Source organism: Sarcophilus harrisii, chromosome 6 (assembly GCF_902635505.1).
Source record: "Sarcophilus harrisii chromosome 6, mSarHar1.11, whole genome shotgun sequence".
In the NCBI taxonomy this organism is placed as follows: Eukaryota; Metazoa; Chordata; class Mammalia; order Dasyuromorphia; family Dasyuridae; genus Sarcophilus; species Sarcophilus harrisii.
This window is the reverse complement of record NC_045431.1, coordinates 254,219,352-254,330,781: the sequence shown is the minus strand read 5'-3', so window position 1 is coordinate 254,330,781 and position 111,430 is coordinate 254,219,352. Positions and strand designations below refer to the sequence as shown.

The window sequence follows — 111,430 nt, the reverse complement described above, 5'->3', positions numbered from 1 at the left end:
TGATTTTTTTTTCATTAATTCCCTTGAAATTCTTGACCTTTTGTTTTTCCATATGAACTTTGTTGTTATTTTTTCTAGGTCATTAAAATAGTTTTTTGGGAGTCTGATTGGTATAGCGCTAAATAAATAGATTAGTTTAGGTAATATTGTCATCTTTATTATATTTGCTCGCCCTATCCAAGAGCATTTAATATTTTTCCAATTGGTTAGATCAGACTTAATTTGTGTGAAAAGTGGTCTGTAATTTTGCTCATAAAAAAAGTCAATTTTTCTAATAAGCTGCTTCTAATGAGCATCCTTAGGAATGCTTGAAAATATTTAATTTTAATTTTACATATATTATCTCAACAATTATGGATATAGTGGATGGGATGCTGGACTTTGATTCATAAAAACCAGAGTTCAAATCCAGCTTCAAACACTTACGTTGGACAAATCACTAAATCTGGTTTTCCTCAGTTTCCTTATCTATAGAAGATAATGCTAAATACAGTGTATTTGCCAGAAAAATAAAATAAATAGATAATAAAATAATATATTTAAATAAATTAAATATAAATGTATATAAATTTAAATATAATACATATTTCATTACATTTTGTAAAGTAGTTTACAAATATTTAACTTTGTCTTCAACTTGAAGTTAGGTACTATTTTATGCCAATTTTTCAAATGAGAAGAAGACTGTGGCATAAATAAGTTAAATGATTTGCCCAATTTCATATTTATGTAAGAGATTTATGTAAGAGATAATTCCAAGGTTTGATAGCAGATTTGGTAACATAATTTTATTGATAGAATGTTCCTCAACTAACCCTCAAAATATTATTGAACTATTTATCCTAGATCATGATTTTATAGTATTTATGCATGTGTATGTGTGTATATATACACATATTATATATATTTATACAGATACAACATATATATGTATGTATGTGTGCATATGTATAGATATATATTCACAAATATATGTATACATACATATATATATGTATATATATATATATATATCTAGGCATAAACACATGTATATGTTCTAGCTGGGCAAAGACTAGTGATCATGCATTTCAAATAATCTCCTATTTGATTTGCATGGTTTTCTATGATGGATATATTGAATCTCAGTTCATGGTACTTGAGATGTTGCTCATGACTCTCCATGACTCCTCATTATATATTCCCTATTTGCTGCTAGAGCCTTCCCTTCTAAAACCATCTTAGTTTACTAAGCCACTAATTTCCAATAACTGTGCAAAGAGCTGAGTACTTTGTCTTCCCTGCCTTCAAAGAGCTTGTAATCTAATGGGGGAGCTACAAGTAAATACAAATATTGAAAGCAAGTCATATACAGATTAAATAAGTGATTAACAGAGGAAAGGAGCTAGAATTAACATGAGTTGGAAAGGCTTTCTGGAAAGATGAGAATTTAGTTAACTTTTAAAAGTAAGCCCAGGGAAGTTAGTACTGGAGAGGAGAAGGGAGAGTATTTTATTCATGGGTAACTAGTCAAAGAATATACCCAGAGCTCTCTTGTTTGTGGAATAATCAGAAGGCTGATGTTACTGGATAGAAGAGTAAGTGATGGTGAATGAGGAAGCTTGGGAAAGGAAAAAAAAAACTGGGAGGGGGTTATTCCCCATGTGCAACATGGACATGTTTTTTCTTTAAGAAAAATCATGGGAGAACAAGGTAAGGCCCCAAGTGCTGATTCTGTCAAAGCCCTCATTAGCTCTCAGACTTCTTCACATATCCTCCCCTGGATGCTTCTTTTGCCACTCTGACTCACTCTGAGCTATCCTGCTCCAGTCTTAGAATACATGAATATTATTTTCTCTTCTGTGCAAAAGGACTCCTTTTGAGATTGAGATTAATCAATACTTGTAGTTGATGAGGATTTGCACCTGGGACAAAAGTTTACTTCTGTATACAAATCCCACATTCCCCTTGCAGACAGTGTTATTTTCCTGCCAATGATGTGATAATGATGTTTAGGAAGAGATGAGTTCAGACTCAACTGTCTTATAACTTGAGCCTTGATCATCTGCAGCACATATACACATGTTGGGTGAAGGAGCATTACTCTGGGTCCTGGAGTCAGGAATTGTACTGGTGAGTGAATACATGTTTTAGCTTCAAGGAAAAAAAGGAGAGATTATTAAAGAAGATGAGAGAAAGAAAGGAGAGAGAGAAGTATAGCTGGGATTCTTACTAATGGAGAAGAGACAGGCTTGAGAAAGAAATTTGAAAGCTTTAGTATTCCTCAGTTAGGTGCGTGACTGATAGCAGTGCATCTATAAATTTAAGATGATATTTGTTTCTAAAAATTTTAATTTTCTTTAATTAGTATGCATGTTCTGACATTTCAGGAACTTTTTTTTTTAGTTTAATCTTAACTTGGCCATCCAACATTTTAAATGTTACTCCCAGTTTATTGACTATTTAAATTTAATGCATAAACTACCTGCTTATCTATATCATTGCTAAAATGCTAATTAGTCTAGATTCAAGATAGATTCCTATCTATAAAACCTACATGTTCTTCCTTCAAAGGTTCAAGCATTAATAACTTCTCTATTTTTTGTTTTCCTGATTTTTATCTTTAGCTTCAAACTGTCACTCACATATCCTCAAAAGTTGAAGGGTAGTTTTTTTGTCAAAATCTAAATGAATTAAAAATTTTTTGACAGAGAAAATGAAAGAGAGAAAGAAAAAATATATATATAGAGAGACAGACAGAAAGACAGAGACAGAGACAGAGAAAGACAGACAGAGAGAGATACAGGGGGAGGGAGACCAAGAGACAAAGACACAGAGAGCCACAGTATGAGGTTATTTTGTAGTTTTCTTGTATTTTTTAGTTTTTTTCTTTGCCTTTTGATTTATTAATGCTTAATTGATTTACTCAGACTGACAAGCTGAGGGTTGTTATAAAGCAGAATCTATATTCAGGGGAAATTAAATCCCGGGGCACTAGAGTCATGCAGTTTTATCTTTGAACAAATCCTTTCAGCACTAATTTCTCTAGGTCTTTGTCTTCTAGAGGCCTTCAGACTCAGGTGGACAGAGAAGGATGTGGGACCTGAGAAGTGGCTTATATCTCTCCATGAATCCTTCCTATCTATATGTATATTTCTGTTTCTAGAGGTTTCCCTTCTAAAACTACCCTCAAAATTATCTATATTCATCTCAGATATAATGATTTTTTTATTTAGTTTCCCACATTAAAAATGAAGTCCTTTTATTCAGGCTTTTTTTCTTCTAGTTTTTCTTTATATCATCATTATCTTGCCAAGTGCCTATCACATAGTCATATTTTAATACATTCTCATAGATTCATTTCTTTTTCTCCAGTATTCTGAAATGACTTCCTCTTCTTCATTCATTTTTGAATGGATACTTACTTCCTTACAAATTTCATCTCCATAGGCAGTTACTTTCTCTGCCTCTCTCAAAGCAGTCTTTCCTGTTTCAGCATTCAGCATTCAGCTTTGAGCTCCGACAAGGCTAAAGATCTGTTCATTTTTATCTCTCTTTCCTTTGATTACAGAAGACTTTTGCAAAAAGCCAGAAGGTAAATAACATTTAAGTCTTTAATATTTCTATTATGACTTATTTTAACTCACACCAGAAAAGTATGGCAACTTAACTCGAAATATGCAAGGGCTAAAGGACAGGGGTACTGCAAAGGAAAGTGGATAGAAGACAAAGTAAATTTGTCAAAGAGTTTATCCTGTGAATGTCTCATACTGAGTACAGAACTTAGTAAATTTATTTGGAATTATGAGATCACTAATTCAGAAGAGAGCTCTGAAACAACTATTTCATCTTAAAATAGAAGGGTAAATGAAGTCTCATATAATTGAAATGAGGTATTAAAAATAAAAAAAGAAGTGGTATATTAAAAACTTAGATATGTTTTTTTTTTGGTTCTCAAAGCTATCCATTTTTGTTCTGAAGAGAAGGGTAAATATTTGCTGTTTTTGATTGGAGAAGGGCTAATTTGGGAAAAATTCTTCAGCAAAATTTGCAGGACATTCTTATTATTTTCAGGAAACCACTATGACCTCTATTTTGGGGGGGGGTCATTTGGCTTTCTTGATACTGATACCTGAAAATTCAGTTATCCATATGTATTTCCATTCATCATATATACCATTCAAATCAGAATTGCCACAGGATATCATCCTAATCCTTTGTACTTTGTTGACTATGATTTTGTATCAACATCTTATGACATCTATTTCTTTAGTCTTTCATCTTTATTTCATTCATATGACTTTTTATAGCAGGATATCACTATTAGTTTTCTGGATTTGAGGACTGAGGTCTGCAGCTGAAAGTTGTTGGATACTGGCATAATTCCATTTTATTTTTATATTCAATTTTATTGAAATCCAATCCAATCCAATTTAATAATTCCAACATAAAAATAAATTCAGAAAACATTATTTTTAAACTGTTGCAATTTTTTTCTAAATGAAAATACATCCTTCAAGTATATTTGATAGGAGAAATAACTTTTAGTTTAGAGAAACCTAATGTCCAACATAAAGGTAAGGAGAAATAATCTTTGGTATCTGAACTGAATTTGTTATAAACTATTTTAATAAAATAGCTGATTTGGGAAGAGGATAATTAGGTAGAAGACATTAAACTGGAAGTCTCTCAAATGAAAGCATTACAATATGAAGTGCAGCAGAAGAATGCATATGCAAATTCCTATATATACTTCCAGCTTCCATTTTTTTCCAATAGTGATAATAACAAAAGTATTGATAAAGTTTCTTATACTGAACTTGCAATTAAATATGCAATGTATAGAATAATTATAAATACATATAACTTGAAGATAAAATATACAATAGCTATATGTTATTATTGTGCAATAGGAACACCATATATTTGGTGACTGCTACTTTAGGTAAGATCATATTGATTATATATGTCTAAGAGAAAGAAAAAAAAAATCCCTATGCATAAGACCTTATGTTTAGCAGAGAACTAGGTGTGATAGTGATATCAAGTTGAGTAACTCTTATGTATTGATTATGCACTGATATAACATAGAATTAAAGCCTGAATAGACAAATATCTAAATTTCTAGTCAAGTAAACATGAAAAAGATAAGAAATACAATATCTGAGATAATAATGTAAAGGTATGGGGAGGGGAGAGAAGAACAAAATGTTATTTTGGATGAGTCACAATTGCTTAATCTTTTAATAACTCTTCTAGTCAGGATCCATGAAGCAGAAGACAGTCCTCTAAATACACATCTAAATAACATCTTCTTGTATATCATTCTTATGTTCAATTGAATTGGAAGAAGATTCTTGAATTCTGTGACTACGTCATGGGAATTATACACTTTTTTGAATACTCAAAGTTTCTTAGTGCCATAATTCTGAGTGACAGCTTAGAATCAGTGACAATTACATTTTTGACACTAATTTCCTCATTAAATTCTTCTTCACGTTGAATGACTACTTTATATTGGAGGCAATTCTGGAAGTCAAAGAACACATGAGCTTGGCAATAACAGTTGCCTACATCATGTTGTCTTCTCTGTGTCACCTCAAGTGCCTGAAGAAATGCGATAAGCATACAGTTTAAGAACTGGAGAAACTAAAATGATTGGCTGCTTACTTTAGCCAAAGAAAGTGCAGTTCTACCAGCATCTCTGGCCACAATGGCCCTGAACTTTCCAGAGCCTATGTACATGCATACATACAAATATTGTTCTATTTCTGACTTTAGGTTAAAAAAAAGAAAAATAAATAATTTTCCACATATGAACTATTCATATCTGAATAGTTTCTAAAATTCTTTAAAATGTCCTCTTAACAATAACTCAATTAAACATTGAATGTTTATATTAACATTTGATTTACTAATTAAAATTTTTCTCTTTCAAATGAAATGTACACTGTCTTTGTAGTAGGGACCTTTTCTTGTTTTTCCTATGCAGCTTCCCTGAAGCCTTTTCTTCCTATGGAAAACATTTCATTTTTATTGAACTGTGAATCTTGCATTTGCCCCCTTTATGAGCCCTTCATGATCTTTGTCATTAGTTTCCAGATAATCTTTAAAACATAAATATACTTCCTAAAATCAAGCAAATATTCACAAAGACACTGAAGATGAAAACTTTAATAAAAGTTTGGTTTTTACCTATAACTGTAAACACATCATAATGCCAAGGGATTGGAATACTTGCATCCTTAACTTCAAAAAAAGCATGAAAAAAGTTTTTTTTCTCTAAAGCTGTATATTTATATAACAAACAAGGATAACTAAAACTTTTCTCAACAGTGAAAAGAGTTTGGAATCTCATTTCACATGATTTATTCTATGACAAAATTCTTTTTTTCCTTCCAGGTAACTTTGGATATGATTATCAATTTTTCTATGTAAGACTATAAAAAATGTATTCTTATGATGTTATGTGTATATTCTGTGTGCTTCCTATTGTATTTAGAACGTTTGGAAATGGTTTCATCCTTTTCTTGTATGGTTTTAATAACCACTGGTCAAAGAATAAGATCCATTGAACTGATTTTCATCAATTTGGTCTCATACTTTATCTTCAGAGTGTCTCAGGGAATATCGCTTTGCACCTCCTGCCTTCTGAGTGTATTCCAGGCCATTACCATAAATTGCAGAAGTCATATATAGGCAGAGCTGAAAGCCAGAGCCTTAAAGGACATTGTTCTGCCCTGTGTTTTCATATGGACACTCAATCTTTTGGTAGATATAGTTGAGCCTGTGTATATTACTGGCACTAGGAAAACACAAACTAGGAAACCTAGGGCTTTGTTCCATAGACAGGTATGCTTGGATTACCTTAAAACTTGTAATCTGGAAGTCATTTTATGATGCTGTGTTTGTGGGATTCACAGCTATTGCAAGTGCTTGTTTCGTACAGACACCATCAACAAATTCAACACATTCATAACAGCAAGCTCAATCTGCTGACTCCCCAGAGATCAGAGCTACTAAAGTCATCCTGTGGCTTATGAGCATCTTTATATGCTTTTATTCATTCAGGTCCATCTTGATTATTCTGATAGAAACCTCTAAAGATACAAACCCATGGCTGATACATATTAATGTTGTTTTTTTTTCCTTTCCTTATTTTTAAGGAAAATATGAATTTATGGATAATAATCTTCTTTTAAAGTCCTGTATTGGGGTTTAGAGATTAAAATGTTATTATTAGCAATTGAATCCAGATTTGATCTGATTTAAGTCAAAATCTGTCACAAGAAATAAAACATTTTTATTATCAGTTTTATTATGGTAAACTGCAACATAAGACTAAAAGATATTTATTTGGCATTAAGAAATTTTCTAGCATAAGTTACCTCATGCTATTTTACCTCAGTTTACTATTCTGAAAGAAAATAATAATAGAATCTGCCCTCCAGGGTTGTTGTGAGGATTACATGATTGTAAGGTACTTAGCACAGAAAATGTTATATGAATATTAACTTGTCTTAATTATCTTTTTAATTAGATGTAATTGTTTCATACTTGATAACTTTACATGGATTTTTAGATGTTGATGAGATGATTTTTTGTGTGAGGTAATTTGTAAGCTCATTTACCTGAATTGTTTTTGTTTCAAATTGTAAATGCACATTTACCTGAATTGTTTTTGTTTCAAATTGTAAATGCAGAATATTTTTATGGTAGTTATATTTCTAAATTGTCTTATATTATGAAATTTGGTAAACAATTATATCAGATATGCACAGGAAAGCAATTTTTCTTATAATCTAGATGTTGTTGTTAGATTAAGAATTATACTGTTAGGATGATTTCAGAGAGACCTGGAGAGACTTACATGAACTGATGCTGAGTGAAATGGCCAGAGCCAGGAGATCACTGTACAGAGAAATTTATATGAAGATCAGTTCTTATGAATGTGGCTCTTTTCAACAATGAGATGATTCAGGCCAGTTTCAATTATCTTGTGATGAAGAAAGCCATATACACCCAGAGAGACGACTGTGGGAACTGAGTGTGGATCACAACATAGCATTTTCACTCTTTTTGTTGTTTATTTGAATTTTGTTTTCTTTCTTCTTTCTTTCTTTTTTGATCTGATTTTTCTTGTTCAGCAAGATAATTGTATAAATATGTATACATATATTGAATTTAATATATATTTGCAAGGATTGGTGTTGAAAAATTATTCATGCATATGTTTTGAAATAAAAAAAAGAATTTGGATACTATACTACTTAGTACATATGTTTAATATTAATATTGCTATGTTGTCTTTAGTATCTTTTTAGCAAGGTATGCCATATCTCTTGATTGTCTCTTTTTACTTTTGCTTTGTCTGAGATCAGAATTTCTATTCCTGCTTTTTTTTTTTTTTACTTCCCCTGAAGTATAATAGAAAACTCTTAGGACTTAGAAAGCTGGAATGTTTGCAAATATTTCTCTATTTCTAACTTTGAATTAAAGACAGAAAAAGTAATTATCCACATATGAGCCATTCCTATTTGAATATTTTGTAGGATTCTCTAAAATGTCTTCTTATCTATGACCCAACTTAACATTGAGTATTTATAATTTCATTTCCTCATCAAAACATTCATTTATTAAAGGAAATTTAGACTGCCTTCATATTAGGGACTTTCCCTCATTTTTTGTATTTTCCAGGAAGTCTTTTCTTCCTCAGGAAAAACATCTCAGTTTTCTTGAACCATGAATTCTGCATATTTTCACTAAGTCCTTCGTGATTTTTGGTCATCCGTATCTAGATAATTATTAAAATATAAATGTCCTTCTTTAAATTTGTTATATATGGATAAAGACACTGGAGACAAAATTCCATAGTCCCTATTTATAAGTGTAAATATTTTATAATGGCAAAGAATACTCAACCTCAAAAAAAATCTGGTATGAATAAAGCATTTTCTGAAACTATATCTATGTAACCAACAAGGTTTACTGACCCTCATCTGAATAGTGAGTAGAATTTAGAATCTCATTTAAAATTAGTTGTTTTTACAACAGAATCCTCTTCTTCTTTTCCAGGTCACTTTGGATCAGGCTGCCATTTTTTTTCCTGTAGAAGACTAGAAAGAATGCATTCTTATGACAGTGTTCTATGTATTATCTATGTGCTTCTGATTATAATTGGAACATTTGGGAATGGTTTCCTGCTTTTTTCATCTGGATGTAATATAATCACCAATCAAAGAACGAGACCCATTGAATTGATTTTCTTCAATTTGGCCTTTTCCAACATCATGTTAATTCTTTTGAGGGGAATTCCATGGTCAGTCCAATTTTGCATCCAGAAATTTTTCCTGGGTGACATTGATTGTAAAATCACACTTTATCTGCAAAGAGTATTCCGAAGTATTTCTCTTTGTACTACCTGCCTTCTCAGTGTCTTTCAGGGCATTGCCATCAGTTCTCACAACCCTATATGCACAGAGCTGAAAGCCAGATTCCCAAAGAATATTGTCTCATTTTCTGTTGGCATATTTGTACTCAATCTGTTGATAGATGGAATTGTGCCTCTCTATGTGAGGGGCTCTAAGTATAACACCAAGAGTAATCTGAGTGGAGACATAGGATATTGTTCTATAGATAGGTATGCCTTGACTACCTCAAAATTTATAATCTTGAAGTCACTTTATGATGCAGTGTTTATGGGATTCATGACCATTGCAAGTGGCTACATGGTGCTTGTTTTGTACAGACATCACTGGCAAGTGCACCACATTCATAATGCCAACTATAACTCCAGTACCTCCCCAGAGACTAGAGCTACCAAAATCATCCTTTTGCTAATGAGCTCATTTATTTGCTTTTATTCACTTAGTTCCATTTTTATTATTGTGATGGATAATTCCAAAGACACAAACCTATGGTTAATTCATTCTTCTGTTGTTTTTTCTTTATGTTACCCAACAATCAGTCCCTTTCTTTTAATCAGTAGTGATTCCCAGATTCCCAATTTTTATTATGCTTTCAAAATGATGAAAAAGTCTAATCAAAGTCTGAGAAAAACAAACAAGCAAATCAAAAATTTGTGTTGAATCATATAGTCATGATATTTTAATGGTTAGTAGTCACATCTTTTCTGAAAAAGAGGATATGAGAGCAAAGAATCAGCTTTCAATAAACTAGAAAATGATGAACTTAAGACAATTTTGGTACTTCTTTTTTTTTTTTAACATGCTGGGCTTTGGGACCTCACTGCTGGCTTGCAATGGCTGGGTGGTCTTTTCCCTGGCTAGTACTAAGGAATGGTGTTTCCCCATTGGCCTCCCCTCTCTGTAAGATTTTACTTCTGGTCTGCCCTAGTAGCAGGTGGTGTTGATGCTGTATTGCTAAGGAAACAAGACCTTTCAATTGTCTGGCCGTAGGGGAGGGATCTTGCTTTTGGCTATTCTCTAGGACTGAGGGTTATGCATGTTGCTCTCTCTTGGGACTGATCCTCATCAATGAAGGCAAGGCCTTTCTGATGGCATGTACTGGAATTGAGCCTTACTATTCCTGCAGATTGCTGCCTTGCCTTGGAAACTGCTGCCTTGCTCAGGGATAAAGCCTTATTGCAGGATTCCTGGAGGTTGGATCCTTGCTGCAAGCCCCCTTTTGTTTGGTTGTTGCTGCTCTGAGACCTTGCTTCTCTCAGTCCGGTGAATCATCTCTTTCCTGCTTCTCTGCTTTTAAGTCAGTTGTTTGGCAATGTGGAATTTATTTGGACGGGTGTTTGGGAGGGCTTTAGGGAGTTCCTTCCTTACTCTACCATCTTGGCACTGGAAATCAAAAATGAACTTTCTAAAATCTCATACTTCCTAACAAACAAAATTGAAATTCACTTAAATGGTGTGGAGAGCATTACTTTTCATTTTGAATTCCTGGTTTTATAATGGATTCTTTTCTCTTGCTTCCTAGGTTACTTAGGATTTAAATAACATTTTCAAAACAATATCTTTGTCATTCTGATCAAGATTAGGATAGAAGTTTTTTTTTTTTTTTGGTCCTATTCAAGAGGATAAGGAATGTATTTTATTGGAACATCATGTGCCTTTTCAATGTGTTTCAGATTATCGTGGCAATTTTTTTTTTATTCCTTTATTTATATGGCTCCAATTTTATCACTAGTCAAAGATCCTTTCATCTGATTTGGATTAATTTGACCTTTTCCTACATTGTGATAATTCTCCTTAAAAGGAGTTCCATCTACATTGAAATGGAGTTCAATCCAGCTTTGCATCTGGCCAATCTTCATAAGTGACATTGAATGTAAAATCTTAATTTATCTACAAGGAACGTCTCAGTGTTTCTCTTTCCTCTACCTGCCTCCTGAGCAACTTTTGGGCCATCACTATCAGTTCTGGCATTTTCATATGGGCAGAGCTTAAGTGTAGAACTCCAAAGTGCATTGTTTTATTCTCCGTCTTAATACGGATACTTAATTTGTCCATAGATGTTGGTGTTTTTCTCTTTTTCAAAATAAGAAGAGTTCTTTCTGGGAGAGAGTTGGTTTCTTGGGGAGGTTTTCTGGAGGCAGCCTAAGTTTCAGTTGAAAGTAAATAATCACCTCAAATCTCAGCCAGCTGATAAAAGTTCAGATCTTTTATTGTGTCCTTCAATATAGCCCGGTTAGCTCAGAGGCCTATCTCTCTGCTTGGTTCTAAGAGCTCTTGCAGCTTTGTCCTTGGCTTCTGCCTCTGCTTTCTTCAGCCTCCAGCCAGCACCAAGGTGGAAGATGCAATGAATCTCTCTTGCCTTGAAGAGAGGGCTTGTGGGCTTCCTCCCAGAGTGCTCCTCTCCGACCCCAGTCAATGTTCCGGAGAAATTCTTCTAAGCTCTAAGAGCTTCCTCCATATATATGATCTCCCAAAGGTTAACTCCTCCTTCTGGAGGCAGGCATTATGGGTAATCTCCCAGAGTGCTCTCTGGTCCTAAGAACCGCAAGGGAGATGTGAACACAAGCATTATTGTCTATCAGTATTAGCAACCCATCACCCTTCTAGGATTCACTCTAAGGTGTGAACCAACAAGCACTGTATCAATTCCATTGAGTTAACACCAGGACCCTGACATCACCCTTGAGTTTTCACCTTGTTTCAAGTTGAGTTGACACTAGGATTCCAACACATAGAGGTTGTTGTGACTCTGTGACCAATATAAGGAATAACACAAACAGTAAGCTGAATAGGAGCCAAGGATATTGTTCTATATATTAGAATGACATGACTTCTGCAAAACTTATAATTTGAAGGTCACTTTGTGATGCAGTGGTTATGGAGTGCATGGATATTACCAATGGCTTCATGGTGTAGGTTTTTTACAGATACCATTGGCAAGTCCAACATATTTATAACACCAGTTTCAATCCCAGTCCCTTCTCAGAGACCAGAGTCACCAAAGTCATCTTGTTGCTAAAAAATATTTTTATGTGCTTTTGTTCAGTAGGTTTAATTTTTATTATTGTGATGATTAATTCTAAAGATACAAACCACTCTCTATTGGTATATGTATATGTATATGTATATACAATACATAATTGATTATATATATATATAATGCACACATCAACATATAAACTGTATATACAAAGATATATAGATACAGATATATGAGAAAACCTATACATACATATACAAGTCAATAGATATATAGATGTATTTCCATATATAACTGTTTTTTAACCTATGTGACCTACCAATCACTCCCTTTGTTCTAATAAAAGGTGATTCCCAGATCCTCAATTTTTGTAATTCTTATGAAAGAATAAAAAGAGCCTTATACACCCATTCATTAAGACCTAAAAATGAAAATGTGCTAAATCATGGAACCATGGAATTGTAAAGTTTAAAAAATAAAGAAAAGCTCTTAGTCTAAACATTTTATTCAGAAAAAAGATATTGGAGCAAAGTTATGTTTGTTTAATTAGAAAATGATTATTTTATTTTCTCAAAACTTAGCTTTCTTGTATATGGGCCTTTCTGTCCAAAACTTTGTGGCTAAGAAAAACAGGAAACCAGTTACTGAAAGTTGGTAAAAATCCCAAGGTATGGAATTAACCTTCATAGAAGGATGACATTTTGTTACCAAATTATGATTTCTCTGGATATTTATGTGGCCTTACAAAAGTCACTAAATCTTTTCCTGTAAACTGGATATCTAAATTCTTTCAATTCAAAGTGTCAAACTACACAAAGTTAAAAAGGGAACTTGGATGCAGCTAGGTGGTTTAGTGGATAGAGCACTAGCCCTGAAGTCGGGAAGGACATGAGTTCAAATCTCACCTCAGACATTTATTAATTCCTAGTTATATGTAACCCTGGGCAAGTCACTTAACCCCAATTGCCTCAGCAAAAATAAAATGATAAAAACAGGATCTTAATATAACATTATAAGAAATCATTAAAGGAAATTGACCTGAAATCCTAGCACAAATGAGTAACATAGAAATAGAAAAAAAAATTTACTATTTACTACCTGAAAAAAGATCCTAGGAAGAATACTTACAGGAATGTCATAGCCAAGTTTCAAAATCCCCAGCTTAAGGCAAATATATTGTTACCAATACGAAAAATAGAACAAATCGAAAAAAACCTGCAAATCCAAAAAATTAGTAGTGAGATTGATAAAATTGAGAGTAAAAAGCCATTGAATTAATAAATAAAACTAAGAGTTGGTTTTGTGAAATAAATTAAATAGATAAACCATTGTTTAATTTGATTAAAAGACAGAAAAACTCCAAATCATCCGCATCAAAAATGAAAAGGGTGACAATATCACTAATGAAGATAAACTTAAAGATCCCTTCCAGATATTTTAGGACAATTGCTTTATCCCTTTATTTTTGCTACTGTGAATTCATTTCATTTTGATTTTCTGTCTGTTTACGAAGGAAATGCAGAAAGCTTGGAAATTTCTTACTTATGCCACTATTTTCCCAGAAATCAAGGCATTTTTTGCAAAAAAACCATTTAAGAGAAAAGGACATCTTGGCAAATGACCTGAACTGGAAAAACAGATCAGCTAGAAGAAACCACTGTGAAACTTCACCTCTTCTAGAATGCCTTAGAGGTGAAACTTCCAGAGCACTGTTTTAGGAGATGTTTTCAAAATCAGCCAGCTTGATAAGGTGTCTAAACCTTAAGATATGATGGAGTCATGAATTAGTCCATATGAATGAGTTTCCCATTTTCACTTGTTTGCATCTTCCTTTTTTGTTTGTTTTGTTTCATTATTAGCCTGCTATCTACCCCCAAGGACTCCTAACAACACATAAGTTAATCTCTTTCTACTTTCCCCCATACTGTCCCCATCATGTTATGTAAACCATTCACTGAGATTGATTGAGAAATTTATGTTTCCTTAAGAGAATCAAAGGGAAGACTACTGACAGGGAAATTAATCTTGATATTGTGAATATCAAATGTTACATTAATGCAATGTTCATTCTTTTATATCATCCTAATAATGCCAGAATTCTAGTAATGCTCTTGGATTATTCTTGGGGCCTTTACTCTGAATTATTTTGAGTTCAGCCCTATCTTGAGTCCTCAACCTAAGACCTTATTTGTAAACAAAACTAGATTGAATAAGATCAGCTTATTTAAATGATTTGTTAATATTCTTACTCCTTTCATTCACATTAGTTGGGGCAGCTAGGTGGCACAGTAGGTAGAGCACCAGCCCTGAAGTCAGGAGGACCTGAGTTTCAAAACTGCCCTCAGACACTTAACATTTTCTAGCTGTGTGACCCTGGGCAAGTCATTTAATCCCAATTGCCTCAGGGGAAAAAAAGATTAGTATTTATATAGACCATGAAGTAAAAAAAAAAATGTGAGGGCAAATATTAATTTACCCATTTATTGTCTCTAAATCTTAGAACAAATCACTTAACTTCTCTATTCCCTTTTATTTTTTTTCCTGTGAATTAGATGGAACTCTACATGGTAGACATAATAATTAATCTAATTCGGCTTTGCTTTCAATTTATCCTTATTTATCTACTGCATTTTGACTACTTTCATGCCTCCACATTTTAAAAACAAAATAAAGGAAAATATATTCATATATGCAGCAATGCAATTCATTCACTCATACTACTCTTTCAATGCGTCATCCAGTTTTTATTAAAAAAAAAACAGCTAAAAACAACAGAATATCATTTTTTACAGACATAATAAAACTCCTAATTTCATATCAGGGCATTCCAAAAAAAACAAAAACAAAAAACAAAAACCATACACACATTAAGTAATTATTATTAGGAAAAAACAGATTCAATAGTAGTTTTTTTTGGCAGAAAAAGTTACCAGAAGGCCTAGATTATAAGAACTGGGGGCTTCAAAGATCAGTCTTAGAGATGCCCATCTTTTTCATTTCTTAAGCCTTCAAAGTCCCTTATTTCCTTTTTTTCCTATTATCAGGCAGAGGAAAAACAAAAATTTCTCTCCCAAATGTCATGAGTTTCTCCTTTAGAGATTTTAATTATTCACTTGTTATTAATAATAAGAAGTTTTATCTGAGACAACAAGTTGTTTTTTCAGACACACCCCAGGATCCTTCTGCTGACTTATTTTTGAGGTGAGAGGGTAATTACAGGTGTTAGGGGAGATGAGCTCAGGAAAGGCTGTCCTTATAACTCCAGGCTTGGCTGTCCCCACAAAACACATGCATGCACACATTCATGTAAACACATCCACGCACACCCACACCCACACAACACTAGCCACTGCTTTGGAAGAGCACAGAACAGTGATTTCTTGCATCCTTCACAGAAATAAGAAATTCTTAGACATCTGTCCAAGGAGAAAAGATTTCATTTTCTCAGTGCTTGGGATACTGAAGGTACTTGTAGAAGAAACCTCACGAGGTGTTATTATTTTGCCCTTCAAATGTGGCAAGGATAGATTTCTTTTTGCAGATATTTAGGTGGTGTCTGTGCCTCTGTCCTCTCTCTACTCTGGTACCTAAGGGGAGTAGGTAGAGGTGTGGAATTCAGCAGGTTATGCTTCAGAGCAGTGGTTCTCAAACTTTTGTTTTCAGTATCTTTATCCTATTAAAAATGATTGAAGATCTCTCCAAAGCATTTTTGTTTATCTGGGTTATATTTATAGACATTTACCATATTGGAAATAAAAACTATTTTTGAATTTGTAGATCTTTTAAAAGGGTTTCAGAGATCCTCAGGATTCTCTAGACCATACTTTGAGAACCACTGCTTCAGATCGTGCAGGATCTGCATTACAACACCTGAGGGACAAGACTCAGACCTGATTATCCCTTTCTGATTAGAAGTAGGGGTGGGAGCTTGAACTTTTAAGTCTAAACTAAACAGGTGAATTCAGACCTGAAGAAACTAAAAAACAAAAGTTTTGATCTCTAATTCAGATTCCAAGTGTTAGCAAAGTCTTGTTAACAACCTCACTGTGCAAGCTCAGGATCCAGAATGATTTGTTGCATTGACAGAACACTCTGGCCTTTAAGATCCCTGACTGCTGCTCTTAGCAGCTCTTTAGCTTGTCACCTTCCTGAGGAAGGCTGCAGGGCTTTGAAAGAATATGGGTGACAGGCTGAGTTCCAGTGGGGATTATTGAAGCAAATGCTTCACAGCTTAATCTTTCTCCAAGTCCCAAGCATATACACTTAGAGATTCAGAATAGAGGAGTCAGAACAGTTGATCTAAAGTCCCTGCTCACAGATGACGTGTCTAAGTATCAGAGGGATTGAATGAATCTTTCAAGTCACAAAGTAGACAAGGAAATAGTTACAGACTAAGAATATAGCTTCAATGTTGAAGTATCTCATTGGCAGGAAAAGGATTTTGTTCCCATCTGGTGTCTAAGTTTTTTGGACCATATACAGACTGATACTAAGCAATTAATGTCTGCCAAGAATTCCCTCAAGGAAAGTAGTGGAGGAAGCATCAGAAGGGAAAATTAAAGGGAGGAATCATAAAACTCTGCATGTGGTATATGTAAGTATTTTTCTTAGCTTTTATTTAAATCGTGATTGCCAAGATTATAAGAAATGACATGCAACTAGCCAGGATTGCTTGAGAAGTGCAAAATGAGAAAGCAGCAGCGAGAGAGCACTGTGCCCAAATCAGAATAAGTTCTTTTCAAAATCTCTTCAAATGTCTTTTAAAGCACAGTTGCAAAAGACTTTGAAACCTTACCCTGCCTTCTCCTCAAAGCCTAGAGCACAGGAAACTGTTTTACCAGAAAATAGAGGCCTGGGATACTTTCTTACTTCTTTTTATTAGATATCTATTTCATGTTATTTATAAGAAGCAATTTTAGAGTTTAAAGAACTCTAGGCAAAAGTGAGATAATTGGCCAGATGTTGTTTTTAAAGGAACCTCAGCTATTCATGAGACTGAAATATGGCACACATCCTGCATGATGAAGAAATGCTAATATTGTGCAGGATGCAACCTAATATAAAGGGAGATTGGAAAACTGTCTTTTCTTATATCTTGTGGGGGTGATCTCTCATCTCTCCTTTTATTAGTAGCACTTTTTTCTCTTTTGATTCCCGCCTCAGATTCTAAGGCAATGCATTCTAAATTCACATTGGTATTTTCTTATTTGTTTTTTTTTTTTTTTTATCATAACCTTTCTAATTCATTGTGACTTCTGCCATGTTAAATCCTATTAATTTTATATTAAATATGATTCATTTTGTAAGTGATTACTTTTTATTATTTATCATTTAAAAATATTGGTGATATTAACAAAAATAAGAGTGACAATAAAACTAAACCTTTCTTTGTATGTTACTCTTCAGCTTTCTTTCTTCTGCTCCACACTTTCTTTCTCTCCCTCTCTCATTTAAATGTGTAAAGCAGTGGACAGAAAATTGGATCTACAGTCAGGAGACTTGAATTTGAATTTAAGTCAGATACTTAATAGTTGTATGACCTTCAATAAGTCCTAATTTATAAAATGGGAATTTTCTTCTTGCAGTTTCTGTCTACTTAGCAAATTGGCACATAGTACGTGCTTCAAAAACTCAATGAAACCCAGTCTGTAGGTTCTTTTCTATTTTGGTTTCTTTCAGCTTTCTTTTTCTACTCTGTACAGAGTGTACATTATTTATAAATCTGCTTATTTTTGTTGTCCTTTCTTTTCAATCATGTCCAATTCTTTGTGACTCCAGTTGGGGTTTTCTTGACAAAGCTTCTAGAATAGTATGACATTTCTTTCTCCAGCTTGGTTTAGAGGAGAAGCTGGTGCAACACAATTAAGTGATTTGCCTAGCATCCCTGAGCTAGTGTGTGAGATATATTTGAACTCAGATGATGAGTCTTCTTGATTTTTCCTGCCCCATTATCCACTGTTCCAACTAGCTACCGCCAAAGTATACATGTGCATATAAGCATTAGGGTAGCAAGGTTACACAGTAAATAGAAAAATAGACTTGTAATTAAGCAAAAAGACCCATCTTTATGAATTCTGTCATTAGAGAAAAATACTTTAATGCTTTTGCCTCAATTCCTTATCTAGAAAATGAAGTGTGAATGAAATGGTAAACCACTCTAAGAGTTTTGCCAAGCAAACCCCAAATGGAGTCACAAAGAATTGCATAGGACTAAAATGACTGAATACAGTTCTTTAGATATCAGAATATATTTATTAGAAATACTGGTTGTAAAGATTTTTTTCCCAGTTATGTACTTCCCTTTTAATCTTGTTTCTGTTGATTTTGTTTGTGCAAAACCTTTTTAATTTAATGTGATCAAAGTTGTCCATTTTGCCTTTCTTAAAGTTCTTTCAGAATAAAATAGTTCTTCTTTGATCATAAATTCCTCCCTTCTTCAAAGATCTGATAGGTAGATTTTCCCCTTGTTCTTCTAATTGGTTTATGGTATCATCCTTGATGTCCAAATCATGTACCCATTTTGATTTGATTTTATTACAGGGTATGAGATGTAGGTCTATGTTGAGTTTGTGATATATTATTTTCCAGTTTTCCCAGCAATTTTTGTTAAATAGTGAATTCTTATTGCAGAGACTGGAGCTTGAGCATTTATCAAACTTTTAATTGCTATAGGCCATGATTATTGTGTCTTGTATATTTAATTTATTCTCCTGATCCACCACTATTTCTTAGCCAGTACCAAATGGTTTTAATGACTGCTGCCTTATAATGCAGTTTTAGGTTTGGTCCTGCTAAGTCACCATCCTTTCTATTTATTTTTCATTAATGCCCTTGATATTCTTCACCTTTTATTCTCCAGATGAATTTTGTTATTTTTTTCTAGTTGTATAAAATAATGTTTTTGGCAGTTTGATTGGTATGGCACTGAACAAGTAGATCACTTTAGATAGAATTGTCATTTTTTTATATTAGCTCAAGTTTTCCTGTTGGTTTGTACTGAGGGATGGCTCCTCCCTGAGAGCGTCCTCTTTTTGTGGTCTTGCTCATTCCAGGAGCAGGTCTTGATGTTGTGTTAATCATGGAAGCAAGGCTTTTCTGTTTGACCCTGGAGGAGTGATCTTGCTCTTGACTAGCCCCAGGGATTTGAAATTTATGCAGTTGGTTGAACCCACAGACTGGGTTTCATTAAAAGGAGTCAAGGAATCATTGGTGGCCTGTACTAAGACTGAGTCCACCGGGGTGGGATTCTGTGCTGCAGACCACTGGGGACTGCTGACTTGCAAAGGAGTATGGCCTTATTGATGGATTACTTTGAGTTTCAGCCTTTGCTACAGGGCCCCTGCTTGGCTGCTGCCACTCTTGGACTTTGCTCCTCTTCCATCCCTGAGAAACACTTTTTCTCCTCTACTGCTTCCCTGCATTTGAATCAGTTAGAAGCAGTTTCAGAGTTGATTCAAAGGGAATTTGACTAGGCTCTGGGGGGTTCCTTTCTCATTCCACTATCTTGGCATTGGAAATCAGGAATGTATTTTCTAAAAAGTATATCTGTATAATAAACAAAATTTACTGAAGTTCTTTTCATTTTCAAGAAAATGGTAAATTTCTTTTGGAATTCCTGGTTTTATAATGAAATCCTTTCTCTTCCTGCCTAGGTCACTTTGGATTTGAATGCCAGTTTTTTTCCTGTCCAAGAGAATAAGGAATGCAATCTTCTGAAGATATCCTGTGCATTTTCTCCTTTCTTCAGATTATAACTGGAGTCTTTGGTAATTTTTTATTCCTTTACCTGAATGGCTTCAATTTAATCACTACTCAAAGGATAAGACCCATTGACCTGATTTTCATTAATTTGGCCTTTTCCCACATTTTATTAATTCTCTTCAAGGGAACTCCAACTGCATTCCAGTTATGCAAACAGGCAATTATTTTAGGTGACGTTGAATGTAAAATCATAGTTTATCTACAAAGAGTGTCCCGGAGTCTTTCTCTTTGCTCTTCCTGCTTTCTGAGTGTCTACCAGGTCATTGCTATCAGTTCTGTCAGTTCCAAATGCGCTGGGCTGAAAGGCAGAATCTTAAATAGCATTGTTCCATCCTGTATCTTCATATGGATCCTTAATTTGTTATTTGATATGAATGTGCCTTGGTATGTGACTGGAAGTATAAACAAAACAAACAGTGATCTCCATATGAACATGGGATATTGTAGTATAGACTGGCATGCCTTGATTGTGTCAAAAATGATGACCTTGAAAACCCTTTATGATGCAGTGTTCCTGGGATTCCTGGCCATTGCAAGTGGCTACTTGGTGCTTGTTTTGTATAGACACCACTGGCAAGTACAACATATTCATAACACCAAACTCAACCCCAGTATCTCCCCCGTGATCAGCGCCACCAAAGTCATTTTATTGCTTATGATCATCTTTATAAGCTTTTATTCAGCCAGTTCCATTTTTGTTAATGTGGTGGATTATTCTAAAGGCAAAACCCTATGGATGATACATTTCTCTGTTTTCTTAAACTTGTGTTATCCAACAATCTGTCCCTTTGTTTTAATAAACAGTAACTCCCAGATTCTCCTGTGTTGTAATCCATTCAAAAGGATGAAAAAGGCTTATTTCAGCCCAAGATCTTGGAATAGACATGCTAAGCCTAGAGCCATTGAATTTTTAAGGTGAAAATAAATGTTTTTGAATATTTTTAGTCTAACTATTTTATTCTGAAAAAGGACATCGGATCAAAGCATCAGAAAATAATCATTTTACTTTCTCAAACTTCAGTTTCTTCACATACAGGTCTTTCTATCAAGAACAGCAACAACTTTAATGACCTATAGAAAAGAACTATTCTTCACTGAATTTTGGTTGCAATTACAAACTATGGTCCCATCTGTCAGAACAGGAAGGAATCTCTAATCATCACCAAGTTTAATAAACTAATATGCTTGGGAAAAAAAACAATGACTGGAGAGTTTAATTAATTGCACAAGTCTGTATAGATAGTGAATATCTTACAGAAATTGAAAATTTTGTTTTTCTTCACTAGAAAGATCACAGTCCTATTCAGTGCATTTTGCTGCCACCTGTACTTTAGTTATAACTTCATTTTTCTATTATTTTCATATTTTAAAAATATTTTTCTTGATAATTTTTATTTGAATATTAAAAATATTATCAGCTATATCCCAGTTTCTGCAGAAATTTGTTAAAAGAATAATGATAGATGGGGACTGTAAGGGAAAAGGGGAGAGAGAGAGAGAAGAGAGAGAGAGTTCAGTCAAAATAATTTGACAATATATGTGATATTTCTGGCTATATTCTATAGTAAGAATACTTAACTTTTCATCAGATTTTCTGGGTCCAATTCTGGTTATGCTACTTACTTTTTAATTGACTACTGCTAAATCCTTACCACTCTGGTCATTTCAAACTTCAGTCTGAAAAGAAAACAAATTAAAGAGTAGCACTGAACAAAATCCAAGCTTCCAGCCAAGTCTAGATCATAGATGGGCATGTAGAGTGATCTAAAGTAGTTCTCTACTCATTCTGTTTTCCATAACTTAAAGTTAGGAGGAGCTGTCACAGACAGGTATTTATTTTCAAAGTGTCTTATCCATTATATTGCATCATACATTTAAATAAAAATATTTTTGTTTATTTTATTTTAATTTTTAATATTTTGCTTTTATATATCTTATACATATAACTTTAATATAACCATTAAACCAAGTTACTAAAAATAGAATTAAAAAATGTGATTGAAAAGAGAAAAGTTAGTTTTATATCAGGAAATTTTTCTGCTTGATTTTCTAATGGTTCATCTTCCACCAATTATAAATGTATTGTTCCTAAAAGATAATAACTACATTTTGCTAACTGTACTATCAGAGGCAGGAACTGAGGGTTTGCCTTATGATGCTGAAATTTAGGGAGTCTGAATATATCTTATGATTGCTTGGTAGGCAGAAAATCTTAGTTGTATATATTATCTCTCAAGACTTCTTTATTTTCTCATTTTTAATTCAGTCTTCTTGATCAGGGAGTTAAGTGATAAGGTTAGTTGCAGGTTTGGGGTTCAGGAAACCAAATGAAGAGGTTTGGCTCCCCTAAATCCCTTGAGATTCAGCACATGGGTAGGGAATTTTGGGAACCCCCTTCTGGTGGCACAGAGATCCTTCGTAAAGGAATTTATGAACCCCAAAACTTAGAATAGCAAAAAAGGTTTATTATTGGCATTGGGAAGTCAACCCTTGCTATGCATGAATAGAAAGGCTGAATTCCTTAGTGGCAAAGTCCCAACAGAGAAATTGTAAAGTAAGGTCGTGACAGAGAGATATAAAATCTCATTAGAGAAATAGGTGAGGATAAAGAGAAGGTAACACTGGAAGAGAATATCATCCTAGGGGTAGAGGTTTCCTTGGCATGGCCTGGCATGTGAGCTTCTCTGTAAGGATTGAACCCTAAGTTGGCTCTTTTTATCTGCAAGCTGGGTGTCAGCTTGAGCTGGAATTGAATAGAAAATCTTCAATTGAATGGGTGTTTCTCTAATTCAATAAGATTGGTATCTCCAGCTCCAAACTCAGCTAGCCCCACCTAGATTACAGAATGAAGCTGTTTGTCCTTGGACAGGGTCTTTATAGTGGCAAAATGCAAGGAAAATTTGTCCTTCAATGAGTTTTAGAGTTTTGGGATCTCTTCATTATCACATCATCAAAGTAGACATGTGTTCTTTCTGTTACAGTGCAGCAACAAATTCATAATTTCTTGGTAGAGAACTATTTGTGGTGTTGGGCTATTAAATGATGGTTAGGATTGATCACTTAGCCAGTAGACTTCCAACTTATGCTTCTTGTTCTTCTTGTTTTTATTTTTCTTCTTCCTTTTTCTTATTCTTTCCCTTCCCCTTGTTTTTCTTTTCTTTTTTCTCTTCCTCATTCTCCTCTGTATCCTTCTCCTTCACTTTTTCTTCTTCTTTCTCTGCAGAGGGCCACAAACAGTGGGGGAACTCTGGGTGAGGTGGAAGACCCTTCAGCCCAGTCAGGGAACCTTCTGATGGTGTCTGGTTTGGCTCTTACTCCACTTGGGGGCACCTTAAGCTTCCTGAGAAGTCAGGGGGCATTACAACTGTGTTTGACTTGAAGCAGAGATACTGGCTAGCAACATCTATACAACAACAACAAGTTGCTTATGTGGCCCGCATGCACAGTATCCTATAGTTGGTGTATGTCTAATATAGTTAGCACATGCACAGTGTGCTGTAGTGATACAAGTATACTAGGGTATTTAAGGCTGAGAACGTGAAATAAACAGACTCCATGTTCGACCATCCACATGAGTCCTGCCTCTTCACTCCTCTCTTAAGAGCCAGGACTTGGGCTGGTACCGGGATCCTACAGCGAGCTAGGCCAGACATTACATTGGGCATTCAACATGGGGTCCTGAACAGCAGAACACACAGCAGCTTGAATGACACGATCAGTGGATTCCAGTGGAGGAATCTCTGTGGGTCAGGAATTAGGTAAGTATAAAAATTTGCACATAGGGAGATTTGGTAAGGACTAATCTAGTCACTTTCATTTATCAGCTGAAATGGGGCAAGTGTTAACCAAAGAGCCTCCTTCCTGAAAAAAAAGTATGAAGAAAACTTAATTAGATTAATAGAGAAGCAAAGTTTGTTGGCAACTCAGGAGCAGATCACTGAATTCTTAAACAGAGTAGAGTGCACGTCTCCACAGCTCTCTAAGGAGCAGAGATTGGAGCCAGAGATGTGGAAAAGAGTGGGTAAACATCTAATTGGCTATTACAAAGCTATGAGTCCTGATTCAATCTCCCAGGAAACTTTCCTTACGTACAATATAATAAAATTGGCTTTAAGGAATCCCACATATTTTAAATCAAAGAAAGATTTTAATGTTGGCAGCCAGAAAAGGAAGTTTGAGGAGAAAAAGCAGCACTAGGATGACACTGATAATAGGGAATAGTGAGCTGGGAGGGAGGAAGATCAGTACTGTGCTGAGAAGGGAAAATAAACAAATAAAACCATCACAAACAACCCAGCTCTTCATCTTTAATGGGAATGACTACTGTGATTTCTTTGCAAAACATTCCGTAATCATTTATTTGCTTGTCTTCCCAATACATGGGGTGATAAGGTTAATGAATGTTTTTGAAATGGATGCATGTCCACATGGTGATTTTTATTAGTATTCTCAGTTTCTCTCCAAAATTAGTTCTATTTCCTCTTTGTAACCAAGTCCTCTGCTTCAGCTCTGTCATTAATATAGCTTTTAGTTTACTAGGTAAGAAATTTTTGTTCCTAGTAAACACTAAATATTCCTTCCTTGGGCATGTACAAGAATTTTCCAACAGGGTTTTCTGTAATCCTTTTAGGAGATGACAAAGAACACTTAGAAAGTCAATCACTTTTTTCTGATTCATTTCATGAGCTTTTGAGTGTACTTCAATTGTTGCCATGGAGTTGTTTCAGTAGTGTCCAATCATTTGTGACTCCATTGTGACAAGATTTTCTTGGCAAAGATACTAGTGTAGTTTGCCATTTCCTACTGTAGTTCATATTGCAGATGAGAAGCAACCAAATTGTTCATCCAGGGACATTCCGGTGGTAAGTATCTAAGACTGGACTTAAACTCAGGATATTCTGACTCCAGTGCTGGTGCTTTATGTACTGTCCTAACTTCCTCACTCTTAAAAAAAGACTTAGATAATCAAATAAGAGTAACTGAGGACAAATTTAAAAAAAAATAAGAACAATCCAAGAAATACCAAGAAGATTATAAAAAGAAAGGCAACCAATTGGCAAAAGAATTACAGAATCCAAAGGAAGAAAATGACTCCTTGAAACTTATAATTGGGCAAATTAAAGGCAACAAAGTTATGAGACAAAGACACTAAATATATACATATACATATATGTATGTGTGTATGTGTGTGAAAAAAATAAAAGACACCGTGAAACCTTATAAGTAAAACAACTGATGTGCAAAACAGATCAAGAAGAGAAAATGTAAGATTAATAATACTACCTGGTTATGATAAAAAAAATCTTCCTATACTAATAAAAGAAATAAAGAAAACAATTCTGGACTGATAGATAGGACAAGATGGGAAAACAGAAAAAGAACAAATTACACAGATCATCACCTGAAAGAGATTCTGAAACCCAAAACTGACAGGAATTTCCCAGCTAAATTTTCAAAACTATAGCTCAAGGACAAAATAGTATGAGCAACAAGAAAAAAAAGGAATTCAAATATTGTGGTATTTTAGTGATAACTATCAGCAGGTATATTAAAAAAAAAATCACAGTTCTTGAAACCATATATATTGTGAAGAAAACCACTGGGTTTGTGGCTGAAAATTAAGTATAATCCTGAATATTTTTTTTTAAAAAAAGGTCATCAATGAATTGACAGATGCTTAGGATGTTGTTGCAAAAAGACTTGAACTTAATAAAAAAAAGTTTGGCACAAAATATTCACAAGAAATATCAAATATTAATTAATGGGACTTAGTAAGATTAGATAGTTTACTTTTTATATATAGACATATAAACCACATATCTAAGACTGGTATAGTGCTGAGAATATTTGACTATAAAAAGCAGAATCATGTAGAAAAAGGTTAAATGGTCAGGACTTTTTATTTTATTATACAAATGGCATACAAGAGGAAGAAATGACACAGAGAAAACAGATGGAACAGAGGGCTAGTACTTTGAATCACTATTGCCATTGGTGTTGTGTTAAAGAAGGAAGGGGATAAAAGTTTTCTAAATTTAATAAGGCATAAGCTAGGGAGATAGAGAGGGGGAGAGGATAACGGAAGGATCTTTTGAAGGACCCTACTTTGATTTGTTAAAGTGAGAACATCCATATTTGGAAGGCTAGCAAAGTCATTTAAATTGTTATATAAACCAAATATCAAGGGGAAAAGATTTGAGGAGAGGATATGGGATGGATCCTGGGGGGTGAGGGAGGATTAGGTTAAGTAATGAGATGGCAAAGACAGAAGTAAAGCATAGGGATCTGGAAGGATAGGAAATAATACACATAAAGATCAGGAGTTGAATTTATTAGGTAAAAAAAAAGCAAATCATAATCTTAGAAAAAGTTAAAGGTAAATAGTTTTAATCAAAAGGGAAAATAGTAAAATTATACTATATGTCAATCATGTTAAGTAATATTATTTTAGTCATTTTAATATAGCTTCACAGTTTAAGGTTTGAACATTGCAGTGGTGTAGGAAAGGAGGAAAAGACATTTTTAGAAAAATAAGGAAAAACTTGGACTTATGAAGGAAGATGTTTTTTACACCATTAGAGAAACAAGAAAATTCAGCATTGGATGGATAGCATTATATAAATGCATATTATGTATATGTCTATGGTTATAGATATCCATGTATATGCATGTGTGTATGTTTGTGTGTATATATGTACTTATACACATTTGTGTACACACACATATATGTATATATGCATGTGCATATATATGTGTACTTATATTCTTCACATGTATGTTATGTATTGTGTGTATATATATTATATATAGGCATATTATATATACATATGTGTATATATATATATGCATATACATGCACACAAGTGTGTTTATGTCTATTTCTAGGCTAAAATTTTATTCCTCTTAGGGAACAGGGAAGTGGATAAAAAGAAAAAAGCAAAATGTGCCCAGCATAGGCCCCACAAAGATGTAAAACAAACATGGACAGCTTTGAACACTAAGTATGGCATGTATTATATAGCCTTTCTTAAAATGGAAATGTATTGCTTTGTATTTTGAAACCTTTTTTAATATTCTGCTGTGCACATGACAAGGCTTCCCCCTCCCATTTTCCATTTAACTTTTAAATTAAAAAAACTCTATTTTTCTGTTAAAACTTCATCATCAGTATTTTGTCTCTAGATATCTATAAATTATCAATGCTGTTCTTAAAATGAGACATATCTATTTATATACACAACCAAATATATAAACACACTTGCTCATTAAAGATATAATTTAAAATCACTGTTTACAAATGCAACAATTATATACCATCCCCAAATAAGAATGCTAGCACCAAGAAATATTTTTTTTTAGGAAGATTTTTCTATTTTATTTTTTTAAAAATTTCAATAGTATTTGCCAAATATGTAAAGATAGGTTTCAACATTAATTTTTATAAGACTTTGTGTTCCAAATTTTTCTCCTTCTCTCCCTTACCTTTAGCTTAAATATATGAATTTTTAAAACCTATTTCCATATTTATTATGTTATGCAAGAAAAACAAGAAAGAAAACAAATAAACAAACAAAAAGTGAAAATACTATGCTTTGATCCATATTCACTCTCCATAGTTTTCTCTCTGTATGCTTTTTTTTTTTAAATAGCCTTTTATTTACAGGTTATATGCATGGGTAACTTTACAGCATTAACAATTGCCAAACCTCTTGTTCCAATTTTTCACCTCTTAGCCCCCCACCCCCTCCCCTAGATGGCAGGATAACCAGTAGATGTTAAATACATACATTAAAATATAAATTAGATACACAATAAGTATACATGGCCAAAACGTTATTTTGCTGTACAAAAAGAATCAGACTCTGAAACATTGTACAATTAGCTTGTGAAGGAAATCAAAAACGCAGGTGGGCATAAATATAGGGATTGGGAATTCAATGTAATGGTTCTTAGTCATCTCCCAGAGTTCTTTCTCTGGGCGTAGCTGGTTCAGTTCATTACTGCTTCATTGGAAATGATTTGGTTGATCTCGTTGCTGAGGATGGCCAGGTCCATCAGAACTGGTCATCATATAATATTGTTGTTGAAGTATATAATGATCTCCTGGTCCTGCTCATTTCACTCAGCATCAGTTCGTGTAAGTCTCTCCAGGCCTTTCTGAAATCATCCTGTTGGTCATTTCTTATAGAACAGTAATATTCCATAATATTCATATACCACAATTTATTCAGCCATTCTCCAACTGATGGACATCCATTCAGTTTCCAGTTTCTAGCCGCTACTAAAAGGGCTGCCACAAACATTCGTGCACATACAGGTCCCTTTCCCTTCTTTATAATCTCTTTGGGATATAATCCCAGTAGTAACACTGCTGGATCAAAGGGTATGCACAGTTTGATAACTTTTTGAGCATAGTTCCAAACTACTCTCCAAAATGGTTGGATTCGTTCACAACTCCACCAACAATGCATCACTCCACCAACAATGCATCAATGTCCCAGTTTTCCCACATCCCCTCCAACAATCATCTTAGCCAATCTGACAGGTGTGTAGTGGTATCTCAGAGTTGTCTTAATTCGCATTTCTCGGATTAATAATGACTTGGAGCATCTTTTCATATGACTAGAAATAGTTTCAATTTCTTCATCTGAGAATTGTCTGTTCATATCCTTTGACCATTTTTCAATTGGAGAATGGCTTGATTTTTTATAAATTAGAGTTAATTCTCTATATATTTTGGAAATGACCTTTATCAGAACCTTTGACTGTAAAAATATTTTCCCAGTTTATTGCTTCCCTTCTAATCTTGTCTGCATTAGTTTTGTTTGTACAAAAACTTTTCAGTTTGGTATAATCGAAATTTTCTATTTTGTGATCAGTAATGATCCCTAGTTCTGCTTTGGTCATAAAGTCCTTCCCCTTCCACAGGTCTGAGAGGTAAACTATCCTGTGTTCCTCTAATTTATTAATAATTTCATTCTATGCCTAGGTCATGAACCCATTTTGACCTTATCTTGGTGTACGGTGTTAAGTGTGGATCAATGCCTAGTTTCTGCCATATTAGTTTCCAATTTTCCCCCCAATTTTTATCAAACAGTAAGTTCTTATCCCAAAAGCTGGGGTCTTTGGGTTTGTCAACGACTAGGTTGCTATATTTGTTGACTGTTACCAAGAAATTTTTAAAAATGATATATGTAAAATATTTTCTAAAACTGTATATCTCCATGGGAAACAAGTCGTATTAAAGCTAACCTCATCAGTAATAATTATGTGGAATCTTATTTTAATTCCTTTGTCTATAACAGAATCTTTTTTCATTCTTCCCAGGTCACTTTGGATCTAAATACTCTTCTGCATAAGAAAGAATGCAATCTTATGAGCATGTTCTGTGCATACTCTACATGCTTCAGATTATAATTGGAATCCCTGGGAATGGTTTACTCCTTTGACTGGAGGGCTTTCATTTGATCACTGGTCAAAGTATAAGACGCATTGATGTGATTTTTTTTTTCAACTTGTTCCTTTCCCATATTGTAATGATTCTCTTCAGGGGAGTTCCCATTGCAATCCAAGTTTGCATCCAGAAAATTTTCCCAAGTAATATTGAATGCAAAAATCATTATTTATCTGCAAAGAATGTCCCGGGGTCTTTGTAAAATAAGCTTGTTCATCATTTTCATAGAACAATAATATTCTATTACGTTTATATGTCACAACTTCCTCAACCTTTACCTATCTGATGGGCATCTACTCACTTTCCAATACTTTCCTACTACAAAAAGAACCCCTGCATATCATTTTTTTTTGCTTATGTGGTTTTCTCTTCCCTCTTTTGTGAGTTTCTTGGGATATAGAGTCATTGGGATATACCAGGTCAAAGGATTTGCAAAATTTGACAGTCCCTTGGTTATAAAATTTCACAACTTCACCAACCATGCATTAGTTTCCCAGTTTTCCCACGTCTCCTCCAACATTTATCATTATCTTTTCCAGTCATCATTATATGCCATCTGAGCATTTTGAGGTGATATTTCAAATTTTTAAAAATAATCATTTGTGTTATCCATCATAATTTAGAGCCTTTTTTCATATGAGTATAGATGACATTAATTTCATCACCTGAAAATTATCTGTTCATATCCTTTGACCATTGATCAATTGAGGAGTGACTTTTATTCTTATAAATTTGACACATTTCTCTTTCTCTACAAAAAGATATATCTTTATAGTGAAGTCCAAAATGAATTATAATTCTTTTGAGAAATAACAGAATCAATTTTTTTCTATAGAAAAAGTAACAAAGATCTCTAGATTTCTTGAAATGGGTCCCTCACATGTCAATGCTCAGAAATCAATATCTTAATTGCCTCCTTTCATATTATCAAGCACAAAAAATACTTTTCTTTCACAAATATAAAAAGTTGCTCCTTTAGAAATCCCAATTAATCACTTTTAATAGCTGCTGGAGATTTTTACTTGAGATAAATAATTGTTTCTATTTCCGACACATGGCAGATTCCTTCTGTCAATTTTTGTTTTTGAGGTGACAGTGTTATTAGAGCTCTTGGGGGACATGAGCTCAGAAAAGGCTGCACGTATATAACTTCAGGCTTGACAATTCCCATAGAACACATACATATACATATGCACAAGCACACACTCACACATTCACAATAACCCCAACTCTAACCACTACTTTGGCAGTGCAGATCAGACTGGTGAGTAACTTTATGTCTTTGTTTCAGAGATCAGATTCCTGGAAATCTCATATAGGAGAAAGTTATAATTTCTGTGTTTGGGATTCAGAAGAGACCTTGCAGATGAAAGCCTCAGTAGGGATTATCGCTTTTTACATCACAGCAAGGACATTTTATGCTTTTTTCAGCACTTGTCTGGTACCTCTGTTTTTGTCCCCTCCCTCATGTGGTACAACCAGATTTAGAGGAGTATGTTAGATGCAGTCCTCAGCTAGTTATAATTCAGGAACTAGGAGATTCTGCTCTAAAACCCTTCTGGAAGAAAGTGATTATTCTCTTTTTATCTCAGACAGGAAAGGAGCTATAACTTTTGAGTCTGAGCTCAACCCAAGACCTGAAGAAGGTTCTGATCTCTGATTCAAGCTGAATGTTTTAGGAAAGCCATTTTGAGCTCCCTATCCACCTCACTGTGCAAGGTCAGAGTGATGGAGCATTCTAGGTTGTAGACTCCTTGGCTGCTGCTTTCAGTGGCTTTCCTCAGTGCCCTCTATCCCTTCTTCCCTCATACAGGCTGCAGCCTTGGAAAATATGTGGATACCAGGCTGGGAGGTTCTGTGGGGATTGTTCAAGCAACTGTTCCACAGTCTGAGCTCTCTCCATATGCCAGAGTGTTACAGAGCAGAAAGGAAGTCAGAGAAGTTGATCTAAAGCCCCCATTTTACAGATGAGGGATCGGAGATCCAGAGAGATTTAGGGGATTTTTAAAAGTCAAAGCAAGTTATGTTTTATTGGGGCTGTATTTCAATGCACCTGCTCTCTGACTCCTAAATAGCTCCTTCCATTGTGTTGTTTTGCTCACTGGACGATCTCAGTGACTGTTTGATTTCAATGTAGCTTTGATCAGTTAACTGGAACATGCTCTCAATACAGTCTTTGATCTTTCATACCTATTTTCTCATTTTTCTTTACACTTTTCCAGTAACAACTTCTGGCACCCTGATTATCACAGTTAATCGAAAATTTAGTGACTTTCTCCAATTTAAAATTAGTGCCTGAAATTACTCAGATATCCACGAATCATAGTAAAGTAGGAAAGATACTCAAATTAGTATCATAGAACTTGGAAGGAAGAGAAATGTGTCTGACAAAAGTAGGAAATTTATCCTACAGGACAAAAAAGTCCCAGATAGTTTGAAATTTTCTTCTTTTTATTTTGATAATATTTTTTTTCAAATTAATTTATTGACCATGAGCTCATATTAAATACTACCAACTTTTTAGGAAAGATACTTCATTTCTTCAGTGATTACTAATCTTCTGAGATAACTTTATGATTAATAAAATAACAATAATAATATAAATAATAATTTCCAAACTGCATAAACCTTTCTTCTTATAAGTTTTGTATTCAGCTCTTTCCTCCTGTTCTCCATGCTCTCTTTCTCCCCCTGATCCAGTTCACTGTGTGAAGCAGTAGGTAGAATACTGAATTTGGAGTCAAGAAATATGAATTTTTTTCCGGTTTCAAATACTTAATAGCGAGTGGGGTGACCCTGGAGGGGTCAGTGATTCTCATCTCCTTCAGTTTCCCTAATTATATCCTAAAAATAACAATTCATATATTTCTCAGAGTTTTGTTTATTTAGCTACTTGCCTCACACATTGCAAATGCTTTCTAAATGCTTCCTTCTTTTCTCCTCTTCTATTTCCTGCCTTCTTTATTTACTTCCAGCCTTCTTACTCAAAACTATACCTTGATGTGCATTATATTTAAATATACAAGTATGCTGCACCTATATGCATGGATATATAGCTTTACAAATTACTCCCATTGTTTGTGTGCTAAAATTTATAAATTGTTGCTAAAATTTATAATTTTTCAAGACTACAATTTATGTTGCAGGCTGCAATGATTCTGTCTCTGTGATTGGACCTCTTCCATCTGAAACAAAGTCACTGTGTTCCTATTTGCTCCATTATTCTCAAAGAAGTTCCTTTTTAGCAGATTTCACCTGGAAATAGGATGGACTTTTAAGAGTCATGAATTTCTATTTTAACGAAATAATTTCTTTTGAATTTGATATATATATATATATATATACATGCATGTATTTACATAAATGTGTCTATATAGATCATATCTATATTATAATATATACAATTGATATATATATATATATAAATCTTTTAAATGAAATTCTTCTTGCCCATATTATTAATATATGTATATATATAAATGCATGAAATTACTGTATTTTACAATGTAATTACTTCAGTTGAGAGACCCCATGTTTAGTCTCTACAGACTAGTTACCTTTTTCTCAACTCTGTCTTCTTGTTTAATTGCTTTAAACAAATTCATCTAGCATAACCATTATTATTTCTCCTTATCTGTTCACTGGACCTCAAATTTTTTTGAATCAAAAGCAACTAATTCCCTGTGAAAGATGCTGAAAAGATTTCACTTCATCTAGCACACATACTTAACAGATTAAAAAAAAATCTCTTTACAATTTATCTTAATGTTGGAATAATTTAATTGTTGTGGCTGTGATTTCAATAAAGAAGATTTCATTCCTTTTATTTTCAGGGATTCAAGGATTTATTACTCAATTTATTCATGTCTAAAGTATTATGCTTATTCTGACAATAATCTTCACGCCTTTGGTAGTAATGGTCTCCTGTTAAAAGTCAGTAGGATCATCCTGTTTGTACTCAACTGTAGTCCCAAGAACTGGCATTTGTAACATAATCCTATTGACAACAATTCCCCTTGAGTTTTTCCAACTAGTTTTACTTTATGGATCTGTGATTGATGTTCTTTAAGATGTGTCCATATCATAAAATCTTACACTGTGAAATTTCCCTAAACTTCCCATTTTCATTATTCATATAATAGCCAATTTCTTTTATGGCAAACTTGGAAATTGTTTCACACTGTTGACACAAACTTCCATTTTTTAGCCTTTATATTCTGCATAGACTTTTTTTTTCTTGGATGAGGCAGTTGGGTTTAAGTGATTTGTTCAGGATTATATGGTTAATGTGTTAAATTTCTGGGGCTGCTTTTGAACTCAGATCCTACTGACACTCGGGCTAGTCCTCTATCCATGGTTTCATCAAACTGACCCAACTAGATAGATTCTTTAAAACAAAGGAGATGTGTATGTGGTTTTAATTCAAAATATAAATGTTTAAACTTCCATTTTTTCAAGTAGTGAAAATGTCTAAATAAGGTCTATAATTCTAAATGTATAATCAAACATACTTCATATTGAATAACCATGGATATAACAAATTATATAAATATTATAATATTTGTAATAATAATTATTATTACTACTAATTTTTAACTATAATCTAAAATTGGCATTTTTATTATAGAGAGAAAATATTTAACTAAATAAAAATACTGAAAGAAAACCAAGATAATTTAACCACTTATAGGTAGGCAAAGCTGAGGATACTGCTGTCTGTCTTCACTTGGAAAAACTTGATTTCCTACTTGACTGAAGAGAGTAATTATCTCCATAACAATAAGCCATTAGCCTTAGTTTCTTCAAATGTCAAATATAGACAATAACACTTAAAAGTCTAAGGTTTTTCATAGTTTAAAAGTTGTTAAATAATTGTGAAGTGATTATCACAGTATAGACATGAAATAGGATTTAAAAAAAAAAAACCGTGGTGATTCTCATGTGTCAATAAAGATTGTTTTATGTTAAATCAGTCTAAAACATTTGTTATTTTGTTTGGACCCCATAAAGATGCAAATATTTAATCATCAATAATAGTAATAATATAAATAATATAGAGTATTGAAAGCAACATTCAAAGGTAAGTGTCTTTTCTATGATTAGACAGATAGTGTCTGTAATATTTTCTTAGAGGGAAAATTACTAAACAAGGCAAACACAAACAGCCCAGATCCTAGGTGTTACTGGGAGTGACTACTCTGATTTCTTTGTAAAACATTCTGCAATCATTTATATTATTCTCTTCCCAAATCATGGCATGATAAAGTTAATGAATGTCTAAGATAGTAAAAATGTCTACTCTAAAACTGATGAATGTCCACCATAGTAATTTTCAGTAGGATTTTGTTTTTTAAAAAACAATACCATGTAGGAAAAGTTACAAGATCTTGTCTTTTTATTTTCTTATACAAATGACATATAAGAGGAAGAAATGACACCAAGGAAATAGGTGAGAGAAAAGGGCTAGCACTTCTGGATTCCTATTGCCATTAGGGATAAGTTTAAAAGGAAGGGGTATACAAGTCTTCCAAAGTCAGTAAGGAAAATGTGAGGGAGATAGTGAAGAGAGAGCGGATAAGTAAGGGATTTTTAGAAAGATGTTACTCAGATGTGTTAAAAGAGGGAACACAGATATTTAACAGGGAATAAGAGTCTTCTAAATTTAAAAAGAAATCAGGGGGTGAGGGAATAAGATAGCGGGGCTTTTAGAAAGGTGTGTATTTTTATTAAGGAAAATGGGATAAAGAGGGAAGAACATATATATTTGGAAATCTATTAAAGTCATCTAAATTGAGATAGAAACAAAATATCAAAGGAAAAACATGGCAGGAGATGAGATAGGATGGATCCTTGGGAGGTAAGGGAGGGTTAGGTTAAATAACAGGAGCAACAAATTTAAAAAGTAGGCAGAAGCAATGCACAGGAGTCCAGAAGGATAGGAAATCAAGTCTACACAAACATAAAATAAAGATCAGGAATTGAATTTATTAGGTAAAAAAGGAAAAATTATGTTAATCATAATCTCAGAGAAAGTTAAAGGTAAAATAGATTTAATCAAAAAAGAAAAATGGGAAAACTATACTATAATAACAACCATGCTAATTCATTTTAATTTTAGACAATTTAAAAAAGCTAGAGAATAGAATGTTGGAGTATTGTTGTGATGTAGGAGAGGAGAAATAGATGGATGTTGACAAATAAGGAAAAAATTTTAGCTTATGGGAATTTATGGCTTTGCACTTTCAGAGAAACAAAAGAAAACTCAGCATTGTAAAGTCTTTCATAGATGCATGTTATGTATATGTGTATGATGCATGTGTATGCATGCGTTTGTATATGTATGTGTACATATATTCTGTACATGCATGTATACGTGCATATATAGGCATGTACCCTGCATAGGTGGACTAACTTATGGAAATGGAAATATATTGTTTTATATTTTGAATCCTCTTTTATATCCTACTATATATATAAAACAAAACTTTTTTTCTTTTCCTATTTTGTATTTAACTGTAAATAGTAAAAATAAAAAAGTATCTTATATTTCTCTGTAAGATCTTGATCATCAGTATTTTTCTCTAGATGATCTACAAAGTATCAATGCTATTGTAAAAGGAGGCATATCTATTTATACTATACCTATTAATCTATAAATACACTCACACATTAGATATAACATAGAATTTAGAATTTAAAAATCATTATTTACAAACAGAACTATTACATAATGTCCCCAAATAAGAATACTTGCATCAAGATATTAAAAAAAAAACCTGATATGTGTAAAATATTTTCTAGAACTATATATATATATATCTCCATGGCAAACAAGTAGTGTTAAAGCTCACCTCATTAGTAAGAAATATATGGAATCTTATTTTAGTTCATTTTTCTATAACAGAATCTTCTTTCATTCTTCCCAGGTCACTTTGGAGCTAAACATTGTTCTGAATAAGAGAATAAGGAATGCAATCTTATGATGATGTTCTGTGTATATTCTACATGCATATTTACATATTTGCATGTTTTTGTGTGTGAACACATTAGACAACATAAAAGTCCTTCCTAATTAGTCTTGTCCAAAGTTTCTTTATAATTCTTTCTAATTCCTTCACTCTCCTACCAACATTAATTTTCAAAGGAGCCCTGTTTTCTGTAACATTAATTTGCTATATCAATATCAATATTTCTCATCATAATCAGAAAGCAGGCAATTGATTTACTGTCCAGTATGTAGTCCTAAGGAACCATAGAATTGAGGAGGTATCAGGAGCTTTGCCTCTTTGAAGCTATTTTGAGCTACCCTATAAAAGCAATTGTTGCCGAAGCTTATCTTCTGGATTGGCACAAAGCTGCCTATATTGTAAGTAAAGGATATATATGAAGCATGTAGGAGATGGATAACATTGTCTTTGAGAAAGCTGTTTCAATAAAACTTTCTGTTGGGAGCATGTTTATTTTTGCCTGATTTGGAAGACTCTTCACTTCTTAGAGTCTGCATTAAGAACTGTATGCCTTTTGGGATACTGAAAGCATGTTCTGGGAAGATTTAAAAAAAAAAATTATATATGTTTTCCCTCAGTAAGGATTTCTTATGCAAAATTTATCTAAATGATTTGTTAATTTCTTTGAGCCCAATAATGCTGCACATCTTTAATGATCAATAAAAATAATAATTAATAAGTCATAGTTATTGAAATAAATTCTTAAAACTAAGTGTCTTCCCAATGAGGAGACAGTAATATTTCCTTTGAGGAGGAACAACTCATAGACTTTAATGGGAGTGATAGTTATGGATTTCTTAGCAAAGCATTCTATAACTATTTCTTTCATTCTCTTCCCAATGCATGCATGGGCTGATGAGGTTAATGACTATCCAAGATAATTTATTCTATTGTATACAGCTAAATGTTTACTCTAAAACCCACCACAGTGTTTTTTTTTTAATCAGGTTTCTCACTTTCTCTCCAAAATAAAATCTATTTCATCTTTGTAACCAAGGCATTTCTTTCAGCTCTGTCATGAATTGCCTGCCCATTTCTATAAGAGATTGTTCTTAGTTTCTTGGGTTAGACAGCTGTGTCTTTAGTAAACATAAAAAGTTCCTACCTTTGACAACATAGTCATGTAGATTTATTTGGCCAACATGTTTTATAAGCTTGAGCAATTCCTTTTGTGGTGATTATTAAGATCCCCTAGAAAGTTTCTGAGTTATTTTATTAATTTTTTCTTGACTTTGAGTTGTGGATGTGTTTCAGCCATATGCAAATCTTTGGGGTGCCATTTGGGGGTTTCTTGGCAAAAATACTAGAATGGTTTGCTATTTCCATCCGTAGCTCAAATTAAAATGAGGAACTAAGGCAAACAGGGTTAAAATCCCCAGTGACACAGAAGTAGTAAATCCAAGGCTAGATTTGAACTCAATAACTTTGACTGCAAGGCTAATACATAATCTACTGAACTACTAGCTAACTCACTCGTTGAACTACTTAGTTTATGTCAAATGTATGTCTATGAGTTGTGAATGGGGACACACAGTCTTTAAACATGGTTAAGAATGGAATTAGATGTATTTAATTTTGGGCCACGTGGACTAACTGCAAGCAATATTTTGCCTAGGAACCATCTGAATCAAAGCAAAGGTTTCCAAAGATAAATGAAAGATTCTGTATTTCTTTAATTTTCATTCCATTCTCACAGCAAAATTTCTCTTATGCCTTTGAGGAAAACCATTGCTTTATCTTATTTTCAGACAAAAAAGATTGATACATTGAAAGACCAATAAATATTTAACAATCTCTGAAGTTACTATGGTATGATTTTATTCATCCTGATGTTATATTTTCTTTAAATGTTTTTTTTTTTCAGAAATTTAATGTACCATTAAGAACATGTATCAGGAAAGAGCTTGGACAATATATTTAAGGAGAGAGAATTGGTCCTTAAAATAATCATATTGGGCCATGTTTGGCAAGTAAACGGGTTATGCCAAGAAATGACTCATTCTATAGTCTTATAATCTAATTATCAATTTGGATGAGGCAGATACTGAAATAGGAAAAAGAACTCAGAAAAATTTATTGGTTAAAATGAGGAGCCCATAAAAGTCTAAACCACAGAAGTCCACAGGGCCATCTTAGACATATATCAAAGCCAAGAAGAGAGCAACTGTGAGTTATCAAGGACTATGGTCAGCAAGCAATAGTGAAAGTACAAGTATTTGCTGAATGTCAGAAAGAACCAGGGGATCAGCATTATATAGTGTCTAAATAGAAAATTGTGAATAATGACCTCAAAAAATTGCTGAGTTTTCATTTATCCATTTTTTTTTTAATGATTCTGCATGTATCCTTATGGAAAGAAATGAAAAGTGGGAAGTACATCAAATCCTTTTTACATATGATATCATTTGATCCTTTTAGAAAAGTTATAAGCTAACGGTATGATGCTCATGTTGCTGATAGAGGTCTGAAACATATAGAAATTAAGTGAAATGCTTTTCATCCTGGCATTAGGGAGCGGCAAAGAGAGTTGCAATCCATTTATCTCTTGCACCCCAATCCAAAGCTCTATGCTCCACATCTTATTGGCAAAAACTGTGCATGAAGCTTTGAAGAAACCAACATTTGTAAAGAAGTATTAGTCAATATCTTTCAAAAGTTATGTGCATATGAATGCATGTCTCTCGTGTGATCACATAAGAAAATATACAATTCTTTCCCAATTACTCTTGTCCAAAGCTTATTTTATAATTGCTTCACTCCCTTACTAACATTAATTTTAAAAAAAAGCCTCTTTTCCTATAACACTAAAATGATAGATCACCTGTTTGACTTTGTCATAATCAGAATATAGGCAATTGATTTACTGTCCAGAATATAATCATAAGAATTATACAATTAAAAGAGGTAACAGGATCTCTCTGAGCTAACTAATAAAAACAATTGTTGCCCATATTGTATAATGTTTTCTTTCTGTAAGAATCTGATCCTATCTATCTTCAGTATTTAGATAATCTATGAGGTATCAATGCCATTCTAAAAAATGAGGCATACAGATTTATGCAAACACACATTTGCATATACACACAAAAAGACTATAAATATGAAATAGAATTGAAAAATTGCCATCTACAAGTAAAACTATTTCGCAATGCTCCAAAATGAGAATACTTGAGAAAGTAAAAAAAAAAATGCTGCATTTAAATATTTTCTAAAATTCTCTATCTCTGAAATAACCAAGTTAAGAGATATGTAGAATCTAATTTGAATTCCTGATTTTTATAACAGAAACTTTTCTCTTCCTTCCCAGGTCACGTGGGATCTGAACATTTTCTGTCCAAGAGAATAAGAATGCAATTTTATAATGATATTCTGTGCATTTTACATATGTTTATGATAATAATTGGAATCGATGGGAATGGTTTACTCCTTTATTTGTATGGCTTTAACATAATCACTAGTGAAAGGATAAGACCTATTAATGTGATTTTCATTAAATTGTTTCTTTCCCATATTCCAATGATTCTCTTCAGAGGAGTTCCATTTGTTATCCAAGTATGTATCCAGAAAAATTTTCCTTAGTGACATTGAGCGAAATCCTTATTTATCTGCAAAGAGTGTCCCCAAGACTTTCACTTTGCAATAGCTGCCACCTGAGTGTCTTCCAGGCCCTCACCATCAGTTCCAACAGCCCCAAATGGGTAGAATTCAAAATCAAAGACCCGAGGTGCATTGTTCTATGCTTTATCTTCATATGGCTACTCAATTTGCTGATAGATGTGTTTGTGCCTCTATATGTGACTAGTCCCAGGAAAGACCCTTAGTCATCTTAAGAAGAAATTGGGATACTGTTCTATAGACTGGCATGCCATACCATAAATTGTCATCAAGTTCAATACACAGAAATGTCAACTACCAATGACAAAAGAAGTTAAGGATTTGTAAGCACACACAGAGAAACAGAGAGGCAGAGAGGCAGACACACACACACACACACAGAGACAGAGAGAGAGAGAGAGAGAGAGAGAGAGAGAGAGAGAGAGAGAGAAACAGAGAGATAGACAGAGACAAAGACAGAGACCAACAGAGAGAAAGAGAGAATACTTTGAAAAGTAGTGACAGTCGAAGTAATATGGCTGTTCATTTAGTTTGAGAAAATGAGAATAGTTAATTTTAACTCTGAGATTCAAGATCTAATTTCTTGCCACACTACCTAGATTTTGGTGTGTGTGTCCACTGAACAAGTCCTTTAGTTTAATTTTTTCTCTGTAAAAATTATATACACAAGGGCCAATGAAAATCTGAGGCCCCCTCCAAGTCTAAATAGTTTTCTTTATGCACCCAATGTTCCCTATCTTAAAGGTAAGAACAGCTCTCTCAAATAGAGTTTTTTTCACCCTATGAAACATCCACTTTTCAAAGGGCCATAACCCTGTCACCATGAGTGTCTTTGGCTTTCAAGAATGCCATTGAATTGTCCTATATATGACAAAGAGGTCATAGAATAAAAATATTGACTATGTATAAAATACTTACATATATATGTATATATATATATATATATATATATACTCACACACAAAAGTCTTTATATATATAATTAAATTATACTTCAGGTATTGAAGGAAGAAAGGGAAGAAAAGGGGAGAAATAAAATTAAAAAGTACACAGCAGAAAACAAAAAAATAAACTACAAGAGGTAAAGAAAAGATGATTATCTCTGAACATGTATCATACATATTATATAGTTTTTCATGATAAGAAAATTTGATATTATAAATCCTTTCTTATGTTCTATTGTGTACATGGCAAGGTTTTCTTCTGTTCCTATTTTGCATTTTACTTTTAAATAACAAATATAAAGAAATGTATTTACTAACTTTTTCTGTAAAAAAATGATCTGAACATATGAGTCTAGTTTTATGTAATCTATGAAATATCAATGCCATTCTAAACAAAAAGGCAAATATATTTATATACATATACAATCAAATAAAAACATAAACACATGAGACAGAAAATAGAATTAAAAATCCCTATTTACAAAAATAATACAATACCCCCAAATACTTACATCAAGAAAGTAAATAAAAAATAGAAAACTAGTGGGAGTAAAATATTTTCTAAAACTTCGTATTTCTACAATAACTAAGGATTAATGAAGATCACCTCATTGGAAAGAAATTTGCAGAATCTTATTTTGAACTCCGGGTTTTATAACAGATACTTCTCTCTTCATTCCCAGGTCACTTTGGATCTGAATATCATTCTGTCCCAGAGAATAAGGAATGCAGTCTAACGATGATATCCTCTGCATTTTACATATGCTTCAGATTATAATTGGAGTCTTTGGGAATGGTTTACTCCTTTTCTTTTATGCTTTTAATTTAGTCACTGGTCAAAGGATAAGACCAATAGATCCAATTTTTGTTAATTTGTTCCTTTCCCATATTGTAATGATTCTTTTCAGGGGAGTACCGAATGCAATCCAACTTTGTATACAGAAAATTTTCCTGAGTGACACTGAATGCAAAATCATTATTTATCTGCAGAGAGTAGCCCGAGGAGTTTCACTCTGCAATACTTGCCTCCTGAGTGTCTTCCAGGCCATCACCATAAGTTCCAACAATAACAAATGGGCCAAGCTCAAAGGCAAAGCCCCCAAATACATTGTCCCATCATGTGTGTTCATGTGGGTACTCAATTTGTTGGTAGATGTAGTTGTGCCTCTCCATGTGACTGGCCCTGGGAACAACACGTTCAGTGACCTTAAGAAGAATCTAGGATACTGTTCAATAGACTGGCATGCCATAACAACCTCCAATCTTATTATGTGGAAGACACTTTATGATGCGGTATTTCTGGGATTCATGGCCATTTCCAGTGGCTACATGGTGCTTGTTTTGTTCAGACACAAAGGGCAAGTCCAACACCTTCATAGCACTTGTGTCAACCCTATTGCAACCCCAGAAACCAGAGCCACTAAAATAATCTTGTTGCTCATGATTTCCTTTGTATGCTTTTATTCACTTAGTTCTATCTTTGTTATTGTAATGGAAAAATCTAAAGATACAAGCCAGTTGATTATACATATACTTCTATTTTTTAATTCAATCTACTCAATAGTAAGTCCTTTTGTTTTAATCAGTAGTGAATCACAGATCCTCAATTGGTGTAATATTTTCAAAAGAATAAAAAATTCTCATCCTCATTATTAAAATCTCAGAACAAATATATTTAAACTATGAAATTTCAAAGAAGAAAATAAATTCTAAAATCCCAGTTCAAAACTTCCATTTGTGATAGAGTACACTGGTGTAAAAGTGAAATTTCTCTTCATCAGAAAATGAGTATTTTGCTTTTTCAGATGTCTGATTCTGTCCAACAAACCAATAATTTTTTTTCCAAAGCAAAAAGAGTAATGATAAATGATGGTTGGTACAAATTCCAATTTGTGTTTCTATTCTTCATGGAAGACACCATAATTATAACCAAGTTCAATAGACACAAATGTCAAGAACTAATGACAAAAGAGGTTAAGGTTTTGCACAAATTTAACGAGATTTGTGATAAAAAAAAATTTAAATGTTATTTTTCATTACTAGAAAATCACAGACCTAAACACTGTGTCTCTATTCTCTAGATTTAGCCAATTACTTTTCATTTTCCTAATTCTTTTTTCTCTTACATTAATGATATTTTTAATAAGCTTTTCCTTATTCCTCAAATATATCTCAATTCTTCAGACCTTTTTAAAGAGGGAAAAGAGAAATGGAGTTTGTAAGCACACACAGAGAGAGGGAGACAGAGACACAGAGAGACAGACAGGCAGACAGGCAGACAGACACAGAGAGAGAGAGAGAACGAGAGAGAGAGACAGAGAGACAGAGAGACAGAGACAGAGACAGATAGAGACTGACAGAGAGACAGAGAGGGAGACAGAACGACACACACACACACAGAGAAAGTGAGACAGAGAGAGACAGAGATAGAGTCAGAGACAGAGAAATGGAAACAGAGACCGAGAGACAGAGACCGAGACACACACACACACAGACACAGAGACACACAGACACACAGACATACACACACACAGACACACAGATTGATAGAAAGAGAGAGAGAGAGAGAGAGAGAGAGAGAGAGAGAGAGAGAAACAGAGACAGAGACAGAGAGAGCCTCACAGATACCCACAGAGAGAGCAGAGAGAAACATAGATAGACAGGGAAACGAGAAATGGAGTTTGTAAGCACACACAGAGAGAGGGAGACAGAGACACAGAGAGACAGACAGGCAGATAGCCAGAGACACACACACACACACAGAATGAGACAGAGATAGAGACAGAGACAGAGATGCACATAGAGAGAAGGAGATAGATAGATAGATAGAGAGACAGACAGACAGAGAGAGACAGAAACAGACAGAGACTGACAGAGAGAAAGAAACAATATTTTGAAATGTATTGACAGTAGAAGCAGTGTGGCTGTTTTATTTGTTTTGATAAAATGAGAATAGCTAATTTTGACTCTGACATTCAAGATCCCATTTCAGGGGACACTACCTAGATTTTGGTGTGTGTGTCTACTGATCAAGTCCTTTATATTCTGTTTATTTTTTATTTTTTCTGAAAAAAAATTATACATAGAAGAGGACCAATCAAAATCTGAGGTTCATTTCATACATACAATTTAAATGACGCTAGTTTCCTCTCAATGCGTTACAAATTCCAAATTATGTTTCTATTCCTCATGGAAGACACCTTAATTGTCACCAAGTTCAATACCCACAAATGTCAAGAACCAATGACAAAAGAGGTTAAGGATTTGCACAGGTTTAACCAGATATGTGATAAAAACTTTTAAATGTTATTTTTCATTACTAGAAAATCACAGACCCAAGCACTGTGTCTCTGTTCTCTAGATTTAGCCAATAACTGTTCATTTTCCTAAACATTTTTTCTCTTACTTTAATGACATTTTTTAATAAGCTTTTTCTTGTTCCTCAAATATATCACAATTCTTCACAACTTTTTAAAGAGGGAAATGAGAAATGGAGTTTGTAAGCACACACACACACACACACACACACACACAGAGAAACAGAGACAGAGAGACACACAGAGACAGAGACAGAGAGACAGAGACAAAGAGAGAGACAGAAACCAAGAGAGAGACAGAGACAGAGAGAGAAAGAGACAGAGACTGACAGAGAGACAGAGAGGCAGACAGACACACACACACACACACACAGAAAATGAGACAGAGAGAGACAGAGATAGAGACCCACACATACACACACACACACAGACAGAGACAGAGAGACAGAGGCAAAGAGCAAGAGAGAGAGAGAGAAAGAGAGACAGAGAGACAGAGACAGAGAGACAGAAACCAAGAGAGACACACACATAGAAAGAGAGAGAGACAGAGACAGAGACAGAGAGACAGAAACCAAGAGAGACACACACATAGAAAGAGAGTGAGAGAGAGAGAGAGAGAGAGAGAGAGAGAGAGAGAGAGAGAGAGAGAAAGAGACCAACAGAGAGAAAGAAACAGTATTTTGAACAGTATTGACAGTAGAAGCAGTGTGGCTGTTCATTTGCTTCAGTCGAATGAGAATAGTTTATTTTGACTCTGAGATTCAAAATCCAATTTCTGGTGACACTACATAGATTTTGGTGTCTTTTATATTCTGTTTATTTTTTTATTTTTTTCTGAAAAAAAAATTATACATAGCAGAGGACCAATCACAATCTGAGATTCCAGCCAAGTCTAAATAGTTCTCTTTATGCTTCCAATGTTTCTGATCTTGAAGGTAAGGACAGCTGTCTCAAATAGAGTTGTTTTCACCCTCTGAAACATCGATTTTTCAAAGGGCGTATTAGCCATACCCCTGCCACCATGAGTGACTTTGGCTTTTGAGAATGCCATTGAGCTCTCCTATATATGACAAAGAGGTCATAGAATAAATATAATATATATGTAATATATATTTATTTGGCTTAATTTTACTTATTTATCGCAACAAAGCCTACTGTAGCATACAGGAAGGGTCCAGGGGAGAAAGGGAACAAATCTCATTTGAAGAAGATGTAAGATAAAATATATTAAATCCTTTATTCCACAGGAATACTTTTGTACTCGAACTCTGCCAGGTTCCTGTTATGGTGACAAGGAAGCTTCAGCCATAAACTCAGAAGAATTCAATACCTTGAAATTATTTGCAAGAATAACATCCATGGAAATTACAGAATTCAGATTACTGCAAGAAACATTCCTAAATGTCAATAGAAAGATAAAAAAGAGCAAACTATGAATTCAGCCTTTTATTATCTTTAAATTTTAGATAAAGTCATTAAAATTCTCTTGCTAATCTTTCTCTCTCTACAGAATATAGAGAATTGTATAGAGTATAGGATAAGTATTGTAAATAACCTATTTCAATTTAATTCTCAACCTGGCTTCATTCATTTAGTACATACTATTGGAATATTTCTAAATTAAAAAAAAATAAAGAATAAAAAACATACATTCAGAAAAACACATAATAGATGTATTCCTACTACTCACTAAATGTCATCCAGTTTTTTAACCAAATGACTGAAAAAAAATTGTGAGCATTATGTTTTTATCTACAGATAATAGAAGCTTTAATTTCAAAAGAATGAATCACACATGTCACTATCTAGCTATTATTAACTACAGATTAAGTGTTCTTTTTGCTTTTTTTCTTTGTTTTAGTATGTCAACATGCATCTCCTAATATGTTAACATTGCTTAATGACAACTAGATGTTATGTTAATAGAATCTAATGAATGAAATCTAAGCTGCTCCAAGGGAGGTTAATACTAATAAAGCTAATTAAACATGTGCCATAATAGAACCATGTGCCCAAATTTTGAACCTTAGTGTTGGAATGTCTTTCATCTTTTATAGTCTTTGAATTACTGTTGGACAAGATAGTATAGACCGTCTATATAACTGTACACCTGTCTCTTATCTTTGTGGCCAATTTATAGTGTCCTGCATACAGAACCTTTTCCTGCCCCCATTTTTGATATATATTCTACCATAACTGAAGATGAGTCGATGAGTTCTAGTGATGCTATTATTTCCAATGAAAGTGTCCATTTCAATCAAGCAGGACCTGCTCTGTTAATGCTAGACACTTTTTTTCCCATCCTGCTGTCACCATGACCCATTGGGTCCCATTTCTTCATGAGGCCTCTTGCTCAGAATTGAACTTAATCTTTATTTCAACTTTATCTTATTAAAAAAAAAAGTATTATCATAGAGCCTAGACGCTGGGAGTTTTCTATAGGAGGATAGAGTTCAATTACTAGCCAGGCTTTTGGATCAATTAAATCCAGGCAAAGCAAAGATAGAAAGAATTCAAAATAAAATTGAGAAAATTTTAGTCAATCATCAGACAACCAGGTGATAGCGGGAATAGAGGACTTTATTTAATTCAAGAAACCTGACTTCAAGTAGAAAGTATTATTTATTTTATCCTCCAAGTCCTGGATCATGTCATGCAAGTTCTTTTAGTCATGTTTTTCTAACTACAGTATAGACAGACTAATAAAGAGTACAGGTTAGAAAGACTAATTCTCCTAAATTAGTTTAACTTTTGATTTATCCTTATATTTCTAATAAAAACTCATGTCTATAAGCATGTTTCTGAATATTAAAAACAAAATACACCAAAAAATACTCACAGAGGAAACATAAAATTTAAATGACTCTACTTTTCTCTCAATGTGTTACATAGATTTTTTTAAAACAAACTCCTAAAATATATCATCATCATATTCTATCAATAAATCATAGTAATACAAAATTCACAAATCTACTTTGAGTATCAAAAGATTTGTCTCTACAATAAAGTGTTCAATTAATTATAATTATTTTCAGAAAAAAATAGAATTGATGAGGTTTTTTTTTTTTTTTGTAGATCTCTATATTTCAGGAAATTGTTCCCTGGCATAGGAATGCACAGAATTCCCTCTCTGTATTTCTTCCTTTCATATGATTAAGGAAAAAAAATTCTTTCTATAATGTAAAGTGTTGCTCCTTTAGAACTTCTAATTAGTCACTTTTAATAAGTGCTGGGCTTTTTTACTTGAGATAAAGGGATGTCATGACACAGCAGATTCCTTCTGTCAACTTTTGTTTTTGAGGTGACAGTAATTGCGGTTCTTGGTTGAAATAAACTCAGAAAAGGCTGTGCTTATAACGCCAGTTCTGACCATCCCCACAGCACACACATGTACAGTTGCACAGGCACATACACACACACACACACTCACACACACTCACAACTGTAGCCACTTCTTTGGCAGCACAGATCAGACTGGTAAGTAACTTACATCTTTTGTCCCAGAGATCAGATTCCTAGAAATCTCATTTAGGGGAAAATTGTTATATTTTTCAGTACTTAGGATGCAGAAGAGACATTGCAGATGGAGCCAGAGTAGGGATTATTCCCTTTTTAGATCACAGCAGGGACATATTAGCTTTTTTCAGCAGTCTTGGGGTACCTCTGTTTTTATCTCCCCCTTAAGTGGTTCTGACCAGGCTAAAGAGAGTGGATGGAGATGCAGTGCTCAGCTGGTTATGATGCAGATGCTGGCAGATTCTGCACTGAAACACTCCTGGGAGAAAACAACAACCTGATTGTTCCCTTTCTCATTTTATCAGGAAACTTTTGAGTCTGAGCTCAATCCAGGAGATGGAGAAGGCTCTGACCTCTGATTCAGGCTTAATGTGTGGGAAACGTCACTGTGAGCTGTACAAGTTTAGAGCCTATCTGAAGGTGCTTTGGCAGAGCATTCTGGGCTTAGACTCCTGGCTGCTTCAGGCCTCTCCCCAGTGACCTCTATCCCTTCTTCCCTCACACAGGCGGCTGGACTGGAAATAATGTGGATTCCAGGCTGGGATGTCCTGTGGGGATTGTTCAAGCAAAAACTCCACATTCACATCAGTTTTTCTGTGCCAGAGCATTATAGAACATAAAGGAAGTCTGAGAAGTTGACCAAAAACACCCATTTTACAGGTGAGGTAACTGAGACCAAGGGAACTGAGTGATTTTTTCACAGTGAAAGGAAGTTATTGGGGATGCATTTCAGTGCTTCGGCTCTCTGCCTGCTATATAGCTCCTTCTCCTGTCCTCTTCTGCTCCCTGATTGTCTTTTGTGCCTGTTTGATTTCAATGTAGCTTTCACTGATTGATTTTCTTCCTTTCTTCCTGTCTTTCCTTTTTCTTTATTCTTTTATAGGAATCTAACTTCTATCACTTTAGTAATCGTGTTTAATTTAAAATCAATGACTTCCTACATTTTTGTGTGCTGAAGCAAGTGGGGTTAAATGACTTGCCCAGGGTCACAAAGCTAGTATTAAATGTCTGAGGTTGGATTTAAACTCAGGGCCTCGGGACTTCAGGGCCACTTCTCTATCCAATGAGCCATCTAGCTACCCTGATTCCCTACATTTTAAAATGTATTTTTTTACTAACTGGAAAAAGCAGTTATTTCTCTTCTTAAATGCCTCAGGTACCTTGGATGCCCATGAATAATGGTAAAGTGGCAAGGACATTCAAATTAGAAGAAATGGACTTTGGGGGCACAGAAATTTATCTGACAGAAACAGGGAATGTATCCTACAATGCACAGAAGTCCAATATAGTTTTAGATTTTCTTCTTCACATTATGATGATAACAATTTTGAAATTAATTTTTTGGCCATGAGCTCGTATTTACCACCATCAATTTATTAGGAAATGTACCTTTCTTCAATTATTTGACATAATTTTATGACAATGCAAATATTATTAAATTACAAAAGCAATATCAACAATAACTTATAAACTGTATTAACATTCTTCTGGCCAAGATTGATCTAGATATGTTTAATTTTTGGTCATGTGGCCTCGATGTAAGCAGTGTTTTTCCTATGATCCATGTGCATCAGATTATCTCTTTATCTTTCATTCTTCTGTCACAGAAAAATTTCTGTTATGCCTTTAGGAAAACCATTGCTTTAGGTTATATTCAGACAAAAAAATTGTTACATTGAAAAGCAATAAAAAGTTAAGAATCTCTGAAGTGACTATGCTATGATTTTCTGCTTTATGGTGTTGCATTTTGTTTAATTCAGAAATTCATTGTACTGATATGAACATTTATCAGGCAAGAACCTGGTCTGTTAAATATAAGGAGAGAGAACAGGCCCTTGAAGTAATCATATTGGGCAATGTTTGTCAAGGCAACAATTTATGCCACAAAATATCTTCTACTATATTAGTATGTTCTAATTATCCATCTGGACGAGGCAGGTACTGAAGTAGGAAAAGAACTCAGAAAGATTTATTGGTTAAGATGAGGAGCCCATGAGAGATATAGACTAAACTATAGAAGCTCACTTGTCAATATCAGAAATGTATTAAATTCAAGAAGAAAGCCACTGTATCCTACCAAGGATTGTTGTCAGCAAACCGTAATCACAGAATAAATATTTGCTGAAAGTCAGGAAGAGCCAGGGAATCATCACTGTATTGTATCTGAATAGAAGGTTGTGAACGCTCTCAAAAAATTACTGAACTTGTATTCATTTGGTATAATTGTTTTTTAGGATTCTGCATGGATCCCTACAGAAATAAATGAAAAGTGAACAGCACAACAGGTGTTCTGAAGTCCTTTTTAAATATACCATATTATCCTTACAGAAAATATATAAGCTAACTGTATGATGCTCATGTTACTGATGTGGGATTGAAACATATAGAGATTAAGTGATATGTTAGTACTCATGCTATTGGGGGCAGCAAAGAGTTGTTAAATCCATTTATTTCTTGTACCCCAATTCAAAGCTCTCTGCCCCACACCTTACTGGCATATAAATTATGAATGGAGCTTTAAAGAAATCAATAGTTGTGAAGAGATATTGGTCAGTATCTTTAAAAAAATTGTGCATATTTGCATGTCTCTGTGTGTGAACACATTAGACAACATAAAAGTCCTTCCTAATTAGTCTTGTCCAAAATTTCTTTCTAATTCTTTTACTCTCCTACCAACATTAATTTTCAAAGGAGCCCTGTTTCCTATAAAATTAAGCTGCTATATCAGTGTATGAGTTTCCCACCATAATCAGAAAGCAGGCAGTTGATTTACTGTCCAGTACGTAGTCATAAGGAACCACAGAATTGAGGAGGTATCAGGAGCTCACCTTCTTTGAAGCTATTTTGAGCTATCCTATAAAAGCAGTTGTTGCCCAAGCTTATTTTCTGGATTGGCCCAAAGCTGATTATGTTGTCAGTAAGGAGTATATACAAAGGATGTATGAGATGGATAACTGTCTTTGAGTAAGCTGTTTTTCTAACACTTTCTCTTGGGAGCATGTTTATTTTTCCCTTATTTGGAAGACTCTTCACTTCTTACAGTCTGCCTTAAGAACTGTATGCCTTTTGGAATACTTAAAGTATATTCTGGGAAGATTCCTAGCGACAGTTTTACATTAGTGACAGTTGTGTTTGTGAATATTTCTCTGGGTCATAGATGTGCCCATAGTAAAGGCAACAGGATAATTAAAGTAAAAGAATTTATGAGTCTTAAAATTACAGTAACCTACTACTGAAAGTAAATGTATTTTCTTTGCAATCACAAGTGGCCCAAGGAGGGTCATAAATATTTGATTTAACAAGTATAGAAAATACCCAAAACATTGTTCCTTAATGATATATAACCCAAACAAGAGCAGGTATATCATTAACCCTGCCTAAATCGTGTTGATTTTGCCTGACAAATCCATCATAGCTTCATACAAAATTAAAGAAGGTATTATAGGGAAATGGATAAAACAACAAATGATGAGTAAGTTTAGATTTAGAAAACTGGAAACACTTGAATTTGTGAAAGATGATGTTATCCACCTTCAGAGATATAGAGGCACAAACAAGCATTGTAGTCTTATACAGATTCATCTATCTATCTGTCTGTCTATCTATCTATCTGTACATGGTTATAGATATCTATGTATATGCATGTATATGTATATTTATATGTGTATGTGTGTTTGCATATATATTCATATGCATGTATATGAATTTTACAAACAATATACATATATATTTTATAGTATAGGTTTCTTTGGAGGGAGAAGGAGGAAGGGGAAGAAATGGGGGAAAATAAAGTAAAACAGCACATAGTGAAAAAAAAAAACTATGAGATGCAAAGAAAAGAAGGTCAGCTCTGAACACAATGTGTAGTATATATTATAAAGACTTTCAACATAAGGGAAATTTATTGCTTTATATTTTGAATCTTTTCTTATGTTTTATTATGCACAGGGAAAGTTTTTTTTTCCTACTTTGCATTTAAATTGTAAATATAAAGTAACATATATTTATTAAATTTTTCTGTAATAACAGATTTGATCCTATCAGTCTTCAGTTTTTAGCTGATCTATAAAATATCGATGCCATTCAAAAATAAGGCTTATATATTTATGTAAGCAAATAATCAAATATAGAAACAAATAAACACAGATATAAAACAGAATTAAAATCCCTATTCAAAAATAAAGCCATTTTAATGTCTCAAAATAAGAAGACTTGCATCTTTAAGAAAGTTAAAAAAAAATTGGTGCGAGTAAAATATTTCATAAAACTGTATTTCTGTAATAACTAAGAAATACCGAACCTTGTGTCATTGACAAGATATGTGCAGCATCGGTTTTTGAAGTTCTGGTTTTATAACAGACACCTCTCTCTTCCTTCCCAAGTCACTTTGGATCTAAATATAGATTCTGATCAAGAGAATAAGGAATGCAAAGTAACAATGATATCCTCTGCATTTTACATATACTTCAGATTATTATTGGAGTCTTTGGGAATGGTTTATTTCTTTGTTTGTATGGCTATAATTTGATTACTGGTCACAGGATAAAACATATTGATGCAAACTTTTATTAATTTGTTAATTTGTTCCTTTCTCATATTGAAATGATTCTTTTTAGAGGAGTTCCAATTGCAATGCAAGTTCATATCCAGAAAATTTTCCTGAATGACACTGAATGAAAATCATTGTTTATCTTCAGAGAGTGTCCCAAGTACTTTCACTTTACGATACCTGCCTCCCCAGTGTCTTCTAGGCAACTCAGTTCCAACAGCCGCAAAAGGGAAGTGCTGAAAGCCAAAGCACCAGAGTCCCTTGTTCCATCCTTTGTCTTCATGTGAGTATTCAATTTGTTGGTAGATATGTTTGTGCCTCTACATGTGACTGGTCTTAGGAATGACACACTCAATAACCTTAAGAACAACCTAGGATATTGTTCTATAGACTGGTGTGCTGTTTCTACCTCAAAAGCACTTATCTGGAAGACCCTTTATGACATGGTATTTTTGGGAGTCATGGCCATTTCCAGTGGGTACATGGTGTTTGTTTTGTTCAGACACCACTGGCAAGACCAACACCTTCAAAGCACTAGTCTCAATCCTATTGCCACTGCAGAAACCAGAGCTACTAAAGTCATCCTTTTGCTCATGATTATCTTTGTATGCTTTTATTCATTTGGTTCCATTTTCCTAATTGTAATGGAACATGTTAAAGATACAAGTCAGTGGGTTATACATATGCCTATATTTTTGACTTCATGTTACTCTATAATCAGTCCTTTTGTTTTAATCAATAGTCATTCACAATTCCTCAATTGCTATATTTTCAAAAGGATAAAACCTCATCTGCACACATTAAAAACTCATAAGGAACCCATTTGAACTATGAAATTTCAAAGTAAAAGATAAACATAAATTTTTATCCAGAAAAAATGATTTTAATATCTATGTATATATTCTATAGTATACAATAATACTACATGATATATAATTATGTATAATAAAAATTATCACCAGTTACAACAATATCTAATATCTGGCATCTTTGTAGCACTTAAAGGTTCTCAAAATGTTCTACACATATTATTTTCTTAGAGGTTTTTGAAACAATAGCTTTTTATTTTCAAAATTCATGTAAAGATAGTTTTAAACATTTATACTTTTAAAATCTTGTGTTCCAAACCTTCCCTTAGACAAGAAGTAAGCCAATTTATGTGAAATGTGTGCAATTCTATGAACATTTCCAAAGTCATCTAGCTGCACAAAAAATCAGATCAAAAAAAAATGAGAAAGAAAACAAAATGCCAGCAAAAAATCACAAGAAAGTGAAAATACTATGTGATGATCCACACTCAGTCCCCACAGGACTCTTTCTGGATTCTGATGACTCTCTTCATCACAAGACAATTGGAAGAGGCCTGAATCACCTTGTAGCTGGAAAAAGGCACATCCATCAGACTTGATCATTGTATAATCTTGTTGTTACTGTGTACAATGTTTTCTTGGTTCTACTCACATCAATTAGCACCAGTTCTTTCCAGGCTCTCTGAAATCGTCCTATTGATAATTTCTTATAGAACATTCATAACTTAGTTATCCATTTCCCAACAGATCAGCTTCCACTCAGTTTCCAGCTCCTTGCCACGACAAAAAGGGCTGTTACAAGCATTTTTGTACAACTTATAAAAGTAGAAAGTAGCTTGAGCATTATTTCAGAAATCATCTTTCAACTCTATAATGATTAAGGTAAATAAGGAAGTTGAGTGACGCAAGCCCAGAATGGCAGATTTCGCTAAAAGAGTATAGGCTCACATACATGGAATGAAACATTGAAGAGTTATAAAATTCAGATTACTATGTAGAGATGTACACATTGATAATGAGGTTGTCACACACATTGCTGGAGCGAGCTCAATGTTTGGGAGCCTCTCAAGGAAAGTGTGGAAGTGTGGAAGCCATAGACAGCGGAGGAACTCTGGGTGAGGTATAAGACCCTTCAGCCTAGAGGGAACCTGCTGACAATGTCTGGTTTGGCATCCCATCTAAGGGTTCTCAACCTTCCTGAGAAGTAGGGGGTAGTGACAATCTGTGTTGTAATTAAAGCAGAGTGATACCAAGTGGCAAAGAGAAATCTAGACACAGTAACAAGTTGTTTTTGTGGTCCTGCATATGCAGTATATAGTTAGTGCATGAGCAGTATGCTATGGTTTTATAAGGGTTTTAGGGTATATAAGGCTGACAGACTTTGGAATAAATGGGCTTCATGTTTGAGCATCCACGTAAGTCTTGCCTCATCAGTCCTCTTCTAAGATCAAGGACTCGAGCTGGTACCGAGGTCCTCCAGAGAGCTAGTCCAGACACAGCATGGAAGAGGAAAAATATTAGAGTGAGGTCCAAATTTAAGTTCTACAGAGCCACTGTGCTGACCTAATTGTTCTATGGAGGTAAAACCTGAACAGTAAACAATACCATTCCAGGAAGCTGAATCACTTCCATTCCAATTGCCTTAAGGAAGGCTCTGAAGATCAGTTGACATCGTAAATACCAGACACTAAAGTCCTTATCCGAACTAAACTGCCAAATGGTCAAACTCTATTGCATATAGCACAACTTCATTTGACTGGCTTTGTTGTTTAAATGCCAAGTGTATGCTTGCCAAAAAGAGTATTTTTGGGAGAAATCACACTCTCAAGCACTGGGAAGCTTGGGAAAGCACTGACAAGATGGTCAGAAAAAATATAAAGATACTCTCAAGGCCTCTCTAAACAAACTTAGACTTGATTGGATGTCCTAGGGGACACTGGCACAGGATTGCCTAGCATGTTCTCTCATCAGAGATGGCACTGTGTTCTATGAGCAAAGCAGAATGGAATTAGCTCGGAAGAAATGTGAGATGCTTGAAGTTAGGGAAGCCACCTCAACTAGTCATAAGGATTATTTGTATCTGGATTGTGGCATCTCTTATTGGTCTGAAAAGCTACAATCTGATATATTTTACCTCTGTTCTGACATAGTGTTTTCATTTTGGTCCTCATTGTGAACAAAAGACACATCACCTATGCTTGAGCAGAGTAGCGTAGCTTCCATCATGGTGGGGTCTTGAAAAAGAAAATTTATCCAGTTTCATTATTCACAATGTCCTTCAAGAGACTTAATGTTTGAAAATTAGGATTAAGAAGGAGAGAGGTCAGGTTGTCCCCAAACTGTTGGTTACCAATCATCATTTCTCCTTCAAGTGAACGTGAAATAGGGTAATTAGCATATAGATATACAGCAAATATCTAGGCAGGGAATGCACTGAGAGCCCACAGAGAGTAACTGATTTCCCAAAGGAGAAGGACAACTTCTCCCTCTTTTACTTCTTATAGAAAGAAACAAGATGAGAAAAATTAAACACAAGACAGGAGGAGGATACCATTAACAAAAAGAGTACTCTCACACCAGAACAGGTGCTTTAAGTCGAAGGAAATCCAGAAACTTGAAAAAAAACAAAACAGCTTGAGCAGACATAAAAATTCAAATATAATCTTTTATAAACATACTCACCAGCTTATCTGGTGCATAATGGAGAGAAGATTTGTTCCCTTCTTCAATCATAAGGCAAGAGAACAAAGGTTAAAAAAAATTGAGCTCAGTAGAGACATCTTGCAATAATGGCAACAGCTTGTGGCAATAAAGTTTGCAAACTAGTGGTTGCCTTCCAACTCCTTGTTGCTCAGAGCCAATATCTTCTTCGTTCCATGTTCTACCATATCTGAAGATCAATAGCTAGTGCTAGTGACTCCAGGATTTCCAATGAAAGGTTCCATTTTAATCAAACAGGTCTTTCTCTACTAATGCTAGATACTTTTTCTCATTGTGCTGTCAAAATGATCCATTGGGAACAATTCCTTCATGAAACCTATTGCTCTTGATTTAATTCACATCATACTTCAACTTTCCCTTTTTGAATGGAATAAGCAATTTTATAGATGGTTTTATTCAGGGAACAGTATGATGGAGGCTTTTATACATGGAACTTTATATGTCATGGATATGAAATCCTGGTAGAGTTGCATTATCCATCCATAACTGGTTTAGCTAAAACCAGCTAAAGTAAAGACAGGGGTAATTCAGAGAGGGCTATAAAATCCTCTGTAACCCAGGGATGCAACAAACAGCCAGGTGATATGGACATAGTAAACTTTTGTAAGTTAAGAAATCTGAGTTCATACATTAATATCATTTTTTCCAAACCCTGGATTATTGAGCTCTTTCAGTTGTCTTTTTCTAACTATGATACTGACAGACTTGAACAGAGTACAAGATAAATTGTCTAATTCTTCTATCTGGCCTTTGGCTTATCATTATTTACCTACTGTACACAGTTGCCTAGTATTATGTTTCCACATCTTAAAAACAAACTAAACAAAGACAACTTATACACACAGAAATATACACAATTTAACCAATCCCATGGATGTGAATTGATGATGTTCCCCTGTGAGGAAAAAAGGCAAGCTAGCTATATGAATTACAACCAATTCCAACAATAGTATTTGGTTGGATAAAGTGATTATGAGGAGGAACTCTTTTATTAGTCAAACATCTGTGAATATTTTTGAGATACTGTTTAGCATATTTTTGGACAGGTCTGGGACTGGGTTTACCAGGTGCCTTCTATTTGATTCCTTGATCACTCTATATTTGAGGCCCCTGACACTTCCTCTCTCTTTTATTCCCTCTCTTGAGTTCACACCTTTGTTTATGAGAAACTCCTAAGGCTCTAATTCCCTTGTAAAAGTTCTGGTTATGATAAAGACCTTTGCTAAATTCTTTCCATAACTATGGTCTCCTCTCCCTCATAGTGCCTTCCTTCTAATGGTATAATTCTCCTTACTCTGGCTAACTCTGGTTAATCTAACTTTATAGTCTTCCAACTCTGTCTATTTCATATTCGCCGTTCTTAGTGCCTACTTTTGCCACTTATTTTGGTCTGTAAACTCTACTTCTAAATAAAATTTCCTTTTGGAAAGAGAATGGCCATTCTGAATTTTTCACATATCTATTTCCAACATGACATTACTATCCTAACCCTATTACTACAATTCCCTTAATGCATCATGTAGTTTTTTAAAAACAAACTTGTAAAAATTAGAACATTATTTTCTATTTACAGATAATAAAAATGCTAATTTCATATGATTGTGATGAGTATCACAAGATATGTCACTACAATGGGCTACCATAATTAATTATAATTCTTTTTAAAAAGAGGAATCAATTAGAGTTTGCTGTAGAAAAAAAAATCACAAATATCTCTAGATTTTAGGCTCTGAGACCCTCACATCCTGGTGCTCAGAGAGCACTATATTTGTTGCCTCCCTTTATAATATAAGGCAGAGGGGAAAAAGTTCTCTCACAACTGGAAGGAGCTGTTCCTTTAGAGATTATAATTACTCACTTTTAATCGCTGCTGGGGATTTTTAGCTGAGATAAAGGGATGTTTCTTTTTCAGACACATGACAAATTCCTTCTGCAAACTGGTGTTTTTCAGGTGACAAGATAATTAGAGTTCTTGGGGGAGATGAGCTCAGCAAAGACTGTGTCAATAAGTCCAGGCCTGACCATCCTCACCGAACACATATATACACACTTACACAAGCACACACTCTCTCACACATACACAACTGCACCCAACTCTACCCACTGCTTTGACAGCACAGATCAGACTGGTGAGGAACTTTACATCTTTGTCACAGAGACCAGATTCCCAGAAATCTCATCAAGGAAAAAGGTTTATTTCTTTCTTTCTTTTTTTTTAATAAATGCATTTTTATGCAGATCATGATACAAAAAAAATTGCATGTAATAAAGGGCCAGGGGAAAATAAAATAAAAATGACTTGGAATTACATAATCTAATCCTTTTATTTTTATTTTTATTAAATAGCCTTTTATTTACAGGTTATATGTATGGGTAATTTTACAGCATTAACAATTGCCAAACCTCTTGTTCCAATTTTTCACCTCTTACCCTCCACCCCCTCCCCCAGATGGCAGGATGACCAGTTTAGATGTTAAATATATTAAAATATAAATTAGATACACAATAAGTATACATGACCAAACCGTTATTTTGCTGTACAAAAAGAATCAGACTCTGAAATATTGTACAATTAGCTTGTGAAGGAAATCAAAATTGCAGCTGGGCATAAATATAGGGATTGGGAATTCAATGTAATGGTTTTTAGTCATCTCCCAGAGTTCTTTCTCTGGGCGTAGCTGGTTCAGTTCATTACTGCTCCATTGGAAATGATTTGGTTGATCTCCTTGCTGAGGATGCCCAGGTCCATCAGAACTGGTCATCATATAGTATTGTTGTTGAAGTATTTAATGATCTGTGGTCCTGCTCATTTCACTCAGCATCAGTTCGTGTAAGTCTCTCCAGGCCTTTCTGAAATTATCCTGTTGGTCATTTCTTACAGAACAGTAATATTCCATAATTTTCATATACCACAATTTATTCAACCATTCTCCAACTGATGGACATCCATTCAGTTTCCAGTTTCTAGCCACTACAAAAAGGGCTGCCACAAACATTCGTGCACATACAGGTCCCTTTCCCTTCTTTATAATCTCTTTGGGATATAAGCCCAGTAGTAACACTGCTGGATCAAAGGGTATGCACAGTTTGATAACTTTTTGAGCATAGTTCCAAACTACTCTCCAAAATGGTTGGATTCGTTCACAACTCCACCAACAATGCATCAATGTCCCAGTTTTCCCGCATCCCCTCCAACAATCGTCATTATTTTTTCCTGTCATCTTAGCCAATCTGACAGGTGTGTAGTGGTATCTTAGAATTGTCTTAATTTGCATTTCTCTGATTAATAATGACTTGGAGCATCTTTCCATATGACTAGAAATAGTTTCAATTTCTTCATCTGAGAATTGTCTGTTCATATCCTTTGACCATATTTCAATTGGAGAATGGCTTGATTTTTTATAAATTAGAGATAATTCTCTATATATTTTGGAAATGAGGCCTTTAGCAGAACCTTTGACTGTAAAAATATTTTCCAAGTTTATTGCTTCCCTTCTAATCTTGTCTGCATTAGTTTTGTTTGTACAAAAACTTTTCAGTTTGGTATAGTCAAAATTTTCTATTTTGTGATCAGTAATGATCTCTAGTTTTTCTTTGGTCATAAAGTCCTTCCCCTTCCACAGTTCTGAGAGGTAAACTATCCTGTGTTCCTCTAATTTATTAATAATTTCATTCTTTATGCCTAGGTCATGTACGGTTGGTGTACGGTGTTAAGTGTGGATCAATGCCTAGTTTCTGCCATATTAGTTTCCAATTTTCCCAGCAATTTTTGTCAAACAGTAAGTTCTTATCCCAAAAGCTGGGGTCTTTGGGTTTGTCAAAGACTAGGTTGCTATAGTTGTTGACTGTTTTGTCCCTTGAACCTAACCTACTCCACTGATCGACTAATCTATTCCTTAGCCAATACCAAATGGTTTTGGTAACTGCTGCTCTATAATATAATTTTAGATCTGGTACAGCTAAGCCAAAATGTTTTATTTCTCTCAGTGTTTGGGATGCAGAAGAGACCTTGCAGATGAAGCATCAATAGGGGTTTGTCTTTTTTAGATTACAGCAGGGACATAGCTTTTCTTTGGCACTTTTTGGTACCTCTGTTTTTGTCCCTCCCCTCATGTGGTCCCACCCAGGCTAAGGGCAGCACTCAGTGGTTATGATTCAGAGGCTTAGAGATTCTGCAGTGAGTCATTTGGGGAGAAAATTACATCCTGATTATTCTCTTTCTCTTTTAATCAGGAAAGGCACTGTAACTTTTGGGTCTCAGTTCAACCTAAGACCTGCAGAAGGTTCTGATCTGCGATTCAGACTGAATAGATTCAGACTGAATACCCACCTCACTCGGCAAGCTCAGAGTGACTGAGCACTCTTGATTTTAGGGGCCTGGCTGCTCTCAGGGGTTTCAAGCCCTTTATCTTTGGTCGGTTCAAGTGGATGCTTCACAGTCTGATCTCTCTCTATCTCCCTCTCCCTCTCTCTCTCTCTCTCTCTCTCTCTCTCTCTCTCTCTCTCTCTCTCTCTCTCTCTCTCTCTCTTTTTCTCCTCTCTCTCTGTCTCTGTCTCTGTTTATCTGTCTCTATCTCTGTCTATCTGTTTCTCTCTCGCTCCGTGTCTCTCTCTGTCTCTCTGTCTCTCTCTCTCTGCCAGGATCTCAGACTTAGAGATTCGGAGCAGAAAACAATTCAGAGAAGTTGATCTAAAGCCCCCATTTTATAGGTGTGGGAACTGAGATCCAGAGACACTTAGGGAATTTTTCAAAGTTAAAACAGCTTATGTTTTACTGAGGATGTATTTCAATGCACTTGTTCTCTGACTGCTAGGTAGCTACTGTGCTTTTCTGTTCCCTGGATGGCCTTTGTGCCTGTTTGATTTCAATGTACTTTTTCCTGATCAACTGAAAGATGTTTTCAATGCAATCTTCCAACCATCAAAGTTGTTTTCTGGCTTTTTCTTCTGGGAATCTAACTTCTGCCACTGTAATACTGATGGTTAATCTAAAGTTTAGTGTCTTCCTGCATTTTAAAATTTACTTTTTACTAACAGGGAAAACCCAGTTATCTCTCTGTCTTAGCGCCTCAAGTGTCTTCTGCAGCCATGAATCATAATAGAGTGGGAAGGTCTCTCATATTAGAAGCATAGGATTTGGGGGGGCACAGATAATTTTCTGACAGAAATAAGGACTGTATCCTGCATGACAGATAAGTGGGATAGCATTTGATATTGCTTATTCTAATTGAAATTAAACCATCTTTTTAATTAAATGATAGGTTATAAGGTCAGGTTAAATAACTTTAAATTCTTATGAAAAATACATTTCTTAAGTACTTATTTATTATTTTATATAATTTTATAATTATACTATTATTAATAATGTCAATAATATCGACAATAATTTAGAAACTGTATATTTGTCTCTTATAAGTTTTCCCTCAATTTTCTTTTCTCTTCTCTGCCAGGCTCTTTTTCTCTCCCTCCCCCAGTGCACTAAATGATTCAATAGATAGAATTCTAGATCTGTGAGTCAGGAAACTTGAACACTGATTCAGTTTCAAACACCTGATAGTTGTGTTACCCTAGCCTAGTCATTGATTCTCATCTCCCTTGTGTGTAATTGTATAATCATATAATTGTATAGTATACATTGTATAATGTATAATTGTATATTTTATATTATGTAAAAGGAATTGAATAATTGTATAATGTATAATATGTGCATATATTGTATATAATTGTATATTAGGACTAACAATGCATACAATTCTTAGGATTTTGTGACTTAGCTAATTGCCTCACACATTGCTGGTATTTTCTAAATGCTTCCTTCCCTTCTAATTTCCTTCTTTACTTCATTTAGTCTTTACTGCCTTCTTTTCTTCCAAATTTTTCTCACTCTGCTATACCTGGATTTATTATATATTCAAATATATTTGTATGCTATACCTAAATAAATGCATAAGTTATTTCTTGTCATTTCTGTGTGGGCTGCTGATCAATGTGGCTAAAGTTTATTGTTTTCCTATGTATTCTTATAGACTCGTTAATTTATGTTGGAGGCACCAATGCTCCTGCCTGAAGTGGTCCCTTCTTTTTCAGACTGTGTTCCTCTTTACATTGTCTGCTATCCTTAAGAAATTCCTTTTCATAGTCCTCTGTTCTGACAGGGTAACAGGATGGGTTTCAGGCTTTATAAACTGGTTTTTTAGTTTGTCGTGAATGTTTTAAAATATTTTACATGTATTTCATAACTAGATTCAGAGTATTTTCATTTATATTATGACTAGGCCTAAAAATTCATGCAATTATTGTGTTTCACGTGGTAATTACTTTGCTTGAGAAACCTCAAGTTCAATTCTTTGTTATCATTTTTGCAAAAGTGAGTCCTCTTATTTAAATAATTTAAATAAATTCATCAAGCATACAGGTTATTATTTCTCCATTATTTTCATTGAATCTCAGATTGAACCTATCTAGTTTGAATATTTCTCCTATCCAATATATTTGATAGATTTAACTTCATGTAGCATATATTTACAATGTATTTTATTAAAAGATCTTCACAATTTACCTAAATGTTGAAATAATTGAAAGATATTTGCTGTGATTTCAACAAAGAAGAGGTTATTATTAATAATTTCAGTAATTCATGATTTATTTCCCAATTTGCACAAGTCTGACAATATTCATGCATTTACTACAAGTTGTCTGTAGTCAAATGTTCCAACAAAATGCAGTCTTTGTGCTCAAACATAATCTTGCTTCATGAACTAATAACATCATCCTACTGACAATAATTCTACTCAAGCTTTTAAAGCAGTTTTACTATGGATTTGTGACTGATGTTTTTCAAGATGCATCAGTGTTAAAAAAAAAATTAACACAGAGGAATTTTCCTAAACTTCTTACCTTTCTTTATTCATATAACTAACAAATTTCATATATAACAAATTTGGAGATTGTTTTATATTGTGCACATCAACTTCCTCCTTTTAGCATTCTTTTTATACTATGGATAGACTTTTAAAATAGCAGGTATCTGTATCTGATTTCAATTCAGTGTATATACTTTCAACTTCCAATTTCTACAGTGGTGAGCATAAATGTATTAATAATGTTCATAATGCTAAAGGTACTAAAATCTAGAAGGTGGAATAAATATGAATAGATATAATCAATATCTATACACATGCACAAATATATATTAAATATTTATCTTCTACACATAAATACATATTTATATAATTAATCAATACCTTATATATAAAATACATGCAATATAAATGTATATAATAATATAAGTATTTTTAATTGGAAATTGAATTATAGAGAGAAAATATTTAACAAGATAAGAATACTAGAAAAATAATCAACAGAATTTAACCATTTATATGTAGGGAATATCTTGGATAGTACTTTCTGTCTGGAGTTAGAAAGGCATGATTTCAAACTTTACTTCAGAGATTTATTATCTACATAACCATGCTCAATATCATTCAGTTCTGTCTGTCTCAGTTTTCTCAAGTGTTAAATATAGATAATAAAAGCACTCCCTAGTGTTTTTCATAGTTCAAAACTTATGTATTTGTATAATGATTACCGTATTGATGACATAAAATAGTCTTTAAAAACACTTGATACATTGTGTTTCTCAGTAAGGATTTCTTGTGCAAAATTTATCTAAATGATTTGTTAATTTCTTTGAGCCCAATAATGCTGCAAATCTTAATGATCAACAAAAATACAATATTTCAGAGTCTGATTCTTTTTGTACAGCAAAATAACGGTTTGGTCATGTATACTTATTGTGTATCTAATTTATATTTTAATATATTTAACATCTACTGGTCATCCTGCGATCTGGGGGAGGGGGTGGGGGATAAGAGGTGAAAAATTGGAACAAGAGGTTTGGCAATTGTTAATGCTGTAAAGTTACCCATGCATATAACCTGTAAATAAAAGGCTATTAAAAAAAAAAAAAAAAAATCTCAATTAAAAAAATTTAATCTAGAAAAAAATGATCAACAAAAATAATTGTTGATTAGTCATAGATATTGAAATAAATACGTAAAACTAAGTGTTTTGTCAATGAGAAGACAGTAATATTTCCTTTGAGAAGGAATAACTCATAGACTTTAATGGGAGTGATAATTATGGATTTCTTAGCAAAGCATTCTATAATTATTTCTTTCATTCTCTTCCCTATGGCCTGATAAGGTTAATGACTATGCAAGATACTTTATTCTATTTATACATCTAAATATTTACTCTAAAACCCACCATAATGGTTTTTATAAGGTTTCTCAGTTTCTCTCCAAAATTAAATCTATGTCATCTTTGAAATCAAGTCATTTATTTAAGCTATCAGGGATTGCATGTCCATTTCTATAAGAGCTTGTTCTTAGTTTCTTGGTCAGAAAGCTGTGTCCTTAGTAAATATTAAAAGTTCCCACCTTTGACAACATAGTCATGCAGATTTATTTGGCCAACACATTTTATAAGTCAGAACAATTCCTTTTGTGGAGATTATTAAGACACCCTGGAAAGGTTTTGAGTTATTTTATTAATTTTTGCTTGACTTTGAGTTGTGGATGTGTTTCATCCATATGCAAATCTTTTTGATGCCATTTGGGGGTTTCTTGGCAAAAATAGTAGAGTGGTTTGCTATTTCCATCTGTAGCTCTAATTAAAATGAGGAACTAAAGCAAGCAGGATAAAAATTCCTTAGTGACCCAGATGTAGTAAAACTAAGGCTAGATATGAACTCAGAAACTTTGACTGCAAGACTAATGATTAATCTAATGAACTACTAGCTAACTCACTTGTTGAACTACTTCTTAGTTTACAGTCAAATGTATGTCTATGGGTTGTGAGTGGGGACACACAGTCATTAAACATAGTTGAAGCTAGATGTATTTAATTTTTGGCCATATGGACTAACTGTAAGCACTATTTTGCCTAGGAGCCATCTGAATCAAAGCAAAGGTTTCCAAAGATGAATGAAAGATTCTGTATTTCTTTAATTTTCATTCCATTATCACAGCAAAATTTCTCTTATGCCTTTGAGGAAAACCATTGCTTTATCTTATTTCCAGACAAAATGGTTGATACAAATTCAAGACCAGTAAACATTTAAGAATCTCTGAAGTTACTATGGTATGATTTTATTCATCCTGATGCTACATTTTGTTTAAATGTTTTTCAGACATTGAATGTGCCAATAAAAACATATATCATGAAAGAGCTTGGACTACATATTTAAGGAGAGAGAACTGGTCCTTAAAATAATCATATTGGGCTATGTTTGTCCAGGAAACAATTTATGCCAAGAAATGACTCATCCTATAGTCTTTTAGGCTAATTATCAATTTGGATGAGGCAGATACTGAAATAGGAAAAGAACACAGAAAGATGTATTGGTTAAAATGAGGAGCCCATTAAAATCTAAAAATCAAGGAATAGTGAAAGTACAAGTATTTGCTGAATATCAGAAAGAACCAGGGGATCAACATTATATAGTGTCTAAATAGAAATTTGTGAATGCTGATCTCAAAAAAATTCTGAGTTTTCATTTATTAATTATGTTTTTTATGATTCTGCATGTATCCCTACAGAAATAAATGAAAAGTGGGAAGTACATCAAATCCTTTTTATATATGATATCATTTGATCCTTTTAGAAAAGTTATACACTAACTATATGATGCACATGTTACTGATAGAGGTCTGAAACGTATTGAAATTGAGTGACATGCTTTTCATCATAGTATTAGGGAGCAGCAAAGAGAGTTGCACTCCATTTATCTCTTGCACCCCAATCCAAAGCTCTCTGCTCCACATCTTACTGGCAAAAACTGCGCATGAAGCTTTGAAGAAACCAACATTTGAAAAGAGGCATTAGTCAATATCTTTTAAAAGTTATGTGCATATGAACGTATGTCTCTGTGTGAGAACACATAAGAAAACATAAAATTATTTCCCAATTACTCTTGTCCAAAGCTTATTTTATAATTGCTTCACTCTCCTACCAATAAAAATAAAAAAAAGCCTTTTTTCTTGTAACACTAAAATGATAGATCACCTCTTGGACTTTCTCATGAGAATCAGAATATAGGCAATTGATTTACTGTCCAGAATATAGTCATAAGAATCATAGAATTAACGAGGTAACAGGATCTCTCCTCTATTGAAGCTATTTTGAGCTAACTTATAAAAGCAATTTTGATCGTATTGTATAATGTTTTCTTTCTGTAAGAATCTGATTATATCAGTCTTCAGTATTTAGATAATCTATGAGGTATTAATACCATTCTAAAAAAAATGAGGCATACAGATTTATGCAAACACACAATTGAATATACAAATACACAAAGACTATAAATATGATATAGAATTAAAAAATTCCCACCTACAGATAAAATCATTTTACAATGCACCAAAATGAGAAAACTTGAGAAAATAAAAAAAAAAACTCTGTGAGTAAAATATTTTCTAAAATTCTATTTTTTGGACATAACCAAGTAATACTGAAGCTCACCTCATTGGTAAGAGATATGTAAAATCTGATTTGAATTCCTGATTTATAATAATAATTGGAGTCTGTGGGAATGGTTTACTCCTTTCCTTGTATGGCTTTTGTTTAATCACTAGTGAAAGGATAAGATCTATTAATGTGATTTTCATTAAATTGTTTCTTTCCCATTTTCCAATGATTCTCTTCAGGGGAGTTCCATTTGTTATCCAAGTATGTATCCATAAAAAATTTTCCTGAGTGACATTGAATGCAAAATCCTTATTTATCTGCAAAGAGTGTCCTGAGGACTTCACTTTGCAATAGCTGCTGCCTTAATTCTTCCAGGCCCTCACCATCTGTCCAACACCCCTAAATGGGTAACAAAATCAAAGACCTGAGGTGCATTGTTCCATCCTTTATCTTCATATAGCTACTCAATTTGCTGATAAATGTGTTTGTGCCTCTATATGTGACTGGTCCTAGGATAGACCCCTAATCACTTTAAGAAATTGGGATACTATTATATAGACTGGCATGCCATACAATAAATTGTCATCAAGTTCAATAAACAGAAATGTCAACAACCAATGGCAAAAGAAATTAAGACTTTCTAAGCACACAGAGAAACAGAGAGACTGAGAGGCAGACAGACATACACAAAGAGAATGAGAGATGCAGAGAGAGACAGACAGAGACAGAGACAGACAGACAGATTAGAAAGGTGGAGACCAACAGAGAGAAAGAAAGAATACTTTGAAAAGTATTAACAGTAGAAGTAGTGTGGCTGTTCATTTGGTTTGGTAAAATGAAAATAGTTAATTTTAACTCTGAGATGCAAGATCTAATTTCTGGTCACACTACTGCAGTTTTGGTGTGTGTGTCTACTGAGCAAGTCCTTTAGTTTTCTGTTCATTTTAATTTTTCTCTGTAAAAATTATATGTACAATAGGGTCAATCAAAATCTGAGGCTCCAGCCAAGTTTAAATAGTTTTCTTTATGCACCCAGTGTTCCCTATCTTAAAAGTAAGCTGTCTCAAAGGGAGTGTTTTTCACCCTCAGAAATATCCATTTTTCAAATTGCATATAAAGCATAAACCTGCTACCATGAGTGTCTTTGATTTTCAAGAATGCCATTGAGCTCTCCTGATATATGACAAAGAGGTCATGGAATAAAAATATTGACTACGTATAAAATACTTATATATATATGTATATATATATATATATATATATATATATATATATATATATATATACACACATACACATATGCCTTTATATATATACATATATATATATATATATATATATATATATATACACTCACACACATATGTCTTTATATATATTTAAACTGCACTTTTCTTCAGGGATTGAAGAAAGAAAGGGAAGAAAAGGGGAGAAATAAAATTAAAAAGTACACAGCAGAAAATAAACCAAAAAAACTACTATAGGTAGAGAAAAGACGGTTATTTCTGAACATGTGTCATACATATTATATAGATTTTCTTGATAAGAAAATTTATTGCTTGATATTATAAATCCTTTCTTGTGTTCTATTGTGTACATGGCAAGGTGTTCTCCTTTTCCTATTTTACATTTTACTTTTAAAAAATAAATATTAAAAAAAAATTTTACTAACTTTTTCTATAAAAAATGATCTGAACATATGAGTCTAGTTTTATGTGATTTATGAAATATCAATGCCATTCTAAACTAAAGGCAAATATATTTACATAAATATACAATCAAAGAAATACATAAACACATGAGACAGAAAATAGAATTAAAAATCCCTATTTACAAAAAAAATTACAATACCTCCAGATAAGAATACTTGCATCAAGAAAGTAAAAAAAAAATAGAAAACTAGTGGGAATACAATATTTTCTAAAACTTTCTATTTCTATAATAACTAAGGAGTAATGCAGATCAACTCATTGGTAAGAAATGTGCAGAATATGATTTTGAACTCCCGGTTTTATAACAGAAAATTCTCTCTTCATTCCCAGGTCACTTTGGATCTGAATATCATTCTGTCCTCGGGAATAAAGAATGCAGTCTAAGGATGATATCTTCTGCATTTTACATATGCTTCAGATTATAATTGGAGTCTTTGGGAATGGTTTACTCCTTTTCTTGTATGGCTTTAATTTAATCACTGGTCAAAGGATAAGACCAATAGATACGATTTTTGTTAATTTGTTCCTTTCCTATATTCTAATGATTCTTTTCAGGGGAGTTCCCACAGCAATCCAAATGTGTATCCAGAAACTTTTCCTGAGTGACACTGAATGCAAAATCATTGTTTACCTGCAGAGAGTTTCCCGGGGACTTTCACTTTGCAATACCTGTCTCCTGAGTGCTTTCCAGGCCATCACCATCAGTTCCTACAACCCCAAATGGGCCAAGCTCAAAGCCAATGCCCCAAAATACATTGTTCCATCCTGTGTGTTCATGTGGGTACTCAATTTGTTGGTAGATGTAGTTGTGCCTCTACATGTGAGTGGCCCTGGGAACAACACATTCAGTCACCTTAAGAAGAACCTTGGATACTGTTCAATAGACTGGCATGCCATAACAACTTCCAATCTTGTTATGTGGAAGACACTTTATGATTCGGTATTTCTAGGCTTCATGGCCATTTCCAGTGGCTACATGGTGCTTGTTTTGTTTAGACACAGATGGCAAGTCCAACACCTTCATAGCACTAGCTTCAACCCTATTGCCTCCCCAGAAACCAGAGCCACTAAAGTAATCTTGTTGCTCATGATTTCCTTTGTATGCTTTTATTCAGTTAGTTCCATCTTTGTTATTGTAATGGAAAAATTTAAAGATACAAGCCAGTGGATTATACATATGTCTGCGTTTTTTAGTTCATTTTACTCAACATTAAGTCCTTTTGTTTTAATCAGTAGTGATTCACAGATCCTCAGTTGTAATATTTTCAAAAGAAAAAAAATTTCTTATCCTCATTCATTAAAAATTCAGAACAGAGACATTTTAACTAGGAAATTTCAAACCAAAAAATGAATTCTAAGATCTCAGTTCAAAACTTTTTAAAATAATAATTATAACTTTTTATTGAAAGAACCCCTGACTGGGTAATTTTTTACAAAATTATCCCTTGCACTCACTTCTGTTCCAACTTGACCCCTCCCTCCCTCCACCCCCTCCCCCAGATGGCAAGCAGTTCTACACATGTTAAATATGTCACAGTATTTTCTAGATACAATATATGTGTGCAGAACCAAACTGTTGTCTTGTTGTAAAGGAAGAGTTGGATTCAGAAGGTAAAAAAAAAAACAAAACAAAACAGTAAGAGAAACAAAAATGCACACAGTTTACATTCATTTCCCAGTGTTCTTTCTGTTAATAGTTTTCCTACTATTGAACCAGCCCTGCATTCTGGGTATAAAAAATTACTTGTCATAATGTATTATCCTGGGGATGGTTTTCTGTAATGTTTTTGCTAACATTTTATTTAAGATTTTAGCATCAATATTCATTAGGGAGATTGGTCGATAATTTTCTTTCTCTGTTTTCAACCTACCTGGTTTAGGTATCAGTACCATCTCTGTGTCATAAAGGGAATTTGGTAGGAATCCTTCATTCCCTATGTTTTCAAATAGTTTATATAGCATTGGAGTTAATTGTTCTTTGAATGTTTGGTCGAATTCACATGTAAATCCATCTGGTCCCGGGGATTTTTTCTCAGGGAGTTGGCTAATAGCCTGTTCTATTTCTTTTTCTAAGATGGGACTGTTTAGGATATTTACTTCTTCCTCTGTTAATCTGGGCAAGCTATATTTTTGAAGGTATTCTTCCATTTCATTTAACTTGTTGAATTGATTGGCATAAAGTTGGTCAAAGTAACTTCTAATTATTGCTCTAATTTCCTCTTCATTAGTGGCGAGTTCTCCCTTTTCATTTTTAAGACTAACAATTTGATTTTCCTCTCTCCTTTTTTAAATCAGATTTGCTAAGGGTTTATCTATTTTGTTGTTTTTTCATAGAACCAACTCTTAGTTTTATTAATTAATTCAATAGCTTTTTTTACTTTCAATGTTATCAATCTCTCATTTCATTTTTAGAATTTCAAGTTTAGTGTTTGACTGGGGATTTTTAATTTGTTCCTTTTCTAGCATTTTTAGTTGCAAACCCAATTCATTGACCTTCTCTTTTTATATTTTATGCAAGTAGGCCTCTAGTGATATAAAATTTCCCTTTATTACCGCTTTGGCTGTATCCTACACATTTTGGTATGATGTCTCATTATTGTCATTTTCTTGGGTGAAGTGATTAATTATGTGTACAATTTACTGTTTTACCCAATCATTCTTTAGTATGAGATTATTTAGTTTCCAATTAATTTTTGGTCCATTTCCCCCTTGTTTTCTGTTGAGTGTAATTTTCACTGCATCATGGTCTGAAAAAGATGCATTTACTATTTCTGCCTTCCTGCATTTGAGTTTGATGTTTTTATGTCCTAATATATGGTCTATTTTTGTATAGGTTCCATGAGCTGCTGAGAAGAAAGTGTATTCCTTTCTGTGTCCATTTCATTTTCTCCAAAGATCTATCATATCTAACTTTTCTAGTATTCTATTAATTCTTTCTTATTTATTTTATGGTTTGATTTATCTAATTCTCAGGATGCAAGGTTGAGATCACCCAATATTATACTTTTGCTGTCTATTTCTTCTTGCAGCTCTCTTAATTTCTCTTTTAAGAATTTAAATGCTACACTACTTGGTGCATATATGTTTAATATTGATATTGCTTGATTATCTATGCTACCCTTTAGCAAGATATAGTGCCCTTCCTTATCTCTTTTAATTAGATCAATTTTTGCTTTTGCTTGATCTGAGATCAGGATGGCTACCCCTGCTTTTTTTACTTCACCTGAAGCATGGTAGATTCTGCTACAACCTTTTACCTTTACTGTGTGTATCTTCCTGCTTCAGCTGTGTTTCCTGTAAACAACATATTGTAGGATTAAGGCTTTTAATTCATTCTCTAACCACTTCCTCTCTATGGGGCAGTTTACCCTCATTCACATTTAGGGTTAAAACTACCAGTTTGCTATTACATGCCATCTTGTTAACCCCTGTTTATACTTTTCTCCCTTCCTTCCTCCTTATCCCCTTCCCGTATATAAACTTGTGAGCATCACTTGCTTCTCACAGCCCTCCCTTTTTAGTATCCCTACCCCCAGCTTAGAGTTCCTCCCCCTATCTTACTCCTTTCCCTCACTGTTTTCCTATTCCCTTCCACTTAGCTTATTCCTTCCCTTTTCAATTTTCCCTTCTCCCTTTTCAATGAGGTGGGAGAAGTTTCACCATAAATTGAATATGTCTACAATTTTTCTCTTAAAGCCAAAACAGATAGCAATAAGATACCCACTATGTTCATTCCCCTCCATTCTTTCTCTCAGATATAATAGGTTTCCTTTGCCTCTTTGTGATATGTAGTACCCCTACTTTAACCTTTTTCTGGCACAATGTCCTTTCCACCTCTAGTTTCTAGAACAAATTATACATGTATTCTTTATATGTCTTTATAGCAGAAAAATAGTTCCCAAGATTTCTTTTTACCTTTTTAGGTTTCTCTTGAATTCTATATTTGTAGATCAAACTTTTTGTTTAGTTCTTGTTTTTTCATAAAAAATAAGTGAAATTTGCTTATTTCATTGAATGTCCATCTTCTTTCATGCAAAAGGATGCTCATTTTGGCTCAGTAAATTATTTTTGGTTGCATACCAAGTTCCTTAGCCTTTCAGAATATCATATTCCAGGCCTTTGATCCTTTAATGTGGATGCTACTAGATCCTGGGTAATCCTTGTTGTGGCTCCTCTATATTTGAATTGATTTTTTCTAGCAGCTTGCAGTATTTTTTTTCCTCATCTGATAGATCTGGACATTGGACACTATATTTCTTGGTGTTTTGATTTTAGGGTCCCTTTCAGTCGGTGATTGATGAATTCTTGCAATTTTTATTTTACCCTCTGTTTCTATAACTTCTGGGCAGTTCTCTTTGATAATTTCCTGGAAAATAGTGCCCAGGCTCTTTTTTTCATCATAATTTTCAGGTAGTCCAATAATTCTCAGATTGTGTCTGCTAGACCTATTTTCCAGGTCTGTTGTTTTCCCAAGGAGGTATTTGACATTTTTCTCCATTGTTTCATTTTTTTGGTTTTGCTTGACTGATTCTCGGTGTCTCCTTTAGTCATTCAAGTCCATTTGTTCGATTCTGATTTTCAATGATGTATTTTCTTCACTCACTTTTTTAATATTTTTTCTAATTGTCCAATTACGTTTTTAAATGAGTTGATTTGTTCTATGGAATTTTTTTCCATTTCGCCAATTTTATTTTTTAGAGAGCTATTTTCTGTTTCCAACTCACTAGTTCTGTTTTTCAAGGATTTTTAAAATTTTTTTTTTGCTTTATCCATTCTGTCTTTAAATGAGTGGGATGACTTATCCAGACTCTCTTGCCAAGCTTCCCTTTCCATTTCCCACTTTTCTTGTAGCTCTCATGTGTGAGCCTTTTTAATTTCTTGTATGAGATTCATCTGTGTTGAGGGCCAGTTCATATCCTCCTTTGGAGATTCATCTGGAGACAGTCTGTTTTTAGTCTCCTCAGGGTTTAAATTCTGATCTCTATCCATATAGAAGCTATCAATGGTTAGGGTCCATTTAAATTTTTACTCATTTTGTCAAGGAAGAGTTAAAGAAAACAAACTAACAAGAAAAACAAATGGTCTTCTTTTTTTTGTGTGTGCGTGGGAGGTTGGATGGTGTTACTGAGCTTCCTCTACAGACTGTGGGGGGGGGGGGGGGGGGGGGGGGGGGGGGGTGGGGGGGAGGGGGGGGGGGGGGGGGGGGGGGGAGGCAGCAGCGAGGCATTAGCAGGACAACAATGGTTCTGCTATGCCTGTGCTCTGAAACTCTGAGTGTGTACTGAGACACTGTGGGTGGGTGTGGCCAGGTCCTAAGAGACTCTAGATTTTCAGGGTTATAGTCTTCACCCTCTGTGTTTTTAGCTTTTCTGCTTGTCTACAGGTTTGCTGTCAGGGCAAAGTATCCAATACTGTAGTAAAGCTCTCCCCACAGAGATGGCTGAGGTCACACCCCATCACCCTCTGGTCTGCTCAGCTATGAGTTGCCTGCCTGGCTCTTTCTGATGCTGCCTGCCCTCAGCTGGTGCCCCATCTAAAACCATCCCTGCCCTCGAGCAAAAACAGATCTTTTCTGGCAAATTTCAAGGATGTCTTCTCTTGGTAATTATTTCTGAGTTTTTTTCAGTCAAGCACTGATTTCAAGGCTTGTCATGAAATAAATTCTGAGAGAAAATGCAGAGCTTAAGTAGATACGTGTGTCCTCTCAACCATCTTAGCCAGAAGTCCTCAGTTCAAAACTTTTATTTGTGAAAGAGGACATCTGGAGTCAAAGTGAAATTTGTTTTCATCAGGAAATGAGTATTTTGCTTTTTCAGTCGTATGGTTCTGTCCACCAAACCAATAAATTTTTTTACAAAGCAAAAAGAGCAATGATAAATGACAGTTGGTACAAATTCCAAATTGTGTTTCTATCCCTCATGGAAGACACCTTAATTGTCACCAAGTTCAAGAGACACAAATGTCAAGAACCAATGACTAAAGAGATTAAGGTTTGCACAGATTTAAATACATATGTGAGAAAAAAATTAAATGTTATTTTTCTTTATTAGAAAATCACAGACCCAAGCACTGTGTCTCTGTTCTTTACATATAGCCAATAACTTTTCACTTTCCTAATCCTTTTTTCTCTTATATTAATGTGATATTTAATAAGCTTTTCCTTCTTCCTAAAATATATCTCAATTCTTCAGACATTTTTCAAAAGGGAAAGGAGAAATGGAGTTTGTAAGCACACAAAGAGATAGGGAGACAGAGACACAGAGAGGCAGACAGAAAGACAGACACACACACAGAGACAGACAGAGAGACAGAAAGAAAGACAGAGTGAGACAGAGAGACAGAGACAGAGACAGAGAGAGAAAGAGACTAAGAGAGCGAAAGAGACAAACAGACAGACACACACGCAGAGATAGGGAGAGACAGAGAGACACAGAGAGAGCAAGGAGACAGCTACACAGAGACTGACAGAGAGAAAGAAGCAATACTTTGAAAAGTATTGACATTAAAAGCGTGGCTGTTCATTTGCTGTCGTAAAATGAGAATAGCTAATTTTGATTCTGAGATTCAAGGTCCGATTTCTGGTCACACTACCAAGATTTTGGTGTGTGTGTCTACTGAGCAAGCTCTTTATATTCTGTTTATTTTTATTTTTTCTCTGAAAAAAATATATATGGAATAGGACCAATCAAATTCTGAGGTTCCAACCCAATCTAAATAGTTCTCTTTATGCATCCAATGTTCTGATCTTCAAGGTAAGGACAGCTGTCTAGAATAGAGGTGTTTTCACCCTCTGAAACATCCATTTTTCTGAGGGTGTATAAGTCCTAACTCTGCAACTATGAGTGATTTTGGCTTTTGAGAATGCCATTGAGCTCTGCTATACATGACCAAGAGGTCATAGAGTAAATTGATTGTTTGGGTATAAAATACTTATTCAGGTTTGAGCAAGTTCAAGAATTTATTTGGCTTAATTTTACTTATTTATTGCAATAAACCCTACTGTAGCATAGAGGGAGGGTCCATGTGAGAAAGGGAACACATCTTGTTTGAAGGAGATGTAAGATAAAATGTATTAAATCCTTTATTCCACAGGAATACTTTTGTACAGGAACTCTGCCAGGTTCTTACTTGATCCTCATGACACAATTCTATAAAGAACATGAGGCTATCCAACTTCAGAGAACTATGTAAAATAAAAAGTCATCGCCATAGGAGAGGAGGAAAATAGGAGGTAGCAATTAAATTAACCATAAAAGAAAGAATAATATTGAAAAAATATTTGAAATAAAATTTGTAAGACAGAGCAGATATGAGTATCATATAATCAGAAAAGGAAACTAGCAATAAAGTATACAAGAACAAAAAGGAATGAATTCATACTAAAATTTGTGCCAGAAAAAGTAAAGCAATCAAAATGAAAAGAGGTTTTGATATTTTATGAAGTGATGCATAATTCCTGGAAAGTTACTGATAATATAAATGGGAAACCCATCTTGTAAAAGAAGACAGTATGAGAATGATTTTATAAAACGGCTTTCAAAGAAGTAATGACTGAGGCAGATAAGAGTTGAGCACACAAGAATGGATTTCCAAAGAAATAAAGGATCAGAGAAGTGGAATGAAAAATAAGCATTCATAAAATGCAGAAGCAGAAAAAATTGGGTTGAATAATAATTTTTTTTAATTAAAAAGATGGCAGATCCAAGAAATCAGAGTAGACACTGCATTAGAGCATCCTCTTCTCACCACTCCCTCAAAAATGACTTTAAAATAATGCATCAAATTTTATTCTGTGCTTTAGTAGAGTCATTCTTTAGTAGAGCCATTTCCATCCAAAGATAACTTCTGTCAGAAGCAGAAATATGTGTTATGTATTCTTTTCCCCAGTGCCCAATTCTGAGTTCTAGGTTTTGGATGGAGAGAAGCAATTAGAGTCACAAAGAGACAAGGGCTCTGGTTTAACTTTGGAGTAAAGAGGGAGTAGCATTCCTAGATGCTGGTGAAGTTTCAGGGCAAGAGAGAAGCACAATTGCCTGTATTCCTTAGGGAGGACAGAGTCTCTTCCAAATTAAGTTTTAGAACTCATATAAAGAGAACACGGACCGTGCCTTTCTCTACCTTATACAATCTTAGAATCACACAAAAACTTACAAACTGCAAGAGCTAGTTATGAAAACCACAGGGAAACAAAGAAATAACAATAATTTTCACAATAAAGCCCAAAACTTGAGATAGTGCTACCCCTCCACCACCTCTACCAAAAGGTGATGAAAGTCAAATTTTAAGTGAAATTCAAAGTTATAAACGTAAGAAAAATTAGCAAACCATCCTAATATAATCTCAACAAAAATGTGGCATGGTGAGAAGGAAACTCAACACAAATCTCAGAAGAATTCAATAACTTGAAAATATTTGCAAGAAAAATGTTAATGAAAAGTATAGAATTCAGATTAATGGAAGAAACATTCCTAAGCAACATTAATGGAAAGATAAACAAGAGCAAACTATTAATTCAGCCTTTATTTTCTCTTAATTCTAGATTAAAGGCATTAAAATTCTTTTTTAATCTTTCTCTCTCTACAGAATATAGACATTTGTATAGAGTGTAGGATAAGTGTCATAAATAGGCTATATCAATTTAATCCCCAACCGATCTTCATTCATTTATTCCATACTATTGGCATGTTTCTAAATTTAAAAACAACATAAAGAATAAAAAACATACATTCACAAAAACGCATAATATATGTATTGTTACTACTCACTAAATGTGTCATCCAGTTTTTTAACCAAAAGCTTGAAAAATATTATGAGCATCATTTTTTATCGACAGAAAATAGAAGCTTTAATTTCAAAAGGCTGCATCACAAAATCACTATCTAGCTATTATTAACAACAGATTAAGTGTTCTTTTTGTTTTTTTCTTTGAGATTGTTAACATGCATTTTTTAATATGTCCATCTTCCTTGATCATAACTCACATGTTATGTCAATGACATCTAAGCTGCTCCAAGAGAGGTTAAGTTAATACTATTAAAGCTAATTAACCATGTGCCATAACCTAACCATGTGCCATAACCGAACCATGTGCCCGAATTTTGAACCTTAGTGTTGGAATGTCTGTTATGTTTTATGGTCCTTGAATTACTGTTGGATAAGATAGCATAGACCACCGATTTGATTGTACACCTATCCCTTACCTTTGTGGCCAAGTTATAGTATCCTGGAGACAGAGCCTTTTCCTACCACTATTTGTGACATATATTCTTGCATATCTGAAGATGAGTGCAGTAATGCTAGTGATGCTAGTATTTTCAATGAAAGTGTCCATTTCAGTCAAGCGGACCTGCTCTGTTTAGGCTAGATGATTTTTTTCCCATCCTGCTCTCTCCATGATCCATTGGGTATCATGAAGGAATCTTCATGAGGCCTCGTGCTCCGAATTGAAGTTAAATTTTATTTCAACTTTCTCTTATTAAATAAGCATTATCATAGAGCCTCAAAGCTGGGATTTTTGTACGGGAGAAATGAATCCTGATAGAGTTTCACTGTCAATCCAGACTTTTGGATCCATTAAATCTAAGCAAAGCAAAGATAGGAGGAATTACAAAAAAACTGGAAAAATTTTATTCAAATATCAGATAACCAGGTGATAGAAGAAATAGAGGACATTATGTAATTTAAGAAATCGGACTTGAAATAGAAAGTATTATTCAGTTTATCCTCCTAATCCTGGATCATGTCATGCAAGCTCTTTCAGTCATGTTTTTCTAACTACAGTACAGGTAGACTAAGCAAGAGTGCAGGTTAGATAGATTAATTCTCCTAAATTTGTTTAACCTTTGATTTATGCTTATATTCCTATTACAAACTCCTGTCTATAGTGTAGTGTTCTTCTTTTTTATAATATAAGATGGTACTCTGTGAGAGCCAATTTCTTGGGGAGGTTTTCAGGAGGTAGCCTTAGTTTCAATTCTGAGTAATAATCACTTCAAATACAGCCAGCTGATAAAATCTAAACACTTATATTTTCCTTCCTTGATTCCAAGAGCTCTTGTAGCTTGTCCTTGCTTCTGCCTCTGCTTTAACTCCAACTCGTGGCTTTCAAATCTTCTGAAGTGACTTCTGGCTCTAACTCAACTCCCATTTGTGGCTTCTTCTGAACTGACCCTGAATGGCTCACTGAAACTGTTTTTATGCTTGGTGTAAAAGGTTGACTCCTCCTTGGACGGAGTGGGATTGTGGGTTTCTGACTTGTGAATCTCATACTGAATACTGACTTCTGAATCTCCCAAAAGTGTGAACTCCAATGAGTACTTAAATACATTAGTGAGCTAGAGAATTTGCTAAGTACCATGCTAAATTAGGCAACTGTCTTGTCACTTTGTAAGGATTCTACCATTGTAGTATGTTTCCCAATATCAAAAACTCAATAAGCCAAAAAAAAAAAAAAACAAAAAACCCAACACTCACACAGGAATACAGCCAATTTAAATGCCTCTACTTTTCTCTCAATGAGTAACCTACATTTTTTCTTTTAAGCAAACTCCTAAAGTTACATCATTATCATATTCTATTAATAAATCACAATAGAAGTAAATTGGTTACTTTGACTATCAAAAGATTTGTCTCTACAATAAAGTGTTCAATTAATTAAAATTATTTTCAGAAAGACTAGAATTGATGAATTTTTTGTGGTAAATCACTAGATTTCAGGAAATTGTTCCCCGGCAGAATAATGCATAGAAATCACTCTCTGTATTTCTTTCTTTCATATTATTAAGCCAAAAGAAAAGTTTCTCCCCACCATGTAAAATGTTACTCCTTTAGAGATTCTAATTAGTCACTTTTAATAACTGCTGGGGATTTTTACTTGAGATTAAGGGATGTCATGACATGACAGATTCCTTCTGCCAACTTTTGCTTTTGAGGTGACAGTAATTGAGGTTCTTGGGGGAGATGAGCTCAGAACAGGCTGTGCTTATAACTCCAGGCCTGACCATCCCCACAGATCACACATGCACACTTGCACAAGTGCACACAGACCCTCAAACACACACAAACTTACATACACGCACATACAATCACAACTGTAGCCACTTCTTTGACAACACAGATCAGACTGGTGAGTAATTCTCCATCTTTGTCATAGAGATCAGATTCTTAGAAATCTCATCTAGGGGAAAAGTTATATTTTTCAGTTCTTGGGATACAGAAGAGACGTGGCAGATGCTGCCAGAATAGGGATTATTCCCTTTTTAGATCATAGCAGTGACATATTAGCTTTTCTTCACCACTCTTCAGGCATCTCTGTTTTTAGCTCCCTCTTAAGTGGTTCCAACCAGATTAAAAGGAGTGGATGGAGATGCAGTGCTCAGCTGGTTATGATTCAGATGCTGGCAGATTCTGCACTGAAACACTGCTGGGAGAAAACGACATCCTGATTGTTCCCTTTCTCAATTTATCAGGCAAGGAGTTAGAACTTTTGAGCCTGAGCTTAACTCAGGAGAAGGAGAAACTCTGATTTGTGATTCAGGCTGAATGTATGAGAAATGTCACTATGAGCTGTGCAAGTTGAGAGCCTATCTGAAGGTGCTTTGGCAGAGCAATCTGGGCTTAGACTCCAGGCTGCTGCACACAGTGCCTTCAGGCCCTTCCCCTGTGGCCTCTATCCTTTTCCCCTCACACAGGCAACAGGACTGAAAATAATGTGGATTCCAGGCTGGGGTGTCCTATTGGGATTGTTCAAGTAAAAGTTCCATAGTCTGATCCCTTTCTCTATTCCAGAGGATTATAGAGCTTAAAGGAAGTCAGAGAAGTTGACCAAAAGCAATCATTTTATAGGTGAGGTAACTGAGGCCAAGGGAACTGTGTGAGTTTTTCACAGTCAAAGGAAGTTATTGGGGCTGCATTTCAGTGCCTAGGCTCTCTGCCTGCTATTTAGTTCCCTCTCTTGCCTTCTTCTGCTCCCTGGTTGTCCTTTGTTCCTGTTTGATTTCAATGTAGCTTCCATTGATTGATTAACTGGAAGGTACTCTCAATGAAGTTTTTCCTCCTTTCTTTCTGACTTTCCTTTGTCTCTATTCTTTTATAGGAATCTAACTTCTGACACTCTAATAATCATGGTTAATTTAGAATCAATGACTTCCTACATTTAATGTTGTGCTGAGGCCAGGGGGTTAAATGACTTGCCCAGGGTCACAAAACTAGTAACTACTAAATGTGTGAGGCTGGATTTGAACTTAGGTCCTCCTGACTTCAGGGATACTTCTCTCCACTGAGCCATCTAGCTGCTCTACCTTCATACACTGTAAAATTTATTTTTTACTAATGGAAAAAGCATTTAGTTCTCTGCCTAAATGCCTCAGGTACCCTGGATGTCCATGAATCATGGTCAAGTGGCAAGGACATTCAAATTAGATGAAATGGACTTCAGGGGCACAGAAATTTAATTGACAGAAACAGGGAACATATCCTGCAATGCAAAGAAGTCCAATATAATTTTACATTTTCTTCTTCACATTATGATGATAACAATTTTGAAATTAATCTTTTGGCCATGAGCTCATATTTAATTCCACCAATTTATTAGGAAATACACATTTCTTCAATGATTTTTAATTATTTGACATAATTTTATTATAATGCAAATATTAGTAAAATTACTATAGCAATATCAACAATAACTTATAATTATTAAGCTTTCTTCTGGCTAAGATTGATCTAGATATGTTTAATTTTTGTCCCTGTGGCCTCTATGTAAGCAGTGTTTTCCTATCATCCATGTGCATCAGATTTATCTCTTTATCTTTCATTCTTCTGTCACAGCAACATTTCTGTTTTGCCTTTAGGAAAACCATGACTTCAGTTTATATTCAGATAAAAATTTTTTACAGTGAAAAGCAATAAATATTTAAGAATCTCTGAAGTTACTATGCTATGATTGTCTGCATTATGGTGTTACATTTTGTTTAATTGAGAAATGCATTTTACTGCATTTAAAGGGGAGAAATAAAATTAAAAAGTACACAGCAGTAAACAAATAAAAAAAACTACTATAGGGAAAGAAAAGACGGTTATTTCTGAACATGTGTCATATATATCATATAGGTTTTCTTGATAAGAAAATTTATTGCTTGATATAAATCATTTCTTGCATTCTAAAGTGTACATGGCAAGATTTTCTCCTTTTCCTATTTTACTTTTTACTTTTAAATAATCAATATAAAAAAAAATGATCTGAACTTATGAGTCTAGTCTTATGTGATCTATGAAATATCAATGCCATTCTAAAAAAAAGGCAAATCTATTTACCTAAATATACAATCAAATAAATACATAAACACATGAGACAGAAAATAGAATTAAATCCCCATTTAAAAAAAATTACAATACTTCAAGATAAGAATACTTACACCAAGAATGTAAAAAAAATTAGAAAAGTAGTGGGAGTAAAATATTTTCTAAAACTCTCTATTTCTATAATAACTAAGGAGTAATGCAGATCAACTCATTGGTAAGAAATGTGCAGAATATGATTTTGAACTCCCGGTTTTATAACAGAAAATTCTCTCTTCATTCCCAGGTCACTTTGGATCTGAATATCATTCTGTCCTAGAGAATAAAGAATGCAGTCTAAGAATGATATCCTCTGCATTTTACATATGCTTCGGATTATAATTGGAATCTTTGGGAATGGTTTACTCCTTTTCTTGTATAGCTTTAATTTAATCACTGGTCAAAGGATAAGACCAATAGATACGATTTTTGTTAATTTGTTCCTTTCCCATATTATAATGCTTCTTTTCAGGGGAGTTCCCACAGCAACCCAAGTGTGTATCCAGGAAATTTTCCTGAGTGACATTGAATGCAAAATCATTGTTTATCTGCAGAGAGTTTCTCAGGGACTTTCACTTTGCAATACCTGCCTCTTGAGTGTCTTCCAGGCCATCACAGTCAGTTCCAACAACCCCAAATGGGACAAGCTCAAAGCCAAAGCCCCCAAATACATTGTTCCATCGTGTGTCTTCATGTGGGTACTCAATTTGTTGGTAGATGTAGTTGTGCCTCTCCATGTGACTGGCCCTGGGAACAACACATTCAGTCACCTTAAGAAGAACCTTGGATACTGTTCAATAGACTGGCATGCCATAACAACTTCCAATCTTGTTATGTGGAAGACACTTTACGATGTGGTATTTCTGGGATTTATGGCCATTTCCAGTGGCTACATGGTATCTATTTTGTTCAGACACAAATGGCAAGTCCAATACCTTCATAACACTTGTGTCAACCCTATTGCCACCCCAGAAACCAGAGCCACTAAAGTAATCTTGTTGCTCATGATTTCCTTTGTATGCTTTAATTCATTTAGTTCGATCTTTGTTATTGTAATGGAAAAATCTAAAGATACAAGCCAGTGGATTATGCATATGTCTGCAATTTTTAGTTCATTTTACCCAACAGTAAGTCCTTTTGTTTTAATCAGTAGTGATTCACAGATCCTCAGTTGTTGTAATATTTTCAAAAGAAAAAATATTCTCATTCTCATTCATTAAAATCTCAGAACAGAGACATTGAAACTATGAAATTTCAAAGAAGAAAATAAATTCTAAAATCTCAGTTCAAAACTTTAAAAAAAATAATTATAACTTTTTATTGAAAGAACCCCTGACTGGGCAATTTTTTACAACATTATCCCTTGCACTCACTTCTGTTCCATCTTTTCCCCTTCCTCCCTCCACCTCCTCCCCCAGATGGCAAGCAGTTCTATACATGTTAAATATGTCACAGTATTTTCTAGATACAACATATGTGTGCAGAACTGAACAGTTCTCTTGTTGTACAGGAAGAGTTGGATTCAGAAGGTTAAAAAAAAAAAAAAACCCGGGAAGAGAAACAAAAATGCAAACCATTTACGTTCATTTCCCAGTGTTCTTTCTGCTAATAGTTTTCCTAATATTGAATCAGCCCTACATTCTTGGTATAAAATTTACTTGCTCATAGTGTATTATCCTGGTGATGATTTTCTCTAATCTTTTTGCTAATATTGTATTTATGATTTTAGCATCAATATTCATTAGGAAGATTGGTCTATAATTTTCTTTCTCTGTTTTCAACCTACCTGGTTTAGGTATCAGTATCATGTCTGGGTCATGAAAGGAATTTGATAGGACTCCTTCAATCCCTATTTTTTTCAAATAGTTTATATATCATTGGAGTTAATTCTTTAAATATTTGGTAGAATTTACATGTAAATCCATTTGGTCCTGGGGATTTTTTCTTAGAGTGTTGAGTAATAGCTTATTCTATTTCTTTTTCTAAAATGGGATGGCTTAACCATTTTACTTCTTCCTCTGTTAATTTGGGTAAGCTATATTTTTGAAGATATTCTTCCATTTCATTTATCTGATTTATTGGCATAAAGTTGGACAAAGTAACTCCTAATTATTGCTCTAATTTTCTTTTCATTAGTGGCAACCTCTCCCTTCTCATTTTTATGACTAACAATTTAATTTTCCTCTTTTCTTTTAAATCACATTTACTGAAGATTTATATATATTTTGTTGTTTTTCTTTTCACAAAACCAACTTTTAGTTTTATTTATTAATTCAATAGTTTTTTTGTTACTTTCAGTTTTATTAATCTCTTCTTTTATTTTTAAAATTTCAAGTTAATGTTTGACTGGGTGTTTTTAATTTGTTTTTTTTTTCTAGCTTTTTAATCTGTAAGCCTAATTCTTTGACCCTCTCTTTCTCTATTTTATGCAAGTAGACCTCTAGAGATATAAAATTTCCCCTTATTACTGCTTTGGCTAAATCCCACACATTTTGGTATGATGTCTCATTATTGTCATTTTCTTGGGTGAAGTTATTAATTATGTCAACAATTTGCTGTTTCCCCACACATTCTTTAGTATGAGATTATTTAGTTTCCAATTATTTTTTGGTTTATTTTTCCCTGGCTATTTATTGACTGTAATTTTCATTGCATCGTGGTCTGAAAAGGATGCATTTACTATTTCTGCATTACTGCATTTGAGTTTGAGGTTTTTATGTCCTAATATATGGTCAATTTTTGTATAGGTTCCATGAACTGCTGAGAAGAAAGTGTACTCCTTTCTGTCTCTATTTAGTTTTCTCCAAAGATGTATCATATCTAACTTTTCTAGTATTCTATTTATCTCTTTGACTTTTTTCTTATTTATTTTGTAGTTTGATTTATCTAATGCTGAGAGTGCAAGGTTGAGATCTTCTCCCACTATTATGGTTTTGCAGTCTATATCTTCTTGCAGCTCTCTTAATTTCTCTTTTAAGAATTTACTTGCCACACTACTTGGTGCATATATGTTTAATATTGATATTGCTTGATTATCTATGCTACCCTTTAGCAAGATATAGTGCCCTTCCTTATCTCTTTTAATTAGATCAATTTTTGCTTTTGCTTGATCTGAGATCAGGATGGCTACCCCTGCTTTTTTGACTTCACCTGAAGCATGGTAGATTCTGCTTCAACCTTTTACCTTTATTCTGCATGTATCTCCTTGCTTCAGGTGTGTTTCCTGTCAACAACATATTGCAGGATTCTGGCTTTTAATCCATTCTCTAACCACTTCCTCTCTATGGGGCAGTTTACCCCATTCACATTTATGGTTAAAATTACCAGTTTGCTATTACTTGCCAACTTGATAACCCCTATTTATACTTTTCTCTCTTCCTTCCTCCTTATCCCCTTCCCCAGTATTAAATGTGTGAGCACTACTTGCTTCTCACAGTCCTCCCTTTTTAGTATCCCTCCTCCCTACCTTAGAGTTCCTCCCCTGTCTTACTCCTTTTCTTCACAATTTCTGTGTTTCCTTCCACTTAGCTCATTCCTTCCCTTTTCACTTTTCCCTTCCCACTTTTCAATGAGGTGGGAGAAGTTTCACCATAAATAGAATATGTCTAAAATTTTTCTCTTTAAGCCAATTCTGATGGCAGTAAGATACACACTATGTTTATCCCCCTCCATTCTTTTTCTCAGATATAATAGGTTTCCTTTGCCTCTTTGTGAGATGTAGTACCTCCATTTTACCCTTTTCCAGGTACAATTTCCTTTCCACCTCTAGTTTCTAGAACAAGATATACAAGTAGTCTTTATAGCTGAAATATATTTCCCAAGATTTCTTTTTACCTTTTTAGGTTTCTCTTGAGTTCTATATTTGTAGATGAATCTTTTTATTTAGTTCTGGTTTTTTCATCAAAAATAGGTGAAATTTGCTTATTTCATTGAACGTCCATCTCCTTCCCTGGAAGAAGATGCTCATTGTGGTTGGGTACGTTATTTTTGTTTGCATACTGAGTTCCTTAGCCTTTTGTAATATCATATTCCAGGCCATTCGATCTTTTAAAGTGGACGCTGCTAGATCCTGGGTGATAGTTGTGGCTCCTCTTTATTTGAAATGATTATTTTTAGCAGCTTGCAGTATTTTTACCTTCATCTGATAGTTCTGGACTTTGGCCATTATATTTCTTGGTATTTTGATTTTAGTGTCTCTTTCAGTAAGTGATTGATGAATTATTTCAATTTCTATTTTACCCTCAGTTTCTATAACTTCTGGGCAGTTCTCTTTGATAATTTCCTGGAAAATAGTATCCAGGCTCTTTTTTTCAATCATATTTTTCAGAGAGTCCAATAATTCTCAGATTGTCTGATTGTCTCTCCTAAATCTATTTTCCAGGTCTGTTGTTTCCCTGAGAAGGTTTTTGACATTTTTCTCCATTGTGTCTTTTTTTTTTTTTTTTTTTTTTTTTGGTTTTGCTTGACTACTTCTTGGTGTCTCCTCGAGTCATTCAATTCCATTTGTTTGATTCTGATTTTCAATGAAGTATTTTCTTCAGTCACTTTTTCAATATCTTTTTCTAATAGTCTAATTAAGTTTTTAAGTGAGTTGTTTTTTTCTATGGAATTTTTTTCCATTTCACCCATTTTATTTTTTAGAGAGCTATTTTCTGTTTCCAACTCATTAATTCAGTTTTTCAAGGTTTTTTTTTTTTTACTTTATCCACTCAGTCTTTAAATGAGTAGGATGACTTATCTAGACTCTCTTGACAAGCTTCCCTTTCCTTTTCCCACTTTTCTTCTAGCTCTCTTGTGCAAGCCTTTTTAATTTCTTGTATGAGATTCATCTGTGTTGAGGACCAAATCATATCCTCCTTTGGAGATTCATCCGGAGACACTCTATTTTTAGTTTCCTCAGGATTTAAAGTCTGATCTCTTTCTATATAGAAGCTATCAATGGTTAGGATCCATTTAAACTTTTTGCTCATTTTGTCAAAGAAGAGTTAAAGAAAACAGACTAACAAAAAAAAACTAGTGGTCTGCTTTTTGTGTGTGTGTGTGTGTGTGTGTGGGGGGGGGGGTTGGATGGTGTTACGAAGCTTCCTCTACAGATTGCAGGGGGCAGTAGTGAGGCATTAGCAGAAAAACAATAGCTGTGTTGTGCCTGTGCTCTGATACTCTTGGTATGTGCTGAGACACTGTGGGTGGGTGTGTCCAGGTCTCTAGAGACTGTAGCTTTTCAGGGGTATAGACTTCACCCTCTCTGTTTTTAGCTTTTCTGCTTGTCTACTGTCAGGGTAAAGTATCCAATACTGTAGTAAAGCTCTCCCTGCAGAGATGGCTGAGATCACACCCCACCCACCTCTGGTGTGCTGGACTGTGAGCTGCCTCCCTTGCTCTCACTGATGCTGAGTGCCCTCAGCCTGTGTCTGATCTAAAACTGTCCTTGCCCTTGAGCAAAAACGTTTCTTGGTGAATTTCAAGGATATCTTCTCTTGGTAACTATTTATGGGATATTTTTTCAGTCAAGCATTAATTCAAAGGCTTGTCATGAAATGACTTCTGAGAGAAAACGCGGAGCTTACACAGCTGTGTGCCTCCTCTCTGCCATCTTGGCTGGAAGTCCCTTCTTCAGACATTTTTAAAAAGGGAAATGAGAAATGGAGTTTGTAAGCACTCAAAGAGAGAGAGAGACAGAGACACAGAGAAACAGAGAGGCAGAGAGGCAGACAGACACATAGAGAGAAAGAGTGAGACAGAGAGAGAGAGAGGGAAGGAGATAGAGAGATAGAGGAGACAGAGAGACACAGAGAAACACAGAGAGACATAGACAGAAACTGACAGAGAGAAAGAAACAATACTTTGAAAAGTATTGACATTATAAGTGTGGCTGTTCATTTGTTGTCATAAAATGAGAATAGCTAATTTTGACTCTGAGATTCAAGGTCCAATTTCTGGTCACACTACCAAGATTTTGGTGTGTGTGTCTACTGAGCAAGCCCTTTATATTCTGGTTATTTTTATTTTTTCTCTGAAAAAATTATATATAGAATAGGACCAATCAAAATCTGATATTCCAGCCAAGTGTAAATATTTCTCTTTATGCACCCAATGTTTCTGATCTTGAAGGTAAGAACAGCTGTCCCAAATAGAGTTGTTTTCAGCCTCTGAAACATCCAGTCTTTCTAAGCATGTATAAGCCCTAACACTGCAACCATGAATGACTTTGGCTTTTGAGAGTGCCATTGAGATCTTCTATATATGACAAAGAGGTCATAGAATATATTGTTTAGGTATAAAATGCTTAATCAGGTTTGAGCAAGTTCAAGAATTTATTTGGCTTAATTTTACTTATTTATTGCAATAAACAGTACGGTAGCATAGAGGAAGGGTCCATGGGAGAAAGGGAACAAACGTTGTTTGAAGGAGACATAAGATCAAAGGTATTGAATACTTTATTCCACAGGAATACTTTGGTACAGGAACTCTGCCAGGTTCCTACTTGATCCTCATTCCACAATCTGTAAAGAACATGAGGCTATCCAACTTCAAAGAACTATGTAAAATAAAAAGTAAATGCCATAGCTGTGGAGAAAAATAGAAGGCAACAATTCAATTAACCAGAGAAGAATCAATAATATTGAGAAAGAAATATTTGAAATAAAATTTTTAAGACAAATCAGAGCAGATATAACAATCAAAAAATCAGAAAAGGAAATTAGTAAAAAAGTATAAAAGAACAAAAAAGAATGAATTCATGCTAAAATTTGTGCCAGAAAAAGTAACACAATCACATTGAAAAAGGATTTTTGATATTAACATGAAGTGATGCATAATTCCTAGAAAGTTACAGACAGTATAAATGAGAAACCTATCTTGTAAAAAAGTAATGACTTTTTTTCTTTGACTTCACAAACCAGCTTTCAAAGAAGTAATGACTGAGACTGAGGCAGATAAGAGTTGAGCACACAAGAATGGATTTTCAAAGAAATAAAGGATCACAGAAATGGAATGAAAAATTAAGCTTTCATAAAATGCAGAAGCAGAAGAATTTGCGTTGAATAATAAAATTTTAAAATTAAAAAGATGTCAGATCCAAGATATAAGAGTAGACACAGCATTTGAGCGTCCTCTTCTCATCACTCCCTCAGAAATAACTTTAAAATAGTGCATCAAATTTTATTCTGGTGCCAAAAGTGCTTTAGTAGAGCCATTCTTTAGTAGAGCCTTTTCCAGCCAAAGATAACTTCTGTCAGAAGCAGAAATATGTGTTATGTATTCTTTTGCCCAATGCCCAATTCTGAGTTCTAGGTTTTGGATGGAGAGAAACAATTAGAGTCACAAAGAGACAAGCGCTCTGGTTTAACTTTGGAGTAAAGAGGGAGAAGTGTTCCTACTTCCTGGTGAAGTTTCAGAGCAAGAGAGAAGCACAATTGCCTGTATTCCTTAGGAAGGACACAGTTTCTTCCAAAATAAGACTAGAGCTTACATAATGAGAACAGTGACCATGCCTTTCTCTACATCATACAATCTTAGAATCACAGAAAACTTACAAACTGCAAGAGCTAGTTATGTAAACCACAGGGAAACCAAGAAATAATAATAATTTTCACAATAAAGCCTAAAACTTGAGACAGTGCTACCCCTCCACCACCTCTATCAAATGGTGAGGAAAGTCAAATTTTAAGTGAAATTCAGTTATAAAACTAAGATAAATTAGCAAACCAATTTAATATAATCTCAACAAAAATCTGTCATAGTGACAAGGAAGCTCAACAAAAATCTCAGAAGAATTCAATAACTTGAAAATATTTGCAAGAAAAATGTCAATGAAAATTATAGAATTCAGATTAATGGAAGAAGCATTCCTAAACAACTTCAATGGAAAGTTAAACAAGAGCAAACTATTAATTCAGCCTTCATTATATCTAAATTCTAGATAAAGGCATTAAAATTCTTTTGTTAATCTTTCTCTCTCTACAGAATATAGAGATTTTTATAGCATGTAGTATAAGTATCATAAATAGCCTGTATCAATTTAATCCCCAACCGATCTTCATTCATTTATTCCATACTATTGGCATGTTTCTAAATTTAAAAACAACATAAAGAATAAAAAACATACATTCACAAAAACCTATAATATATGTATTGTTACTACTCACTAAATGTGTCATCCAGTTTTTTTAACCAAAAGCTTAAAAAATATTATGAGCATCATTTTTTATCGACAGAAAATCGAAGCTTTAATTTCAAAAGACTGCATCAGAAAATCACTATCTAGCTATTATTAACAACAGGTTAAGTGATATTTTTGGTTTTTTCTTTGAGAATGTTAACATGCATTTTTTAATATGTCCATCTTCCTTGATCATAACTCACATGTTATGTCAATTAAATCTAAGCTGCTCTAAGAGAGGTTAATATTAACTATTAAAGCTTATTAAGCATGTGCCATAACAGAACCATGTGCCCGAATTTTGAACCTTAAGTGTTGGAATGTCTGTCATGTTTTATGGTCTTTGAATTACTGTTGGATAAGATAGCATAGACCACTGATTTCATTGTACACCTGTCCCTTACCTTTGTGACCAAGTTATAGTATCCTGGAGATAGAACCTTTTCCTACCACTGTTTCTGACATATCTTCCATATCTGAAGATGAGTGGAGTAGTGCTAATGATGATAGTATTTCCAATGAAACTGTCCATTTCAATGAAGCAGGACTTCCTCTGTTAATGCTAGACACTTTTTTTCCCATCCTACTGTCACCATGACCCATTGGGTATCATTCCTTCATGAGTCCTCTTGATCAGAATTGAAGTTAAACTTTATTTCAACTTTGTCTTATTAAATAAGCATTATCTTAAAGCCTCAAAGCTAGGAATTTTCTATAGGAGAAATGAATCCTGATAGAGTTTCACTGTCAATGCAGACTTTTGCATCAATTAAATCTTTTCAAAGCAAAGATAGGAGGAATTCATAAAAGAATTGGGAAAATTTTATTCAAACATCAGAAAACCAGGTGAGAGAAGAAATAAGGACTTTATTTAATTCAAGAAATCGGATTTGAAATAGAAAGTATTATTCATTTTATCCTCCAAATCCTGTATCATGTCATGCAAGCTCTTTCAGTCATGTTTTTCTAACTACAGTACTGGTAGACTAATAAAGAATGCAGGTTAGACAGATTAATTCTCCTAAATTTGTTTAACCTTTGATTTATGCCTATATTTCTATTAGAAACTCCTGTCTATAGTGTGGTGTTCTTCTTTTTTATAATATAAGATGGTTCTCTGTGAGAGCAGGTTTCTTGGGGAGGTTTTTCAGGAGGCAGCCTTAGTTTTGATTCAGAGTAATAATCACTTCAAATACAGTCAGCTGATAAAATCCAAACGTTGATTTTCTCCTTTCTTGATTCCAAGAGCTCTTGCAGCTTGTCCTTGCTTCTGCCTCTGCCTTAACGCAGACATGTGGCTTTCAATCTTCTGAAGTGACTTCTGGCTCTAACTCAACTCCCACTTGTGGCTTCTTCTGAACTGACCCTGACTGGCTCACTGAAGCTCTTTTTATGCTCGTTGTAAAAGGTTGACTCCTCCTTGGACAGAGTGGGATTGTGGGTTTCTGACTTGTGAATCTCATACTGAATACTGACTTCTGAATCTCCCAAAAGTGTGAACTCCAATGAGTACTTAAATACATCAGTGAACTAGAGAATTTGCTAAGTACCATGCTAAATTAGGTAACTGACTTGTCATTTTGTAAAGATTCTACCACTATAGTATGTTTCCTAATATTAAAAACTCAATAAGCGAAAAAAAAAAAAAACTCACAGAGTTATACAGCCAATTTAAATGCCTCTATTTTCTTCTCATGTGTAACCTACATTTTTTTCTTTTAAGCAAACTCCTAAAGATACATAATTATCATATTCTATTACTAAATCATAGTAAAAGTAAATTGGTTGCTTTGACTATCAAAAGATTTGTCTCTACAACAAAGTGTTCAATTAATTAAAATTATTTTCAGAAAGACTAGAATTGATGAATTTTTTTTTGGTAGATCACTAGATTTCACAAAATTGTTCCCTGGCAGATCAATAGATAGAAACCACTCTCTGTATTACTTTCTTTCATATTATTAAGCTGAAAGAAAAGTTTCTCCCCGCAATGTAACCTGTTGGTTCTTCAGAGATTCTAATTAGTCACTTTTAATAACTGCTGGGGATTTTTACTTGAGATTAAGGGATGTCATGACGTGACAAATTCCTTCTGCCAACTTTTGCTTTTGAGGTGACAGTAATTGAGGTTCTTGGGGGAGATAAGCTCAGAAAGGCTGTGCTCATAACTCCAGGCCTGACAATCCCCACAGATCACACATGTGCACTTGCACAAGTGCACACACACCCTCAAACACACACAAACTCACACACACTCACACACACTCGCAACTGTACCCACTTCTTTGGCAGCTCAGGTCAGACTGGTGAGTAACTCTACATCTTTGTCTCAGAGATCAGACTCCTAGAAATCTCATCTAGGGAAAAAGTTATATTTTTCAGTTCTTGGGATACAGAAGAGGCATTGCAGATGGAGCCAGAGTAGGGATTATTCCCTTTTTAGATCACAGCAGGGACATATTAGCTTTTCTTCAGCAGTCTTTGGGTACCTCTGTTTTTATCTCCCCCTTAAGTGGTTCTGATCAGGCTAAAGGGAGTGGATGGAGATGCAGTGCTCAGCTGGTTAAGATTCAGGTGCTGGCAGATTCTGCACTGAAACCCTCCTGGGAGAAAATGACATCCTGGATTGTTCCCTTTCTCATTTTATCAGGAAAGGAGTTAGAACTTTTGTGTCTGAGCTGAACCCAGGAGAAGGAGAAGCTCTGATCTCTGATTGAGGCTGAATGTGTGGGAAATGTCACTGTGACTGTGCAAGTTCAGAGCCCATCTGAAGGTGCTTTGGCAGAGCAATCTGGGCTTAGACCCCTGGCTGGTTCAGGCCTTTCCCGTGTGACCTCTATCCTTTCTTCCCTCACATAGGCGGCAGGACTAGAAATAATGTGGTTTCCAGGCTGGAATATCCTGTGGGAATTGTTCAAGTAAAAGCTCCACAGTCAGATCCCTTTCTCTGTGCCGGAGCATTATAGAGTATAAAGGAAGTCAGAGAAGTTGACCAAAAACACCCATTTTACAGGTGAGGTAACAGGTGAGGCCAAGGGAACTGTGTGATTTTTTTCACAGGCAAACAAAGTTATTGGGGCTGAGTTTCAATAACTCTGGTCCCTGCCAGCTATTTAACTCCCTCTCTAACCTTCTTCTGCTCCCAACATAAGGTTGTCCTTTCTGCCTGTTTGATTTCAATGTAGCTTCCACTGATTGATTAACAGGAAGGTACTCTCCATGTGGTTTTTGCTCCTTTCTTTCTGACTTTCCTTTTTCTTTATTCTTTTATTGGAATCTAACTTCTGACACTCTAATAATCATGGTTAATGTAGAATCAATGACTTCCTACATTTTATTTTGTGCTGAGGCCAGTGAAGTTAAATGACTTGCCCAGGGTCACAAATCTAGTAACTATTAAATGAGGCTGGATTTGAACTTAGATCCTCCTGACTTCAGGGGCACTTCTCTCCACTGAGCCATCTAGCTGCCCTAACTTAATACACTGTAAAATTTATTTTTTACTAACTGGAAAAAGCAGTTAGTTCTCTGCCTAAATGCCTCAGCTACCCTGGATGCCCATGAATCATGGTCAAGTGGCAAGGACATTCAAATTAGATGAAATGGATTTCAGGGGCACATAAATTTATCTGAAAGAAACATGGAACGTATTCTGCAATGCAAAGAAGTCCAATATAATTTTACATTTTCTTCTTCACATTATGATGATAACAATTTTGAAATTAATCTTTTGGCCATGAGCTCATATTTAATTCCACCAATTTTTTAGGAAATATACATTTCTTCAATGATCATTAATTATTTGACATAATTTTATGATAATGCAAATATTAGTAAAAATTACTATAGCAATATCAACAATAATATAATTATTAACCTTTCTTCTGGCCAAGATTGATCTAGATATGTTTAATTTTTGGCCATGTGGCCTCTATGTAAGCAGTGTTTTCCTACCATCCATGTGCATCAGATTATCTCTTCATCTTTATTCTTCTGTCACAGCAACATTTCTGTTTTGCCTTTAGGAAAACCATGACTTCAGCTTATATGCAGATAAAAATTTTTTTACAGTGAAAAGCAATAAATATTTAAAACTCTCTGAAGTTATAGTGCTATGATTGTCTGCATTATGGTGTTTCATTTTGTTTAATTGAGAAATGCATTTTACTGCATTTAAAGGGGAGAAATAAAATGAAAAAGTACACAGCAGAAAACAAACCAAAAAAACTACTATAGGGAAAGAAAAGACAGTTATTTCTGAACATGTGTCATACATATTATATAGGTTTTCTTGATAAGAAAATTTATTGCTTGATATTGTAAATGCTTTCTTATGTTCTGTTGTGTACATGGCAAGGTGTTCTCCTTTTCCTATTTTACTTTTTACTTTTAAATAATCAATATAAAGAAAAGTTTTTAGTAACGTTTGCTGTAAAAAATGATCTGAATATATGAGTCTAGTTTTATGTGATCTATGAAATATCAATGCCATTCTAAAAAAAGGCAAATATATTTACATAAATATACAATCAAATAATTGCATAAACACATGAGACAGAAAATAGAATTGAAAATCCCCATTTAAAAAAAAAAAATTACAACACTTCCAGATTAGAACACTTACACCAAGAAAGTAAAAAAAAGAAAAAAAAAAAAAAGAAAACTAGTGGGAATAAAATATCTTCTAAAACTCTCTATTTCTATAATAACTAAGGAGTAATGGAGATCAACTCATTGGTAAGAAATGTGCAGAATCTGATTTTGAACTCCCGGTTTTATAACAGAAAATTCTCTCTTCATTCCCAGGTCACTTTGGATCTGAATATCATTCTGTCCTCGGGAATAAAGAATGCAGTCTAAGGATGATATCCTCTGCATTTTACATATGCTTCGGATTATAATTGGAATCTTTGGGAATGGTTTACTCCTTTTCTTGTATAGCTTTAATTTAATCACTGGTCAAAGGATAAGACCAATACATACGATTTTTGTTAATTTGTTCCTTTCCCATATTATAATGCTTCTTTTCAGGGGAGTTCCCACAGTAACCCAGGTGTGTATCCAGAAAATTTTCCTGAGTGACATTGAATGCAAAATCATTGTTTATCTGCAGAGAGTTTCTGAAGGACTTTCACTATGCAATACCTGCCTCCTGAGTGTCTTCCAGGCTATCCCAGTCAGTTCCAACAGCCCCAAATGGGCCACGCTCAAAGCCAAAGCCCCAAAATACATTGTTCCATCGTGTGTCTTCATGTGGGTACTCAATTTGTTGGTAGCTGTAGTTGTGCCTCTATATGTGACTGGCCCTGGGAACAACACATTCAGTCACCTTAAGAAGAACCTTGGATACTGTTCAATAGACTGGCATGCTATAACAACATCCAATGTCGTTATGCGGAAGACACTTTATGATGTGGTATTTCTGGGATTTATGGCCATTTCCAGTGGCTACATGGTATCTGTTTTGTTCAGACACAAATGGCAAGTCCAATACCTTCATAACACTTGTGTCAACCCTATTGCCTCCCCAGAAACCAGAGCCACTAAAGTAATCTTGTTGCTCATGATTTCCTTTGTATGCTTTAATTCATTTAGTACCATCTTTGTTATTGTAATGGAAAAATCTAAAGATACCAGCCAGTGGATTATACATATATCTGCAATTTTTAGTTCATTGTACCCAACAGTAAGTCCTTTTGTTTTAATCAGTAGTGATTCACAGATCCTCAGTTGTTGTAATATTTTCAAAAGAAAAAAATTCACATCCTCATTCATTAAAATCTCAGAACAGAGACATTGAAACTATGAAATTTCAAAGAAGAAAATAAATTCTAAAATCTCAGTTCAAAACTTTAAAAAAAATAATTATAACTTTTTATTGAAAGAACCCATGCCTGGGTAATTTTTTACAACATTATCCCTTGCACTCACTTCTGTTCCATCTTTTCCCCTTCCTCCCTCCACCTCCTCCCCCAGATGGCAAGCAGTTCTATACATGTTAAATATGTCACAGTATTTTCTAGATACAATATATGTATGCAGAACTGAACTGTTCTCTTGTTGTACAGGAAGAGTTGGATTCAGAAGGTAAAAACAAAACAAAACACGGGAAGAGAAACAAAAATGCAAACCGTTTACGTTCATTTCCCAGTGTTCTTTCTGCTAATAGTTTTCCTAATATTGAATCAGCCCTACATTCTTGGTATAAAATTTACTTGGTCATAGTGTATTATCCTGGTGATGATTTTCTCTAATCTTTTTGCTAATATTGTATTTATGATTTTAGAATCAATATTTATTAGGAAGATTGGTCTATAATTTTCTTTCTCTGTTTTCACCCTACCTGGTTTAGGTATCAGTACCATGTCTGGGTCATGAAAGGAATTTGATAGGACTCCTTAAATCCCTATTTTTTTAAAAATAGTTTATATAGCACTGGAGGTAATTCTTTAAATATTTGGTAGAATTCACATGCAACTCCATCTGGTTCTATGGATTTTTTCTTAGAGAGTTGAGTAATAGCTTGTTCTGTTTCTTTTTCTAAAATGGTATTGTTTAACCATTTTACCTCTTCCTCTGTTAATTTGGGTAAGCTATATTTTTGAAGATATTCTTCCATTTCATTTATCTGATTTATTTGCATAAAGCTGGACAAAGTAACTCCTAATTATTGCTCTAATTTTCTTTTCATTAGTGGCGACCTCTCCTTTCTCATTTTTAAGACTAACAATTTAATTTTCCTCTTTCCTTTTAAATCACATTTACTGAAGGTATATATATATATATTTTGTTGTTGGTTTTTCACAAAACCAACTTTTAGTTTTATTTATTAATTCAATAGTTTTTTTGTTACTTTCAATTTTATTAATCTCTTCTTTTATTTTTAAAATTTCAAGTTAATGTTTGACTGGGTGTTTTTAATTTGTTCTTTTTATAGCTTTTTAATCTGTAACCCTAATTCTTTGACTCTCTCTTTCTCTATTTTATGCAAGTAGACCTCTAGAGATATAAAATTTCCCCTTATTACTGCTTTTGCTAAATCCCACACATTTTGGTATGATGTCTCATTATTGTCATTTTCTTGGGTGAAGTTATTAATTATGTCAACAATTTGCTGTTTCCCCACACATTCTTTAGTATGAGATTATTTAGTTTCCAATTATTTTTTGGTTTATTTTTCCCTGGCTATTTATTGACTGTAATTTTCATTGCATCGTGGTCTGAAAAGGATGCATTTACTATTTCTGCATTACTGCATTTGAGTTTGAGGTTTTTATGTCCTAATATATGGTCAATTTTTGTATAGGTTCCATGAACTGCTGAGAAGAACGTGTACTCCTGTCTGTCTCTATTTAGTTTTCTCCAAAGATGTATCCTATCTAACTTTTCTAGTATTCTATTTATCTCTTTGACTTCTTTCTTATTTATTTTGTAGTTTGATTTATCTAATGCTGAGAGTGCAAGGTTGAGATCTCCCACTATTGTGGTTTTGCAGTCTATATCTTCTTGCAGTTCTCTTAATTTCTCTTTTAAGAATTTACTTGCTACACTACTTGGTGCATATATGTTTAATATTGATATTGCTTGATTATCTATGCTACCCTTTAGCAAGATATAGTGCCCTTCCTTATCTCTTTTAATTAGATCAATTTTTGCTTTTGCTTGATCTGAGATCAGGATGGCTACCCCTGCTTTTTTGACTTCACCTGAAGCATGGTAGATTCTGCTTCAACCTTTTACCTTTACTGTGCATGTATCTCCCTGCTTCAGGTGTGTTTCCTGTCAACAATATATTGTAGGATTCTGGCTTTTAATCCATTCTCTAACCACTTCCTCTCTATGGGGAAGTTTACCCCATTCACATTTATGGTTAAAATTACCAGTTCTCTATTACTTGCCAACTTGATAACCCCTATTTATACTTTTCTCTCTTTCTTCCTCCTTATCCCCTTCCCCAGTATTAAATGTGGGACACCACTTGGGTTCTTCAGTCCTCCCTTTTTTATCCCTCCTCCCTACCCTTGGGGTTTCCTCCCCTGTCCCTCCTTTTCTTCACAATTTCTGTTTTCCTTCCCTTGGCTCATTCCTTCCCTTTTCACTTTTTCCCTTCCCAACTTTTCAGTAGGGTGGGAAGTTTCCCATAAAATAGAATATGTCTAAAATTTTTTCTCTTTAAGAATTCTGATGGAGTAAGATACCCTATGTTTATCCCCTCATTCTTTTTCTCAGATATAATAGGTTTTTTTGCCTCTTTGGAGGATGGTAGTACCTCCATTTTGCCCTTTTTCCAGGTACAATTTCCTTTCCACCTCTAGTTTCTAGAACAAAGGTAAAAAGTCTTTAATATTCTTTATAACGGAAATATATTTCCCGAATTTCTTTTTTTCCTTTTTAAACTTCTCTTAAGGTTCTATTTTGTAGATCAAACTTTTTATTTAGTTCTTTTTTTCAAAAAAAAATTGAAATTTCTTTTCATTGAACATCCATCTTCTTCCCTGGAAAAGATGCTCATTCTGGCTAAGGTAAGTTATTTTTTGGTTGAATACCGGTTCCTTAGCCTTTTGTAATATCATATTCCAGGCCGTTCGTCTTTTTAAAGTGGACGCTGCTAGAACCTTTGATGGTTATTGGCAAGGCTCCTCTATATTTGAATTGATTTTTTTGCAGCTTGTAGTACTACCTTCATCTGATAGTTCTGGACTTTTGGGCACTATATTTCTTGGTATTTTATTTAGGGTCTCCGGTAAGTGATTGATGAATTATTTCAATTTCTTTTTACCCTCAGTTTCTATAACTTCTGGGCAGTTTTCTTTGATAATTTCCTGGAAAAAGTATCAGGCTCTTTTTTTTCATCATATTTTTTCAGGGTCTAATAATTCTCAGATTGTCTCTCCTGGATCTATTTTCCGGTCTGTATTTTCCCCAAGAAGGTTTTGACTTTTTCTTCAATTGTTTCCATTTTTTTTTTTTTTGGTTTTCTTATTTGATTCTTTGGTGTCGCCTCAAGTCCATTCAATTCCATTTGCTCGATTCTGATTTTCCATAGTATTTTCTTCCTCCCTTTTCAATATCTTTTTTCTTAGTCTAATTAAGTTTTTTAAGTGGAGTTGTTTTCCTATGGAATTTTTTCCATTTCACCCATTTTTATTTTATCCAACTTACTAATTTCAGTTTTTTCAAAGTTTTTTTTTTGGCTTTATCCTCTGTCTTTAAATGGGTGGGATGACTTATCTAGTTCTCTTCCCAAGCTTCCCTTTCCTTTTTCCACTTTTCTTCCAAAGCTCTCTTGGCCTTTCCCAATTTCTTGTTGAATTCAATCTGTTTGAGGTCCGGTTGTTCCCTCTTTTGGGATTTAAATCCGGAAGTACTCAGGTTTTTAGTTTCCTTTGGTTTAAAGTCGTCTCTTTCTGTGTGGAATCTATCAATGGATTTAGGAATCCAAAAACTTTTGCTCATTTTGTCAAAGAAGGATTTCAAAGGAAAACAAACTAACAAGAAAAACTAGTGGTTACTTTTGTGTGTGGTTGTTATTATTGTTGTGAAGGGGGGTGGGGGTGGGCTGGATGGTGGTTATCAAGGATTCCTCTACAGTTGCAGGGAGGCAGTAGTAGGGCTTGCAAAAACAATGGCTGTGCCTTGTGTGATACTCTCAGTATGTTCTGAGACACTGTGGGTGGGTGTGTCTAGGTCCTGAGAGACCATAGCTTTTCAGCATTATACCCTTCACACTTTGTGTTTTTAGCTTCTCTGCTTGTCTACTGGCTTGCTGTCAGGGTTAAGTATCCAATACTATAATAAAGCTCTCCCCTGCAGAGATGGCTTTGAATCCACCCACCCACCTCTGGTGTGGCTGGACTGTGGGTTGCCTCCTTCTCCCATGAAGCCCTTCCTCCCTCAGCCTGTGTCTGATCTAAAACTGTCCCTGCCCTCAAGCAAAAACAGACCTTTCCTGGCAAATTTCAAGGATGTCTTCACTTGGTAACTATTTGTTAGATATTTTTTCAGTCAAGCATTAATTCAAAGGCTTGTCATGAAATGAATTCTGAGAGAAAACGCAGAGCTTACAGAGCAGTGTGCCTCCTCTCCGCCATCTTGGCTGGAAGTCCCTTCTTCAGACATTTTAAAAGGAAAATGAAAATGGGTTTAAGCACTCAAAGAGAGGGGAGACAGAGACACAGAGAAACAGACAGGCAGACAGACACAAGAGAGAAAAGGTGAGACACAAACAAGAAGAGACAGACAGAGACAGACAGACACACACACACACAAAAGAGAGAGAGAGAGAGAGAGAGAGAGAAGAGAAACAAAGAGAAACAAGAAGAATTGAAGAGGGGGAAAAAACAATCTTTGAAAAGTATTGACATTAAAGTGTGACTTTCATTTTTTTAATGAAATAAAGAATAGCTAAAATTTTGACTCTGAGATTCAAAGGTCAATTTCTGGTCCACCTACCAAGATTTTTGGTTGTGTGTCTATAAACCAAGCCCCTTTATATTCTAGTTATTTTTTTTTTCTCTAAAAAAATTATATATAAATAAAACCAATCAAAATCTTGAATTCCAACCAAGTGTAAATAGTTCTCTTTATGCACCCCTTTTCAATCTTGAAGGAAAAAATAAGCTTCTCAAATAAGGAGTTGTTTTCCAGCTGCTGGAAACATCCAGTTTTTCTAAAAGTTCTAAACCCCTAACACTGCAACCATGAATGACTTTGGCTTTTGATAATGCCATTGAGCTCTTCTATATATGACAAAGAGGTCATAGAATATATTGTTAGGTATAAAATGCTTATTCAGCTTTGAGCAAATTCAAGAATTTATTTGACTTAATTTTACCTATTTATTGCAATAAACCCTACGGTAGCATAGAGGGAAGGTCCTTGGGAGAAAGGGAACAAATTGTTATTTGAAAGGAATGTAAAGATCAAATGTATTGACCCTTTAGTCCACAGGAATACTTTTGTACAGGAACTCTGTCAGGTTCCTACTTTTTTGTTTTGTTTTGTTTTGTTTTATTTAATAGCCTTTTATTTACAGGTTATATACATGGATAACTTTACAGCGTTAACAATTGCCAAACCTCTTGTTCCAATTTTTCACCTCTTACCCCCCACTCCCTCCCCTAGATGGCAGGATGACCAGTAGATGTTAAATACATTAAAATATAAATTAGATACACAATAATTTATACATGACCAAAACATTTTTTGCTGTATAAAAAGAATCAACCTCAAAATATTTTAGGAATTAGCTTGTGGAAAAATCAAAAATGCAGGTGGGCTAAATTAAGGGATTAGAATTCAATTAATTTTTTAATTTATCTCCCAAATTTCTTTCTCTTGGGCATAGCTGGTTCAGTTCATTACTGCTACATTGGAAATGATTTGGTTGATCTCGTTGCTGAGGATGGCCAGGTCCATCAGAACTGGTCATCATATTGTCAGGTTCCTACTTGATCCTCATTCCACAATCTGTAAAGAACATGAGGCTATCCAACTTCAAAGAACTATGTAAAATAAAAAGTAATCGCCATAGCTGTGGAGAAAAATAGGAAGGCCATTAAAGAAAGGGAAAAACAATAATATTGAAAAAGAAATTTGAAATAAAAATTTTTAAGACAAATCAGAAAGATATAAGAATCAAAAAAATCAGAAAAAAATTAGTAAAAAAGTATAAAAGAACAAAAAGGAATGAATTCATACTAAAATTTGTTATAGAAAAAGTAAAGAAATCACAATGAAAAGGGATTTTTGATATTTTATGAAGTGATGCATAATTCCTAGAAAGTTACAAACAGTATAAATGGGAAACCTATCTTGTAAAAAAGACAGTATGCAAATGACTTCACAAGCCAGCTTTCAAAAAGTAATAAGGTGAAGACTAAGAACAGATAATAGTTGAAGCACACAAAAATGGATTTTCAAAGAAATAAAGGATCAGAGAAATGGAATGAAAAATTAAGCATTCATAAAATTCAGAAGCAGAAAAAATTGGGTTGAATAAAAATTTTTAAAATTAAAAAAGATCAGATCCAAGATATCAAGTAGAAACTGTATTTAGGCTCCTCTTCTCATCATTTCCCTCAGAATAACTTTAAAATAATCATCAAATGTTATTCTGGTTGCTCCAATTCCTTAAGTAGGGAGCCATTCTTTAGTAGAAACCATTTCCAAAAAAGATAACTTCTGTCAGAAAGCAGAAATATATCTACCCATTCTTTGATCTCAAATCTGAGTTCTGGGTTTTGGATAAGAAGAAGCAATTAAGTCCACAAAGAACAAGGGCTCTGGTTTTAACTTTGGAAGTAAAGAGGAAAGTGTTCCTAAGTTCCTTGGTGATGTTTAGAGCAAAGAGAAGCACAATTGCCTGTATTCCTTAGGGAGGACAAAGTCTTTCCAAAATAAAAAGTAAAATTATATAAAAGAATGTAATACCTTTCTCTATTTATACAATCTTAGAATCACAGAAAACACAAACTGCAAGGCTAGTTATAAGAAAACCACAGGAAACAAAGAAAAAACAATAATTTTTCACAGTAAAAACTAAAACTTTAACAGTCCACCCCTCCCACACCTCTCCAAAAGGCAAGGAAAGTCAAATTTTAAAGTGGAAATTCAAATTATAAAAGTAAGAAAAAATTTGTAAACCAACCTAATATTCTCAACAAAAATGTATTTGTTTGATGACAAAGGAAACTCAACACAAATCTCAGAAAATTCCAATAACGAAAATATTTTGCAAGAAAAATGTCAAGAAAAATTATGGGAATTCAGATTAATGGAAGAAAGCATTCCTAAACAACTTAATTGGAAAAGTTCAACAAGAGCAAACTATTAATTCTTTTTTATTTTCTCCAAATTCTAGATAAAAGGCATTAAAAATTCATTATTCTTTCTCTCTCTACAAGAAAAATTTATATAGAGGTGTAGGAATTGTATCATAAATAGCCTATTTCAATTTTAATCCCCTGACCTATCTTCATTCATTTATTACATATATTTTATGTTTCTAAATTTAAAAACAACATAAAGAATAAAAAACCTATATTCAGAAATACACGTAATATATCTTATTCTTATTACGCACTACATATGTCATCCAGTTTTTTTTAACCAAAAATGAAAAATATTATGAACATCATTTTTTATCTACAGATCATAGAAGCTTTAATTTCAAATGACTAAATCACAAAAGTCACTATCTAGCTATTATTAACAACAGATCAAGTGATCTTTTTGCTTTTTCTTTATTTGAAATTTAATATATTTTTAATATTCCCCTTCCTTGATCATAACTTTATATGTCAATTCAATAAAACATGCTTCTCCAAGGAAGTTAAAAGTTAAATACCAGTAAAAACTAAATTGCTTGTAAACCTTAAAGAACTATTTGCAAATTTTGAACCTTAAATTTAGAACAATCTTTCATGTATTATAGTCTTTAATTACATTGGGCCAAATAGCATGGACCACCATTTGACCACTAAACCCACCTTTTCCAAAGTTATAACTTTTCCTACCATATATCAGACATATATTCTTCCATATCTGAAGATGAGTGGACTAGTGCTAGTGATGCTAGTATTTCCAATGAAAGTGTCCATTTCAATCAAGCAGGACCTGCTCTGTTAATGCTAGACACTTTTTTTTCCCATCCTGCTGTCACCATGACCCATTCCTTCATGGGCCTCTTGTTCTGAATTAAAGTTAAAACTTTATTTCAACTTTCTCTCATAAAAATAAACATTATCTGGGCCTAGAAGCTGTAAGTTTTTCTATAAGTAGAAATGAATCCGAAGAGTTTCATTATCAAGTCAGTCTTTTATGGATCAATCAAATCAAACAAACAAAAGAAGGGAGGAAATTCACAAGAAATTGGGAAAATTTTATTCAAAAAATCAAGACAAATGGGTTTATAGAAGGAATAGAGGACTTTATTTAATTCAAGAAATTGGACTTGAAATAGAAAATATTCATTTTATCTTCCAAGTTCTGGATCATGTCATGCAAGCTCTTTCAGTCATGTTTTTCTAAGTACAATACAGGTAGACTAATAAAGAGTACAAGTTAGATGAATAATTCTCCTAAAAATTAGTTTAACCTTTGATTTATGCTTATATTTCTACTATAAACTCATGTCTATAGCATGGTTTCCAAAATAAAAACTCAATAAAAAAAAAATACTCCACACAGGAATAAACCAATTTAAATGACTTTACTTTTCTCGCAATGTGTAACCTAGATTTTTTTCTTTTTAGCAAACTCCTAAAGATATATCAATAATTGTGAAGGCCATTATTTTAAAAATTCGGTCAGTCAGGAAATCAGGTTAAAGGGAAAATTTCAATCTTTATTCTCAGTGAAGAAAAGATGGGAGGTGGAAGGGAATTGGTGATAGCAATGTGTGTAGCAGAAGTCAAGATCAAGAAGCTAGCTAGACCAGCAGCCACAGGACCAGCAGGTAGGAGTATCAACCAAACCAATCTCCCCCTGCTTCTCTTCCTTCCTCTTTCTCTTGCCTCCACCCACCAAAATCTCTTTTCCTTTAAACACATCAGGACTTGCACAGAGAGTAGGCAGGGACCATTCCTTTTCCAATCATGTTATTAATAAGGTTGGTCAATTACTTTTAAGCCTCACGTGCTTGGGACCTCAGTGCATCCACTCAAACTTCAGCCCATTCATCCATCATAGTCTATTAATAAATCATAGTAGACATAAATTGGTTACTTTTCCTATCAAAAGATTTGTCTCTAAAACAAAAGTGTTCAATTAAAATTATTTTCAGAAAGACTAGAATTGATTTTTTGGGTAGGTCACTAGATTTCAAATTGTTCCTAACTTGAATCAATGCAAAAATCCTCTCTGTATTTCTTCCTTTCATTATTATTAAATTAGAAAACAAAGTTTGTTCCCCCAAATGTAGTTTTGCTCCTTTAAAATTCTCCAGTTACTTTTAATGTGGGTTTTTACTTGAGATTAAGGGGTGTCACGGGCCAGATTCCTTCTGCCAACTTTTGGCCCAAGGGGTTTGACAGTAATTGAGGTTCTTGGGGAGATGAAGCTCCAGAAAGGCTGTGTTATAACTTCCAGGCCTGACCATCCCAAGATCCACAATGCACACTTCCACAAGCACACAAACACACACTCACGCACTCAAACAGTCACACACTCACACACACTAACAACTGTATCCACTTCTTTGGCAGCACAAATCAGACTGGTGAGTAACTCTACATCTTTTTCATAGAGATGAGATTCCTAGAAATGTCATTTAGGGGAAAAGAGTTATATTTTTCAGTTCTTGGGATGCCAGAAGAGACATTGCAGATGCAACCACTGTAGGGATTATTCCCTTTTTAGATCACAGGGACATATTCGCTTTTCTTCAGCAGTCTTTGGGTACCTCTGTTTTTATCTCCCCCTTAAGTGGTTCCGACCAGGCTAAAGGGAGTGGATGGAGATGCAGTGCTCAGCTGATTATCATTCAGGTGCTGGCAGATTCTGCACTGAAACCCTCCTGGGAGAAAAAGACATCCGTTGTTCCCTTTCTCATTTTATCCAGGAAAGAGGTTAGAACTTTTAGTCTGAAGCTTCAACCCAGGAAAAACTCTGATCTGTGATTCAGGCTGAATGTGTGGGAAATGTCACTGTAACTGTGCAAGTGCAGAGCCCATCTGAAGGTGCTTTGGCAGAGCATTCTGGGCTTAGACCCCTGGCTGCTTCAGGCCTCTCCCCTGTGACCTCTATCCTTTCTTTCCTCACACAAGCGGCAGGACTGAAAATAATGCAAATTCCAGACTTCGATGTCCTGTGGGGATTGTTCAAGTAAAAGCTCCACAGTCAGATCCCTTTTTCTGTGCCAGAGCATTGTAGAGCATAAAGGAAATCAGAGAAGGTGACCAAAAGCATCCATTTTATAGGTGAAGTAACTGAGGCCAAGGGAACTGAGTGTTTTTTTCACAGTCAAAGGAAGTTATTGCTGCATTGGGAAAATCCAATTATTTCTCTGTCTTAGTCTCTCAAGAATCTTTGACACCCGTGAATCATAATAGAGTGGGGAGACCTCTCATGTTAGAAGCATAGGATTTGGGGGGGGGGCACAGATAATATTCTGACAGAAGTAAGGACTTTATCCTGCATGACAGAGAAGTGGATAGCATTTATTATGCTTATTCTAATTGAAATTAAAACATCTTTTTAATTAAATGATAGGTTATAAGGTCAGGTTAAATAACCTTAAATTCTTATGAAAAATACATTTCTTAAGTACTTATTTATTATTTTACATAATTTTATAATTGTACTATTATTAATAATGTTAAAAATATTAACAATAATTTAGAAATTGTGTATAAGTTTTCCCTCAATTTTCTTTTCTCTTCTCTGCCAGGCTCTTTTTCTCCCCCTCCCCAATTCTTTCTGAAGCAATAAGATGGAATACTAGATCTTTGTAGGTCAGGAAACATGAACTTATTCAGTTTCAAACACCTAATAGTTGTGGTAGCCTGGCCTAGTCATTTGATTTTAATCTCCCTTTTGTGTAATTGTGTAATTATATTTATATTATACATTGTATAATATAATTTATATTATTTTTATTAATAGGAATTGCATAATTTATAATGTATAATAATTATTATATATTAATATATAATTTTTATTAGGAATAACAATGTAACAATTCTCAGGATTTTGTGACTTAGCTAATTGCCTCACACATTGCTGGTGCTTTCTAAATGCTTCCTTCCCTTCGAATTTCGTTCTTTCCTTCATTTAGTCTTTACTGCCTTTTTTTCTTCCAAATTTTTCTCACTCTGCTATATCAGGATTTATTATATATTCAAATATATTTGGTACACCTAAATAGATGCCTAAGTTATTTCCTTGTTGTTTCTATGTTGGCTGCTGATCAATGTGGCTAAAGTTATTTGTTTTCCTGTGTATTCTTATAGAGTCATTAATTTTATGTTGGAAGGCACCAATGCTCCCTGCCTGAAGTGGTCCCTTCTTTTTCAGACTGTGTTCCTCTTTACATTACCTGTTATCCTTAAAGAAATTCCTTTTCATAGTCCTCTGTTCTGACTGGGAAACAGGATGGGTTTAAGGATTTATATATTGCTATTTTAGTTTCTTGTGAATGTTTTAAAAATATTTTATATGTAATTGATAACTAGATTCAGACTCTTTTCATGTATATTATGACTATGCCTATAAATTCACGCAATTTTTTTGTTTCACATGGTAATTGTGTTGTTTGAGAAACCTCAAGTTCAATTCTTTGCTATGATTTTTGCCAAACTCAGTTCTCTTATTTAAATACTTCAAATAAATTTATCAAGCATATAGGTTATTATTTCTCCATAACTTTTCATTGGATCTCAGATTTCTCTGAACCATTTCTCCTATCTACTTATAGTATTTCTTGTATCAAATATATTTGATAAATTTAACTTCATGTAGCATATATTTACAATGAATTTTATTAAAAGATCTTCACAATTTATGTTGAATGTTGAAATAATTAAATGATATTTTCTGTGATTTCAACAGAGATTATTATTATTATTATTATTTTCAGTACTTCAGGATTTATTTCCCAATTTGTTCAAATCTGACAATATTCATGCATTTATTACAAGTTGTCTGTAGTCAAATGTTCTAATAAAATGCAGTCAGTAGGAATCCTAAATCTTTTGTGCTCAAACATAATCTTGCATCATGAACTAATAACTAATCCTACTGACAGTAATTCCACTCAAGCTTTTAAAGCAGTTTAACTATGGATCTGGGACTGATGTTTTCTTCAAAGACCATCAATGTTAAAAAAAAAAGAAATTTTTACTAAATTTCTTATATTTCCTTTATTCCTTTAATAATGAATTTCAATATAACAAATTTGGAATTGTTTTATATTGTGCACATCAACCTCCTTTTAGCATTCTTTTTATATGACTAGAAATTTTTAAAAAGCAGAATCTCTATCTGTTTCAATTTAATTAATCTTTCAACTTCAAATTTCTCCAGTAGTGAGCATGATGTATTAATAATGTTAATAATGCTAAAGTGACTAAAATCTAGAAGGTTGATTAATTAAGAATAGATAAAATCAATATCTATACACATGTAGAAATATATATTAAATATATACCTATGTATATAAGATGCAATATAAATGTATATAATAATATAAATATAAGTAATTTTAATTGGAATTTGAATTATAGAGAGAAAATATTTAATAAGATAAGAATACTAGAAAAATCACCAAGAGAATTTAACCATTTTATATTAGTAATATTTTGGATAGTACTTTCTGTCTGGAGTTAGAAAGGCATGATTTCAACCTTTACTTCAGAGTTTTATTATCTACATAAGCATGCTCAATATCCTCAAGTTCTATCTGGTTCAGTTTTTTCAAGTGTTAAATATAGATAACAAAAGCACTCCCTGGTGTTTTTCAGGTTCAAAACTGGTTATGTATTTGTATAGTGATTGCCGTATTGCTGACGTAAAATAGTCTTTAAAAACACTTGATACATTGTGTTCCTCAGTAAGGATTTCTTATGCAAAATTTATCTAAATGATTTGTTAATTTTTTTCAGCCCCAAAATGCTGCAAATCTTTAATAATCAACAAAAATAATAGTTAATAATTCATACATATTGAAATAAATACATACAACTAAGTGTCTTGTCAATGAGAAGACAGTAATATTTCCTTTGAGCAGGAATAACTCATAGACTTTAATGGGAGTGATAATTATGGATTTCTTAGAAACTTATAATTATTTATTTCCTTTCTTTCCAAAATCATTCATGGGTAAGTTAATGACTATCCAAGATGATTTATTCTATCTATACATCTAAATGTTTATCTAAAACCCACCACAGTGGTTTTTATTAGGTTTCTCCTTTTCTCTCCAAAACTGAATCTATTTCATCTTTGAAACCAAGTCATTTCTTTCAGCTTGTTCAGGTTGCATGCCCCCATTTCTATAAGAGCTTGCTCTTAGTTTCTTGGATTAGAAATCTGTTTCCTTAGTAAAAGTTCCCTCCTTTGACAACATAGTCATGGAGATTTATTTGGTCAACATGTTTTATAAACCAGAGCAATTACTTTTGTGGAGATCAAGACCCCCTGCAAAGTTTCTGAGTTATTTTATTAATTTTTGCTTGACTTTGAGTTGTGGGTTTTGTTTCAAATATGCAAATCTTTGTGATCCATTTAGGAGTTTCTTGGCAAAAAAATACTAGAATGGTTTGCTATTTCCATCCTAACCAAATTAAAATGAGGAAGTAAAACAAACAGGTAAAATTCCCAGTGACAAGGAGAATTGGTAAAACTAAGGGCTAGATTTGACCTCCAGAAACTTTGGCTCAAGGCTAATTAATTCCTAAGACTACTAGCTAACTCACTAGTTGAACTACTATTAGTTTTACTGTAAATGTAATATCTATTTGGTTTGAATGGGGACACACAGTCTTTAAACATGGTTAAGGATGGAGGTAGATGTATTCAATTTTTGGCCATGTGGACTAACTGCAAGCAATATTTTTCTTAGGAGCCATCTGAATTGAGATAAAGATTTCCAGAGATGAATGAAAGATTCTGTATTTCCTTTAATTTTCAATCCATTCTCACATTAAAAATTTTCTCTTATGCCTTTGGGGAAAACCATTACTTTATCTTATTTTCAGACAAAAGATTGATACATTGAAAAGACCAAAAATATTTAAAATTCTCAAGTTACTATGGTATAATTTTATTCACCCCTTGATGTTACATTTTGTTTAAATGTTGTGTTTTCAGAAACTGAATGCCAATAAAACATGTATCAGGAAAAGAGCATGGACCAACATATTTAAGGGGAGAGAAAATTGGTCCTTAAAATAATCATATTAGGAAATGCAGCAAGGAAACAATTTATCCCAAAATGCTCTCTACAGTCTTATAGTTTAGTCATCAATTTGGATGGGCAATAATTAAAAAAGAACCCAGAAAGATTTTTTTGGTAAAACGAGGAGCCCATAAAAGTCTAAACCACAGAAGTCCACAGGTCTATCTTAGATATCTATTAAAACCAAAAAGAGAGTAACTGTGAGTTATCAAGGACTATGGTTAGCAAGCAATAGTGAAAGTACAAGTATTTGCTGAATGTCAGAACGAACCAGTGAATCAGCATTATAAAATGTCCAAATAGAAATTTGTCTCAAAAAAATGCTGAGTTTTCATTTATTCAAATTTTTTTATGATTCCACATGTATCCTTATGGAAATAAATGAAAAGTGGGAAGTACATCAAATCCTTTTTATATATGATATCATTTGATCTTTTAGTTATATGCTAACTGTATGATGCTCATGTTGCTGATAGAGGTCTGAAACGTATAGAAATTAAGTGAAATGCTTTTCATCATGGCATTAGGGAGCAACAAAGAGAGTTGCACTCCATTTATCTCTTGTACCGCAGTCCAAAGCTCTATACTCCACATCTTACTGGCAAAAACTGTGCATGAAGCTTTGCAGAGACCAACATTTGTAAAGAGGTATTACTCAAAATCTTTCAAAAGTTATGTGCATATGAACACAAGCTTGTGTGTGTGATCACATAAGAAAACATAAAATTCTTTCTCAATTAATCTTATCTAAAGCTTATTTTATAATTGTTTCACTCTCCTACGAACACTAATTTTTTTTTAATCTTTTTTCCTATAACACTAAAATGATAGATCACCTGTTGGACTTTCTCATGATAATCAGAATATAGGCAATTATTATACTGTCCACAATATAGTCATAAGAATCATAGAATTAACGAGGTAACAGGATCTCTCCTGTATTGAATCTATTTTGTGCTAACTTATAAAAGCAATTGTTGCCCGTATTGGGTAATGTTTTCTTTCTGTAAGGATCTGATCCTTTCAGTCTTCAGTATTTAGATAATCTATGAGTTATCAATGCCATTCTAAAAAAGGAGGCATACAGATTTATGCAACCACACATTTGCATATACACACAAAAAGACTATAAATATGAAATAGAATTTTTAAATTGCCACCTATATATAAAACCATTTTACAATGCTCCAAAATGAGAATAATTGAGAAAGTAAAAAAATGCTATTAGTACAATATTTTCTAAAATTCTATATTTCTGAAATGACCAAGGAAAACTAAAGCTCACCTCATTGGTAAGAGATATGTAGAATCTAATTTGAATTCCTGATTTTATAACAGAAACTTTTCCCTTCCCTCCCAGATCACATGGGATTTGAATATCTTCTGTCCAAGAGAATAAAAATGTAATCTTATAACGATGTCCTGTACATTTTACATATGTTTATGATATTAATTGGAGTCAGTGAGAATGGTTTACTCCTTTATTTGTATGGCTTTAATTTAATCACTAGTGAAAGGATAAGACCTATTAATGTGATTTTCATTAAATTGCTTCTTTCCCATATTCCAATGATTCTCTTCAGGGGAGTTCCATTTGTAATCCTCGTATGTATCCAGAAAAATTTTCCTGAATGACATTGAATGCAAAATCATTATTTATCTCCAAAGAGTGTCCTGAGACACTTTGCAATAGCTGCCACCTGATTGTCATCTGGGCCCTCACTATCAGTTCCAACAGCCCTAAATGGGTAGAATTCAACATCAAAGATGCA

The 111,430-nt window shown here is 34.0% G+C and overlaps 5 protein-coding genes across 5 annotated transcripts; all 5 read left to right on the top strand.

Annotated features, from left to right (window-relative positions):
- The first annotated feature begins 9,104 nt into the window (after window positions 1-9,104).
- LOC100934469 (vomeronasal type-1 receptor 4-like) lies at window positions 9,105-10,067 on the top strand. The gene has a single exon (XM_003774341.1). The coding sequence runs from the start codon at window positions 9,105-9,107 to the stop codon at window positions 10,065-10,067; it is 963 nt and encodes a 320-aa protein (XP_003774389.1).
- A 14,897-nt stretch (window positions 10,068-24,964) lies between these two features.
- LOC116420122 (vomeronasal type-1 receptor 4-like) lies at window positions 24,965-69,613 on the top strand. The gene is made up of 4 exons (XM_031943711.1): window positions 24,965-25,010; window positions 48,508-48,661; window positions 52,618-52,833; window positions 68,593-69,613. Exon 4 carries the CDS (start codon window positions 68,636-68,638, stop codon window positions 69,611-69,613), a length of 978 nt encoding a protein of 325 aa, XP_031799571.1. The 5' UTR covers window positions 24,965-25,010; window positions 48,508-48,661; window positions 52,618-52,833; window positions 68,593-68,635.
- On the top strand, window positions 41,845-42,824 carry LOC116420124 (vomeronasal type-1 receptor 4-like). Its single transcript, XM_031943712.1, has one exon. It carries the CDS (start codon window positions 41,895-41,897, stop codon window positions 42,822-42,824), a length of 930 nt encoding a protein of 309 aa, XP_031799572.1. The 5' UTR covers window positions 41,845-41,894.
- Window positions 69,614-81,890: 12,277 nt separating the features above from the next.
- LOC100933177 (vomeronasal type-1 receptor 4-like) lies at window positions 81,891-82,820 on the top strand. The gene has a single exon (XM_003774338.2). It carries the CDS (start codon window positions 81,891-81,893, stop codon window positions 82,818-82,820), a length of 930 nt encoding a protein of 309 aa, XP_003774386.2.
- Window positions 82,821-94,610: 11,790 nt separating this feature from the next.
- LOC100933685 (vomeronasal type-1 receptor 4-like) lies at window positions 94,611-95,589 on the top strand. Its single transcript, XM_003774339.2, is given in 2 exon segments — window positions 94,611-95,509; window positions 95,511-95,589. Coding segments are annotated over 2 exon segments (978 nt in total).
- Window positions 95,590-111,430: the final 15,841 nt, after the last annotated feature.

Excerpts from the sequence above, each read along its gene's own strand:
- LOC100934469 (XM_003774341.1), top strand. The coding sequence starts at position 9,105 with ATGCATTCTTATGACAGTGTTCTATGTATTATCTATGTGCTTCTGATT.
- LOC116420124 (XM_031943712.1), top strand. The coding sequence starts at position 41,895 with ATGCAGTCTAACGATGATATCCTCTGCATTTTACATATGCTTCAGATT.
- LOC116420122 (XM_031943711.1), top strand. The coding sequence starts at position 68,636 with ATGCAGTCTAAGGATGATATCTTCTGCATTTTACATATGCTTCAGATT.
- LOC100933177 (XM_003774338.2), top strand. The coding sequence starts at position 81,891 with ATGCAGTCTAAGAATGATATCCTCTGCATTTTACATATGCTTCGGATT.